This window comes from Styela clava, chromosome 1, assembly GCF_964204865.1.
Source record: "Styela clava chromosome 1, kaStyClav1.hap1.2, whole genome shotgun sequence".
NCBI lineage: Eukaryota > Metazoa > Chordata > Ascidiacea > Stolidobranchia > Styelidae > Styela > Styela clava.
The window spans coordinates 22,662,213-22,784,108 of NC_135250.1; the positions used below are offsets into that span (position 1 = coordinate 22,662,213).

The following is a 121,896-nucleotide window of genomic DNA, read 5'->3' on the forward strand; positions in this document are numbered from 1 at the left end:
TTACAACATTTTTTATGTTCTTCTTATTTTATAAGCTCACAAAATATGCCACCTTACCTTGTTAGTATACTATATTATCTGAAATCCTAAAATGATTCTTTTAATAGTAGAGATCACGGGTTCGAATCTCGTGTCTACCACAGTATCCAAGATCTGACATATCGGGTAGTCTCAAACGCCTCATTACTGCCATTTTTATATAGATTTGGTAATTTAAATATCGTAAATAGATAATTTTACGAAATGAAATTTGCGGCGAGCAAGTTTACACTATTAATTAAATCCATATTTAATCAACTTCTTTGTTTACTTATGTCCTTTCCAATAACTATGCAATATATTGTCATATTTTCAATTATTTTTAAACTTGTAATCTAATCAGACTTCATACAAAAATTGCCGCTTAAACCAATATATCAGTTTTAATGTCGCGAGACCACCTTGATAGAAATTTCCGGTACAAAGAATAAACGGGAAACAGCTGCGTGTAGAACCAACTTTGCCAGTTGAAAATAATAGGAAGATATATATCCCTGTGCTAATAACAGCGTCCTGGTATTTTGAAGAAGCTATCACAACAAACCCATTAATTATATATATAGATAAAGATGTTGAAAATCTACCAGTCGAATGGAGATTTTTTGGTAGAGTATGAGTTTTAAACTAGAAAACAATTTTTTTAAATTTTACCATTGCCCATTCTGTACAGCAGATCATAATCCCAGAGTTGAAAACGCAATTGCCTTTTTATTTCAGATTTGGGTCTGAGTCAATATTCTGTAGGCGCTGTTTTCAATTTTAAGTGAGGTAATTTGGGCAAACCACTAACCTTTTTCTACTTTAAAATTAAGGTTCGATTTACAGTTAATTTCTTCATTGTTTTCCTAATTTCTAAATAGCTTTGTGTGATTGTTCTATTTGCTAAGCAAATATTCCGTTATAAGTTGTCGCTGAATGAAAGTGAAATTTTTGAATACATATTACGTAACACATAGCGCAAATGCCAAATCTATAAAGGACCTTGAACGGAGACGTCACTTAATTTTTCATATTGGCATTTATTACCTCTAATGTGCAAATAGGTGTTGACAAAACTGCTATTTAATGTCAATAATCATGCGGTAATAAACGAGGGATTTTGGGGGCAAAGGTCAGTCGCTGGAATCCAATTTTAGGTTCCTTCCGTGACTGTAAAACTTGTGAATGCTACTTAAAAATATAGGTAAAAAATTACAAAAAAAAATCACGCAGAGGCCTCTATTTCGACTTCAAAATATGCAACACCAAATAATGTCGAAGATATTCATGCAACATTACGAAATTGTTTGTTCTAGGCATCATATCCATATAAATAAGCCAAAAAGCGTATCTTATTATGTGACACGGCTCATTAATTATTATATTTATGAATCAAATTGTTCACATTTCGAGTGTTATAAATACGGTATTATTTTTAAATATGTTTAAAAGAGAAATGATTTTTTAAATTTTCATTCACATGCATGGGATAACATTAAATGGGGTTTGAGGAATCAGCTACTTGTCAAAATCGGTTTCTATCAGGGGTTCCAAAACCGCGAATCCGCGGGTCAATTACAGCCTGCTTAACAATGTAATATGGCCCGTCGAAATCAAGTTGAAAAGTTTAACTCCTATGTTTTTAGCTTTTTGATATCCAGATACCTCCAATTGTTACGTCATTATCACAGTTTAAGCACGTGTATATTCGTAACAATTCAATTATACCGGTATCTTAATTATACGGAGCCGCTTAATTTCGTACGTTCTTTTACTGGTTCCGGTACAATATTTCTACCCGATCAGTTGCGAGCGAACATCTTCAATGGCGTACTGTTTACTCTATGACTGACCCATGATACTGCAGAACGGCAGAACTTTTCAATCCAGGTGGAACTTGAAAGATAGACTGTTGCCGCCAAGTATGCATGAACACAACTTTGTTTGTGGCCGGAAATAAGGCAAAGGGCGAGACAATGTATCATATTACTCTAAAAAATGACAATTTTTCCCTAAAAGTAGCGCAGTTGAAACAATTGCCAACTTATTCTCGTATTAAATGGTCTGTTATGTAGAGCCAAAAAGGTGGCATACATCGCTTAGTCTAAGAAAAGTTATATACCCCTATATAAAGTTATACCCTCCCAATTAGAGCTACATAGTGCCACACAGAGATGCACATATATGTATGAAGATTTTTCATCTTATCAAACAAAATTTGAATCGTAATTCGTAATATATTTGAATGCATAATGCGGTATTTGTGCTAAGTTTACTGCAGAAACAAATACAATTTAAAATAAATAATTTTTGATCCAAATTTAATAATCTCATAATCTCAAGATAAAAAAGTTGAGACGCTTTAGGCTCCATGCCCACCCAAAACTCCTTTGCGAAGTTTTGGAATCAGTTAACCAAAGCTTATGTCGCTGAACCGCTGAACCACAACATAATCTTTAGTTAATTACTGAACATTCTTCCAGAGCAGACAGTAACAGATTAGCAAAAAGATCTCAATTATATTGTGGTGTTCAAACAGAATTGGATGTTTTCAGAAGAGTGTTTTCAAAACTCTTCTAATTATTGGACAAAAAATTCATCAAAAATGTTCAAAGAGACAATGACTACTCAAAATCAAGAAAACGTCATTATTTTTTAAAGTGTACTTAATGTCAAGTTTAAAGTGTTACTTGAAATGTTCAAACATACATTACACTTAAATAGGAAGTTTACGTAAACAGAGTAAAGTAAGTCTTATCAGCGTCAGTGAATAGCAGTTGGTGGTCGAAAACTTACTTAGCGAAGCTGATGTTTCATTAATTATTGTCTTTCTAAATATTTGTCTATAAAGTCTTTTGTAAAACCCATTACCGAGCTGAAAAATGTACTTTTATGAATTTTTTAGTCTAAAATTTCATACCACCAAGCAGAATGACTACAACCGGGGATGATTGAACCTATCTATGATTGAGTTTTCAAGTAAGAGATGCGAGGTGAATATTAAGCGCCAACTTTGGTTTAGGTGAACTGCTAGTAATAACCTATTAAAATGGTCATTCGTACGCGAGTTTTTTTCTAAATATCATCCCAATACACAATATGGTAAAACACCATATTAAAAAAAATGATTTATTTTATTTAAACAATAAAATTGGTATTTGTCCAAAATCAGCAAAAGTCAATTTTGTGGTCTCCGGGAGGCTATATTTAGTATGCAGAGAGATAGATAGATAACATTTCTCTTTTGTTACCCTACTGTAATAACATCCTCGTCCAAATCCCCAAAATGTATTACTCAACTAAGCATTTTCAACATTGAAAGATGACTTACCATTTACATAAAAGACCAATGGGGCTAAGAAAAGAGCATATACTAATCGTATTTTGATCAAACAGGACATATCCACGGCGTCTCGAACAACTTAAGTTTGAAAATACCGCGCTCTGCGAACGATTTATGATTTTGTCGCCTTGCCAAATTTATTTTGCAACTAAGCGTAAAAAGTAGATAATTTTTACCTCATAACACTATATATACTTGGACCATGTCTGATAGGTTATAAGAATACGACCGCAGTGTGTAAACAACATTTTTGATGTGTACATCTACCGCCTAATCTTACGTATTATCCTCATCCGTTTGCTTAATGTATTTCCATCAATGGGGATAGTATATCAGGGAACATCACTTGTAATATTGAAGTAGGCCTAGTTTATTTAACAATTGCGTCACCTAAATTATATCAAAAACGTTTGCGTCCCAAGCCCGGGTTGGGGTCCGGTCTGAAGCGAGTATTTATTTACGACCGTTTTCAACACGGGTACACGGGAAAATTTGTTCAAATAACACCCTAATTACAAAATATTTGGTGAAATTTACCCAACTGCATTGTGATATTTTATCGAAAATGCTTTTTGAAATTTGCGAATCTGCGTAAGGTGACGCCCTGCAAAGTAGTATAATGTAAATATGATTCCTTGTGAATTGAGGATAACGCACAGTTAACGCCCATATGTAACCAATACACCCAAAATGAGCTTTCTAAACTTAGTGTTGACTTTTCTTGATTGCCGGTATTTTAGACTATCTTATGTGACGTTATAACAAAGATAAAAAGCGCACACAATCAAGATAACGCTCTCATTTGCGCCGTTGTGCATACTGAAACCTTTTTTGGAATCACCTATGCTATGTCGGGTAATTTATCCGACGACTACCGGCATTAGGTCCATGTTTTATCGAATGTATTGGGTAAGTGGTACACTGTTTTGAAATGTCTAGTTGTAACCAACGTCATGTCTCGCGGTTAACCACTGGGACAGAGTAAACAAAGAGGTAATAAAAGTACTTTGCGTAATGCTCAGACGTAGCCACCCACGGAACCGCTCACCTTTTTTATGGCAAATTGAAAGTAGATTGCTTATCGTATGTTAGATATTTAAATTAAAATGTTCTGTTTTCAAGTTACTCTAAACTAAAAACTTTTAACTCATATTGGTCATAGCTCAGCGCAGATGCCGGCTTCAGTATCCATCTGTATTAGTTTGAGTAGTCATTTCTATCATATAAATTTGTCACTGAGCATGTTCAGTTGTTTGGCGTAAGAGCGTCAGCCAAATAGCACGCAAAAACATGGTACGGTAATAGTTTTGAATGGCAGATAAGCGCGGTATAAAACTCCCTTTGATCTGTGCAAATCTGCTCAAAAGAATACTTAGTAATATTAATAATATTTGAATAAAATAATGTTTTATCATTCCATTTTTTCGTCGAAGAACATTCTCTAAGTCGCCATTAGCTTATCGTGAACAAGCGATCGGATAGGCAATACTGCGGCGCCGGGTGTCTATTCCAAACGAGTAATAGTCGTATCAAGTGCTTTTCGACAAGGTCTAATCGTTTACAACGAAGCGACTTTTTTCTCTCAAGGCACGAGGAAGAATACGACACTGTCGCTGGGAAAGCGCTCTGTCGCGGCGAGAGGACATTACTTTTCACGGCCTTGTTAAATTGTCGCCATAAAAACAAGATTCTAAAATTTGTTGCGTAGGTAAATCGTACTATCTAGTTTTATCGCTGAGTATAGGAGTTATAGATAAGAGAACATGGTTTCGTTTGCTACGAATTGAGGTAGAAGTAACACTTAACAGGTATAATGTCCGGACTTGCATAAAGACTTCGACAAACCGGTCAATGACGATCGTAGCAGACAAAAATGTTTCATATGTCGTACTTGTAACCTATTTTCTGCATAATTTCCATTTTCTGTGTATTAGCAATTGCAGCACCAATTTGCGACCGGTTTGTGTATTGGTTTTCTGAAAGGCAGGATATAACATTAATCCGCCGGGGTACCGGTACTTCGATCCGCGTTACATTATATCATGATCTGATAAAATTATCATTTTTTCTGAAAGGATTATTGAATAATATATCCCTACTTAAACTCTGTGACGAATGAAAAACGAAATTGACATCAGAGAGGTATTAGTAAATCTTAATTGGATTACAGAATGGCCGGTGTGTGACACGAGTCGGCGAAGCGTGCTAGTGTGAAACCGTGGCAAAAGGATTCAGGATTTTATCTTGGCCGGTAGGCCGAAAAACGGTACCGGTGAAAATTTATGAAATGTCTGGGAATGGTTCGCGGTTAGATTCCTTCCACACAGAGTTGCTAATATATCTGTTATTTCTGCTGACGTGTTGTTGTTGGACGAAGCCAGTAAGAAGAATGTGTGCCGGTAAGTGTGAAGTGTGTATAACCTACATTTTGAATGTTAAACCGACTTGCCATTTGTTGTGTTAGGAAGCATTTCTCTAATTAAGCATATCCTATATGTCTAAATAAAATTTCCGTATATCAAATTTATAACATTCATTCATAGCATATTTGGGAACCCTCTGTGACCTTGTTTCACTTGCCGGTACGCGACACTTGCTTAGAGTAAATGGCACAACTGCCTGAAACCGTGTTGGCGTTGTATATTCGTTGAAATTATTCATAGATATCGCCGATTTAATATTTTGCCAGAGTCCACATTCTCACCCCGGTTATAAGGGATTTGGGTATCCGGATCCAATTTTTTTTTTGGCGGGTTGAATGTTTGCCTTTTTGAGCCCAAATCCTATTTTTATTTAAAGTATTGAAGCTATTTACGTATTTATTAGTTAAATTATGATACATAACCTGTGTTAAAAGTGACATGCGTATCTGGAATTCTATTCACCGGCTCGAAATACAACGCTGATCATAACTTTTACCGGATAAATTTAAATCTACAAATTGTTTTATACGAGTCGTGTATGGTTTGTTTATAAAGCGGCAGAGGTAGAATGAATTTCCATACGCTCCCAAACTTGATTTCTCACGTTTGGAATTATCCTGTAGCGGCAAGGTTCAAAAGCAATTTATCAATAGCAATACGAGTTGATTTGCGTTACGCCTTGCAAAGCAATGGCATACCAATTAACGAAAACGAAATACCAAAAACCATTAAGACATGCTTTTAAAAAATACAGAAATTGATGGTATTATTATAGTAAGTTGAATTTATCATAGATTGTGCGATTTTTTCTTCGGCCAAGTGTGACTGCTTTAAAACGTGGCCCGAACATAAAAACAAGTTTGTATGGCTAAAAAGATCCATATCTATATTTACTCAAAATATTTGTAAAAAAATAGTTTTATTTTAATTTTTCTGAGAGCGACGAAAAAATGTACCGGTATTTCAAACCAATGCATTTACTCAAGCGAGCAAATATCCTATTTATATTACAATCAGCTCACATGCCAATATAATTCAATGTCGCGTGTGTTACTGTGACCAGATACAGACCCATATGTGTTAATTTGACGAGATCCAGATGCGTTATTTGTCAATAATAATTTGTTTCCGTGTGGTCTCGAGACCTAATTTATAACCGATTTTGAACACAGACTATAATAAAATTATGTCCTATTATTGACTTCAAAAAAATCATGTGATATAATATTCCATGTGTTAAATGTAGTACAACTACAAGTAAATGAGACATTACTAGTGGTCGATTTTATGTAGGCATAGTCGAAGTTGTTGAATTTATAATATCTTCTCCAAATTTTCCATTGTTGTTACATTTTGAGATTTCTATTAAATGTTATTGCATTAAATTTAAATTATATATCAATTTTAATTAAAACGTATTGGCCCATTTTCATTTCTCGAAAGCAAAATTTATTGAATTTATAGATTACCAAATTATTCATATAATAACACGAGTTTCTTGAAACTCTGAAATCCGTTCGTTGCAATTTTAACAAATTATAAATGTCAATTTAGAATAATATGACGGATTTCGATTATTTCCAATTTATTTATTTATTTGATTCTCCAATATACCAAGAACTTAGTCGACAACTGTTATATTTAAAGATCTGCTCGATGGAAACCATTTTGAATTAAATTATACATCCATAAAATCAAATAAATCTCATTAAGCTCAATTAAAATTCATAAATTCTACTTAATGGTCATTTTGCGGTAATAATTTGGTAAAATTTCCTCAATTAAGTGTTTATGTGCTTACTTATTTGTTGAATTGCCAAATAAGGGCATCAGTCCCATTATACAGACAGATAAAGCTTACTAAATAAATAAAATTACAACTTCGGACAATTGGGATGTATGAGATAGTGAAATACGACCCCAACTTTCCGTTAGTTTAGTGTCTAATTTTTAGGAACTATTTAATCTATGATCAAGTATGGCACAGACTTTACTGTACCATGAATCCTATAAATCATGCTTGGCTAGAGTTAGCCAAATTCGACGATTGATTGACGACAAGACGGAGATGAGTCATACAACTGCAGTAGTTCTCACAAATAGTAGGCGGAGTCGAAAATTTGTATCCGGAAATCGCATTCGGAACTTCCTAATACGTCATGTCGCGGTTTTTGTTTGCAAATTGGACACAGAAAGCTACCTTTGTTGCTATATTGATAGTATATTGAGTAGGGGAAAAGACACTTGTCTAAACCCCGTCAGTATTGTATAAAGCACTGTAAACAAACAGCGTTCGAAAGAGGTTTCAATTTATCCAAAATGACGTAAAACCTCCTGTTTTACACAAAATGAAATTATTTCTAAATACGCCGGGTTTTGGCCATGTATTTTATCGATTTATTTCGTGCATATTATTTTATATATGAGTGACCATTTCAGAATTCTTTGCCAACTTTGGATTAATCAAGAAATTTGAACGAACCAAGTCGATGACGTTAATATAACGAACATTTATATTTATAAAAAAAATAATTTACTTATATAGGTACATTCTTCAATAGTATTCATGATCTTTCTCGAGAAAAATTGAAAAATCTATTTATCTACTAATTCGAATAAGAAATACATTCTGAATTTAAATTTTCGAATACGGAATATCGAATATATTCTAAATTTTGTTCTACAAGGGAACTCAAGTTAAAATGCTAAATTGATGGAATTTGGAAACGCGATAAAATTAAGATACACATTGATTCGATTGGTTTTCTATTTTCTTACAGTTCCAAAAATTAAATGAAGCCATTTTTGTTCATACTGGGAGATTGCTCATAATGATATTTTTCGAATGAAACTATTTTAAATTATTCCATGATTCAAAATATCTAATATAATAAATTTTTTATTGATTCGAATATGCGATTCTTTCCGAACAGAAAAAGAAGCAATACATCGAATATTCCTCCGTCCATTAATCGTATATTTTTCCCGTTTCCCATACCGTGAGAATGTAATTTCAAAAGTAGCATCCCTTTGTTGTCAAAATGTAGTCAGCGTTCGTTGGTATTGGTGGCAATACAGTCAAAATGTTTCAAAATAATCGTCGTTTTAAACATACTTTGCTGGATTATCTGCTCCAATTAACTTTCATTAGTGTCCTAATGACGGAGTAATAGCCCCTATCCGTCATTGTGCTGCGTCATACAATTTTCGGAATTCGCATCGTGTGTGTTATCAGGACAAGTGCCAATGAAATTAACGCTAATTAAAAATTAGTCAAATAAGTTTATGCTGGGGAAAATTACAAAATATTGTTATTTGTGGTCAAAGCGTTGGCAGCTGTTGAACTTGGTGAACTAGGTTTAAAATCTCAAGTTCACCAAGGGTGTGATAAATTGGTTAGGCAATGCAGAACCGGAAAGTGTTTCCGGTCCATCCGAATAATAAAAGTTCTTAAATATCGGAAGATATCAGTGGATGCTTGTATGTGGAAATGTTCGGAGTGAAAACTGCGAGTAAACATCTTAAAAACAACTAGTCTTTTAGGATAGGATAGGATTTACACATTTATCTCGGGGGAGAGGAAAGCCGATAAGACGGCTTAATCATATGGCGACCATTCCTGCACTAGCCGCGCGCACAGAGACTCTTTCAGAGTGAAGACTATAAAAAAAATGTACAAAAATATCCTGGCGCCGTAAATAAACCTACAACACCTACGAAAAATAGCAAAAAATACGAAAAATAGAAAATTTATAACAGTCGCCAAATAGTAACTACCGGTTCTGAATTATTCTCTTATTTTCACGGCTTATTGAAAATTGGAAATATCGTGTCGCGTTACCAAACACCGATAAATTTCTCTTGAGATTATATTTATACATCAAAGACACTCGACTCAAATTTTAGAAAAAATACAGAATGCCACTTTTATTTACTTTATTTCCAACATCGTCCTCCTACTGTAGAATCGTTGACCCTTATCAAGCGTTATTCTTCTGGACTGTAGTGTGGGATACTCATATCCACGAATAAACAAACAAAACTGGACAATCGCTGGACATAAGGGCGTCTCTTCGCTATTTTAACGTAACCGTAAATATGATCAGGTCACGAGGTTGTAGTTTTTTAATTTTGGCGCGAAAATACACTGTTTGAGTTCATTCAAAAGAATGTTTATGGTATTGGATACAAAGTGTACATATGGTTCGTTTTGCTAAATTGTTGTCGGGGTTGATTTCATTTACGAATTACAAATATGGCCGAAGCCGCAATGGACTTATCTTAGTAGGGTATTCGTATCGGCTTTGGTTATGTATTATTATATTTTTATTTATTCGAGGGACATACGTGTGTACCGTATCCTGTTGTATTATGCTCATGTCTAACTATTGACATACTGAAAAGTAGGAACCTTGAACTGCTGTGGGCATTTGGATAACCACCATTGTTCAATACCACACTGTTTTCAATAACATAGATTTCAAATATAGACATAAAGTAATTGTTGTGGGTCATTATTTAATATATTTCACCATTTCCACAAAGCCCAGGTGCTGTCGTCTATACAAAAATTACAATACAAAGAGCATTATCGTAAATTGACTCTTCCGTGAACGACCAAGCATAATTTGTCAATAACGGTAGGCTTTAATCGTGTACCACACTTGTAAATTATAGAAAGACACTCGAGACGTAATCCGCCACATCTGAATTTATCCCTTGATGTGTTGGTTGGCGTACCTGTTATAATTGTTCTGGTTGTCGTGAGATTTCCAGTGGATTTTACTATCCATTTTTGGCAGCATGGCTTGTCGTGCAATGCGCACCTGGGCTTTACCTGACCGGCGACCACATATGGTACTATTGAGGAAATTAATTCCCAAACTGGAATTGTATAAAATATTTTAATTTCGTTATTTTTTTTCAAATTAACCACGTGATTTGACGCCTACGTCATATTTATTTAGTTTGTTTTAAGTAGTCAAAAAGGCGCCACGACTTATTTTATTACGTATTTGCGTAACGTTTTACGATTTTGAAACGGAAAAAGGATGCGTTTACAATTCACATTCCTAATTAAAAAATAATAACAAATTTTAGTATTTCAGCGTAAATCAAATACCGCACTTTCAAAGTTTAGCAGTATAGGCGGTTTGCCAAGCTTAGGTCTTGTAAATATATTTTATATAACAATCATCATCATGTTTTGGGTATTATTTTATGACTTTTTTTATTAAAATTCTCGTTCTATAAACGTGGCGTCTTCTTTTCCGGATGTCGTTTCGTAACAATTGCCGTTAAATTGTATGTGGATGTTTCGGACTATAATTGGGATCACAATAAAATGTATATACTTAGTCTATACATGGCCATAGATTGATTATATATGGCCACTAAAACCGAATATCAAAATATCAAAAATTGACGATTTTAAAACCGGAAAAGGGAAATCACGAAATTTTGGTTGAAAAAATTTAAGGTAACAAAAAGGTTATCCAAACACGTTCAAACAACTGTACCGTGGTTATAATGAACCCGCATACTATTTCGGATACATGGATAACAAAATTTTATCATCCATATAAAAATTCTTTACTTGGCATCTAAAAACAATTATAATATGGAAAAAAAATTTTCACCGATTATGTGATAATTCAAGGCTCGATAATTTAAATGAGGATAAAACTGGCAGAATCTGACCGTGTGTAATGATTAAAAAAACACAAGGAAACGAAACCTTTAAAATGCTCCGATATCATATTTCGATCGATGCCGATAAATATCAACAATATTATCCCAAATATTTAAGAAGAGACTATCACTATACTATTGATTTATAAAATATTTACGCCGTAATATGACGTAATACGTTGGTGATGTCATTTTGAACACCGAACATTATCATATATCTCATAAAAATTTAAAATATTGCACCTATTTTATGCGCACTAGTGGATGCAAAATCTGCAAGATTTCCTTCAGAATATATAGGTCAGAGTTATTCCCATATCTGAATACACGCGTTTCCTTGGGCGGTTTTTGAAGCCATTCTACCGGTTAGTGTCAAATATACATAAACGAGATACGATACTACGAAAGCAATTGAAAACAAATTTTAAAGTCTATTTGTCTACCCTAACGACTGTTTCGGGATATCAAAGACAAAGTACCCACACAAACGTCGACAAGCACCGCGGGGACACGAGAGACGACACACTCATCGCCGCCAGCTGGGGCCACCTAGGTCACAAGAAAGTCTCATATAACAATGAGACTATTTACCAAAAAAGGAAAAGCTGGCCCATTCACAAAACCCTTTCGGAAACACTTATACCGTATCTCGAAATGGTTGTCGCTAGTATATATGTTTAAATTAGAGACGAGGTTTAGATCAACAATTGCCAACCGTGGGAATAATATATATCTATGTATTATCTGTGAATTATTACCACCTTAATCTTGTTCTATTTAATGTAAATGAAAGTAGCAAGTACTTGATTGCTAATGAGTTTAAGGATGCCAATGAAAGTTTTATAAACTTGAGCGTGGTGATCGTCCTAATTATAGTAGACAAGTGAATCAGAATGTTGACTCGAAATTAAATGTTATTTCAATGTATTTTGTTGCAATTTGTTTATCAATGCCTAATGTTACATAAAGTTTGACATTAGCTATGATTTTACTTCCAAACTGTTACAAATTGACCAGCATATTTTTCAAATTTTCCCCGAAGTTGTCTGTTCCAAATATTATGCGTTTCGTTCCATCCAATTCTTCAGATATACTACTTGTTTTGAACCAGGCTTTAGTTTAAATTGAGGATTACAATGCAACCTTGCACTCTGTTTGATTATGTACAATATACAAATACAAGGCACTCATGCTTGAATGCTTTTGTATTTGAATATGGTAATAATTACTAATTCCATCTTGAATTTGTTTTCTAGAGTTTGAGTCCCTGTTATCAGGCCCATTTATAGCTTTACACTTGTAAAAATTGTAGGAGCAATATTTCACCTATGCCATGGATAAATCGTGTTATATAAACGCTTGTGAACTGAAACCCATGCTTGAACGAACATAATAAGTCTATATTCCCAGTTCCAGAATTTGTAAACAATTTATTCCCGTCGAATAAAATTTTCAAATATTGAGAATCATAATACGATAATCGTCTTCCAAAAGCCGATTATAAATATTAATTTTTTATTTTATAAATATCAAAATATTTAGCAAAAAGACAATATTTAGGTAGCCTTCTGGACCATAAATCTCCCAAGTGACACTCTGTAATTGTAACAAGCTTAATAAATATAGAATAGCTGTTGGCACAACAAATTTGATGGATAAACTGAGATTGTAAAATTATAAATTTTACCGCTTTAAACCAACCAATATCCGATTTAGTTGCCTTGGCCAAAATAAAGTGCTTTTCGTGGTTTATTTTTCATATCTTTCATTTGATTTGAAGATTTTGAGGGGGAGTGAGGGATTCAGAAAATAATATAAAAAAAATTTAATAATTTATTATAATATCTTTGTTGCTTCTATGCTTAATCAATCAGTCAACTCATCAAACAACCTCGCCTCAGAGCCGGTAGGCTGCGTCAGATTCTCATTATTTTCATCGCATCTCACTGAATTTATGTGCTTCCTTGTTTAGAGTTAGGATGTGTAAAAGTGTGAAATTGTAATCACCAAATTATATGTTGCTAAACAATGTCAAGTCCGCAGGTCTGTTATTTGGATTTTCTTTGTTGATCTGTGATATTGTATATATTAGAAAATAGATTTATCCTGTTAGTTCAAACGGATTAGAATACCCATAATCCTATTTTTCGTGTAATTCGGGATTTTGAATATCGACATGTCTTGTACATTAACAGATTCTGAAATCAGAAGAGTTATAAGTATGAAAAAATGTCAGTTGACGGCCATTGTAAATAAGTCTAGTTTATAATCCCTATACTGTAGATCGAAATTATTATCAAAAATGCTAGCAATTATGACTTGCCAATGGCTAAATAATCGAATAAATATACTATGCATCACAAATTCTGCACTTATTCTCGTAATAGAGAATGTTGTATTGGTTATTGCAGATATGTCACTAATACAAAAGATCGCTTCTAACAATATTACATAGTTTATTCACCGTACTCTTACATATCGTCAGATATCAGCTGGTGCTTGTACGTTTCCCTGTTCGAAGCGGAAGGCAGGAATAACGGAATATAAAATTATACATATTGTGTACTACATTCTACTCTTGTTTTTTTGTGTTGAAGGTTGTTGCATTGATTATTCCAGATATGTAACTAATGCAAAACGTCACTTTTAACGATACCGTATATTTCGTTCACAGATTGTTTTGAAAATAACCGCAATATTACCTTTTAGATCCCGAAGCAATCGATTTACTAGGCTTATCTCTGAGTTCTACGGGCACTTTTCCAAGAGGAGTTGAAATTGTGACAGATGGTGGAAGAAAAGGATACAAGTATGTGGTACCTTTGGGAATGTATTCTTATTTTAATTAGCATTTTAGGTATTATTTTTTTGTTTTAATGCACTCGTAGAAAATGAAAAGAAATGGTAAAATCGATTTTGATGTATTTTTTTAGGAGTCATTTTCAATTAGAAAATTTTATGATGATTTTTTTGAAACTGCAGATTGGATATATTAATCTGGTTTTTGCAAAAAAATTGTTTTTTTTTCAAATTCAATATTTCATTCAAGATTTTCGATTTAATTTTTGTTATAGAACGAGGGTTATTCAACTTTTAATTAAATAGCATAGATATGAGTCAGCGATGTTTAAAATAATTTATTCCGAACGAAATTTGATTTAGGATAATAGAATCTTATTTTTGAATCAAAATAACTAAAAATACTGGTTTCTTTTATAAATTATCATTTTCGAATGATTTGAAATTTATGTCCAAATTTTTTGAATTATATTATTATTTTAATACATAATCTATTTATTCCTTTAGGTTCCTCGAGCATTCAAAACGCGATAATATTTTCTAGTTGAAAGTATGAGATACCAAACTATTTGCATATTAAAATTTCATTAATTAATGAATTATAGTAATTATTGCCTGTCCAATTTCCATCAAATCTCAATATTTTTTTACTTTTTTGTAAATTTCAAGCAACATGGCGGACATGATGAAGGGCGTATAAATCGCTGAATTATGGATAATTTTACAGAATAAAAACACGAATATATTTTAGATTTGCTCCTGAATCAATAACGACAGGGATGCCAGCTTCAACAGTGTTAAATAAATGTAAATATTTTCCAACGGAATTTTCGTTCGTTATTTCTTTTAAATCGTCTACACAAAGACTGGACAGTGAATATTTAATGACCCTTCTTGGTCCGGTGAGTATTACATATCATGACCTTTCCACAAAAATATAAATACAACCCTACTACTTTCGGAACTTGTTTCTCTAAAAAGTTTCCAGTCGCCAAACTCAATCGGCTGTGAGCTCCCATCAATTTACTGCCAGTATACTTATCAGACGAAAAATATTTTATGCCCAAAGTTTTTTCCAAAGAACCTTAGTTGTGTGAAACTCACTACTTCATAACTGTCCTCCTGGTCGTATTGACATGACATGAGAGATCAACCTCCTGTGTTTCTGAGTGACTGTGCACAACTTTGCTTTACGTAAATTTCCTTAAAAAATACAGAATATGGAAGCTCATGCAAGAATTATTTTCTGCAGTAATTTGTTTTTTTTTGGTAAAATTACTAAAATTTAGCCTTGATTTAATCGATTAATTACAATTCTTTTTAGAATATAAATTATCAAAATTCAGATTAAAAAAAAAAAAAATTTAGGATTGTAATTTTTAGAAAAAATTTTTTGTGTAAACAATAACTCTACTTTCAATTCGTTGTAAGTGTGACGCAATAAATTCAAAAAGATTCTTTTTGTTAATTTCAGTTTTATTTTTAGGACAGGGAAACAATACTAATGGCAATACGAACAAAAAAGGACTCTTTGTATTTTGATTTCCTCGACAAAAATCAACCAAAAAGACAAACAATAGGAATAAAATCTTCAATTCTATCTGACGGTTCTTGGCATGACGTCATAATCGCGGTAGCGAATACGGATGTCACTTTCACCATCGATTGTGGAACACCATTTACTAGGTAGGTCGATACAAATAGCAGTGACTTTAGGTCGAAAATCATAGCTTTATAACAAGTTCTGGAATTGGAAAGTGTTTTTATAAATTCTAGTCCTGAGTATTTAGTCCACATCTCCGTGCTTATTAACGGTTGATTGTTAAGGGCCTTTTTCAGAGTGAAATGGAGTTTAAAAAATGTCTAATTGTTCATACAAGATTTTGCAAAAAAAAAACAGTCTGAATATGCTAAATTTAAATTTTTGTAACATCATCGATTTAATTATAAGATGGATGTTTCCCCGAGCATCGACTTCCTTTTTCATCTCCGTAACAATGGCCAATCAGCAAGAATATAATGGTGACGCAACAATTGAAAGTTTAGTATCCGCTCGGACACTTTGTACTCAGAAAGATTTTTAGTTTTGGTTGTAAATATTGACTCGTTTTTTAGCGTCATTTTCAATTTTTAGTTGCGTGATTCTGTAATTTAGCTACTTTAATTACTACACATTATTAGTAATATTTAACCATCATTTTTATGAATTGTACTTTTCACTCGACCAGAGGCTTCACAGTTAGCGGCATAGGGCGCTTTAATTATGAAATATCGAATTACATACAACTCCATTACGATATATAATTTCGATATCTTTCTGGTCGGTGTTTACGAACACGCGCGAGATGCCCCAGGGAGTTGAGTAACTTTTATACTCTTGATGTATAGGCCAAACTTCACGCGAGCGCATCCGCTGAATTACTTATCATAGAAGCTAATACATTTGGGACCTAATTATTAGACGATCAATGCAATCTTGGACAGGATGTTTATTCAATCTTTTGATGTGCATCGAAGCGTGAATTATTCTGCATCCGATGCTGGCAAGGTGCATGAACAGAAGTATTTTGTTATATACGATCTATACTTGATCATATCATAATCTAAATATAATAGTAATTCTATAGGCTTAATTCAATATAGATCAATAATCCATATACATATAATGAGAAATTCTAATTAGTATAGGTTTTTTCCAATAAGTATTTTCTATATGCTGCTATTATTAGCATTGAAGCCTCATAGAAGCGCTTTGTTATCAGCGTGCATCTACTTCAATCTGATGATAACTTACGGAAAATCACGTCATCGAAGAAATTGTGATTTGAATCGTTCAAGTTTTTGACTCCAACTCCGGTTCCCAACATTTAAACCAACAATTAAAATAATCTACCTCGACTCCAATTTCCAACACCAGAATAGCTAAATTTCACCCGCGAGAATTTTGCAATTTTTTTGTTTCCACGAAAAATTTCGGTTTAGACTTGGTGTTTGGAATTAAATATTATTGACTTCGACATCCGGTGAATTTCATAATAACACTCCGTTTTTTACTCCTATTACAACGAAGACCATAAATATCAAACCTACATTTAGAATATATATATGCTTTACTAAGCTAAAGATGATAATTACCCAGTAAGAGTTCAATATTGTACCTGCTGAGTTACAAAAAAAAACATAATCCGTAAATTTTTTAATTACTTATATGAAAATGAAGAGAATATTTTAACACTTGAACACTTGCGTATAATTGTACCCAAAACTTTCAGTAATCTAAAACGCTTTGCACGAATGTTTTGTTCTATTTAGAATATGTGTTTTTTGTTCGGATCACCCAGTCATACCGATCGGAAATTATTTTTTACGATAAGTTTTATTGTATTAGTCAATACGTTGGTCTATGATCATTAATTCCAAAATTTGAAAGTTTAAGTCATGATTGATATTTCCAAATCTTTGAGATATGGTACATATCACAGTTCTTTGATTCATTTGGCATTTTACTAATTGTGCTGTCTAGTATTGGCAAAACTCCTTAATTTAACATCTCGTGTATAACAATTTTCAGTGTTTTAACTGTTGTAGCACAGTAATTATTACTCCTTTGTGTTATAAATTGATTAGGCAATAACGAACCTTATAAATTCCGGTCCAAAAATGCTAAATAAATGCATCACGTAAAATAAGTTTGTAAAAACAAGCAAATAATCTTTTCCCAGTTTAATTTTGCTCATAAAAGAGAATTTCAGCGAATAATATAGCAGAGAATAAACAAATAAGCTTACTAAAACTTCAAAGTCCGAATTTGTTCTTGTTAACGTTGAAAAAAATAATGTCTATTAAAAATCAAAATATAGAACACAGAAATTTGATACCGTTCGGGAGGTCTTGATCTCAGTGAAATAAATAGACGTTGATTTACAACTACTTGAACGAATCAAAATAAGTTAGCTACGTATGAGGTAAATTAAAGTATCTATGAAAAAGTTTGGTTTATAAGGCCCTTTTTATAGATAACTCACATTAAACTGTTACTGATCTTTTTTTTCCAAATTTTACAGTCCGCTTCCGTTGTTATGTCGTGCTAACATCAAACGAACCGCGTCACAACAATTTTTTTATTTTATTTCTACTTTATTTTCGATTTTCAATAATTTTTAATTTTATCGTCGATTGGCGTAATTCCAAGTGCGGCTCGCGAATTTGAAATTCTATATCATTAAAAGATTGCGCATTAAAATTTACTTTTAAGTATGATCGTATTTGGTTCGGATATAGAATACGCAATTTTACCTTTAGTTATCATTGAATTATACATGATCGAAGTATATTTAAATTAAAGTTCACAACGTTAGCATTATTTTCTATAAAGGGGATTACGCTATAATACTATTGTCAACCACTTACGGCCAATTTTATACTGTCAAAAAATTTGTAAATTCAACAGTATTGTATAGGTTACAATTGTCCTATAATAGGAAATACAATAATGAATCCGCAACATATGCGATGTATTGAAAATTATTATATGATATCGATTTAAATTCATGCTTGTTTCAATATGTTCTAATTCAGAAATAACACAATAATGAAAGCTGAATTTACTTTTATTTTTATAGTGTCTATAATAGCATTATTCCATGTGGTCAAAATTTGATGGTCTAACAACAATTGAATAAAAGGTTCCGAACGAAATCTTAGGTTCCAAAGATCTGGATTAGTGGAAAAGATTGATTTCGAAACACTTATGATAATAATTTAGCCATTAAGTTAAAAATAACAAAAATTAAAATTTGAATTTGGATATTTTGGCTTTTCCTATCATATGCCAAACATAAATAATGTATAAAATCAGGGACCCTCTGTGTTGTTTGTTATCAGTCAATATATGGTATGTTTTGATCTGCTTGTCTGACGGCTCGAAATCTCTTAATTTTTAAATAATAAATTCAAAATTATTCCTAATTTCAAATTTTTTTTGATATATGTATTCGAATATTTGATTCGTTTTGGATATCATTCCTGGATAGAATCTAGTTTCATACGAATGCTATAAATGGCATTATAGCTGGCAAGTATCGGGTATAGACCAATGGTTCCCAACCGTAATCGTGATCCGTTCCAAAAACCTTAACCATTGTGCCCCTGCTCTTCAATAAAAGTGAATAGTTTTTCTTTTCTGCGTTTCCATCAGTTATTTCATACGCTATGTTTGATAATAAAAAGTCATTTTAGTAAATCCCTTACAGACAAAGAATGAACAAACCACAGTCAGTTTACTTTAAATTAATGCAGCCACTATGACACCTTTGCTCTTGGCACTTCGTGGACCGCTCCGTGGCACAACGAGGACCGCTTCGTGGCATTCACATGAGATCGAGGGTCCAATTGGAAAATCCCTGGTATGGACGATGTTAAAGCGGCGGTATTATACACTGACCTTAAATTATTGGTGTCGCAGGACAAATATTCCAAGTTTACGACACACGGCCGCTACTTCACTTAGAGCGTGGGAGACTTAACCGAAAAACATAGCAGAAATTTATGTGTACACATGTGCTTGCTTCGAGCTTTGTTAGCAGCGGGTCGTAAAATGTAAAAGAATATTGGAAACAATCCGGTATGGTTATGGAAATTTTTATTTTGAAAAAAATTTGAGATAAAATTAATTGGAAATTGAAGTTTTCGATTTGAAGTTTAAGTCTATATAGAATTAGTTTTCAATTCATTGTTTTACAGTTAGTTCGCACTATAAACTTGCCAAGATAATCTGTAAAGCGTCTTGTACGTTTCCGGCTTTTACTCGCTCCTTTCTTTGAGTTCAAGTTAAAGATAATCATGCCTTAAGCGTGGCCCATACTTTTGCCGGGCTTGCAAAATTTTCATTTATGCATGTTTCATGCTTGATCGCGAAATAAAAAAAACAATGACGTCATAGGCAGACTAAGATGTGCTTATCGAAAAGGTTCACGAGATACAGCTGTGTCGTTAGCAGAGCAAATGGTTAAAAATTGCACTTGATATTTTGGTAACATTTTTCGTTTTTGAGATATTACCAAGCGTGGGAAAAGGATAAAACATATTAAAACCGCCGCTTTTATTTAAAAACCGTGCTTGATCAAGTGGAAACAGACCCAGTGATGCTTTTTATGTTACATGATATGCTAGTGTCATTATGTCATTGTATATGTTAGCATGAAGTTTAATGTGGGTCAAGAATAAAACGAATTTCGTATGCTCTTCTGAATCTCAGGAATTTAAAATGTCATTATAAATATAGTGACAAATTTTATTTGGATTTGAAATTAAATTTACATGCTATTAAAATATTACGATGTCTATTAAATACAAGAGAGACATCAATGCTCAAATATATGGACACGAAGATCGCGCACGGATACCGATAAGACCGTAGCTATGCAAGATGGAAATTGATGGACAAGCGTTATAAAATAAAGTGTTCTCATACGACATAAAAATTGTTCCCATATGTTATAAAAGTGTTCTCATTAAATTGAGACAGCAAAATTTTGGGTGAAAAATATAGTTTTTCACGGAACTTGAGAAAATTCGAAAAAAAAATAATGATATTCTTCATAGTACTGAAAATAAAATAAAAAAGAAACGATTGGTCAATTAGTGCATTAAGTTCTGAATTTCCCGGAGTTGGAATTGCAGACATACGCCTGATTTATTTTCAAAATTTGGTTTTCTCGGAGTTTAGAGTCGGAGTCGAAATTTTTTAAAAACCGGATTTGGAGTCGCAGCCTCATTTCTTAACCAGGAGCCGAGAGTCAGAGTTGATTCTAAATCATCTCCGACTGCACAGCCCCGGCAAACATGCACATCTTACATGCAGTTTCATATAAAATCGGTTTATGAAATTTATTTCCTGGTCTTCCAATTATTATAGGTATTAGTCCGAAATCCATATCACAATGTTCCTGCGTGTAAGCTGGTACATAAAACTTGCGAGCCTTTTCTCGTTACTTTAAATGCGAAAGAGCTGTCTTTGAATTTTGAATTATATGCCTGAATGTGTTGCCCTTTGGGTCACAACAAACAAAGAAGCGTTCAGGATAAAAGCATTCAACGCTAACTTCTACATATGCAGTTAGCAACCACTTCTTGACACCCATTAATTTCTCTTCAGCTATATGTTGAAATAAATGCAGCAAATTTACCTATATTAAATAGTAATTCAATTTATTCAACTCGTTAAACGGTAAAACTAAATTTACAGAAGTCGATAGATGTGTGTTACATGTAATACAATATTATTTCAGATTACTTTTATTTGTATCATAATTCCGTCCGCAGAAATAGTTGCGGTTACTTTATTATATTTGTAAATTTACTGATTATTTTTTACGGTACTAAAAACCATTAAAACCAAGTTCGCTTCGGTCACTTAGAATTTAACGACTCAGTTCATGGACGGTCAACTTTATGTTTAGCCATTAGATTTTGGTTTGTCTCAAGCGTATTATAATCGACCGTGCAGTTTCCATGTACAAATCATGCTTGATACGAGTCTAATTTTCAAATTTTACATTTTCTTAGGTCGCTGAAAGCTCCATTTCCAGAGAGACTTGACACTCAAAACGGACATTTCTACATAGCTAGTAGAAGAAAGAAGAGAAATCGATTCACAGTAAGTGATAATATAAGGTTACCAGTAGCCAATTTCGTCCTATTGTTTACAAAGGGATCCAATTTTTAAAGTGAAATTTAAAAATAGAAAACTTAAAGCAGTTTTAGAACCCGTTTCGATTTTTTTGTCAACAGCTTACTGACTACGCTGGCATCGCTCGTTTAAAACCTTGCTTCAAGTTAAAATCTCGTGACTTCATCCAAATTTTTTTCATGATGCGTTTTCACTCTGAACAAGTCTCCCTATAAGCAGCTACTGGCTATTTAAGGTTACCGTGGTTGGTTTGAAATCTCGCTTTAAAATTTATTTCCCTCATCCAGGACTTATTTTTATGATGCATTTCCTCATCTTCGCTCTAAACAAGTCTCAGTATAAGAAGTTACTGAACATGTAAAATAGCCTAGCTGCCTTGGTGTCGGTGTTTTAAAATCAGACTTCAAAATTCCACACCCGCATCCGGGGTTTATTTTGTTCAGAATGTTTTCCCCCCCTCCTCTGCAAGCAGCCATTGAACATGTCAGGGATCTTTCCGATTCAAAATTTCCGACTCAGATTTTTGAATCTTGAGTAAACTGGTAAACAGGGGTTTCAACCCGGGATTTTAACTTGCCGACATAGTTAGATCTAACGCTCTAACCACTAGACTAGACACTAGCGCGTATATTACATTGTGCAGGACATATACTATTTTCCTATATTCAAATATGAAGATTCCGGCCTTTCTAAAATGGTAGCTTCTCACGAATAGGCGGCTGCTTGTTCAGATTCTTTTTCGGAGTAGATATGTAAAAACGTTTATTCTCTCCTTTCAGGGTATTCTTCGTCAGCTGAAATTATTAGCCGGATCAGATGCATCATATTACCTTTGCTCTACCTCGCCTTCAAAATCATCTAATTATCCGGGATGGATTGACAACACTGTTAGTAAAGGTACATGAAATGATTTTTTCTTCAAAAGTTGACAGAGTTGAGAAAACAATATTGCGACATGCCAAAGTTTTTCTTGGAGACAACATCTGCCTTTCTTGGGGTACTCCCGTAGGTTAGGGTTAGGCAATAATTTTATTCCGATTATTCTTATTTTAGTTCTATTACGAGTTCAGGGACTGTCTGTGTTAGACAAGTTGCGCCTAGGTTTCCGTCCCTTTACACAACTTGGTGTAAAGTAGGCGTAAATTAGTTACCTCCATTTTGGTAATGATACACAGACATACACTTCTGAGGCGCTTTTTATGGCAATTAGCGTTGTGGAGTCGAGAAAAATTTATCATAGCGTCCGACTCCGGTTTGACACAATTTTTGACTCCGACTCCGGGTTGTATAATATTTTGACTTCGTTTCCAACTCTTTTCCTACGTTTCCGTTTTGTCTATCTCTATTTTATACGCTATGTTTGATAATGAAACCAAACCAAACCAAAATCGCAGGCTCAGTCGCAATAAAGTAAATATCGCTGATGGTAAGTAGTAAAGGCCTTTGTTCGTCGCCCTCAAAGGGCAGAGGGGCCAGTTTAAGAAACCCTGATCCGAATTGAGACAAAATTCACCCCTTTAAGGTTACTTATTATTACCATTTCTTTTTAAGATCCAAAGAATAAAGTTATAGAATTTGAAGAGGGCAACTCCAGACCTCAAACATGTGATACACAAAATAAAGGACATTTTGTGTACAGACCATCCACTGGACAACTCGAAATGTGCGAGGGAACAAGATGGAAGCGACTCGCAATAGGTAACATAGGTAGAAACGATTTATTTTAATTTTTCTTTCAATTTTTTTCGTGTTTATCAATTGACTAACATAGAAGATAGGTAAATTGACCTTGAATGTGTAACTAGAACTGCCTCAATCTATATTCAATAATCGACCGAAATTAATATAGTCCGAACTTCACGAATTATTCGTTTTTCAATTTCGGACTCGTGAGTTCGGACGTGAATTTTTGTTAAAAAAGCAATTTAATCACAAATATTCAAGTTACTCGAACAATTTATAAGTATTCACTTATTTTTCAAAAAATTGATCGAATACCCAAGACAAGTGCTAATATACGTTTATAGCTCCAAACATGACGTAATTGTTTATTTATAGAAAACTCTTAAACTCCGTAAACGGTGCTGTAGGTTTTAAGATGTTTAAACTGTCCTTCAGTTAACCTTACTCAATGATCATGATCGCCGCCCTGTCTGTGGGAAAATTCAATATCTTAGTGTTCTATTGTATTCAATTGTAAAGTAGTTTTTCCTGGAGTATTGGGAAATAGAATCATATATATTGAAGACCCAAAACTAACATTAGAATTTTAATAATGTAACATTGCTAGCTTGCTGCTTACGCATTTCCTCTTATCGAACATTTTATTTGCTATGGATATACATTATTACACATGTTTTTGTAAAATGCTTTTATTTTCCCCAAAAGCAAACGATAGGGGTAACGTACATGGGTTAAGTAAATACTTATGTGTATCGAATCCCATGTAAATCGTATTAGAGAGATTCACTTTCAAATACGCGCAAATTTGGCAATCAGCCGTAAGTTAGAAATGAAGATGGATATCATATAGATGCTCTCAATAGCAAGTTAAAATTCAGTGGTTCTCAAACGACAGGGCACGCCCCGCAAGAGGGGGCTTTTAGCTTATTGTTAGCTAGTTATTTTTGACGTGGGGCGCGAGACCTGACAATTCTAAAAAGGGGCGCAGCTTAAAAAAAACCACTGAGTTAAATGGTCTTTTTATATCGTTTTATCTAAGCTTCGTTTTGTTAATATTAGTTTAGTTCCAGATTTGGCGACTTTAGAAAGAATCATTATATTATCTTTTATTTCAGCTGAAGAACGACTAGACTACATCGAAGATTTTTTAAATTTAAAAACGAAAAGCAAAACTCTAGATTTCGAAGTATTTCGCATACCGAGCGAAGGGCAATTTCTAGCAGCTGCTAATCAGGGTAGAGACAGAGATATGGACTCTACTATATATAAATGGACTAACGGAAAATTCATACCCTATCAAAACATAACTACAGACAGCGCACAAGATTGGGAATATTTTCAAATCGGAGATGACGTAAGTGAAGTTGCCATGGCGACGATTGACGACACTTTTTTGATAAATTATTTTAATCTTTCTTCAATCATTAGTAATTCACACATCAGAAATATTACAGTGACGTCATATTTGTTTCTATGGTGATGAGTGAAGGCTAGTCATTTTCTGATGACATAATATGACAAATGCATTCACTTAAAAGATATGAAAGGCTTCTTCTGTTTATGACGTCATAATCCTAATAGAATGATAAATGGCGACCACCCAGCGGTAATGACACTATCGAATCAGGAATCTATCTAAATTTAATTTAGTCACTTAATGTGGTTGGATATTGGCGGATAGCCATATTTTGTTTGTTTTAACTCGATCGCTCAGCGCTATAAAAAAGTAATATAACTAACACTTAGAAAAAGTTATAGCAAATATATCGGAATTCCCAGTTATTGTTCTCTAAGTTTAGGTTTTATTTGGGTTCAAAATAAACAAACATTGAAAATTTTGAACAATTATGAAAAATTTGACTCGACAGTTTGCACATTGTGCTAAGCGTTAGAAATACACATGTCAACTCCATCACACTGATTACCCTGCCTGGGTTCCCCGGTTCGAATCTCGCGGAGATAACCGTCGCCGAGTGCCGTAAGTAATGTAATTACACAAAAGTAGTTAAGCAATTTCGTAAAATACATAGCAAATTGCAAGTTATTAGGACGAGTCTAGGAAGAATTGACAGTGCGTCATGAATCGAAAACTAGGCTATATGATAAAAAAAAAATACTACGAAATGCTATAAAATATATACAACTTTTTTCAGCATTTTCTAGCTTGCGCTAATCAAGGTGCAGATGAGAGGTCGCCATATGCAACAAGTGCTGTTTATAGATGGTCGTCTTCAAAAAAAAAATTCATACCTCATCAATACTTTCGTACTTATGCTGCTCAAAGTTGGGAAAGTTTTGAAATTGAAGGAAAACATTACCTCGCTGTAGCGAATTTCGGAGGAAGCCAAAATCCTGACGTATCAGGTAGGCGTGGTTATAAGACACATTGGTTCGTGATTGGCTGTGCTAGTCCCTGCATTGACCAACTTAAATTTGTTTTACAGGCTCGAGTTTACGAATTAAAAGTTGGTTATATGAATGGAATCCTGATCACAGAGCTTTTATACAATATCAGGTTCGTATTAAGATTCTTGACTGAGGTTTTTTAAAAAAAAAAGGGGGGGGGGGGCTCTCCGGAATAATCGGGAGTGCCGGGGATCTGGAGTCGGAGTTTGTCATGTTTTCATCAGAATCGGAGCCGGAGTCATATCTTTCAGATACCCGGATCTGGAATTCGTCGTCGATATTTTCAAATCCCTTTAGTCGAGGTCGAAGTTCAGAGCTTAAAATAAACATCAATCTGGAGTCAACAGCCGGAGCCGGAGCTGGAGTCCGGATTTTAAGCCGGAGTTGGAGTCAAAATTTTCAAACCTAGATTCCGTAGTTGGATTTGATTGCAAATTTCTTCACATGAATTAAAGGATTTAATTTTTCACTCGCATCAGAATTTAAACTTTGGCATTAAAGTCAGTATATAGATGTGGTTAAAGTAACCAAACTGCGTCATAGCTATTGATCCCTTGTGGCTCACAACCGTAAGGAAGTTCTGTGATGCCTTTGGGGAAATAGGGATTCAGGCTTTCGAGTTTTCCCCGGAGTTCAATTTACGACACCCTTTCGTCAGTGATTTTTAGAAGCGAAATAAAATTACCATTATGATTATAAATAGCCGATGTTGGCAGCCATTTCTCAGAGGTCGGAGTCAAAATGTTTTTTACACCGGACTCGTAATCGGAGAGAAAATTTGTTTCAATCCCTCGTTGAGGTCGATTTATACAATTACTCCGACTTATTAGCCCAGACTGCTGTAGTTCCATCTGCATTTCCCAATTAAGATATATTTAATAGTTTTAAAATTTCTTTTGGAAACACAGGCACTCAATACAATAGGCGGCGTGGATTTTGAATACTTCGAAGTAAGCGGGAGACATTATCTTGCTGTAGCGAATTCGTATGATGGAGACGATTCTAGACTCCATAGCGTCGTCTACCGGTGGGAATATTCAAAATTCGTTCCACTGCAATATTTAGAAGTGAGTTCAGACTTGGTAACCTATTCAGTTACATTTGCATCGGTACATTTCGGTAAATTGACTTCTTAATAAAATTCCTAAATATATGGACCATAACGTGTTACTATGTTGAAACAGCAAAATTTTATGTGAAATTTTAGACTTAGGGGTCAAAAAAAATAAAAATATTGGTCGTTTTTTTTTGGAAGCACCGGGACCCTACTGGTTCCGCGTCGCTCACTTAATTTCTACACTCTGGGTGGGGTGGTGGGCATGGGATTTGATCTCGAGATTTCAACCTGTAATGCCTTATAGTTAAGTCCAACGTTTTATCAACTTAGCCAGCGCGTATTAACAATTACCGAATACAATTTCAGACTGTCGGTGCACAAGATTGGGAACATTTTGAGATTAATGGAAAACATTTTCTTGCGGTGGCAAATTACTACGATTATCGGAAGAAATCGTATACGATCAATTCAACAATTTATCAATTATCGGAATCGGGGAATCGATTCGATAAAATACAAGATATCCAGACAACCGGGTAAGTGTATATTTCGAGAAATATTTACAATTTATTTCTAACATTTTAAATGTGAGAATTTACTAATGTTTTCTCCAGGGCGTTGGATTGGGAATTTTTCACAGTTGGAAGAGATTCATTCATTGTAGCTGCCAGCTCATCTGACAATAATGCAAAACTAGACAACATCATATATAGGTATGTTATCTTGTCAAGTATTTCTTAGTTTAGCATCCACACATAGTTTTAGTATATATTTTTTATAAACATATATTTATTTTTAAAAAAGTCAGCGATAGAGAAGCCTGACCCGACCCGAACGTAATGATTGACATTTCAGGCCCGACCCGGCCCGAATTTCAAGTCGGGTCGGGCTGGGGCTTTAGATCTTAGCTCCGGGGTAGATATATTCTGGGGAAAATGGGTGAAGTAAGTATATGAAGTGAGATTCGTGATATGTTTTGGCTTAAGATAAATATAATAATTTGGCAGAAGGTTAGAGTTTTCATACGAAGTAAGTACATGCAATTGAGGAAAGTGTGTGACAGGTGGGCAAAGGGTAAACATAGGGTACGGAGGATTTGGATTTGCAATTACGAATTCGAAAGGAGTCGGGAGTCGTAATTGCAGACTTTTAAAAATAATTAAATAGTCAAAACCATCAAATTATTTATTTTCCCTAACGTTCTTAACAGTCTACAAACTAAAGCTTGTATACACAAAAGTTTTCGTTATCGAGTTTCCGTTTTTCTCGGAGTCCTATTTGGAATCTTTCCTAACCTGCAGTCGGTAGTCCGAGATAAAATATTTATCAACCCGCACACGCTAATTTTGCGCCCATATATGGTCAATTGATTTTCTGTGTATATATTTATTTTGAGCATTGTCTCCCAACTTTTTTTTATAATTTTTATTTTATTACTCGAAGTCGAAATCGCTAATTTTAATATTAATTTAAATAGTAGTCGTATATTTGAATGTTGTCGTTTAGTTTTATATCATCATTCGTTTCCGTCTACAGGTGGCAGGGCATGGAACACTTTGTACCTGTGCATTCAATTTCAGTTAGTCCTTCGTCAGATTGGGAGGTTTTTAAAACGGAGAACGGAAGACAATTTTTGATATCAGCGAACGTCAAAGGAAAAAATAGTAAAATATTAGAATTGATAACATATTAATTAATCTATTTTTGTGGAACGGACATATCTCTATTAGTGGCATTGATGGCTTAGCTTGTGTAAAGACTTTTTCGGAGTGAAATAAAGAGTATGTGTCTTGCTTTATGCATAGTGGGTTTGAGGTTGAATCCCTGAATTTGCAGAATAATCATATTTAGATATAACGCTTTTTGTGCTGTCAAATGATTATTTTATTGATAATACTATTTTACCTCAAAACAATTATGAGAAAACAAATAAAACTTGTTACCCAAATAAAAAAATAATAATAGTTGAACCTTGATAATTTAAAAAAATTCGTGCAGTTTTCAATGCTCTATATTCATTCATAAATTTTCCTTTTATTTAACTATTTTTATCACCATTTTATTTCCACTTAATGTATTTCATTTCAGCATAATTTTTTTTTGTTCAAAACACCAATTATTTTGGATTGATTTTCAAGGTGTGATCTTACTTTTTCTTTTTATTCATCAATATAATTCACCACTGCACAGTGTCCTAAACAACCACAGTTCGCTTGGACTAGACCAGTGGTTCCCAAACTTTCAGTATCATGGACATTTTTGGGACCTTCTGAAGTATGAGCACCAAGGTGGCGCACTACCTGAACTCAGGTTGTGTACCAAGTTAGGGTTCAGGTTGTGCGACATCTTGATGCGCATACTTCAGGAGTAGGCCTTCCCATTTTTGATAATTTGCCTGATAATTGCAGGCCCATTAAAACGAGGGCTGTGGAGTCGGAGAATTGACTCCGGGTTAAAAAATATTGACTCCGACCCCCGTCTCCGGAATAACAAAAGGGTCGACTCCAAGTCAGAACTCCGAGAAACTTTGGCGTATGCATAACTTTTCAATACTGTTTAACACCCAGTACAATTATTTTCAAACGTATTTTATCGGATCCAGGAAATTCAGAATTTCATTGTTATCATTGGATAAGCAACCCATAACCAAAAAAGTATGAAATGTTCCATTCTGTAGACGGTTGGGAACATCTGACTTAGACCGCCATATCATACATGCCCAACCATCGACATTAGCATTAATAAAGTGTGTATTCCGAGCTCTAGCGTAATAAGAAAACAATGCTTTAATTTAAATTATCGCCGATTGTCACTAAATTACATGATAACAATGTCGGAATTGTAACATTTCATGTTTTTATATCTTGCACTTATTCCTGTTCAAATTTTACTGGTAACGCATTTCTAAGTTTGTCATATCAGTACGACCAGTGAGGCCCTTTGCACTACGTGATTACTGAAATAATATTTTTCTTGGTGTCGTTAACATTATGCTCTCGAATAATGTAATGTCTTATCTGTGAGATTACCCGAGTCGACATTCAGGTCGAGTCACGGATCATCCGAGTCTCGAGTGAAGTCTAGTCGATCACAGAAATGGTCTGACTGTTAGTTGAGTACTAGTTTGAGTTAGATCACATTTAGTTACTCGAGTTGAGTCAATAACTCGATCCTTACCAATATTTCACATTTGTTGGCATTTTTTTTTCTATAACAGACCTCCCTAATAGCTTCATGTCCGTTTAACTGAAAAAGAGATACGAGATCACAGTTTGTGAATTATATATGTAATAATACCAAACCTTTTTATTACAAACATCTATCTACCTGTTTATTTCTTTCATTTTTCGTTTTTTTTTCTTATCGTTCACTGCCACTGTTATTTGAAATATAATAATAATTAATATTTTTCATTCGTATGGTATCATGTTTGTCATTATCTCATAGTTTTAATTTATTTTCATTGCATTCTCATTCAGCATATTATTATTATTATTATTATATATTTTTTCATTTTGTATTATTTTATTACTGTTGCTATTAGAATATGTTACCATCACCTTCGAAAAATAAACTGTTTTGGTTTTTGATAATTTTTTTGATCACGGATTTGAAATTATGGCACTCCGCAATAAAAGTGTTGATGCAAAGAATTAGTCTATTATTATCTATTTTGCAGTATAGTATCAGTCTTCTCTTAGCTTATTTTACAGATATAAATGCGACTCCTTTCATTTACAGCAAAGTTTTCAAGGAGTCTTCCGCGCCGCGCTAGGATTCCGCCAACACAGTCCAGGGGTTCAGCAAGCTTGCATTCAAATCCGAAAACCTATATTATTATAAGTTTATTGTTTGAATATAATCAAATACACTGAATGTGTTCCGTGAAAGACCTTCAGATGTTCCGTGTCAAATTATTGTTTCAAATTTTTTGATTGGCAAATTCATGATAACAAATATAATCTGGTATATCAGGGATGGCGAACTACTGTGTGACCCACAGCGTTATTTCGGTGACCCGCCAAGGCACGAATTAAATAAAACATACTAACATATATGTGATAAAATCGGATCTAATGAAAAGTAACAATACGTTAACTATTATAATTAAGCTTACCATATATCTGGTGGAACACAAAACCGGGACCGCGCGGATATCAGAATATGCAATATGCATTGTTATGCAAGCGCGATGATTCTACCGTGATTCCCCGAAAATAAGACCAAGCCTGAATTTTAAAAACGATTTTAATATAAGCGTTCCACTTTAAAAAAGAGTTCCGTGGGAGTGGGTCGTTTTGATTTTGCTGGGAGTTGCAAAATTTTGTGATTCGTGAAACTTTCAACCTCTACTTTCACTAAAAAAAGAGAAGATTGAATCGATCTTACCTGTGATGGTTTTATATTAAAAAAGTTTAATTGTGAAAATTTGGTTTTCTGTGGATAAAGATTATTTTTCATTGGTTCAAAAAGCGTTGCGCACTGCTATCCCCTTTGCAATTTCGTATTTATATAAAACAGGCTTTTTTACCATGACCCGTATAAATGTGATTTCATTGACTGTCGTTAGGATTTGTTTGTTCGTTTAAATGAAACTCATTGCGAAAAGGGTCTTTTATTGAAAGGTATCAATACGTATTTTCACGGGGACTTGCAAGTTGAGATCATTTTGGGGCTGTGGCACAATACAATGAAGTTCGATAATCACTATGTCCTAGTCGACAGCAAGAAATATTTTCTAATTTTTAAATGGTTACCGGTAATAATCTATATGTCTCAGTTACTTTAAATCAAAACGTGCTATTTATAAGTAAATGAAAATCGGTATTCATATTATGAATATATATATATATATATTAAAAAATATCGCTATTCTCTACATCCCCCCAAAATAATCCCTAGTGTTATTTCGAAAGTCATTTTCGGGGAAACATGGTATGATGATGTATTCACGCAGAATCGTGAAATTTTTGTTTTACACTATTTTTAATAATTGTATTTTGAATCAAGAGTCTGAAAAAGTACAATAGATATAGTACTTTGTATAAAATTGGTGCTCTCTTTGCGGCCCCTTAAATTCGGTCCCTAGTTTGGGAAGCCCTGGGCTAGACCCCTTCCTTCCCAAAACTAGAGCCTCTTATTGCCAAATTATAGTCCAGATTGTAATAGTATTTAAAGGTACAAGTAACAGTATAAGTAATTATAATTAATTAAGGTAGGACAGTGGGGAATAAGAATATGTTGGTTACAAAGGTTATAAAAAAAATTTTTTTCTTAGATATTGACTTCTGCAAGGATAAAGGAATTAGGATTATTTCAGAGGATCATTTCTTAATTTAATTAATGTGATGCAAATGATGTCAATTCAAATTTATCATAGATGAGCAATCATCCTGCAAATTTTGTTGATGTAGACACCATTTATATTTAATAAGCTAGCCATTGAATTGATTATCACGAAACGACCTGAAAAACAGAAAATAAATCTGCGAGTAGAATATTCAGAGGTTACATACTAGGAAACAACACTATCCTACATTTTTGTTGAAAAGAAATTGTTATTTGGAGTAAATATTGATCATTAGTTATTTATATTTAAAACGCTAGTTGAAAGACATGATTTGAATTCTGGTTGGGACACAGGGTAAATTATTCGCAAATCAAACTTACCATTCGTATGTCGGCCTTCACGTTAACTTCACAGCAGAACCTTAAGCTTGTTCTCAAAAACCTTTTTCTATTAACCGCTATTTTTCTTTAATAATTCAAACATAAAATTTAAACCGTGTTGCTTTATTTTGCATGCACTAAACGTCGGCTTAATAACGACTTCGTAAGCGGCAACCATTAACGCTAATGCATAAAAGGGGTTTCTCAACCACGCTCTGGACGAAATTACTTTATGATATTCGAGCAAGTATTTTGTTAGGGTATTGATCTTTGAACGTAAACTAACTGTTGTAGTGGCTGTTGATTAATTACCAATCCTGAGGAATTTTTCCTCGTGAATAATTCACTATTTCGCAGTAGCCTATTTTAAATAATAGCCCAAGCCTAATGCATATATTGTAATGTGACTATTGTGACACAGCTCGACGAACCATCACGCTGATCATAGGATAGGATTTATATATTTATCCCGGGGGAGAGAAAAGACGATAAAACAGCTCAACCATATGGCGAACCACGGTGGGCAAATGGGTCGGTAGCAGCGGGATGGATAGGGAAAGGACAGGGGTCGGTAGGCATGAACGGGTGCAGGCTAGCGATGAGTGTAGGCGGTGGGAAAGGGGAGCAAGAAGAGGCGGCAGAGTGCGGTTTAGTGGCGGGAGAGGATGTAGGCTAGTCAGGGGGAGAGAGGAGCAAGAATGAGAGTAAGAGGGGGCAGGGGAAGGATTTGGTGGTAGAAATCTTGTAGGCAGGGAGAAGAAGGCGGAGCCTCAAAAAGTTTTGCTGACAAGAATGTGGAGGTTAACAAGAAAATCGCAGGCGTATGAGGAATGATTTGTGGGAAAAGTGGGAGATGCAGCGAAAACTCAACATATATATACGTCGCTAAGTCTGAAGGATTCGTGAATCAGTGCATAAAGTGTGTACTTGAAAACATAAAAGCATATAACGAGATGTTGGAATAAACCCAACGCGCTTGTTTCATATAAAAATAATTAATCTATAAATGAAACTGTACTTTATCGTAACATAACCTTGCTTTATAATATTCTAGGAAACAGTCTTCAGAATAAATCATCGCTCATTGCGATTTAATCCTGATGAAATCAATACAGCAGAACTTTGCGGATTATCCTGGCAAATGCGACGTATTCTGGTTAAGCTTTAATGAAGCAGTTCGATCGGTATTTGAATAGTTTAGTAGCAGAAGTGAATAATGTTTTCTTGGAAACCCGACGAATCCGCGTTTCCGCTCTCCATACGGCTAAGATTTCCCTCCAGTTTGCTTTTTTTTTGCCTCCAGGAAAGTTAAATGAATAGTCAAATGGCTGTAATAGATATTCGCGTAACTTATACGCCCTGGCGCTGACCATTCCGAAGACAACTCTAAAACGCGAAAGAGGGCCGCCGCGGGAAACACAGGCCATCGCTGATAAATAAAAAAATAAAATAAAAATCACACTGCGATGAGTTGGCACACTGTCGTGAATACCGGACGGCGGTCGTCATCTCAGCGCGGCGGCGGTCTGTCGGTGTTCAGGATATTTGTGTTGTATTAATATTGTGTTTGTATTATTTGTGAGTTTTGTTTGATTTTCTTTTGACAGTGTGAATGTTTCTTTAAGCCTGAGAATATTTTTTCGTGGTGGAAAGTAGATTACAATTTGACCTCAAATTACTGTGAGAAACAAACAAAGACAGGGAAGATGAGGTTGTTTCGTTGTTTTGATCTGCCACTTACATTCTTCAATTCAGTAATTTCTGAATTTTTAAGCAACACCAGGCAGAATGCTGAATTGAAATTGTTCTGCTGTTGACCAGTCCCAGAATTTCAGAAATTATATAGGTAGACTAAGAGTTAGAAGATTAGATAAATAGAATACTTTTTCCACAGTACTAAAGCAGTAATTATAGAGAGTTTATGAACCTTGTGTATAGCAAAGTCATGCAGTATATATTTGAACTTATATTACATCTCCCCCATCTTGAAAAATTTATCATGGAATGAATGATATTGCAGTATTGAGTAAATTGCTAAGCATGTTTCAATTAACAGATTAAGGATTGATTTTTTCTTTCATAACAATATCAGAATATAGAGTACTCGCTTTCTTTCTGAATTCTTTTCCAATCTATTCAGTCTTTACAAATCTACCATCAGACCATTGTAAGAGGGATGTTGGTCCATTTAATCAACTTCATTACTAGGGGTGGGAATTTCAGGGAAAATACTTTAACCATTAACTGGGTAAAATCAGAAAATTGACGTTTGGCGTAATAATTTATAATTTCAGCTTGTTACCTCACAATGGTTATCAAGCAATTGTGCGTGTTCTTATCCCGGTATTGCTCAAAATTATTCACGAATCGAGATAGTCCCATGATTGCTCTGCGGCAAGAGATAGGGGGTCTAGTAGGCTACTGTAGTAGGCTATAGTTTAGTACCACAAGTACTTCCTCTGGGCGTATCGTAACTAGGGTTACCATATTTTTTGGACTTCAAAGCGGGACGCCTCCAAAGACACGACCCCTTAGCTGTGATCCTGTAACTTTACAGTTTCCGATTTTACTACATAGGCCTACATATAAGCCATCCCGGCTGTCTTCATTGACCATATCGTCATCGAGAGTTCATGCGCATGTTCTCTGTCTAAATATCGGGTTCAGTTCGAAAAATAGAAAGGAATAGACGCTAACGATACAAATGATCCTAATTTAGATTTTTTTATGTACAGCAAAAGGAATAAAGAATAATGAAATAGTCTGCCGTTTTCAAGCATTGACATTGACATCCTTAAGCATGCTTTTCTGTAGTTAACACTTTCTCAAAAAGACGTTGCTGAATGTTATATTCACGTGAACTTCCAAACAGAACCAATTAGAATTGATTTTACATGTGTTAGGTTCGCTAACAATGTTAGCAGGAAACAACCAAAATAATTCATTCACCTTCAGTAAGTAGACTAGCGTTGCGCTACACATAGGGATGGGCAATATAGAATACCGAATCCGGAGGATTCGAATCCCAAAGTATTCGAATCCAACGGGATCCGATAACAGGATTCGGTTTCCGCCTCTCCGGCGCCAAGCGTCAATTTTTGTATTTCGGGTTTCTAATTTATCAATTATAGACGAGCGTTTTTCTCGCGTGGAAATCTCTCTCGTTTAATTAAACTTGCGTCTGCTCGCAAAGAACCCGTAAATCGGTAAACATCAAACACTGTAATATCAATCGGCATATTCAGGACAAGGAGTCGGTAACATAACCTCACGGCGAGGACTCGTTATTGCACCATTTTTGCGTTTTCCTTCTTTGCTATCTAGCTAGCGTCATTTGTGCGACTTACTGGTGATATTCCGATAATCTGAATGCAACAATCTTTAATTGTTTACAGACGTGCCTTGCCTCATTTTAAATTAAATGATTTTTCGCGACCTACGAGTTTTCCCAAAAAAATGATGCACGTAAACCAAAAGCCAGGCGTTAAATGTTATAACATTACTCGCCATTAATTTAGATCGAATATTATTTACGAATAATTTTATTATACCATTTTCCGAAATACAAAGTTATATCGCAAAACGCGAACAACTGTCACACTTTAATTTCACTCTCAAAAGATTACATATTTTTCGGTCCGTTTCTATCGTTCAAGATAGACGCACGTCTGGCGAAGATAGTGACGTATTGAATTTGAGTAGGGCTAAGTCTGGGTAGATAATGATTAATGATAACATTCCTATCGTTCAAGATAGACGCACGTTCGATCGAGTGTCTGTAGCATTTTAGTCGCCGATAAATTTTGAAAAAAGTTGCCGCATCTGGCGAAGATAGTGACGTATTGAATTTGAGTGGGGCTAAGTCTGGGTAGATAATGATTAATGATAACATTTCTATCGTCCAAGATAGACGCACGTTTGATCGGAAGTCTGTAGTGACGTATAGAATAGTGACGTATCGAATTTGAGTAGGTCCATGTCTGGGTAGATAATGATATGTAACGATAATCATAGAAAATGAGTTCGTCTTCAGATGTTATTACCTAATAACTAAGTACGAAATCGCGTTTACGGGAACTTGGTTTTACGTGTCTTGCTCTCACAGAATAAATGGTTGATTTTAATTGATAGTGGTTAAATTTAATATTTTACAACGGCGCATAGGTTGCAGTGGCCACACGCTGGTTCTCAGCGGGTATGTTTTAGTATACTTGGCAGACTTACATTAATAATGATTTAACGCCGTTTCATGTCTATTTTGTATTTAACCGCTTACTATTAAAGTGTGTAAAGCGTGTCTTAATTTAGCATATCAGTATTTATTAGTATTTAGGGATTACATACATTTGGAACAATTGGAAGGCAAAAAATATTGTGATATTCCTAAATTTTATTGTCCTGGGAACTGCCTGTTTAGTATCAAATGAAATCCAATGTTCAGGACATTTTCAAATAGATAGCCTAATACATTTATAGTAAGTAATACATTTGCAATTTTTTACCATCTAAATCCAGCAATGTAGAAATTCCCACTATTTGAATAAATATGAAAATAGAATAGGATTCGGTATTCTGGATTCGATTTAACTATTCTAGAATATTCTAGAATAGTAAATTATTCTACATTGCCCATCCCTAGCTACACAGCGACAACAGTAACGAGAACATGTTCGTGTATTATGCTGGATGGCTGAACGCAAAAGCGGGACTTTTGGTTGACCATCCGTACACTTTGGAGGTCTTTATTACGCCACTGTGACGTTGTAGTGGCGTAATCTTTTGGTGACGTAGTCAGGTGGGGGTAAGGAATCATATATGTGAAAATTGTTGAGCCAGGCCAACTAGAAGTACATGTGGTACTAAACTATACCAGACCCGAGATAGGCAGCGTGGTTCGGGCATGTGGAAATATTTCAGAAAACCCGATTTTGTTGTTAATCATCATTTATGTGACAAATTTTCAGTGTTCGATGTGCAAATTTTACTTCGAGATATATATCATAAAGAAAAACGGCATCGACTGCGCACTTGTTGTATTACATTGAATATCCGATTTTGCAATGAAACCGTGAACAATATACTGTATTTCGAAATCGACCGAAAAATGATTCTGAGTTTATCATTATAAATTTTCATTATCAGCAATCTTTGTACTTCCATTATTTTTCACATTTATTGAGTCCTTACCCACGCAGTTAGTAATATTCTTTTGGATTAAATGCCACAGGAGAATTTGCGATGACGTAATCATATTTGACAAAATTGTACGGTATAAAGATGATTTGTACCTGAGATGTCAGTTAACGGTTAAAATAAATCGTAACCGTTAACCATCTAAAATCGGTTAACCATTCCCAGCCCTATTCATAACCATACATTGATGATGATGGGGTTAAAGTAAAGGCCGTAACACCTTAAATAACGCCAAACAAAAATGTGATGTGAAATTTTTTTAGTTAAAAAAAATCTGCCTAGCGCGGATTGAACTTCTTGACAGACACGTTTAGTTAAAATCAAACCCACTCAATATTCAACTGAGCCGGTATGTCCCATGCCAAATAGAATATAGCGTTCTGCGTGAGACTGCCTTTTATTGGAAAAAATAAATATAAAATTTGGGCACTTACGGCATGTACTTTGTTAGACCCATATTATGATGTATATACCTAATCTTGTATATGGCAATTTTGATAATATAAGTCGCTCGCTTTGCGTGACACTCAAATATTTTTCAAGTAGCCTAAATGTATCTGAATGTTAACGTTTCCAGGCAATCTAGTAATGTGGAAAATCAAGATCATGATTGTTGATTTATTATTATGCTTGTTTTAACATCTATTATATTTGTATAGAATTACATAGTGATATAAACTGTTCTTGAATGAAAACTCATATTATGGCATCTTCTCGAATTACTAATATGATTTATTTGATATGTTTGAGTGGATTGTTAATAAGTGGAGCTTTTGGACAGGACGCAGGTAATAAAAAAATTCGAATCTAACATAATTGTGAGGTATATTCTTTAAATGTTTTTTTTATATGATGCCTCTTCATGTATGTCTGCCAACAAGGCTCTGTACAAGTAGCGTCTTTTATGTAAGAAACTATGCCATTAGCAAATTTGGATATTAGCTGACTGAATAATATTTACACAGCATAGTTAGTATTGATTTCACAGATTGAAATATATCTGAAATAAAAAATAAATTATCAACTCTTCTAAGTTAGGAACCGAAGTCATGTTATTTGTGACTTATGTTTAATCCAAGTTATTTTTTTAATTCGAGGGGGGGGGTAAAAGTACTAGACCAATATACTTGTGAATGAAACTATTCCAGATGTTAGTTATTTAAAAGTTTCAAAAAAAAAATATGCAATTTGAATATGTTTAGATTAGCCTTTATAATCCTGGATAATCTATCTATTCATTTAAATTAATGTTCACTAGCTTTAGTTTTATATTGATATGTGAACTCAATGATTTTCCAGACCATTTCAGATTGAGATGAAAATTGTGTAATATTCGCACTTGTATTTGCAATTTTCATATTTACTAACACTATTTTTGGGTAACCCGATGGCCTAGCGGTTAAATTGTGTTGGCATCGCAGGTTACACATCTTTAGTTCAAATCCCTTGTTCCCCGCCTCACCCATGGGGTAATGAATTGGGTAAGCAATGCCAAACCGGAATAATTTCGTTTTTTTTTTAAATATAACAGTAGCTCTATAGATATTGTTAGATATTAGTGGTGCTTGTATAGGGCCTTGTTTTGAACGAAAGGCGTGAATAAAATGTTGCATGAAAAATGCTATTTTCGTTAATTCTTTTCGTGCTTTATTAGTACCGTAGTTTATTTTTAGAAACTGATACACCAGCAGGGACGGAAATTGCTACATCAACATCTACTTTGGCACCTGCAGCATCTACTTCAACTGTATCTCCAACATCAACCATTGCACCGACTCCAGCCACGGAGTCTCCTACATCATCCTCAACTTCTACAGTTTCTCCTGCTGACGCTCCAGAATCACCAGATGCAACATCTACAGACACTGTACCACCTAGTAGTACCACTGTAAGATGTTATTTTTCTTGTTGATATATGCCCTCCCTTTCATTGAAAAATTCAATATTTACGCAATTTTTAGAACACTTCTTCGTTTGCTATCTCACTGAGTGAGGTATAACAAGATATTATTTTATACAATTCGAAACGCAAATAAAGCAAATGTTAAATATTGCGTGTGCGGATATAGTTAAATGAAAGGGTTATCAGTTTTATGTAGACCACTGTATTGAAAAGTCTGCAATGATTGTATTTATATCCTTCACTATAGAATGTAAGTCAAAATCCTTATATATAAATAAATGTGCAGTCGTATAACTCATATAAATATAAGATGCATTGTGCATATAATAATTACCTCTAACAATTAATTATAATTAATTATTTCTGATTTACACACAGGGTGCAAGTGTTCCAGAAAGTCCAACACAAAGCACAAGTAATACTTCTGATACAGGTATGTACAACTAGTTAAAAATAACTTGTTTGCAGAATGACCAAGTGGTTTGCATTATGAACGGGCATCACATTTTTTATTCTCGGTTTTTAACCGGGCTGTGAAGTCTGGAATAATTTATAATCAACTGCAGCTTGGAACTCCGGGAAAAATCAAAGTTTCATAACAGAAACGATGCTGCAGACAGGCTGCCTTTAATTTTCTGTCAGAAATATTCATCTTGGTTATCAGGATTTTGAGCCTGAAATTTAAATTTTTGACTTCGTTTCCAAACCTTATAGTTCTGGTTTACACACCTGACAACCTTACTCAGAGTACAATAAATTATGATAGACCAAATGCTAAAAAATTTGGTCTGTTCGAAAACATACCTGCTTCATACTAGCTAGCTAGCATATATTAGTGTCTGCACATTTAGAGCTTTGTCCAGATTGAATATGGGATAAATAACCGTCTTGAAAATCAACTTTTTTTGGCATAATATTATCGTGTTTGGGAGTGGGATTTCTTATGTTGTTAATTCCGGGATTCTCAAACGGTCCATCTCAACGCCCTGGCGCATTGTTTTGTATTCTCAATGGTGTGGAATATTTTCATTTGTAACAAATAGAAATGACAGTAAATTGAGCAGGTAAAAATGTTGGTGCTGTTTTATAACACAATCAAATAATAGTGATTATTTTTAGGGTGCTATTTCATCAATTTCACGTAACTGCGATGATTGTTTACTAATAAATGGCTTGTGCACCATGATATATAAAACAGTTATACCATTTAATATGTCTGTCTAGGTGAGGCAAGTTTTTCTGTTATGGACATCATTAAACACAATTTTTGATCACGATAAATGCTGGGAAGAAAATCCGTATATCATTTCCAAAATTTTTTTAGAAAATCAAATGAATTAAACTTTTTGAAAATATATACAAGCTGATATGTGACGATAAAAAATATCACATACTTTTATGTGCAAGAGTCGTTATCTTTTGTATTTTTTTTAGGTGGGGATGCAACTTCCGTAGCAGCGGCACCAATAGCACCATCACAGAATGGGTTTGACTTGGGAAGTTTTTTTGGAGGTTTGTACTTTTTTTGCATTTTATTTTCATCCTGAATTAAAAGAATATCGATATATTAGCATAAAACCGGTAATTTTTAAAATAGCCTTAGGCGCAGGGTTTAATAACAGGCGTTTTAATTACAATCTGAAACTTTATTTTCGAATCTACATTTTGGGAGTATATTCTCGATTAGTCTTTGACATGGATTTGACATGGACATTCTGAATACTGGATAAGGATAAAAAAAAAATTTAATTTTATTGTATTATAGTTACAACATTACAACATTAATAAAAAAATAATAATAATATAATAATAAAATAATAAAAAAAAAAAAATAAATAAAAAAAAAATAAAAAACATTATGAAAACATTTTCAATATGAAATCCTATACAGCAAAATTGTGAAAATGTAAAAGTATTCTCAGGTAATCATAGACTTCTTAGTGTTAAGTAGTGGAAGTCGCTTTAACCAAGTCATATAAAGAAAGAGGCCTATTTTTGCATTGAACAACACTTCCTTGATTGTCGATTAATACCTTCTTTCAGAGTAAAGGTTAGCAACCTAACAATTTACCAATATGTTGTTTTATATATCATATCCTGGGATCATTATTATGACAATTATATAGAACTGGCATTCTTCTAGTCAAAACATATTCAAGATATTTTTAAATAATATCTCTTCAGTTGTGGAATGTTTTTATAGCTAGGACCAATATCCGTGTAGCATCTCTTTCTTAGGGAATTAAAATGAGAGGGGAGGATTATAGCAGCCTAACAATAAAATTGATTTAAATCTTTTGTGCAAGAATGAGTATAATACACTCACAGGGATACCAAAATAACATGTATTGATTAAAGGTTTCTCTTATGTAACACCATCTAATTTGCCTTGGTCATTTATAGCCTTTAGGATTAATGAAATACTAATAAGCTAAATGAGATATATATGCACTTTATTTCTGTTTCATCAACAGTAAGTCTCAGTAATCCTATAGCTTAATAAATTATGTGTACCACATACTTGGCCACACTTTTGAAAGCAGTTTTTATCTAGCTTGAGTTATGTGTACTATATATGTGGGCACATATTCCAAAATATTTTTTTCTAGCACGAGTTATGCGCACTGCATATGTGGCCACATATATGGTCAATATGAAAACAGATTTTTTCCTCACATGAGTGTATGTGTACCACATGTGTGGCCCCACATTTGAAAGCAGTTTTTATCTAGCATGAATTTTGGTCAATGCAATGTTGCTACTCTTTTGAACCCATTTTTCAACTTGATACATGTAATAGGATTGTGTAAGTTTATTTCATTTGTTAATGATTAATATGCCAAAATTATCATTGCTCTCTTTGGCGTTCTAAAAGCTTCCACAGGTTGATAATTTAATTATAGGATAGTTCCGCTTGATGAAATATGTATGACCGCTCAAATTGCTTTTCACTTGGTCTTACGGTTTTGATTTTGTTGCCTCATTGACTGATTATCGGATATGTTGCACAGGGATCCAAATCAAATAAATATGTTGATTGATTTTCTAATAATGATATAGTGAATGTTGCTTTTTATAAATTATGTGATGTTTGATGATTAAATTAATCACCTACATCATAATTTAGCTCTGTTCTGGGATTTTCATTTCTCAACAGAGTGCCTGGGTATTGATTGTAATTTTAATTGCATCTATTTTTTTTTATATGAAACTTATTCAGCCCTTAGCTCTAAGCAAGGCATCAAACCATCCACTGACAATTTGTTGGTAGCTAGTTTTTTTGATGGAAGTGCTGATATATTTTAGGTTCGTAATTACGGTTCGAATCTTGCCTATACAATTCATCACTACATGCGAGGCTTATTGAACTCGAGGTGGACATATGGATCGTTTGGTTATTATGTTGTTGTTGCATTCTTCTTTTTCTTAGTGTTGTTGTTGTAAAAAAATCACTTTACTCTTTAGTAGACCGATTGCTTTGAAATTTTCTGTGGTTAAAAAAAATTGTATTTGTTACTGAAAGGCTATTACTTCCAAAATTCATTTCAAAATTTTCTGGGGACTCTGGGATTCGTTCTTTTGTGTGTGATGACGACATCAACCTAAAAAAATGTGCACCTTGTTGCGATTCCGCAATCGTGTTTCGTTGATTAGTCCAGGTTAGGAGAACTGCGATACCATACATGTGAAAGATTAAATTGCTGGACTACATTGTTTCAGCATCCGTGTCCATATATTCGAGCAATGCTCTTGTTATAATATGAAAAGATAAATTTAAAAAAAAAAGCAAAAAACAGTAAATTTTTAATTTCCAAATCCTGACTTGTATCTTGGAAAAAAAGAGGTAATTTTGAATTTAGTTTATTGAACTTGCATAATCAATGTGGTTTATAATGTCCTTGAACCTCCATTGTTTGTATGTGATGAATCAAAATGGGGTTTTCTTTTCCATGATGTGTTTGGTATTACAGCGGTCCCTTGAGGCTTTACTCTATATCAAACTTCCTAATTTTAGCCTGAAATGTACAAAATTAATCAATTATTCAATTCAAATTGATTACATTTTAATCCTCTCTGTGGCATTTTCTAAATGATAATTCAAATTAATATTCATATTATCATACTGTTCAAAATTTTTCTGATCAAACTGTTTGATATCTTGAGGCCTTGAAATATATGTACGGTACTTGAAATTTTGGTGTGTGCCTTTTTCCTTACAAAAAATGTTACATAAAAGTTACATAAAAACAGCTTTGCACAATACGTTACATTTTTAAAATTGAGGTTTACTGCACAAATTCTCTCAGACAAAATTTAAAAGCTACCTAATTTTTATTATAAAATTATTTTTAAAAACAAGTTACCGGTAGTACATGAATTTGTTAACCAAAATTTGTATTATAACTTCATGATATATGTTTATTCTCTTTCCAGACCATTGAACTGTAAATTTATTAATACTAAGTATTTCCAAGATCCTGTTTGTTATCACGCACGTTAGTGACGTGTTTATTTACAATAGCTATTTTATTCTATTTTGTATGTTCAAGAAGTTATCTTGAAGTTACCAAGTTAATGTTTGCCAGACAGGCGGATATTTGTAGAAGGAGTGGTACACTGTTTTAACGTCAGTCGCCACATTTCGACTCACTGGTTTCGGGTAACCAAACAATGTTTACTATTATTGGAATACCTTTTCTATAATGTTCTGTTCAGTATAATTGAATGAAATTTACGGTAGTCAAGTTTGGAAACTTCAATGGAAAGTGCTGCTATCTATAATTCAAGAATGGCAAAATTTTATTTTCTATTTTTGGTAATAAAGAATCTGTAATTTGCAAATTTTGATGGAAGTAATTTTAGTTTGGCTGCACTTAAATTAAACCACCAAATCCGTCAATTCTTATTTTGATACAATTCTAGGGTTACAGGATGAATATTGAAATTTCGGAAATATATTTATCCGAAAATACGAAGAATTCGTATTACGTTTGATAACCTATTCAAATTTTGTGCGATCGTGTTAGAGTCATTAAAGATAACCTACAATTGAATTACCAAATCCATCTGTTCTGTTATTTCTACCATTCAAAATCTGCTTAGTGCTTACCTTACCATTGATAGTGAATAACAGTTTATTTGTTACTACTGTATTTCAAACTACATTGAATGGGCGTTACCGTTTAAGATCTTTCCATGCTTTATGCTAGTCAATTGAACATAGGCTTTCAGAGGAATAAGGTTTTTCATCTTGACAAAATTACCGGTAATAGTATTCATAATGCTGGCTGCTGGAAACCATACCTCCTTATTCTGTTAAAATGTAAAAATAAATTGAAATGCTTCGATTTTCAAGTTGTTTTTCTGCTTTTTTTTAAAGATATTTTCTATTTTCCGATGACAAATAGCAGTGGAGTAATGAGCTCATTTCCTGAAATGAAATATGCAATATATTTGAGAATTGACTGCTGCGGATTTATAGTGCATTTCCAAACCACAAACTATGATTTCTATGGTCTGTAGGGAATGGGAAATTCAGATATTTAGCTGAAATGTTATTCAAAATTATCACTATAATGGTAACGTTTACGGTCAATGTGCCTACAGAAAGAAAAAAATTTATGCTCTCTTCCTAAGAACTCCAATTATGTTGAATTCACCACGTCATAGCAGTTTTCCTGATCATACTGACGCAAAAGGCATCATGTCTTGCGTCAAACGTTATTTTTTTATGCGCAAACTCACATTATATTCCATATAGTGTCAGTATCTCGCTTCATTCCAGTGACTGTCTGTAACTTCGCTCAGGAATCATTTCCCTTAGAGTTCGACTTTTTGTTTTAATATTTTCTTGTTAGACTTTCTTATGTGTGCCGCTGCGAGATAACCAAATTTGGTTTCTCTCGGCTGCCTTCACCCTGAAATGCTTTTTAATTATTTATTGCAATTTGTATATCAAGTGTGCTTTCAGTATGATGAGAATATAAACTACTGATTACTGACTGGTTCTGAGTGAGTTCTTGTGGCCTTAGTTTGAGCAGATATTCTTATTAATAATTAGTAATTTTGATTTTCAAAATTGCCTTTGTTTTCCAAGAAATTTGCCATTTTTGTATATTATGGTAAATACAATTTTCAATGTTGCGTATAAAAATTATCTTTTCTCTATGTATTTCAGGCTTCATTCTTTGTGCTGCCCTAGTTGCAATCACATACTTCGGATGCAAAGTTTTCCGAACAAAGAAACCAGACTACAGTACCTTGTAAAGAGCGCCTTTGTCTCATCAGGTGCATCAAAATGAACATAGTCACCCTGTGTATAACTGAACTATGATCGCTTTAAAACTATAGCTTTATTCTATGCTGAACTGAATAGGCATTGTTGCAATGGTGATATCTGTCTGAAATAATTTACAATAGTTTAGGACCATCTTGTACTGGGATGCAACAAACATAATGCACTTTTCGTACCAGGATAATTTTCGAATCTTGCACAAGAAACTTGAATGTGCTAAGAGCAGAGATGTTCTCAAAAACTCAAAATTACTCAAATCACTATTTTCTTATCTGTCATTGTTGACTTGCTGAACTTTCCCACTGTACCAGTACCAGTGTCACCATGCTAGTTTAAGATGTTGTTATAAAAATACCTGAATAACTCAAAATATTTAATTAATGAGGTAACATTCATTATTGTTTTGTGATAACAGAAACAGATTCTGGCTAAAAAATTTTCAATTTCAGACACATGAACAAAATTTAGCACTTACACCCCCCCCCCCCCCCAGCATAAATATGAAAATCCCATCCTATTCAGGTGCTGACTTGTTGTCTGCCGATTATATCTTGAATGTTTGCCGTCCACGGTCCACCTCACTACTGCTTTGTTTGTTGCATCTCATTCATTCTATTTTTATTCTCGTTCTGTAGCATATTGTTATAATATTTGCTTCTTTTGCAGTGTGGCTTAGTTTTTTTATTTCAAATTTCTGTAGGATATTCTTCTGATACATGGTCGTATATGGCCGGTGATGAACTTCACCATACAGGTACAACACATACCTGTCCCATCTTTGATTAAGAAAAATATAAAATCGGACTTTGTAAATCACTATCCTTGTTAGTTCAAAAAAAAGTTTTTTGGTGATTTATTCATTTCTAGCACAATTCTTGATATTTTGCTTTTTAGAAGTAAATCTCCATGTATTTGCACATTGATAAGTTGTACTTCGAGCACTGAGCACAAATTCATCTTAAGTCACAAACTCACATTACCTCTTTTTTGGGTTAAAAATAGTCGAAAACACACACTGACCAACTATCTTGTATATTATTGTGTCTGATTCGATATTGTATTTCATTTTTTTTCTGTAATTTCGTTTGTTATGTTTTTAATTCGGTGTAGCAGGCGAGGGCTAACTGTTTTGACGTACAGTATCACTATATTCTTTGGTGAAAGTGAAGGATGCACAATACTATTTATTTATCCTTTAATATCCTTATGTATGTTCCTCTGTTTCCAAAAAATAAAGAAAATATAAAGCTAACTCTATCTCTGAGAAAAAAAATTACTTTTCTGCATCTGCCATTGTATCTGAGATATCTAATTTGCTAACAATTCACAATATTACTAATCGAAAAATTCCGGTGTAGTTGCAATATATTAAAATAAAATATTATTACTGTATGTGAAATGGCTTTGTAAATAATTCATGATTCTAATCTTTTTGGTGTACTTTGTATAGTCTTCTGTATATAATTGGGAAGGTCTTTCTTTCTTTATGGTACATATATTATTGCTTAAGCATATGTATAACGAATTAACATAGTCGCTCTTGATAGGATACAACTGCAGCCTGCTTGAATTATTAAGTATTGAACCCTATGTTCTCATCAAGGAATTGTCATCATCTAATTATCTAATTTTTACTAAACTTTACGTTCAGTTGAATTTATCCATTGTTTGGTTAAACATGAAACATTCTGATTTTATTTTAATTTTAGCTTAAATATGTGTACTTTTGACGATCAGAACAAATATATCAAAAATGATATCAAAAACTTTAAATAAGAAAAATAGCAATTTTTGTTCAATTGCTTCACAGGTCTTGTTGAAGATTTGTTCTTTAAATGATGACATCGAAAATCTTTCCCAAGGTGAGCTTGTTTCCGACCAACTAGCTATTAGCTATTCCTTATGTTTGTGGCTTTATTCATCTTTATATGACATCTATTTATTAACTTAGTAAGGTGCGTATAATGTAGTATATTTAGCTCTATCATTACCCGTAATTCACATTTAAAATGTCTGTGTGAAACTATTATCTTGTGTATTTTAGTATCTCAAATAAATGTTTCACCAAATTTTGTAGTGGTGTTTGCTGGCTGGCGCGGGTTCTCTTGTTTGTATACCATGTACAAATCTCTCAAGTGTGTGAAACCAGTAAGCATCTTATTTGTGGTTGGTGCAGTACTGGCGTAAGAAATAATGACAACACATAGGACGTAGTTTCACAAGAGTTGTTTAAACATCAAATGAGGTCTAAAACACATCATGGGCAATCTTAATTAAATTGAAAATATCATTGAAGATACACATGCCTCTATCTCTTACTTGATAGGATTTTCACATTTATCTCATGGAAAGAGGAATATCCCCTGAACGGCTTAATCATATGGCAAGCCACTCCCCTGTGCGGTTCATGTCGGGTGTGGTTGACCCTTTATTTGTTTCAGATGCATGAACTTGATGGTGGAGGAAGCCCCAACCGAACAGCGGTTACGTGAACCAACCCTCGGCAGGAAGCAGAGGCGTAGCTTAGGGGGGGGGGGCAGTGGGGTACATATGCCCCCGGGCGCCAAGGTACAGGGGCGCCAAAATGGGGCTGGCAAAAATTTCACAACAAAGGTAAAAAACGGTCACAAGCAAGATCGCACCGGCGGCAGACATCTAATCTTAGTACATGGCAAACTGCACACTTGGTCAGACCACTTACGACTGCCGACGTCATCACGCACATATCACGGTCAGATTTCCATCGTAATTACATGGCCAAAAAAATCTGGCCGGAAAACAAAGCAAAATTTGATTTGGTAACGTTAGGTAACAAAATGCACCGGGTTAATTACGTGGTTCTGTATCGTTAAGTTCTTGCCTGCGCACTCGGATGTAAGTTGATATTAGTTCTGTGCTGGAGACAAATGGAAACGGAATTTGGTTGAATGATGTTAATACATGTTTTGAGTAATACGTGGTTTTGTATTTTGTTGTCAAAGTACCGTACTTTGCGGCAGAGTTACATAAAATATATTATACTGTGCTAAAAGACCTCAATGCCGTTTTCGACAATTCGTCGAGATTGCACAGATTTTGCAAATCTCTACCACACGGACATCAATGGCCACGAACTTTTCACCGAAATTGGAGATTGCAGAATGCTGCTCAGTAACAGAACTGTAGATCAACCAGAAACTCCTTTGGCTCTTCTTGGTTTTATTGTGTCTTTTGAAGACGACGTTTTATTCAATCTGCGAATTTCTCTACGAATTTTGTTAACAATATCAGTTTCAATTGCAAGCTGTGAACGGTCTTTCAGCAGATTGAAACTTATTTTGTCGTATTCGCGTGCATCAACGGGACAGGATCGTCTCCGTGATCTTGCACTTCTAAGTGTTGAAAGAGAAACATTGGAAAAAAACAGATTTTGATGACGTGTTAACCAGTTTACGACAGTGAAATTGAAAAAATGAATTTATTTTAGACTATGTAGATCATCTTTGACAGTAACTGAGTGGGACATATGCTCTATTCTGTATAGCTTTGCTTCTCCTTTAAATAAAATGTTCCATTAAAATTTGAATTTACATATACATATATTTTTGAATAAATAATAAAATATATAAATACATATAAATTTGAATTCACATATCGTCACGCTAATAACCGAATTGCGTAAGTCATTTTGGGCGGTTTTGAATTTTTCATAAAATAGGTATTTATGTAATGCTGCGCACCTGTCTGTTAACTCAGATTTTATTTTAAGAATTCCGAAACCCATAAAAATAGAAATTTTGTATGATATGCAAATTTGTTCAATTGTTCCGTCATAATGAATTATCATTGTTAACGCAGGACAGGACTGTGACGTCACAAAGGCAAAATAACCTAGGCGAAGGATTTTCGAGTTTTTGCATCTCAGATTCTAGCTTAGCTCTAATAATTTTCAATTTATACTACTGTATAGGAAGGCGTGCACTTGTGATATTTACTGTCTGAGTCCAATTCACCTTGGTTGACTTTTATATAAGAGTACATTACTGTTTTATCTTTATATTTAACTTTAGTCTTATTTCGGTGATGTGCAGAGCGTGTTATATTGATGAAATATATATTTTTAAACATAAAAAATAATGTAATTGAAACAGATTAGCTATTTTGGGGATTTTGGATTGTTTGGTTTTCAGGACTGGTACATATAGACAAGTTGCAAAATTGCGTATGTCCTCTAGCCATAGACACATTTTTGCCTAAATCACAGTGTGCCATTATGACGTCACATGACTGCGTCATACAAATTAACTTAAATCCGGCTACGATCAAAAAGTTGAACTATGGCAAATTAAAGACTCTCAATGGCATAGCATAGCAATATCATTGGGAAGTTTTTCTCAAAACAGCTAAAAATGACTTAGGCAATTCGGTTATTAGCGTGACGAAATATATTTTTTTTTTACATATACAATTAAATGCAATAGAAAACATGATTAAACGTGGGGGCCGGGGCGCCAATTTTATATTTTGCCCCGGGCGCAAAATATGCTGGCTACGCCTCTGGCAGGAAGGAGTCCCGTAATCCTCCAGTCGAGACCTGAAGCATTTCAAAATGACTTGCTTCGTGTATGAGTTTGCTTCTGTTGGATCTTTTGTACAAATCCCTCGCCAGTTAGGCAAAAATGTGAAATTAAGGAAAACACTGAATTGAAAAAAATTGAATTTCCAACAAATAGATAACGCTGCGTAAGTGTAATATATATTACATCGTTTTGTGGTATCGCATGCTATTTTTGTTTTATTGCAAGGTCATCGAAAATGTTAGCATTCTTGTGACTCGATACATTTTCCAAAAACGACATTTGAGAGTTTCGAGTGTCCCATAATCATGTTTATTCAGTGCCTTTCGACTAGAAACGTTTCGTTATAGTCAGTTTTCAGTCGTTCATCACCAATGAATGTGCTGACATATTCAGTCAGCTCAGATGAGCAATCAACCGAATTATATATATATATATATATACTGAAATTCAAACACCTAAATGCAGATTTGATACGTCAGTAACATACATGAAGTGGGCTAAAAAAAATTATTTATGTTTTCGTTGAAAATAACGAAACCCAATGAGACGGAAGCTTGCGCAATATTGGAGGCGCAGTTCTTACCACTTCATAGCAGCTCCTGCCACGAACGTACCGCGCAGCTCTTGCCATGGTTTTATAGCGCTATTCAGTATTTAGTAATCAGTATTAACGGTATATTCACAAATTAATGTACCAGATTTCAATTGATCGTGCGGAATTATATCTACTTAAACCCTAACCCCAAATTCATCAAAACTGTCTCCATAAAAAAAAACGTTTCAACCTGCCGTGGTTACGGCAGCAAAATTTTACCTGCGATTGGTTTTCAATTTGCTGCCGCGGTAACGGCAGCTCGTCATTGGTTTGTGGCGGTTAAAAATCAGTCGCCAGCATTGAGGTTTGGCCGTGGCAGCCACGGTATGGAAATACCGCCATGGTTTTGCGGCAGCTGTAGACGCCACAGAATACTTAAAACTGCACTTGCAATATTGTGTTCTGAGCTAGGTAGAATTGATAACGATATATAATTCCATCATTTGTATTTGGAACCAATAACAATGAAACCAGCCTTGGATTCTTTCACGCTGCTTCAGAATATCTGAAATACGGTAGTTCATTTTGGATATCGTTTGTGCTTATTAATATAAAATAAAAGAATTGTAAATGAACTATCTCGCTCAGTCTTGTTAGGTGTTATCGCGAATAAAAGATTGAAAACTCGGTATACCGTATATATAAATATACCGAGTTAAATCACTCAGCTCCACACTGATAAAAAAACATGCAACCTTAACTGCTTTAAACGACCAACAGTCAGTTGAGTGTTGGATATTTGAATAAAACCCACTGGTGAAGTGATATTTTATTATTGTCGATAACACCAAAACTGCCCTATGTTCTTGGCAACCGATCCAAATTTAAGACCATTATTTCGTCATAGAAGAATCAAACATCCTAGAAGTCTTCGAACGAAATTGCTTTTCAGTTTTGTAGCAACACCTTCGAATCGCTGAATCCAACGGTTCAAAATGTTAAAAGGATTCGCCCGACGATTTTCGCGTCGCTTGGGAAACGTATGGAAACTCTTGTCCGCCGATGAAGTGGATGACAGTATATTTGACAAAGAAAAGAATCTTTATAAACGTGGAATCATCAAAGCATCTGGGGCACTAGACATGTTTGAATCAGAAGTCATAAGTGGATCGGAGTTAGTGGAGGCGATTGACAAGTAATTAAGTAAACTTGTAGCCTATGTATAATATTCCACTTTTAGTAACTTGTTACCAGTACTCACAAGATGTATTTTCAGAATGGGAAATTTGGCATACGCTGGAGGGCCACCAGCAACGAAGTGCGCGGGAACATATCTCCCGAAGTTTGTCGAATTATTGAGCAAAGGCGATATCAGAGCGGATGTGAAGGTGTCAATATTGAAAGCAATCAGCATCATCACAATAAACCATTTGGAGCATCAGGTGAATATTTTACTAAGGCTGAGTGTTCAGGCTGATTAAGATGATGGAGATATTTCTGACAAGCAGTGTAGTTAAGTTACCCAAAATTACCGTAAAATTATGTCAGCATGTAGAGAAAGTGAATTTCCGCTTTTCTGAACGTGTTCAGCATTAGCATTACCTGATAGCTTGTTTAAAATTGAGACATTCATCTGTATTTTGCAGGACCAATGCGAATCCCTTGGTCTGCTTCGACAAGTCAGTGGTATAATTTGCGACAGCGAATCATCTGAATGTCTTTTACTATGGGCCATTTACTGTTTACATAACATTATTGTTGGCAATATCAGAAATATGCAGATAATAGCCGAAGACAAAGCGATCCACGAATCCATAGTAAAAGCAAAAAGTTTGAACTGGACAGCATTTTTGTATAATTATGCTACAGCCGTTATCAAGTTAGTCAATATAGAACTTCAACCGAAGACAGATTTTAGGTCAGTTGAGAAGCCTAATGTAACGCCGGACTCCCAGTCGTCTTCAAAAGACGACTCTTCAGAAAATGCTATTCCTTCGTTTCATGATACGGAAAATGGTGTTTTAGTTGAAACCCCAGCTAAATAAAACTATTTAAACAATGCAAAAGTGTGTAAAGTTGTTCAAATTAGTGCTGTAGAGTGGATGTTTTGCAACCGACCCCAAACTCCGAGTAATTTAAAACTCCCGACCCAGTGTTGACGAAAATTTATCTGCCACTCCAGTTTGAAGACAATTTTTACTCCCGCCTCAAAGAAAACAAAATTGGAACACTGAAAACATTTGCGAATGTTAGCCCTCTTTATTGGGAATGCTTAGTCAATCACCTTGACACGACTCCGCGGTCCGGGTTCATCTATGTGTCATACTGAAAAATTGCTGACTATTGGAAACAAATTTTTATGGGTCTATTTTAATTATCCAAAATTTCTAAAGACCCATGAGCAGTGGTGAGATTCAAATTTTTTGTCAGCCGGTTCCATCACAAAAGTCATATTTTTCGGCCGATTCTGTTACATGTTTTCTTTTACTAATGCTAACCGGTTCGCTGATCTCCTAAAATTCCGTGAGACTAGGGATAGCGGAATTGAGTCTAGATTCGATTCTCCGCAGAATCGATTCTCAAGGTTAAATCTTGGATTGCAAACAATGTGTAACGTTTTGTGGCAATTCCTTCACATATATATATGTATAACTGCTTGACTGTTATGCTGAGTTGCTACGACGCCGCCAACCTCACTTTATATATATATATATATTTTGCTGGAAGCTAGAGTGCTGTTACGTTTATTTATTTCAAAAATCTCTATGGGTTCTTGGAGATTCGTTTTTTTCTTGTGCGATTTTGTATACAGTGACAGATTAAATATACCCATACTACTTATATATACCTAATTTTGGCCTTCTTGGCCGCCCACATATTCTAACATCGCTCTCTTGTTTAATTTCACGCGGTATTGTTGAGTGGGTATGATTTCTCGGTGGAATATGCAGAGGAATTGGATAAGAATCGAATACTTGTAAGTAGTCATACTTAGCATCCTTACTTATGACACATACGCACACAAGCAGCACAGAGTTCTTGTTAGAGAAATAATATTATTTTTTTCAAATCTTTTCCTCTGCGTAAAAATGAAATATAAATTTGACGCTTGATTCGGGCGAAATAAATAATAAAACAAATTAAAGAATACACAAAATATTCAAATAATTTGGCAAAAATTGTTTGTTGAAACTTAGCAGGATACTAAAAACAGCGTTCAGTTTCCCTCACCATAAGCAAAATATTTTATTATTATTTCTTTTGATTGTTTTCGCTAATTCTCTGGGTTTTCTTTTCGGTTTCATATGTCTTTTGGAAGATTTATCTTCCCTTTTCTTTTTACAACACCGACTTTTTCTACGAAACTTTGGTTTACCGGCACTGGAAGCCACCGAGGAGGAAGATGACTTTGCAACAGATTTTTGTCGATCAAATTTAACTCTTCGCTTTCGGAGCTTCTTTCTTTTACGTTTGGAATATGTCGTGAAATCTTTCTGACAATTCTGAAATGAATGAAGTAATCGTTTTTCTGATATTTGACTTGCAATCCCTAAACAACTACTACCAGAGCAACTACTAAAACATTCGTTATTATATTGTTCTTGCAGCGATCGCCGCATCACAAGAAAATTTGTCTAGCATCGTTAACAGTTGAAATTTAATATATTGGGTTGGAAACGTGTTTACTTTTCGTATCTGGGTATTATATATAGATATACATGGTAGAATATACAGGAAGGCAAAGATTCTGGTCCCTATTTTTTGATCGATGTGAAAAATATAGAGAATTTCTTGTGACTTTATAAATTGTGTGGCATTTTAAAACACACACCTCTTCAGACGAATATTCCTTAGCATGGGAATTGTCGTAGACAGATCGAGCAATTTTTGATCCGTTTTCATCAATTTCCATATTTTCTAATGATGGACCAACTTTGTGACTCGCCATTCCCATCCTCCTGTACGCTCGATCTGCACAGCATTTCACTGTTTCAATTTTACTAGGTTTTTCTTTCTCTGTCGGACTAGACTTCACATTTGTTTCATCCTCAGTATCTGATGGCGGAGATTTTCTTTCTTTGCTGTTTGTAGGAAAATAGGTTTTTATATAAATCTTTCTACAATGAACTTGCGTATTCATGACAAATTTCCTAACTGAAAACATTATTTTGATAAAATTAAGGGAGTGTAAATTTGTCAAACATAGTTTTTATTCACAAAAAGAAAATATAATTAATTCAAACCTTTTTCTGTATTCCCGTCGCATATCTTTGACCTTGAAAAAAACAAATAAACGCTTTATATTTCTAGCGTTGCAATTAAAATAGCTGAAAGCAGTGTCAAAAATTGTATACAAAGTTTATCAACTCAAGTTCCAATTCATCGTAATTGAATTCAAACTTTTTCAGCAGGGCCAAACCAGTAATATATTTTATATATACAGTATGTAACTTATCTATTTCTATTAACAACTTTAAATTCCTAAAATTGGCATATACTACATCGTTCAGCCCTTGGCATTTCATTAGTCATCGATAACTTTGCTTAGAGATGACTATCCTTTTGTCATAGTCAAGTTTATTTTATTTCAGTCAATAACAAAAACGACAGCTAACATAAAAAAAATTAATAAAGGTTAAAAAATACACAATTTTACCTGGAAAGGCACATGGAACTAAAGCTGACTATCAAGCATTGACAACCAACTTTACAGTGTGTGAGCGTGACCATGGTTTGGCAAATTCGTCTAAAAATGAGGACATGACATACCAAAAATATTCTTTGTCTTACCCTATCTCTCAATTCTCTTGATTGTTGGTTTTGACTCGAATACAAAGTTGACGTACTCGTACGAGATTTGCTCCTACTTTGCCGTCGTTTTTTGCACCCGTCTTTTTTTTGGCAATCCTTACCTGATGTTCAAAATAATATAAAAATTTTCAATAAAGAATCCAATATTGTCAATAAATATAAAGTAACATACCCATATTTGCAATCGCAAACACGTCGTCCGCGACATTCACAAGTTCTCTTTTCTCGATTCCTATTTCCAGAGCGTTCCGTACAGCCTTTCCTATTTCACACGGATTTACGCCGATATCTTCGTCTTCTATCATGCGACATATCTTGTTAATTGTACATCCAGTTGCCGAATGCTGCCTACGAATTAATTTCTTTATAAGAAATAACAACTTTGCTTCGTGTTTTGAAGACGGCATTTTGAATATAAAAGGTTGATGTGTCGATGATGCTAATCTGTATTAACTTCACGATATGATTTTGTATTAGAGTGTAGTTATCCTAACGACAGTTCCTTTCTCCAATATTCTTACAAACAGCATCATTAGGCAGCACCCTATCGCACTTGGTACCTAACTTCACAACCTTATCTTTCTTGTGTTAAGTCGTATTACAATCCGTGCAAAGTACATTTTATTATTTTAATTGTGACGTCACAGAACGAGATTCACTGAGCTTTACTGACAAGGATTCTCAACTTTAGGGATAAGTTTGATTTGCTTTTGCAAGAGAGTGAAGGCTGTCTTCACAAACTGGAGTCTCGCCCCCAACACTTTTGTGTATATCGGATAAGAGTTATATATACACCGATATATTCAGCTCTTTGATCCTAGAATGTTTTGAATGAGCACCGTCTAGCTAAGCGCCTGTGCACGACGAAGTTGAAGAGTATCTTTGCATACGTGCAGAGTTACGGTAAATGTAATTCACCATGCAACTAATTGTAAACCGGGTCTAGTGCACCACATATACATATCTGAATGTGGGAGTTCTGGGACATATTTTCTTCGAGCTGAAACAACGTTCGGTTAAAAAACTGCACACAAACGAATATTTTATTCGGTCCGCATTGTTGTAACTCATTAAACAACTATCATTTTGAGTTACGCGATGAAACATATCTTTCCTCTTTGACTTTGCGAAATACCGTATCTCTCTGCGTATCATACGCACAGGTCAAATTTAGTCGCACAATTATGGGGGTGCGTATTATACACGGAGAAATACGGTAATCGGTATAGATATATAAGACACGGATATAGATGATATGATATCCCTGTCCCACTTCCTATAGAACACATCGACAACTTGTGCATATTGCTATATTTCCAAGTGAAAAAACTTTCGTCCAATTAAACAACATAAACAAAAACAAACAAACACTTTAATCAAAACAAAAAAAGAACACTTTCTGGGGAATTTATCATCGGATAACACACTGCCAAGCAAGGTACATTGGTAACCGCAATAGATATATATATATATACAGCTACTGTAGAATTCCTATTTCGTGATATCAATGGATGTTTTAAACTGGATTAGAGGAAAACCAAGCGTAATAGGTAGATTTTCACAGCCTATATTTTGATATGATGACCATACTTGATACCAAGCTTGTCCTTGTATAACCCAATGATGAAATAACATGTATTTAATGGAAGAACAAATTAAAAGGTGAAAACTAAGTATAGATACATATATAAAATTAATTTTAATTCTTTCTATATATTTGAATATGTAATTAGGTAAGTAAAATTTCTATGTCATATATAAATATAGTATTTTCTATTTATTAAAAATTAAAGATAAAATTAAACCATTAAAATCACGAAAATATATCTTGGAAGAAGATTTTTACAAGAGACACCGTGTTTTAAGTAAAAAAATAGTATGGCTTGGAAGTGAGAGAAAATGTTTGTAGAGACTAGAAGCAGAAGAATACTTATGCCCTACAAAAGCAAGCTTTTTACCCCAAATTAATCTGCTATCATCATTCGTTGAATTTGTTTTCTGAAATTCACTTATACCCTACAAAAGCAAGCTTTTTACCCAAAATTAAATTTTTATCATCATTTGACAAATTTTTTTCCAAACCTAACAAGTATGCCCCACAAATGCAAGCTTTTTACTCCAAATTAAATTTTTATCATCATTTGACAATTTTTTTTCCAAACTTAGCTAATTATGCTTCACAAAAGCAAGCTTTTTACCCAAAATTAAATTTTCATCATTTGTGAAATTTTTTTTTCCAAATTCAGCTAATTATACCCTACAAAAGCAAGCATTTTGCCCGCAATTGAATTTTATCATCATTTGTTAAATTTGTTTTCTGAACTTTACTTATTCACAACAAGAGCAAGTTTTTTTCACAAGATGATATTTTTGACCATCATTTGTTAAAGTTATTTGTCAAATTTGTCCTGCGAAAGCAAGCTTTTTTCAATCAAAATATACTTATTAAAAAATGCGCATGTGTACTGAATACCCCAATTTTTTATATTGCTAATATATCTCCATAAATATTAAAAAAAATGTGTTTTTATTTTTTTGATAAAAATTTGGGACGTGGAATAAGAATAGTAAAATCATAGAATCATGCAATTAATCATAAAAATATTATTTACAAAATTCATATTCGTTTATATTAGATAGAAAAAGAAATAGGAAAACTCTAAAAAACTACAGTTCTGAGAATAGGGTTTATAAATGGAAGCATATTATATAAATTAATCTAACTACATAAACAAAATTGAATTTCATAGAAAAAGTTTTTTTTTTTAATTGAGATCTAACAAATTAGCTAATTAATATAATTCAATCAAGTATTCGAAATATGCTATGTTCAATTGCAGAAATTATTATAGGCTTGAGTATATTATTATGTCATATAATAACCACAGTTTGAGTTATCAAATTTAGTATATTTTCCATGAATAGTATTTTTATTTAATTTGGCAAATATTCAACCCTAAAACAAATCAACCTTTTCTTGTTCCTACATGCTTTCCTATGCTATGCCCTCTACCCCAAGATGGTTTTAAATTTTGTCACTGATTCATAAATTGTCTCAAAATATGAAGAATTCGTCATAAATTGCTAGCAAATTGAATAATTAAAAGACCGCTAAATAGCTATCAGTCTTTATAGTACTAGGTCGGACGGCAGAAAAAAATTGAAAAAAAAATCGCAGTGCGTAAACCTTCAATTTAAATAGGCTGTGTGCTATTGCAATAAAAAGGACGGGTAAAAATCAGGCTTCATATCTCAATCAGAAAATATATGGACCATACACGAAACATGCCAGAATAGTACATTTTAACTCTGGCGCATGTTTAAAATTAAAAGTATACAATCCAAATTCACAGACGTTTTATATAATATTATGTACCGATAACTTCATTGCATTATAAAAAAAATGGAAGCTTATAAAATTTAACACTGGCAGGCGCCATACGTAGAAGTACGTTGTATATTTAGCGTAGAAAAGCAGATGACAGTGTGTTTTATTTGTTATTATATATTCTTGAATATATATCTTCAAAAAAAAGACGAATACTAAAAAATTTTCAATAAAAAACATACGAGAAAAAATTGAACTAAACTAAACACTGCTTTTTTCTGTGTGTAGTGAGAATAAAATATGACGGTACCTTTTCAAAAATGAGATTTTGGGCAAAAAAAGGAAAACTTCAAAATTAAATTCCAACCATACACGACCATTAGTAAACTAAAGGCGATATTGGGTTTTTCACTATTAAAGGGGTACCTGTCATATTGAGTATATAAAAAAATAATATTAAATTTGCTACAAGTTCATTGAAAAAGAAAAAAAAACTATTCTACAATTGTTAGTTTAATCTGTGATTGTTGTCACTGAAAGTTGACCTCCGAATGTTTCTGAAAAAATAAAATTAACTCAATTAAATGTTCGAAATAGATATATATTGAAGTCAAGTTAAGGACGACACAAATATTTAGAGAACCTCGTCCTCTTTCCAGTTACCAGTCCTTGTCACTGAGGTCGGATATGGAATTCCGATTGTTGGATTCTTGCATTCATGTTGTTAAACCACCCTATTTTTGTTTCTCTAATTCAGGATTTTCTAAAAATATATGACAGTACCTGCAGATTTTTGTCTGTCTTGAGTTCCTACAGTTACATGTGACGGTGATCGTCCAGCAGTTCTTGGTCTTTCTGTCGTCGAAGATGGAGTCCTGCGTCCACTTGAGGGTCTGGCAGGTAATCGAGCAGAACTAGGACGGGGCTGAATTCCTTTCCTAGACATCGGTCCATTGTAACCACTGTCAGGCGCGGTTAGACTTTTGCCAGAAAGATGCTAAATAGAAGAGATGATATTTTAAAATTAGAACATCCAATATAACTTAGGAGTTAAATAATGCAGTAGTTTGCCTGGGTGACCGTACATTTGAACCCACGTACATTTGAACCCATGCGTATATCCACGGGTTCAATCTATATGCGGGTGCTAAAACCCATGGGTTAGGGTTAGTATGGGTTTAACTATCCGTGAAACAAAAAAAAATCCATAGGTGCAATAGCATACAGGTGCAATTGTCATGGGTTCAAATGTACGTGGGTTCAAATGTAATGGAACCGTTTGCCTGATGCACTTGGATGCATTATTGATATCAGAGCTGAAGTTGCATTTTTAAACTACACAGTGTTGGATAGTCAGTGTAAGTCAGTTACCGAATGCCTACAAGATAATACTTATAACTTATTTATCCCAAGGGAGAGGAAAGACGAAAAAACACGGTTTAATAATAAGGCGAACTGCGGCTTCCTGTCCGGTTACCAATTCATGTTGGATATGGGGTTAGTTGGCCAGTTATTTGTTTAAGATGAATGGACATGATGGTGAAAGAAGCCGTAACTAACCAGCAGTTACGTGAACCTCTTGCCATTAATGCTGCTGATTACAATGTGTAGGTTTCAGAATAAAATCCAATGGAAGATTATATGTGTAATATGATTGCTAGACTCCTCGTTTTCGCAGAGTGATTCAAGTTACAGATGTTTGGCTGTTTTACAAATATGTTTCAATCGCCTTGCTAACTATTCATATATCTGACAAGAAATTGTGGTTCGCTACATCTTCAAATTATATCTTATGAGATTTCTTCGCAAAGGACATTTTGTTTTGAACAACGTAATATTGTATATTATTGTCAATACAAACTTGTTGTAGTTGAAGTATTGGAAGTCTTCCTCTATAAATATGTCCGTCATGTCCCTGCAATTCAACTTCTTCTTTTGCTCCATCGATTATTGCTTCCTCATCTTGCCAAAGTTCACTGAAGTCAAAAGAAAAGTTAACCACTCACGAGATTTCGAAAATTGTACAGATACACTGTAACCTATTCCAGGGCAGTGGAATTGGGACGTGCATGTTTTAGTAGTAATGAAGTCGGAGCCAAAATATCAAATTCTAAATATTTGAAGTTAGAGTTGAAAATTTCAGATATATGACAAAGGTGATTGAACTCGAAATTTTCGACAAAAACAAAAAAGTTTACTATTCATTTTCAACAGCCAATTAACGAAGATTTCAGCAGTTTAAGCCTTTTTTAGAGTTTGGTATAAATAATCTCTGACAACCAGGCGTCGCTTATATTTCAAATGGCTCAGAGACTTGAGTTAAAGTCAGGAGAACCACCCGATGGCAGTGAGGAGTCCAGCAATCCGCTCCCACATAATTATTCCTTAATGTGATTAAAGCCTGCGAACCCACATAGCAGTGCGAAGACAAGCACACCAAAATTAGCAAACATACCGTTTAACCAGTATGTCCAACTTAGCAAGCACATATACTATAACATTACTCTCAATATGTTCACACATATTGATACAATTCTCGATGTTACCTCAGGTGTGTTAGTCTCGTGTATCTTCTATGGGGATAAGTTAACGTGTATCCACCCCCACAGCTTCTGCCTGAAGGCATCACATATTCAAGCTCTTCTGCCTCACTAGAAACAAAATATATTGAGTAAATTTTTGAAAATTTGAGATATAGGAATGAAAATTTTGCACTGCAGAATTGTGTTACATGAAAAATTATTGCGGAATAATTGAAATTTTGTGAATATTTTGTTTGAATATGTAACTGTGAGTAATGCTCTCATTGCAAAATGGCCTTTCATAATAAAAAATTAAAATTTTGATATTGTGTATTTTATGTCCCGAATTGTGCCAATTATTTCCAATTTTAAAAAATGATGCCATATTTATAATATTTCAGATGCTGAAAAATCATTATTACAATATTTTTGAAAAAATTCGTAAAAAGCTCAAAATATGTTATTTTTACCACGTTTCACATGTGCAATTCACACATAAAAATTACAATTCGCCAAAATTCAATTAACTTAACATGATGAAAACCAGACATAGCAGCTTACCACATATAATAAAAGAAACTATGTCAAGAACAAAAGGCCGAAATGGAATTTAAAATTGTTGAATAGAAATAGTTATCTGATATGTGTGTTTGGGAAGACGATAGCATGTCCATTGAATACGATGCATCACTAAATAACCAGCTGTTTATCTCTAAACAAAACTCAATAATTGTAATGTAGAGGGTATTGAAAACGTGACTAGTCTTGAATATTGTGAGTTTATTTTTAGTAAACGGAATTTCTAGATCCGTTTTACTATATTAATATTCCGACTGTTTTACAAATAATCAATGATGTAAGAGTCAAATATAGTATCTGACTAGTCAAATATAGTATCTGGCAATTATGAAATTTATTTTTAGTAAGCAGAATTTGTAAGCCTGTTTTACTATAATATTATTCCGAATGATCAATGAAGCGTTAGTGAAATATTGAACCTGACTAGTCTTGGAAATTGTGATCCGCACATTCTATAATTTTTTTGGAATATTTTTACTTGTTTTCAAGACTTAAAATGAAATTATGACAATATTTGCAGAAAAAATTGGTCAAATATTGTAAAATATAGAGCAGAATGAAAATATATGCCAAAAATACAAACCGATTTTCTGGTTAACGATATGTGGTGCAATTGTCAAGAAATTACACTGTGTGTTATTTTCACAACAACATGCATGTGTGTGTGTGTGCACATGTGAGTAGTGCAAAATCGAGTTGGTTAACGATATGTGGTGCAATTGTCAAAAAGTTACACTGTGTGTCTTTTTCACAACAAACGTACATGTGTGTGTGTGTACATGTGTGTATGTGAAAAATTCAAGTTGTGCTATTCATGAAAAAATATTCTACAAATTATAATGTGCTGTGCAAATATTCAAACACTTTTCAGTCAGAAATTTGCATGTGTCAAGCAAGAGTAAAATATGAAGCGTACTCTAAAGGTGTTGCACATCTATGTCCCCCAGTTGGCCATGAAAAATTTAATGCCCAGATTTTGACTCGTATGAGAAATAAATCAATTCCAAAATATAAATTACAATTGATAACACATTAAAAATTCCTGAAAAAGAAATATTTTTTCCAAAAAAAAAGCTATATCTGATATCTGAGGCCTTTGGCAATATAAAGTTTGAGCTGAAAGAATAACTTGATCTGTCTGTGTGTGGCTTGCTAGCTTTCTGTTCTCACTACAATATATTATCACTCATAATATAAACAACTAGTTAACATGTAGCCTACATTACATTTTAATGCAAAAAGACAGCCATCCATGTTATCATTATCTCCAAGGAAATATTAAATATTTAGATAAGGCTACACATTTTTATACGTTTAAAATAGGAAGATTGAACTTAAAGAACCTCGCACTGTCATATGGTATATATGGTATTTGTCCGCATTTTTCTGTGTAGACTGGGGCTTCCCAAACTGGGGGCCGCAACCCTGCAGTGGGACGCATAGCAAGTTTTGGGTATTACAATTACAGTATTAAAACTAGTGCGAAACATAAATCTCACGATTTCGAGAAAATACATGGGATCAATCAAGCAGCGTGCTTGCATAACAATGCCGATCATGAGCTCAAAACTTCGGGAAGCCCTAGTGTAGACAACCTTGTTTTTGAGATGACCCTTCTAGGATATTAAGTGCAATTAAATCGCCCATGGGATGGACCATTACTTGGCAAATTATGGTAGTTATTTTCAGAGGTAAAAATTTTTTGAAATATTGTTTGAAAGTCAAATTCTAACAGTGCATAAAGAATAAATTCATTGTCATTTCTATAGTGCCTCTTCAAATTCTAACTTTTATTCCGTGGCTATAATATGTGAAGGTACAAAATAAAGTATTCATGCCTGTGGATACCGAGCAAAATGTAGGATAAAAAACATTGTCACATCATGAAAGACTCTTTTAATTTCAATATTGTATTAAATTCAACCACATAGGTATTATTTAGATACAGATATATTCAAATTTATGCCAAATAGAATTTTAGTAGTGAAACAGAACCACAATTTAAAAAATCATAAGTTTAGTGATTTAAGTGCGTGTCGGTATATTCAGTTATAAAATTGTAAAATAATCATCAAAAACGTCATCTTTGATTAGAAAGGGTTTAGAATCCTGAATCACCATGAAATACCAATTAACATGGCCTAACCAAACATATTATTTATTCATACTTTTTTTAATAAACATATTCAGAAATATGGTAGATGTAGATCAAAGCAGCCTAGTGTCAATAAAATGCTTAAAAATTTCAACAATTTTTTGAAACCTATTTTTCCAAATAACTTGAATTTCAATTTCATAAATAAATGACTCGAAATATCTCGTCATAAATATACAAAAAAAATTGATTGATCAATCCGAGGTGATTTGGAAATTTTACTCCGCAGAAAAATCACCTGGTTAAAAATTAATACTGTGCTCATATATGTTACTAGAAACCGTGCACAACATATGTATGTTACTAGAAATCATGCACAACGTTAATCTTAAGCCTTGCATGGTGAAACTGCTGAGCTAAGCTGATTACTTTACTAGTACTCAAGCAACTATAATATAACAACTGTCTTACACATGATGCTGTCGTGAAAATTGTGGATCTCCGTGTGGATAATGTGTTTTATAAGCCAGTTCATCCAGTTTACGAAGTCTTGACATTTCTCTTTCTTCCAGCGCGGCACGGAAATTAGTCGAGTTACGACCAACTGGCATTTGGCTAGAGACATCAACAAGTTTACTACTTTAAATGGTAACTTATAAAAATAAAATAAACCTCAAATACTAAACATTTATAGTTTCTGACTATATGCACTAATTCCTTCATTTCTGATATTTCAAAGAAATATTTTTGGGGTGAAACATATCAAATACTAATTATCGGCAGATAAAATTTTACAAAGAAGTACTAAAATTTCAAAAATTTGGAAAACTAAAATCAATATATCAACACCATCTTTGATGTTAGTGTAATTTGTTTAATGCTAAAAATTTACACTATTTGTAATTTCGCCACAAAGAGACAAATAACTGTATTCATAGCCAAATTAAATTTACAAAAATATTGCCAACCACTGGTACATATACATCCCATATAAGGACACCTGACCACATCAATAAAATACACGAGACGACAATACCATATGCCTCCGAATTGCAATTCAACACAAATTACGCTCTAGTGCCTGTCTCAACAATTAATCAACACTGTTCATCATATTCTGACTACAACACTATAACATTTTTTCTATTCTGCTGAATCTAGTAGACTAAGTACACTCTTCTTACTAACGCTTCAATGAATATTATTATCATTACTTACCCTTTTGCTTGCTGTCGGATTTGATCAAGTTCAAATGATGTGTACGGCCGCACTGATTTGGTGGCAGGAAGTCCAGCCGTCGCTGGTATAGATGGAATCGGCCTGCGTGTATAAATGTTATTCTTAACTAAATTCGTGTTTTTGTAGGAGAAAATCTCTTTCAATTTCAAATTTCCAGTACTCATTTATTCAAATTATCCTAGTCCTATGAGCCCCAATATTTGATCCTGACTCCTGAGTTTTGCAGGTTTACATAATTCACTAGCACATTTTGATATGGCATTCGTAACAATTTTTCTACCAATTGAATGAAATTTTTTTTTTGTCCAAAGACATGAAAAATTCAAATTTCTCACACTTTTTATGAACGCAAATCCCAAATTTTTCAGCAAAAGAAAACTTCTGAAAAAAAAAATCTAAAAAAAAATCTCACCCAGCAGGAGTCATTTCAACTGGTCTATCACAAGAAATACAATGATAACTTTGTATTAATTGTTTTCTAAATCCTGCAGCTTCATCTCCTTCTTGGTAAACATCTTGTGGTTGATGTTTTTCCAATAATTTCTTCATTGCTTTCATTCTATTTAGAAAAGGATACAAATATAAAGTAATACTATCTTTTTTCAAATATTATTATAAGGGAGTATACATGAGTCTTCTCTATATTAGGGTTCTCCCTTTATAATTGGATGCATGTATCAAATTTAAGTATTAATTTTAATTGTTTTTTTCGATATCCTTGTCATGCTTATGAATGACCATTATTTTTTCGAATTTAATTTTGAATTAGAATGTTCTGATTTCAATTTTTCCGAATCAAGTTCGGTGTAGTACAAACATTATTTCGTTACTCTTACTTGAATTTGGAAATACTATAAAAAAAATTGTCAAAAATAACCTGTTTTCTAGATGTTGTTTTAAGCTTTCTAATTCCATTCGATCCAACTTCCCATCGACTTCAGCAGATAATTTGTTCACTTGCTTCTGCCATTGAGATTCCTGAAATTTTGTTTTTTTCAAAAAGGTAAAAAATTATCCATTCTAGTAAGATTTACCTCTGTTGCTTATTGCCTTTTATGAAGACTTGATGGAGAGTGTAGCTAGATACCGCATATACTGAGATGTGCGTAAACTTCCAAAATTTATATTGGGGCTAACCCATGGCAAATCAAGTAAGGTAAGCTACGCAAAATCAGGAATATTACAGACCTTTGAAAATATTTCACATACAAATTGCCTGCTTGTCTAAAACCTCGTTTAAGACCAAAGACTTCATTAATACATCAATAGTATTACGTTTAGTTATCATTCATTGAAATTAAAGTTTGCAATGCTAATTTATGTCTTTTTAAAAAATAAAAATCGTTACATTCACAGAATCCATTTGCTAGGAAAGACTGACTACTCACTTGTCCTAATATTTTTTCTAATAAATCGTCCAAATTTTTAGTAATTTCTGATGTCGTTGTATCAAAGTCAGATCGATTTACTTTTGTCTCCAATGCTTGTTTGTCTGCTTTCTAAAATAAAAGGTGTTTTTTTTGTAGAATCCACTACTTTTTGCATTTTTCGCTGGAAGTGAAATATGATATCCTGCGTTATGTTGCCTGAAGTTCCCCAAGCTTTTTAAACCAATTTCAAGCTTTCCTTTGTATAAATGTAATATATTGGGTATACAATACCGAACCAGAAAGATCCCGTTCCGACGAAAAATAGTAGCTTCCTATCAAAAAGTGTCAGCTTATATAGAGCCTTGTTCGAAGTGAAATGAGCATAAAACTTGAGGTAAAAATTTTATGTCAATTTTTATATGTGTATCATAACTACAGTAATTCTTCAACATTTTGCAGTACACTCGGAATTAACTAGCGGCACATTGAAGCGTCACTGAACTCACAGATTACTGTGGGAATCACTTTTCTCACAAAATAAACATTGAAATTTAATTCTGGATTATCTTTTCTGTATTCCAAAATACTATGTTTCAAGTTCAATCACACCTAAATTAAATCCACAGAACAAAAATTGAAAAGTGCTCTCTATTATGTCTAAAACAACATTATACATTTTAAAATATTTGTGTGATATTATGCTATTCAGAGGCAGACATTAAAACGTTGAACAAAAACACAGAGACAAACAGACACAAAAACAATTAAAACAATTATCGAGAATGTTTTCGACAATGATTACTTTAACAAACAGATACGTGAAGCTGGTTGTGGTTTATTCATTTTAATTTAAATTCTTCAATTTAATGCTTTTTCTTTTCAGACAATAAAAATAATTATTTTTATGCAAGATTTGACATAAATTCGGCATTAAAATAAAATCAATTTAAGAATATTTAAAATCAAATGTTAATAATTGCAGTGGAGTTTTAGTTACATGGCAGTAATGTAGGAAAATTATATGGTTAAGATTTTCACAAAAAAATAAAAATTCTTTTGCTAAGACAAATAAGTAAATCCCCAAACTCACCACATCGATTCTCAATTTCACGTTTTCTTTGTCAGCTTTGTTCTCATCCAATTTTTCAACATGGCCATATAATGTCTGAACATAAAATAGAACAATATTGACAAAATTGGCTACTGCAACGTATGCACTAATTATAGGCGTGAATTATTAAAATTAACCCAATAAATTGTAATTATATACAAGTCAGACACGCAAGAATTGTAAAGTAAAGTTACTTTATTCATGATTTAGTGCTCAGTTAAAAAGTAAAATGAATTCATTTTCTATTACAAATAATTTGCTTCAAACTTGGCTTCCATTGGTTAAGCCCTGTACCCTAGAGTGTAATTCTAACCCTAAAAAGTGTAATTCTATTCTCCTATTTTGAAGTACAATTTAAGCGATAACTCACATCAATATGTTTTTGTTTGACTTCATGTTCATCTAATGCAGTATTCACAAGTCTGGTTAGTTTTTCCATTTCCGCTTGAAGATTGAGCAAAGCCGTTTGGATTCCAGTAATAGCACTCGATTCCTAAAAAAATAAAACAACAAATGACAAAATATAAAACTTGTTTGTGAAGCAAAACCGTGACGCTTGGAGATACGTTGAGGTTTCGGACAGACGAAATTTACATGAATATTATATGTTTATCAAGATGGTGCCACAGAAAATTTCAGAGTCATGTCTGATTCATCTTGAGTGAAGCGAAAAAGATGGAAATTTAAAAAGATAAATGGCAAGATTGATGTAAGATTGAAAACTGAATTATACTAGTATCTTAATTCATTAGGATAACTTCCCCTGTTGGGATAATTATGTGGGAGAGGATTGCTGGACTCCTCGTCTCCTTAGGGTGGTCATGTAACCGCTGATCAATTACAGCTCTCTCCACCATAAACCGAGACAAATTATAACAAGCAATCTAATACCTGAGGTTGTGGTTCGCCATATGATTAGGACGTTTCATCGGCTTAGCTCTACATCAAGACAAATATGAAAATCCTATCTTCTAAATTAACTTGACTAGAAATACTGGTAGTAATAAGCAGATATACCTGTTTCTTAAGCTTAGAGACATGTACTGGAGCCTCGACTTCTTTCACTTCGGTAACATGAGTAACTTTCATTGATTTTTGTTGCGACTGAATCTGTTGCATTGCTTTGTTTAACGCTTTCTGTAAATCTGCTAACTCAGCAATTTTTTTGTCAATTTGATGGATTTGGTTAACAATACCGTCAACGATTGCTCGGACCTCACTAGTCTTGCCATCCTGTTTCTCATCCTCTTGTTGCAATTGCCTGTTCAAGTATTTTTATGAGAATTTTGCCAACACTCTGAGAAAGACTCTAAACAACCAACTGCTATGATTTGTATAAGAAATAATCTTTCCGATTCATAACATTGCACCATGGAAGATTATTTGTTAGTGTTTTAAATAAATTTCTAAAATTTTGGCTGCCAAAATATTTTCGTAACTGCTTGCCTGAAATTATCTGTCCAAACTGAATATGGCGAAAATATCTTACTTTGTGACAATTTTTTCATACTAGGCTTATTCCCCCTTTTCCCTCCAAACAAGGCCCTGGAAAAGCATCCACTGATATCTAGCGATATGTGAATGTATACTATTTTTGAAAAAAGCAGAATTTGCTGGCTCAGCATCGCCTATTTAATTTATTACAATCTGTGTAATGTGGTTGGTATGGAAACGAGCATAACCTGCGATTCCAACATAATTAAGTCTAACACTTCAAAAGCCCAATTTATCAAATAATCATAAATTATTATTTACATATACATATATGCAATATAGGTTATTATTCCTAGGATACCCCAACAACATAGGCTACAGCTGAAATAAAATCACGAACTACAAAATTTAGCATTCCCATCAAATTCATCTGTTGACTCACTTAATATGGCTGTTCATTTTCTGTCCAAGTCTTTGACAAGCAAGCTCTAATTTTCTCAAGTCGGTTGCGGATGCACCGCTGGATGACTCGTAACCTGAACTTTCTCCATCTGACATAGAACTACTGCCTTTGAAACTCAAAATACTGTCTATACTGTCCTGCTGCATTTTCATCATATCTGTGGCCTGAAATTTTATACTCGACAAGTTAATTTCTAAGATTTTGATCTGACATGAACTGATAATGAGAGATGAATTTAAAAATGCTATTCTAGATTTTCCAGAATCAATAGGGATTGCAATACCTGATTCCACATTAGGTATTTACTAACATGCAATCATACATTCTAATGATTTATAGCCTCGTTAGCGCTCAGCACTGCAGTGGTTGCCCGTAACTTCACTCAGAGATCAATATTTCCGAGTGAGTTCGCATGACATTGCTTTCAGAAAAAAATCAGATATTAGCATCCTACATGTAAAATGGTGCTGGATTAAACAAACTAACAATCCCACCTGATCTCTATCTTTCTCCAATTGGGCGATCATATCTTTCAATTGATTTAATTGGTCGAGTAAATCTTCTGGAATGTCCGCAGAACCTCCTAACAAGATCGAATGTTAAGAAATTTCACAAAAAAAGATTTTTCGAAGTAAAAAATCAAAAGTTCTCACCTAAGCCTTCCAAGTCTGACTTATCTGTTTTCGTGGGCAATACATCCTGAAATAAAATAAACAGTGGGGAATGAATTTTAATTCTCCAATTTTAAAAAATGTATTATGTCATGAACTATACACAAACTCATTTGATAAATAAGGCCTTTTTACGAACAGAAAATAAAAATAAACAATACATTTTCCATTTCGTATTACAATCACGATATAAAAAGGTTAATTACTATTATACTTCCAACGAAAAATAGTTTTTTCATTATCATTTCATTCACAGTTTATCAGCAGTAATACGAGAAATATTGAAAAACTGAGCAACAGAACAATACATACCTCTATGCCATCAACTCTTCCCTCAAGAACGACATGTTTTTCATTGAGGGCACCAATACGTTCAAGCATTTCTGTCGCCTAAAAGAGACAAATATTATAATAGTGTTGAAAAGTAAGCAAATGAAAATTTCAATAATATTTTTCCAGTATGCCATTAAATACATCTAATCTTCTAATAATCTTCAGGTATGCATGGTATATATTCCTCTTTAACAAATCAAATTTCTACGCAAATTTTGTTCTCATAAGTTTAGCCTGTGTGACTCCGACCTGACAGAGTAGGACAGAATATGACAGAGTATTATGGCAATGACCTATCTGTCGGTTGTAAAATTTTGCATCTTTTCCATTAACTGTGCTTTTACTGTATTAGTGCAACCCAGCATTAACTATCTTCAAAGACAAACATTTTTATTCACTTATCAATTTTATTTTCATTTTTTAAACACGCAAAATTTTGATTCTTTGTATTTGCGGAATCAAATATTACAATTTTTATCACTAACAACCAACAAAATATACCTGTGGAAATCTTTCTTTAGCCGAACTCAATCTTGAACTTGTGGGACTTGGTTCGCTTAATACAGGTGAAATCTGCTTTGCCACCGCCTACAAAAATTAGAGGAACTTTATATGCCTTTACTCTAAACCAGCGTTTCCCAAACTGTGTTCCGCGGAACACTAATGTCTTCCAAGTGTTCCATGGAAAAGGGACCAAAATTATCTGGGGATCGTGAAGTTGTCGCACAACTGGCGACCGTTCAATATCGCGTCACGGTCAGCCTAAAGCGGACAAATGCAAAAGGTCCACTCTTCTTTCTCAAGCTCTGCCTGGTTTTACTAGGAAATGCTGAAAAAATCACTCATGTTCGCTAAATTCGATTTAGCAGATAAACAAACTCCAGCTCGCAAAATTGCACCAAGTACTTCTAACTCCATTGTTAGGTAACATTAGAGGCAAACACTATGTAATAGAAAGTAAACGACAAAGAAAGGTAAAATGAATTTATTGATTCAGATACACAGCATTTAAAATAAGGAGCAATAAACATTTAAATGCAATATGCAAAATATTCGCTGATTATTTGGTTTCTGCGAGACTAACTACTCATTCTTCTTCTATGCTTTTGTGCTGGCGGATCCGTATGCATATATTGCAAGGATGATGTAGCAAGAGTAGAGATAACAATCCTAAGTGATTCAAGAGTCTGGCTGCACAATACACAAATATATTTCTATAACGTTTCGTCTGACCAAGGTCAGACTTCTTCAGACATACATACACAAATATTCAATCATATTTTAGGTATGTTGAATACACTTTTGTTAGTTTTCGCGGCGCATTTGGCAACTCGCCGCGGCGAACTAGTACTGTAGTAGCGCACCTTTTGGGACCGCTGCATTACACCATTTTTCTTTATCAATTTTACCCTTTCATTTTTGGTGTTCCGCGAAGCGAGATAAAAAAGCGTAAGTGTTCCGTGGCCAAAAAAGTTTGGGAAACGCTGCTCTAAACAAATCTCTGAGCAAGAAACACCAAGGTAGGAATAACTATATTTTGAAAGAAACAGTAATTTTCCAGTTTGGATTTGCCTACCCATTTTTTTACACCGTGGGTGATGGGATGAGATTTGAATTTTGAACGCAATTTTTTTTTTCAAGTGATTCCATTACCTAGAATGCGTCGATCACTAGGTCCTCATGCCTCTCCAGCTCTTAAACTGCTACAATAACCACTTCAGTTAGTGAATAAACATTTTCATATCATTTAAATTTGATCAAGTACCTCTGAATATCAATACACTTAGTAAAGAGTGCTTGAATTATGACACTTGAAATTGAACTAACGATAACACTCTGGAACAATAAACTTTATGGATTGTTCATATATAAGTGTTAAAACCAGAATAGCCTAACAACATTCTTAGTACAAAAAATATCACATTGATAGAAACATGATTTAACCCAAAAATCATTTCACAGAAAAAACAGGTATAGATGTTTTAGATCTAACTCATTGAAGTGGAAAGTCATGAGACGGTTTACTCATGAGGCAAATTACAGCCTCTCGTCGTGTTACCAATCATTTTTGAGTAATTAGTTGGTAAGTTATTCCTGGATACAAGGAGTTAAAGGTGGAAGAAGCCAATACTGATCAGCAGTTGTGTGAACCAACCGTGAATCGTGGGATTTGAATCTGCGCAGTGTGATCAGAGATGCAATGGCGAGTGTGATCAGCGGTTCGTATAGAACATGTATCTTTTTTTTATAGAGCTTTCAGAACAAGGCTCTAGACAAGCCTCTACTGATACACAACAATTACGCTGTCGAACTGATCATAGTCTTTACATTTCATTACACCCTAGTGGTTACCAAAGCTGATTATGATGACCAGGAGACAAGATTAAAAGCAGAAGAACATTTGCAGGCCAGGAGAGGGGAGCGCTCGCAAGGGGTGGTACCGATACAATAATTAAGATACCAGTATAATTGATTTGTTAAGAAAAAAAAAAAAAGGCTTAAACTGTGATATTGACGTAACAATTAACATTATCTACAACGCAAAATAAAAAAAAATATGAAGTGTTTAGCTATTTCACTTTCACAAGTTTGTCGGGCCATATTTAATTGTTACGCGGGTCGTAATTGACCCATGGGTTGTTTTATTTACTTTAACTCAATATTTTTTTTACATTTTGTATGGAGTTATCTTACTTATACAAATGGACAAACCTGTAGTTCCTCCATCTTTTTCATATGTTGACTGAGAGCTTCTTCTAACACAGGCCATGTTATGTAATTCTCAAATTCACTTGCGTCAGGATATCCAGATAATTTTGCTGATAACTCGGCCTAATGAAAATAGAAAAGATTAGATTAATTTTCGAGAACAGATCTCTTCAATTGTAACAATACTGAATTACTGACATTTATTTTAAGTCTGCTAATTATATTTAACAAAGAAAAAAAGAAAAAAGACAAAAATTAAGGAGTAAATTATGAACAACAAAGCATATAAAATTCCTTTCCAAAGTAAATCAAAACCATGTGCAAACAGTCTGGATAAATATACTGGTAATATAAGTAACACCACAATCAAACATCTGCTATTAAAAACACAGCAGCATTTATAGAATTTGACTAAGATATATAGAGAGAAAATTAATAAATTACAAAAAGCTTCCATTATACAAGTAGGTTGTAACTACATTATGTCCTGTTGGGAATAAGAAATTTTTTATTTTTCTTACATTTAATCAAATTTATCATGGCATATGCAACAAATTTATACTGAATTATTTAATTAATAATGATAAGAAGAATCAATTCACAATTACCTAACCTCCAAGCAGAAGAATTAAATTATCTCTAAAAAATTATAATTCTAAAATATTATGTTTCTCCTCCACAGTGTAGAATCTACAACCAACAAAATAAATATGACAATAATTGTTTCAATAAAAAGGTTAATAAATATAATTTTCAGTTGATATCCATAACAGTAAAAGTTCGAATTTTATCATCATTTTAATATAGTTGTCAGAACTCATAAAAGATATTGAATGTTGACATAAATCTTACTTTTAGATCAAATATTATACTACACCCTTACGTGTACATATCCTATAAATATTATTACCACTTCCGAGTACACATTTCAATATGAACAAAACTGCTTGTCGAAGGAAAGCATATATTGCGAAATTGCATGAACCCCAATTATAAAATATTCAATATTTGAAAATTCGAAAACTATTTTTAAAAATTCACAAAATTTCCAAACCTAAAAAAAATTGTTATTTATAAAAAATAAAATAAAAAAATGTGAAATAAAAATTTTGAACCAAATATGGTTTGACAACTTTTAATACCGGTATATCTTCCCAGTTCCCAATAAGAATATAAAATAAAATTTGAAAAAAGTATGATACAAAACTTTAGGATCACTAGGTGTAGCCATGTTGAATCATACTTCAGTACTTTCATACAGTGATTTGAAATAAAACAAAAAAGTATTTGGTTGAACTATATGTATTACTCCAATTGATCTCATACCAATAAACTTTGAACAGTAAGAAAATCTTATAAATTGCGCAACATCACTACCGTGTTACGCAATTCAAGAATACTGCTGTACACTAACACATGATTGTCCATTTCTTGTCATTGTTGTAACCTGCTCGTCCGAGGAAGTATGATTTTGGCAGACGAAAAGTTACAGAAATATATTTGTGTTACTGTGTAGCAGGAGGATTCATGGATTGCGAAGTTGAGCCATGTTTATTCCTGCTACAGCATACTTGGATTATACGCATACGCAAAGTATAGAGAAAAGATTGGCAATTTGTCTTGTGTAACCCCAACTCATAATTACTACTGTCAATTCTAAAAATTTAAATTAAGGTATATTGAGTTAGTGATATCTGTATAATCTAATGCTCATACTCTGTTTGAGGAGGCTCGAGTCATTGGCTCACTCAAGTTGTACTCGAGTCATGAACTCGCTTTGCACTCGAGCCACTATTTATCAAAGACTCGAAGTGACTCAAGTAATCTAAATGGAATACCTCAGACTCGGACTAAGCTCAAGCACATATTTTGAACAAATACCTACCAATTCTTCTTCAATTTTCTTGATTTTTTCATTGTAATCTTCCAAATTACTCAAGCGCTGCAGGATATCCGACATATCACCAGACTAAAACACAAATTATGTTCGATAATTAATTTTAAAAATATAAATAATTGTGTAAAGAGACGCCTGGGTTCAGAGACTTCTTTCTACTGGCTGAATCAGGTAGTCGTGTCAAAATCCAAAGAATACTTATAAAAATACAGCTGGAAATTTGAGAAAGACTGGTTACACTGCAACTTATGTATAAATCAAACAATTCAATTTGTATTCCATAAGTGTATAGTTTCCTTACCTTTGCTATTTCCTCCCATATTTTTGAAATCTGATCATTGAAATTTTTCTGATCATCTCGTAATTTTTTGATTTCTTTCAATAAGTCATCGAGCAATGAATTCGCCTGAAACAAGAAAAAAAACGAGTAAATTTTCTCGCAATTTCAAATGACGAGGCATATTTTCATAGCAATACAATGCCAAATAAATACAATTTGATAATAAGTACTATTTCTTTGACCAGCAATAAATTTAGAAATGTCTAATTAAAGTTTACAATGAAACCATAATTATGGCTTAAATCAATATTTATTTATATCAATAAATATCAACATTTAATATTACTTGTACTGTATTAATATTCTTTTTTTTACTTTGGAAAATTTGAGAAAAGTTTTAGAATAAGTCTAGGAAGTCTATTTACCCTTGTAACTCCTTCTTCGTTACTTTGAACTTTTTTCTGTAATTGCATATGTTGCCAGATGTCAGCTACTGGTGATATTGCAGTTCCAGATCTATTATAAACAAGGAATAATAAAATAGAAGCATACCATCACGTCTTGAGGAGAAAAACAAGAAATTTACAGATATAAAGATTTTTGAATGTTTGAGTCTAGTTGGTGCATCTAGCATCTTTCCTCTTACTTTGTTTTTCCAATAATTTGTTCATTGCTTGGTAATGAATTAAGAACAGTGAGTTGACTCTCAATTTTTGATACTTTTTTATCAATTTCTTCCAACGAAGTTGATTTTCTTGCAGAAGTATTACTTTCTGTTGCTTCCAGTTGAGGTATTTGATCTAAAAAAAAAGAGATTGAATTGAGAATTCTGACTTCTGAGTATACACTTATAAATTGAAACAAGAGAATTTTTACAAAAATAAAAAAAAATTGTTCATTTAGATTAGAAATCACCAGAACCGATTATTGTCAAAAAATATAAACTGAAAGATACTTTTTATTTAAAATATAATGATTATTTATGTATTCTGCAATGGGCAAGTATTTAATTTCAAATCTTACAACACATGGTGAACCACGGCCAGTTACCAGTTCATGTTGGGTATGAGATTAGATCACCAGTTGTTTCAGACTTTCAGTGTTTTAATCAAGAATCACCTGTATTGATTGAAGCTTTTGCATCTTGCAAATTCAATTTATCAAGGAGTGATAAAAGTAAAGATTGTAAAATGTTAAAGTTGACTGCTCCAACCTGAAATATTAATAAATTGTAAAAAATAAATTATTATCACTCATAATGTTAGCCTCATTTGAGGCTGTGGGTTAATTATATCTTGAACTCAACGGTTACCCCAGTGGGGTTTTAGACTTTAATTCTCGGTGGCCATTTTTTTGAGACTCTTAGTTAGCACCCGTGGCCCCTGCTCTTATATAAAAATAGCTAGTTTGCTTTTATTAATGCGCATCAATGAGTTTTTTTATGTCCCACATCTCATAATGAAAAAAAATAAATAAATAAGAGAAATAGAATAAATTGGATCACAGTCGAGGAATTAAACAAATGGCACTCAATTTAATTTACATTGATGTAGTCATGGTCAATGGTACTCAGTGAAAATCATGGCACTCTAGGAGACCAAGGGCCTAATCTGAGAAACCCATTAGCGCATTTTGTTATGGGAGAATCTAAAAACATATTTCAACATATAAATAGATAGGCTTATAACAAAAGAATATTTAATCATAGGAATATTTCAGCATACCTTAGAAATTTCTCAATTTTTCAAACAATAAATAAATCTTACCTCTGGAGTTCCCAGTGCCAAGTAAACCAGTTCATTTAAAGTTTTTTCTGTATAAGTTTTTTCCACTTCCATTGTTGCAATACAGAAGCTCTTGAATTATAGAATTTTTTTTATTTTACCATCATTGTAATGGATGTGAGCGAAAGTTTTATTTTCCTTGCTTGTTTTTAGGATTTTAGGCTTATATAAGTTAGAAATGAAAAAAAGAATTCATGATTCAAAATAGGCTAATAAATCCAAAATCTTTTTCTTCTGTCTGATTTTGGTATATTTACTTAGAATCATCAATAAATTTTCAGAAATAATGTTATTTGATGGAACACAGAACACTTTCTTTGAGCAGCACTAATCAAAATAATATGAATCTGGTTAAAATGTAATGAGAGATGACTTCCTAACTAAATTTTGAAATTGTAACAGAACTTTATTAACACTCCGTATTCTTCAGAAGATACTCACTCTATTTTTGACAATTTAGCTTGAGTGAAATTCTATTAAAAGCTCACATTTCAGCATTTAATGAGTTATAATGAGAAAGTAAGTTAAAAATAAATTCATAAACATTTTAAAAATTATCCCAAAGTATTTAGGTTATATAATTCCCAAATCGGTCGTTTTCAAATCACTGTTTCATAAGTTAAGCCCGCAAGAAATCTGATTTTAAATTTATGCTCACTATCCAAAGTGTCAGATTGTTGCATTACTGTTAAACTTCCAAACTTGATCCCCTAAATATCACAGCATAACAAGATGAAAAGGGTTACTAAGAATAGTGGACATATTGCCGTACCGGTACCGGTACCGTATTGCTTTTACTGTCTGCATGTGGTTAAACAATTCAAATATAGTTTTGAGAAGCCAACCAAATCAGAATGATGAAAGTAGAACTCTTACACCTTTCAGCTGTTACCTTAATCAGTCTTTGGTCGCAGCGTTAACTATAAAGGTATAACTAACTTCCGTGAGTTAACTTACCGTATTTCTGTATTTATGAGGTACCGGTACCGGCAAAAGCGAATGTCTAATTCTGTAATTGCTTGTGAAAGTGTGTTACTATTCTACACTACACTCAAGTTGTTTATATTACAAATGAAAACATAACAATGTATAAATCTAAAGCAAAACTGGACAGACTTGAAGACGCCGTTCAGCAAGTCGGCGAGATCACGGCCGCAATAATCTAGTCTGCCCAAAGATATACCGAGCGTGATGTCGTCATGGATACACAAAAGACTGCTTTACGCTTGAATAATCGTTAGTCGTTCCTTCGCGTGCCATTTATGTTCCAAATAGTTTTTATTGGTGATTTTCCGCTGGTCCCAAGTTTTATATTAGGAAATAGAAATTTCAATTATTAGTTTGACTACCCTGTCCAATCAGAAAAAAAATATCAGAATCTTCCTCCCTGCTGATTTAAGTTTAATAATGATTTCCGACATTCCAATGCATCTTAATGCTTTATCATCGTCTTTCATACATTTGAAACTTTTAGTTCCGAAAATTCAACGCCCACTACTTCTAGTATACTCATTCATTTCAAAATTTATTCCCAGAATGACGTCAATTCTTTTATATTGTCTGTAGAAAATCGGCCACTTCTTTTATACACATACATTACAGCCTCAGAAACACTTTTTCTTCTTACATTTCCTGCCTTCTACTGATCAACCACCGCACCTTTCGTCGGGATGAATTTCCTCCATTTCAGCTTTATAGTGATTTCTACCCCACCGCCCGTAAGAAGAATTATCATTCATTACTTTTATTCTGGTTTCATCCCTTCTGTAGTAGTCTAGAGTTATTTGTTAAAATTATTTCACGATTATTTCGATGATTATTTCACGAGCAAGGGGATTTCACGATTTTATTCGACTATCCATCATTGAGAGGCCTTGGCGGGAATTCATGCGGTAAATTTTTCATATATATGAGAAATTAGACCTCACCTTAATCGTATCTGGTGGATTGTCGACTGTATGCACTATGCTATGTCAATGCAATGACATTGACCAAATGTCATTGGTCAATGCATGACTATTATCAGGGTGCGCCAGTTCTGCTAAGCTTAACTGCCAGAACAATGCCTTGTTCTGAACTTCCAGCAAAAAAAGTTCCTGCAATTAATTGATCAGATAACACAGGTGGTTCGATGGAGTTGTGCGTTGAGCACTATGCTCATCACGAAAGTGTTGTATATTGTGTTGTATAGCGATATCTTGAACTTAAAAACAATTTAAGAAGCTCAAGGCTTTAATTACGTCGAAAACACCGTTTTAGTTACACGGCCTCTTCGAGACGCTAGTGGCTGTGTGTCACTTATTGCTCACCACTTTGTCATACAAAAAGAATGTTATATGAAAAAATTCCACTTCTTCAAGAACCCATTTAAAAAAATGAAGAAAATCCACATTTTGATGAATTTTGAATGAAGGGGCAAATATTTTGTCGAGCCACGCATAATAATATACATATATCTGTTATTACAAAGGTACACTTGAATATCAACCACAACCAATGACTTTTTATATAAGCAACCTTTTAATAAATTCAATAATTATTTTGGAATCAATTCATAAAAACCTATTGCAAAAATTAGGTATTGATTTGGTGGAGTCCAATGGGTTTGTCGTTGTTGAGTCCTTTTCGAAAATTAATATCAATGTAGAATTAAGTTAGATAGGTACACTTTACTATTTATCTGTAATATGCAAAGTTAAAGTGTTGACAATTGTTTTTTCTCGTGGTCCATTGTTCCACAGAGCATTTAAACTGGGCCATGATAGGTCAGCAAAATACTATATTGATATCTGATGAATATGCACCAAGGCCTTTGTTCTAACAAAACTGTCAGGTTATAAGTTATAACCTTAAAGCAGTATGCAACAGTGTAGCGGTGCCGAGCCACATTCAAAACACCATTACATAAAATTGTGTTATTGCTACATGAATTTTGAACAAAACGGATACAAAAAATCGTATTCCTTGGAACGCCAATTGGACATCGGGAAATTCCTGTCCAAATAAATAACGTAGAATGTCCAGCATTGAAAATGTCAAAAATTACATTATAGAAATTGAGCTATTGTATCATGAAATAATATTGCATCGAATATACAAGATAGCAATATATATATATATCAATGATAACGCACTTCGCCCCTATTTAAGCGCAATACACCAAAGATATCAGCAGTTTCAAGGTGTATACCGAGGTTGCGTGATAAAAAGTGGAATTGAAGAGAACAAGATTCCATGAATTGGGCATTTTCATATCCTCACAGGAAGATGTTATTATCATGCAAAAAAATCATGTCTACACTTCTAGTCTTCTCTCCACTTCAGATTCAGTTAAAAATATGTCCCGTGCATCAAGACTAGTCTAATTTGATCAAGCGCGTGCCATTTTGAATTTAAATGAGTAGCGGTTTCATGAGAACAAAAACTTCAGGAAAGAAGAGGAATTGAAAATTTTCAAATGGCTCTTTTGTAGAAATCCCCTGCCACTAATACAAAATGAGAGATTTCGTAAAGACATTCCCGCCAAGTTTTAAAATTAAAAATAGTAATTATCCATTTCGGGTTCGGGATAAGAATGATTTATAAATTAGAATTTCCAGTGCATTCTGCATTCTGAACCCTAACCCCAACCCTAACTGGATAAGTAATATATTTTTTTTATTTTAAGCGGTGGCGAGGGTGCTTCTTGGCGAGGGCTTCCTACAAAAGATCCTCGAACCAGGAATTGATTCCCCTTCCATCAACAATTGAATGCATTACTTACTGCCATAGACCCAATGAACAACTATTACTCAATGCAATTCTTCGAATATTTTTATATTTAACGAATTTAGGTCACAAGTTTTACAAACACGTGAAATCTAAAGCCCGATTATGTATTACAAAGCGGGCACGATGCTTACTGTTTTGAAGACGAAGATAACTTTTTATCCCAGTCTCGGTAAGTTTGCATAAATTTTGCAAATATAATAATAGTGTTGAATGAATAATGCTAGTTTTTGGGAAGTAGAAGGCAAACTGAACTAGTTCAGTCTAGTCTATAGGTTGCGCAGTGCGGAAATTGTTGACGTGCATCATGCATATGTAGCTTTTTTGTTGTCTCACTTTATCACTCCTTCTCTCTTTGCATCACGCAATTCTTTCTCTCTCTATTTTACGCCAGAAACCGTTAGTGTGAGCATTCGTTTCCGCGGTCGCAGGGCCACCCTCTTGCATGCCGTCATTGATGAGATTGTTGACAGCAGGGCTGGAGGTAGGTCGCATCGTCTTCACAGTTAGTTTAATTTGTTTTCAGCATGAGAAGTATAGCGATTAAAGAAAACTTAAAAACAGAGAATTCTCTTGTATGTTACCCTACTTCTTGTGTTTTCAATAACTTTTCTCAGTGTGACGTTCGCAACTTGTGGTGAAGCTTATATTGAAGTATAAGGGATTTTTTTTCGCATCCTTCTTATCACAGTTGAGGACTTTTCGTGAGTTAGAAAGCGAGTAACGTAATAACGAATGTTTAATAACAGGATGGCCTATGGGTTGATATCTTATTCTAACGTATAAACATTAGATTTAAATATTGATTGCTATACCGGTAAATGATTCGGAAAATGCAATCAAAATGATACGAGACAAAGTTTATGACAACTAAAAGTTAAGGAAGGCTACGGATAATAATAAACTTGTTAATTAAAAAATTGTATCACTCCTCTCGATAAACACGAAGCCACTCGTCACTTTTGGTCGCCGGATTATGAAAATGTTGAAATTGAGGAAATGTCACAAAAAGGAGGTTGTTTATTGAAAGATTGTGGTGAAATAATCAATGAAAATAATTCCGGATTCCTCACATAAAAATTTGAGCGATATAAACCTTCTGCTCAGTCAGTAAAATCAAAATCAGCTACTAGCAATATAATATGAATCAGACGAGGTATTCCCAAAGCGCAAACACTATAAGCCGCAACGGGCCTCAGGAGATACCTCATGTATGAATTTTTCATCAGTAATAACCACCTGCGCTTGTTTTCTCTTTCCAGTGCGCGTAAAATCGACGGATAAATGATTATTGAATTTGAGCAGCAGCCTAATCGATACCGCCGTTCATCTTTGACGGCGAGTAAGGGCGAAGCACCGCAATAACAACAGAAAAGCTGAAGGCGACTTGCAGAGCCTCACTTTGCAATCTGCGAATTCTAGCGTAAAGTCGCACCAAGACGACCAAGTAACATCTGTGCAATATGGGAAACTCCGTTGGGGGATACGATAGAACCGATCAAAGGATCTCCAGCATCGAAAAAGAGGTGAGAAGCTTGTTTACTTGCATAAAAAATATTGCAGTTATTGATTTGTAACGTAAGTAGGATTATATTATCTTTAGTTTAATATTTAATTGTCAACAGCGGTGAAATAGCAATGCAAAGTAGACTAAGAATGTTGTGTTAGTATGTGGTGCGACGCGAGTACTTTTGTGGCCTATTTTACGAATATTTGAGATGTCTTTTAGATAAAGTAGGTTAGTTTAGTTAGGCTGTTACAGTTTGACAATCTTCGTTGTTTATTTATTTATTGAATCATTGATTATGAAGTGTCGGAAATTCATCGGTTGTTTAGAATCTAATAGCTTGACAAAATGATCAACTAGTATTTCTATCCTCGACTTTGTTTGTGAATATACATACGGGTTTTTTATGCCTTTCAAATCATATTACAAATGACGTTTCCGTGTTCCTCAATTTCAATAAACTCAAATTTTATCTTCATTCTCATGCCACCCACTGTTATCAAATTTATACGGGAACAGGTCAGCGTCGTGATATGATAGTATGATAAAATTCGTGTATGGTTATAATACATTTGAGCCGTTAGTCATTTAAAAATACTCATTTAATAATATGAGAAACAAGAAAAGATATTATTTAGTGCTGATTATTATAAATATTACTTCCCTAAACGAATCAGAAACGTCACGTTCTGATTCAAATCTCATTGCGCGTTTTCGGTTTATATGAGTTTAGTAATTAGAACAATTTGCTTTGTTTGGTGAAATATATATATCTAACACTGTAATGAGTGCTGCAACAATACAAAATCGCTATTCAGAAATCATGGTTTGCCTTGCGTGAGTATATAATAAATACGTGCATATTATCAATGGCCCGTGGTGACTGTTTGTACATCGAATTTTTTTTTATCATTGAAGACTCACACAATGTAATATGCTACATTACTAAGCCTCTAACGCGTTCAACATGTCACAACATCCGGTGAAGACATATCTCGAATCATACGATTGAATCATATTCCGTGTATATATGCCAGCAAGTATGCATGCATTCGTGCGCGTCACCCAGTATTTGAATATCATGTCGGTATCTCACGATATTATAAATTTGTTTTGCGATTTTGCATGTTACCAAGATGCATATATCTTACAGATTCATTTCGTTTTAAAGTTTGTCATGAAAAATGACTTTCTCTATATCGAACTTTAAAATTTTGTCGTTACGAAAATAAGCGTGAAAAGTTATAAGCCTATGTGTTTATCGGCTGCTCATCACAACTAAAAATAAAATTTGTGTAAAAAAATTGAGGTGATACTGAACGGGACTGAAAACATTATGAGTACGGCCCTATAAAAAACACTCGTTTATCGAATTTTGGAAATAAAAGTAAAAATACTGAATCAGTAAATGATTTCTTTACAATATATTCAGATTTGTAAAAATTTCCTGTGCCACTTTTCCTGTGCATGAATGATAATTTGTCTCTAAATCGCTTCATCTAATCAATACTAATGTTGAATATGGAATTTTTAATTTTATATAACAGGTGTATATAACAGTGTTCATTAATTCTAAACATTGTATAATAATCAAATGATAGGGATAATTCATTTTTTTACATAAGAGCCGGACTTGTTAGCCAATCAGTCCAGGCAATTGGTCCACTGGGAATTACGTAACGGATTTTTCTGTTTTTACCTCATTGAATATTCATCTATTTTAAATTCAAATTTGTGTGCTCGTAATTTTATTCGTTCTTTATAATTCGCATGGCCGTAGGTAAACATCCTATACCGATATTATATAATATTTCTTCCGTGGTCAGCCTTGGAAAAATATCTAAATGATTTAATTTCAATCTAAAAATTGATTTGAGCTTTAATGTAAATATCCTGTTAGAAGTTTCTCCTGTTGTCTTAATCCTGCGTTCCTTAGATCAATCGACCTGAAAATTAAATATAGAGAGAAGGATACGGCACAGCTTGTATTTATTAATTCTTCTATATTGCACAGAGGGACCGAAAAATCACGAATCGGGAAACTTGATTAGTTATAGCGGCGAATCTTTTGGGAGTTGAATGAAACAAAATAAAATATTTTCGCTGGCATTATGTAAAATAGCTCGCGAATCAGTATTTTGTTTCCTGCCTTATGTTCCATCTTCATATTTGAATTACTCAACTATAAGCGCAAGTACATAAAAGATCTATCATTTCGTACTTGAAAATTCATTTTGTTTTGTTCGGATATTCGGATTTGAGGTTATGATTTTTTTTTTGCATTAGATTATATAGGAAAAATATTAACCTATACTGCTATGACTCGCCTCAGTGAAATTAAATATACAAATATTAATATAAATACCAAGGAATAACGCTTAAAACAGGACAGCGCTTAGGTCACAGATCTGACCCGGGCGTATTGTCCATAACATGACTGCAATAGCCCTACGAATACTGTCATAACGACCTTTTGTTGAACATTGTGATCTCATATTTTGAGGGCAAAATGTGTGAATCTCGAAGCGGGTGAAATTAAGGCCAGGCGTTCATATACTATTACTACCAATAACAGCTATTCTATGTATCCCGTTTAACATATTAATTACGGAACCTGTTTTAACTCACTGGAAACAGACGCCAATTAAGAAATGGGATTCAGAATTCGGTTTTGAAGGAAAGTACCTCACTTATATCCCACATCGACCGACAGTCTCATGCACTGATTAAAGTGATATAATCGATTTCCCCCACTTCGGATGCAGCTTTATCGCGATGACATATTTGTATTTTTCTGGGTTTTACAGGGTGATGAGTTGTGATCATATGTTTAATAATCTCCTCTTAAAGTTTTAAATCAAATTCGTTCGCTGAGATTTCTAGTGCGTTTATTTTTATAAAGTTTCATTGTTTTATAAAATTTCAAACCTGCCTTTTTCAGTTTCAAATTCTTTGAGTGGCAAAAAAATCTTTGATTGGCAAAACATTAGAAATTTTTCAATCCACGCTCATATTATTAATTGGGTTTTTCTATAAATCATATCACATTACGTGTTTTCGATGTTAGAAAAAGCAATTCTAATTATAATTTGAAAGATAAATTTTGCCCCAAATAGCCTAATGTCCGAGAATTTTTTTTTTCGGATATTCTATGTTTATCATAAAATCGATAACATAGTCTTTTTTATGAGTGCTCAAAAAGATTTAAACAAATTCGGTACATCTGGACCTTTCTGATGAACTGGTCATAAACAGTTTACCGGAAGGACAACGTGAATCAGTCATTAGGTTTAATATCACTACCTTTTAGTCTCTTGTGATCATTTTGTTATCGGAGTCATAAGCTTATTTAGTCGGTAAACATACTGTTCAACGTCCTAAATTGTTCTTTTCTGACGACCCTTGGGGATTTTATTATCACGAGAATCGCTATACCACTAATACGTAACACTGAAATGAGTAATTAATTCACATGATTATGAAGGCGTACATTACTTTCGTTCAAGTTTAAATTGGTCAGTGATGCGCAGTCGGGAGAACCTACAAATGACTACGACTCTGCTAGGATAAATTTTGACTCCGACTTCCTAGTTGTAAAATAATTGACTCCGACTTCAGTTTCGAACTCGGAAAAAATCAAATTTGATAAATAAAACACTGGCGCATGCATGTTCCGTCCCTTTGTTGTTAAGACCACTCAGCAAACTTGATGTTTCTTGAGTTTTTGAATAAATTTTGACTCTTATTATCACCATTAAAAGTATGAAAGACTCACAACTCCGGTAAATTTGAAATTTTCCATTTCTACTCCGGATAGACTAAATATTTGACTCCATCTCCGACTCCATTGAAAATATGCCAGTCTTCGAACTAAAAGCCCTGATTTTGGCCTGTTAAGACTTTCTCATCCAATATTTCTTGTTAAAACTGCGTTATCCACATATTTTGCAGGAGTATCGTGTTGTAAAAACGTTTTCATAATCACGTAACATATGTTTTTGGTATTCATAATAAAAAAAAGTAAAATATTTTAATACACTCATTAAGCGTTTTACGTATTTCATGGAAATCTTCAATTTTTTTCGCCATTGAAAACACGATCTCGGTCTGTACTCGGTCTTCAAAAGTAGTGATTTCTAAAACGATTTTCGTTACATTCGCAGACATTGATCATACATAAATCAAACTTGATTCACTGATAAGTTATTACTCTTATGGCCATCCGTTGAATGAGTCAGATAGAGTTTAAAACTGATCTTTGATTTAAGACAAACCGCGTCACGAAATTTTTGTATTTTCGAACTGACTCAATAACAGTCATGCAGCGCGTTTATTCGTCAAATCTAAAATAAGTAATATTGCGAATACATATCATCACATGTGCATCTTCAACCCCATTTAAATTTTTAAAATTCTTGAAAAATGTTTGGTGACTAAAACTTCCATTTAATAATGATATACGGTAGTTACAATGCATAGAAGGACAAAGCCTTCTCTATATGTGACAGCACATGAATTTCCAAAATACGTAGAAGGAACTGTCGTCCGTCACAGCGGCAAATCTTTGACGTTTTTGACACCTTTCCGAATGAGCCCATGATATAAAAATATCTAAAAAAGTTATGACTATCAAAAACACCGTTTACAGCAGTTAGTGCTATTACCCATAGCGCCTCAAATGCGACGTAATAATTTCCTTGTCTATATTATGCGTGCGTCAATTTGTGGTATTATTTTCTGAGTATTAATTTCACATAATAACTTGTTACTTTAAAATAGGCGATGTTATTAGCGGTTATAGAGATATAAATAATTCAAGAATTTCTTATTTTTGTGGGACGACACCCAAAAAACTTGAAAAATGTTTAAAAAAAGTTCATGTGTCGTGCGTCATTATACACAAATATGGTCATACTAGAAAACCTGCCCGCGTTTTCCTAGTCTAATCAATACTCCAGCATAAAGAAAAGGTCACAAAAGGTATACGGGATGGAAAATCTATTGCGTATTAAGAGGGAGACAGCAACTCAATGAATAATTCAAACCATTCCCGCCTGGAATTGATGGAAAATTGCACACCCAGTTTAGCGTGTGTCGTATACAAATTATATGCGCTGCTGAGCGTCCATCTTTCGCGTGTATTGAATACACTCCTTCAAAATGTGATTAGTTCGTCGGCGGGATCAACTTGGCAACAATACAGTAAAAGCAACTTATTTTTAATGCTTATTTACGCTTTATTGCCGCGCTAAGCAAGACCCAATACTAGAAGACTATTCTCAATTTAACTTTTCACACACTTTTTTGAATATTTGAAACCCCAGGTCACGGCGGCCTATTTTATATTGTTCCCTGTAATATGCTTTCAATGGGATTTCAATTTAACCTTCAGTCCATATAAAAAAAACAGTCTGTGCATGGTTCTTATATTTATACATTGAAGTCGGTGTATAACGTGTAGTTTCGTGGAAGCACTCCATTCATAAAAAATGTCATATGCCACATGCGGACTGTCTGTGTATACATTAAAACATGAATATTTCCTGTTATATTCATTTGATTTTCTATCCACAATACTTGTATCGATATATTTACAAATTGGCGCCAACTTAGGTTCGTCATATTTTTTTCTGCTGATGGCAAACCATGTTTTTTGTCATTTTCAGCGATATTCAACAATTTGAAAATCCATCATAACGGGAGTGAGTGTAGATAGTATGAATATACGGTTCATACATTTAAAAACCATCGTAAATTCAACCACACAATGAATTTTTATGGTACAAACTCGAATAAATTTAAGGCTACGTCATCATTTGTGACGTCATTAACATTTATATGTGAAATGGTTTGTAACATACTCCACCGTTGCTTGGATATGGTATCTCTTTTGTGTGCCAAGGAAATCATCGCTGAAGCGAATGCAATCGTTATAAATTGACAATTAGTGATCGATCATCAAATCTGGTTATCAATGCTCCTCTTCATGCGCTCGTTAGATATTCACAATCCGTTTTTGTTTTCGTTTTATTCAGCGTCGTTTAGTGGTTGGTCAGTGTATTGAAGGTAGTGAACAGTATAGTATCTATCTGGTTGTTGTATACATAATTTACGAAATGCACAGTGTTCTGCCAGTATAATTACGGTAGTTACATACAGTATGGAGCGTCAGTCACTTTACTATTGTATTCCTTAGGTTACTTCTATATTCTAAATATATATGATGTACAAAACCTGATTGACTTGTATGTAAGTAGGTCAGATATATGATGCATTAATTCAATGTTGTTTTGAATTTCATTTTCCTAGGTGGGAAGGTATAAATGTGTGTTTTTGCTTTAAAATTATTCAATTGACGCCATTAGGTAATTAACATATAGGACTAGAATAAATGTTCAAAATATTAATGCATATATGACGTTCGCTATCCTAGTTGACAATGCATTCATTGTTTGCTGTTTGCCATTTTCCGGGTTCAGATATCAGTAGGTTATTGTTTTATTTGGATTGTAATATCAATTGTGGGTTAAATATGGTTTACACCTTAACAGACTTGATTTATCTATGAAAAATGTTTGACTGTTTTTCATTTAGTGACATCTACTAGTATCTTGGGATGAGCTGTTTTTTTTTTTCAATCTTTCCCCGACCTATGGATACTTAAGACTGCAGCATATAAGGCAACATGTAATCGTCATAAGAAACTTCATGAGAAAGAAATAATTACTTGAAATATGAAAATGCGTTGACCGTTAAATTTAAAATTGGCAATTAGAGCGCTCCAATCAAAAAAACAAAAGTATATTAAACATCATAAAATATAGGGGAATGTAAAATGTTGATAAAAATTAACTATAGGAAAAAAAATCTTTGAAATTGATGGTTGATGTTCTTCTCCATGAAGGCTTAGTATTACGGAAGTAAAAATATTACTCTGGACATCTCGTGCGCCCGATTTTAATGACGTCGAGTGTCGACCATTGCTCTCATGCACATAATTAACCTTGCAAGAAATCAATTTGTTTCATCATGCATCTTTAAATCAATAACGCAATTTAACATATCGAACCTGAAACTAAAATACGAAAAATAATTATCAATCTGTCAATAGCAATATGGGTTGCGGTAATTTACTAATATCTTAAGAATTTGACCTTGTTTAGGAGCATTTTTAGCCAACCTTAGTCGACTTTATATATTGCAAAAGAATTTGCTTAAATGAACGTCACGTGTCAGGGAATGCGAGAAAAAATCTATTCAAACGTTTGGCAAGAAATTTCACTGTCTAGCACTCGAGGGGTACACTGGAAGTAAATGGCCCACACCCAACCGATCAGGACGACTAAAATCTTTTCTGTTGAAACAATTTTTGAAAGTTCAGACTGATATTACCCGACAACAAACTTGTCTGTGACCTCTAATGACTTTACCTCAAAGCCAACATTAAGCATTTTTACCCAACTTAAGTACTATTCAAACAGTATGTCCACGGTATGAAATAAATTTATATATTAGGCGTACAAACAATTTCAATTTTGCGTTTATTGTTTTTTCTAGTTACCTTTCTTAACACACCATGGGCGGAAAAAAAGATCACTAATATTCCATTCTGGAACTTGGAAGCGAATTGTTGAATCTACAAGAAGACGAGGAACAAAAATTAAGGTTTGTAGCCATATTTTTAGCTTTTTATGTAAAGCCTTGTTCGAGGCAGACTTTATCCGTGTAATTTGCATATTTTGCTGCAATTAAATTCAACGCAAGCTCATTCATAAACTTTTTTATTGGAAAATGAATTAGTCGATTTGAATGATTTGATATTACCAAATCCATAGTAATTTACTAAGTAAGTGGTCGAATGATAGAATTTGTTACAACATTAACCAAACTTAAATCATAGATAATTCGAGAAACATATATGTGCACCTAAATTACATTTTATTCAAATGCTCATTTGGTGCTCCCGAAGTATGTGCACCAAGATGGCGCACAACCTGAACATATAGTATAGGTACCACGTTAGGGTTATCAGGTTGTGCGCCATCTTGGTGCATATACTTCTTGAGCACCGCTCATTTTTATATGATTTGTAGCAACTGATTTTTTACATTGCATATATATTTTCGTACAGTTGCGAGGTTAATTTTACGTGTTTGTGATAATAGTGTGCGTACAGACGTCATTATTAATATATACATTTTTTCCTTTCAGATAAATCCCTCCCTATCATGTCCAGATAGCAATAAACACCCGATTATTGCACATCAAGGCGATGGTCGACACTCTGCACAAGAGAAGTCACCGATTGGACAAAACTTCGGAAAGTCTCAATCCTGTTACGTCATCAACACAAAGGCACTTCCGCCTCCCACATACGTAACAAACGGAAAAATGGGAAATGTCGTCACGCATCTCCAACAACCACCAACGCAAAATGGAAAGGTTGCTCCTGCAGACGCAGGGACTATTATAAATGGCCAATACGACCAGCTCACTGCCAAACATTTGGAGGCGTTAGGAGCTCTACCACCGATTACGACAAACAATCGAAAAAATGTACGAGTACAGGACCAAAAAAGGAATTCTTTGCCGACGAAAAACGGGAATACAACTGACGGAAATCAAGGGCATACTAACGGTACCAAGCAAGACGTTGTTCGAGCTGTCAAACCGGTTCAAACCGCTCATGACCAGTCGAAAAAGACTTCTTCTGGCGCGCCAAGAAAAGTCGTCATCCAGGCTTCGACCTCTGAACTCCTTCGATGTTTGGGTGAATTCGTGTGCTATCGTTGTCACCGTCTTCCTGACCTCGACCCCACGGACGTCATTTCCTGGATTAGAGGTGTCGACAGATCTCTGCTGGTACAAGGTTGGCAAGACATTAGCTTCATCATGCCTTCTAGCGTGGTGTTTCTGTACATGCTATGTCGTGAAATGGTCACGGAAAATATGCGCTCTGTTTTTGAAGTACAGGCGACCATACTTACGTGTTTATACATGAGTTATTCATACATGGGAAATGAAATCTCGTATCCTCTTCGGCCTTTTCTTATTGAAACCGAACGAGGCGTATTCTGGTCTCGTTGCTGTGAAATAATGGCCAAACTATCGGGTAAAATGCTCCGTATAAACAAGGATGCTCAATTTTTTACCTCCGTCTTCAGAGAGTTGAAGTCACATGCCAGTAGCGGAGGTTACGCTCCTCAACGTCCACCTTTACCCTCTACACACGACCGGGTTCGGCACGAACATTCCAGTTTTATGCAAAATTCTCATCATTCCTCGATGCGCGCCAACGGTGTTAGGATAGCTATGCCTGCAGGAGGAAAAGTCGCAGTACGATAACGTAATCCTTTACGCAAAATGAATGGTGTTGCGTAAAGAGATTGAAAACTTCCACTGACGCTTTTCAGGATTGACGCAATGGCGTAATCTACGACCAGTATCCGTGCACTACTACCTTCAGATACTTAAAAAATATCTCCCCTATGTCGCATAAATGCGAGTGCATTTTACAATTTGTTTTAACAGTTTTAATAAGAGCTAAAAAAGTGGCAGGTTTTGTTAAAACTGGCATGACACCAATAAGTTCAACCTACGTTCACTTCACAGGACGACTTACGTCTTTGTTCTTTTATTATTATCAATATTTATTATATAATTGTAATGCACGCATTCCCGACGTGATATCACAACACGATTTTGTCCAGGAATTGATTCCAGTCTTCGCCATTTGAGACATAAAGAATGACTAAATGTCGGTCGTGATTTGCCTAGAACATTTTCAACACGATAAATTATTATAGAACACTTTTACAATTTGCACATTTTTTTGCTGAATCTATTATTTTATGTTATTTTTTTTTTCATTATTTTTTGTTTTTGTTTTATGTCAAATATTGACTTAAAATTGTCATTGATTTGTTGTTTTTTCATTGAAATTTTAAATGAAATATCAGAATATCTAGTTAGCCTCCGAAAATTCAATTATTCATGCCATGGGATGCGTTTTGATTGACACTTGATTACCTCATTGATGTTTGGGAAAAACTCATTGAAATTTTTTGTCAAAGTAGTGTCTACTAAATATAAAATTTACGAATTGCTAATGCGATGCATATACTTCTAGTTCACAAAGATTGTATAATATCGAAGAGTAATATCGTATTATTGTATTTTTTCTACACGTAAATAATCACAGGCTATTTTTATTCTAATTAGGTTCATCAAAAAATTAGGATAATACCCCCTGCAATTAGAGTTTTCTCCAGTCTATTCAAAAATATTTTACTGTGTCTTGCAACCAACCTCCTTAATACTTTATGGCTTATGCAAATCAGAACCACGGCCAAAACAAGCGGATATCCGAAATAGTCAATGATCAATTAGTGTCGAAGTCTTTTGCTATACCTCGCCTTACGCGTTATCTAATATACAAGCACGTACCACACGTCGAAAGCCGCCTTTTTGTATGGCCTTTGCTTGATTAGTTATACGTTGTTAATTCGCTCTGATTAGGTGTCACAACAATCGGTATGAAAGCGCGACAATTGGTCAGATCTCGTTTTGAAATTGATATTTAGCGTCAAAAATCATGGCGACAATGTCTCAAACGCTACACCGGCGTGATTTATCAATTCTGTCAGAAATGAAGCCAAAGCCTTTACATAATTGTATATTATCAATCATATATTGAAACGGCACAATATGACTTTCCCGAGTACTTAACGGTCAAATACTCACAAATTTGCAAAAATAAAAAATAAATGAAAACTGGAAAAAATTGTTACAAATGTCAGAAATTTGAAAATAAAAATATTTTATATATACATGCCAGGCCAAGATTAAATTATTCGCATTCAGCCATGGTAATGATTCGATCTCTTGTGACAACTAGATGAATTCCACCCGTGCTGTTGTTCCAGTGTTGTGTCTAACTTTGGTATACATATGGTTTTTTGTGTTCTATTCTGGACCAAACTGTTAAAAGAAAGCGCAAAGATACCAACTGTTTTGAGCGTTCTAACCGTGTAAAAAATACCAAAATGGATATGGATAATTATTGAATATGTACCACCATATAGGCACACCGTTTCCGCGCCAAATATGTTTTTTTATCAACTGATAACAGACGTAATAATAAAAACATTTTGATTATTACCAAACAAATATGAAATTGTAGGAGGAAATTTGATTAAAAAATTGTTATTTTAAGTATGCGCCATACGTGATCTGCGCCTAATCTTAGCGGGATATTTAAGGCCCATACCAGGGTCTGTAAAAAGCTTGCGAACTGTAAGTCAGTATCGATTGTCCAATGACTAGCCAATCGAAGCCCAAAACCCAATGACTAGCAGTTATGCGTTATGCTCACCAAAAGCGTTATAAATGCCAGGGATGGAAATTCGTCCAGTGGGAAAATTTTCTTTCCAAAATTCTGAAATATTTTGTCGTTCACTATTTAGTAATAATCATTCAGCAAACCTTAGATCACTTGAGGGATGCCAAATTTTTCAATTTTGTCATCTTTTGATATATAAACTCAAATTAACCATATTTAGAAAACTGTTAATTATTTCGGCACTGTCAAGATGGTAACGTGTATAGTGTGGGCGCGTAGGAACACTTCGTGATGTCACTTCCGCCCGCTTGGCTAACGCGCGTGTTATACTGAACGCTCAGTCTCATAATATAATACGTTTCGCAACTCAAGTTTTTATCTTCGGCCATTGGTACTCTATCATACCAATTGATATTTATAACCTTTTATGTGAGGCCACATATGATTCTGTAAAAACCTATCAGCTCCATTAACATATTGAATCATACCGACTTCCTGCCTCCGTCGCCCGCACTATGTTATGAATGGTTGGTTGCTATATTACCACGTATTTAATTTGAGTTTAATGGCCAATATACTAACTAATTTCCTTATTTGCCATTGTATCAGGCATATCGTTCGTAAGGCAATGATGAACCTTCATAGATAGAATTACAGTTTAATTCGATTCGAAGTACAGTTACAGTCAAGAAGGGTTACTTAAAATTTGAATACAATGATTATTACACATTCCATTTTTCTATTTATTGTTGCATAAAACCAACGTCATTATGTGCAATATTAAAATGATAAACACTGTCAAAAATATGTAACATTTACTAATTTTTCACGGTGATTTAGTCCAAAGAGATTGAACTTGAAGACATGCCCATTTTTCGAACATCGATTCAAACATGGCCAAGCACCAAAAGCAGGGTGCTATTTTTGGCCAATGAAAATGTCGTCGGTGAAATTTTGGCTAACCTGAAGATGACAGTTCTATTGCTTATTATGACGTAACCAAGGTCCAACAATTATTATTCCAATTTCGTTCTTTATATTTTAATCATAGTTATCGTGTATTATTATTTTTTGCTTTGATTGGCACATGCTTCTTTACGCTATTTGATATCTCTATCATTATTATTATTACGATTGAAAACTGTTACAACTTAAAAGTTACTATCAAATGACAGAAATGTGGATGTTTTTTTATTACTCTGAGGTCTTCGATGAATAAATTCAGGATTTCTTGTGACAGGCCTCTATGTTCCACCACCAGTTATTTGATAATAATTTTTTGGTTGAATATAATTCTTATTATTTGATTTTTCTTAATTGTGGCTGTTTTCTCCTTTCTCTCTTTGCGCTGTATGCGAGCAATATAAAGTACTTCTCACTGAATTTATATTAGTCATTTTGTTAACAGGGTTCTTGGGTGGAAATGTGATTTCAAGAAAATAACACCGTGGTATTTATGTAGCAACAAAGTACTTGGAAGTTGCAATATCGGAGTCATGCCTTGGCTTACACCATAGATTCGAAATCTACGAAGTTTTTATTGGCATCGGTTAGTCCCCCGCGAAAAATCTATGACGAGAGAAATACTGGTGACATCAACTCTCAAATTGTCAAAGAAAGTTAGAGATAATTAGTATATATGTTGTGTATTTAGTCTTATTATTTTCACCGATGATTTGGATTATTTATCACTTTGGGGTGTGGTTCCCAGGCTGTGCGTAGCGAAATATCAATCTTTAAAAAATTATCATTTACCCGCCTCGAAAAGTTTACATGAAATGATCAAATCCGTTGAAAACGTACGACTGGAAATCTGACCGCGTTATGATAGTTTATGTGCGCATACAACATTAAGTATCGCATTTATTGAATATATATATTATTAGGCTTTTCACTGTCGTAGGGATTATTATGACAAAATTATGCGCTTCAGAAGTGTGTGTACCAATGTGGAGGTAACTAATTTTGTTCGCCTACTTTACATCAAGTTGTGTAAATGTAAAGGGACTGAAACCTATGGGCAGTGGGTATGTTCACTTGGCTAACACAGACAGTCCCCGAACTCGTCATGTAACTAAAATAAGGAAAATCGGAAATAAATTGTGGCCTAACCCTAACTTGGTACACACACAACGGGAGTACCTATTATTAAGCTTTTCACCGTCGTAATTCAGTATTATAAAAAATTCGAATAACCAATGGAATAATTTTGTATGTCAAGTCGCCTAGCCTTGTGCGACAAAGTCCCCGGGTGCACCTTCAAGTACTACACTAGATAAAGTTATAGGGTATCCTCAGGGAACACCTTTCTTCGAATTCGTTACATAAGATGCACTAACTCTAAAAGGTCAGTTTGGTAAGAAATGGTTGTTTATTTCTTGGTTTCCTCACAGGCAATATATGATTCCCAACAGATTTAAAAACCTACACAATGCTGAATGCAGCATTTACTGACAGTACTTTCCCCGACAAAGATGAGTCAAATCATAGTCAGAAAGTTCTCCCTATCAAACATGGTCAAGTTACAATCGTACTTGGGCCAGTAAGCAAAATTTATTTACCATACTAAACTGTGTGAAAAAATTATTTCCCTACTGGACAGTTATTAATATAAAGGTACACACTGAATTCCCTTCCTTGCTTACGATTTTTATTGTGGCCCAGTACGATGTGCTTTTCATTTGATGATTTCCACATGTCTGCTATGTGCTTTAATCAGTAAATCATTTTACATACCGGGAATTTTCACTATTACGGTAGTAACTCAAAACTTTTAAGGTGTTTACTACAAATTGGCTGTTGTTGACGTCTTAATGGGCCAATAGAAAATAACGCATTCGAATCCTCTTACACTCATTGTCTAGTTTGGATAGGGAGCAAACATGTAGTCACTTGCACAAACAACTCAATGAACCTACAATGTTACTCGTGTTAGCGAAATGATTGTTGACTGTTGGTCCATTTCGTTTCCATCAACTTATTTGTTTTCATACTTTCTGAATAATCACTGACGAATTCCACTGTGTAGTGAAACGCATTGATTTGAACGCACCGAAAGCAGCAACCTCATGAACCCATATAAATAAATTGCCGGCGTCAAACTTATTTAACTATGATTTGTGGTAAGTGATGAATACAACTGAAGTTGATCATTTTCCCAGGAGACATAGAAACGTCAATCTTTTAATCATAGTGAACTCAGCAGTAACTGCCTCCAAGTTCAATTGTGTGATTTCAAAAAAATATCTTTATAGTGCTGGTATAGTTATTTATCATATTTAAATATTCAGTAGTCGAAGATTGAAAAGTTTTCTGAAATTCCTCTATATTCAATTGCTTTCAAAAGTGATCTTACACACTTGGCTGAAAAATCGTCACCACGTCGGTTTTCCGCCGGTTGATTTTGGCCAGAAAGCCAGTCTGCTTCAAAGCTTACTATCGCCATCTCGAGTCAGCATTATTTGTTGCATCCGTAAATATTCGTGTACGAACTTCATCTTGAATGATGGCCTACCGTACATTCACCATGTACACGCCAGTAGGGTTGGATTTCGTCTCTCTATCATTATTGTTATCATTTTTTCGTGGTATAAACTTTAACGTTAAATCTAGCTAATCGTACGGCATATATTCCATCATTTTGTTTGTTAGGATAATATTTACATATTTATCCCGGTTCCTTATTTCCAAGCCGCACCACCCGTTCCAGGCACTACCTCAGAGAACACTTCAGTATCAAACTCAGTAATTATTAGGCTACTATGATGATTGAAATGGCTAATTTTGAGATCTCGTGTGAAATAATCTTGTTTGACCTTTTTGATGAATTAATCCGACTCACTAGATTGGCATATCCCCCTGATGAAAGCCAGACAAATCCAGAGATATGCAATTTTTTCTGAATCTTGAATTATTTAGATGGATACAATCAGTTAACACTAGAGTTAGGCACGTTTCCATACGACCATATCTCATTCTCATCGTATAAATACACATGTCTTGTTGAATATTTGTCAACTTTATATTGGTACCATTTCAATGTGTTCATATCTCTGTCTACCAATTTTGGCCCAGCTTGCACGATCCAACACCAAACAGCTATACGCGTCATTGTAGTCACTTTTCGGATATTATGCTTCTCAATCTGATCACCAAAGACAACTTTGTCACAATCACCATAACGGCTATTATCATTTCCAAATATCCTCACGAGGGGACTGCAATATAATTGCGTTGGGATTCAGATTGATCAATTTTACTTAGTGGGGGTACTACACACACGCTGTATAAAATGAAGGCTATCAACTTAAATACGGATAATTTCGTCCAATCAAAGTGAAAATATTTGGATGAAATTGGAAACGATTTATTCTCCGCTCTCCAGTCTGTTTGTACATGTGTAGTACCATATTTACGGTAGTACACGTTTCTCAGGCCAGCATTCCGTTATAGTTTGCTTTTGTACGTATATATTTTAAACACTCCTCGCAGGCTTCATCGGGTTTAGCATCGAGAGGCCATATGTTTAGGCGCTTTTATCGGCTCCCCCCCCCTCTCCCGGGATAAATATGTAAATTTTATTATATAGTTATTACAGGAGAAAAGAAGAGCATAATAATATGCCGATGTAAAGCCAGCTCTCCAAACCCCATATATCGAACGTAGGTGGGGACGGGCATTTCATTTCCTCGCTTTTTCATGGTTCATCTGTAGGTAGGTATAAGATTGGCGAGTGATGACGAAACATGCTTTCGGATGGCTGCGACCTGGTTTATAGGATATTGCATTGGTTAGGTTACATATGCGTGACTTAGTGGATTGGCACGCATTACAATTGATAACGCGATGAAATATGCTTTCGGAAATTGTATCGTACACTCAGAGTCAGTATGTGTGAATGTGAGTCATCTAACTCTTATCAACGGGCTAGTGCTATTTTCATTCCAACTTCGACTGACTAACTTGCGGTGCAATATTCTGATATTATAATAATAGTGTTACTGTGATAGAATAATGCTGTAATAGCAGAATAACCATGGCAGTTTTAAACTTGTCTGCCTGTCCCTTAGTCTGTTAGTTGTCGCTTTTTGGTGTAATTATTACGGTACGGTATACCATGCTATTGGATAAAGCAACATGCTGACGATGCAGTTCATTATGCCTTTCCAAGTGGCATAATTGCACTGCATCTGAAAACATGCTGCTGTCAGTCTTCAATATTTTTATATAAAATTTAACCCCAGTTCTTGAGAATTTTAAGTGAAATGTCTGATGTAATACAAAATGACAATGGACCCGAGGTGAAAAATGGGTCAGGTTTGGAAGAAGAAGTTGAAATTAAAAAAGAATCCGTGCATGATGACGTTGAAATGATGGATGATTCTGATCATGATGACGAGGAATATGAAGATGAAGAACTTCATGAAACTGAGAATAACGTAGCAGGTCAATATTTGAATAATTTAAAAATTATTTAGTGATTTTATATATGATTATAACAATATCTTTTGCTTTTTTATAAAATTGAAGTTTCAGGGTTTTGTGCAATATTATAATGAAAATTAAAATATCAAATAATTTCTGAATTGTGTTGTATTCAACTATAATAATATACTTCCATGTTATGTCGTTTGGCATCATCTACTGCTGTACCAAAATGAACCCCTCTCATCAATCGCAGTTGAACTATTCGATCAATTTATTGACCTATGGTAAATTGTACTACAGTACTATGTTTCTCGAGCACATGAAAACAACTAGAATCTAAATTTATGAAATTCATATTGTTTTTCAACAATGGTACCGGTAATCGAATATTATTACTTCATTTTTAATTACATTTAAACTTCAAATTTATATTAGATCTGTTTATTGAAAAGTTGTTCAGTGCCACTCACAGAGTTAGGATTTAATTGTCTGTTTGTATTGGGGCTTCATGGGCTCCTAAATAGGTTGTTCTATAAAAATTATTTTATGATAATCGTCTGATATATCTCGGTTTTTTCATGATTATTGTGAATCTGCTCAAATGCAATTTAATTTTTGATAAACTACTGAATATGGTTGTCCTGGTAATGTTTTTTGATCTGATTTTTGTATTCGGTTACAGATGGACAATTGCCAAGTAGCAACCTAAACAATAGTGAAGATGCCAACGGAGAAAATCAACCTGAAGGATTGCTGGGTTACAAATACAAAACTGTGCTCAAACATGTTTCCCCGAAGGCATCAACAGAGCCGTTACCCGAGGGATGGGTAGTTCTAACTCATACAACTGGTATCCCGTTATATTTACACAAGAAGACTAAAGTTGTTACATTATCGAGACCGTTCACTTTGCTGCATGGTTTTGTAGGGAAACATAAAATAAGACTTCAAAGTATACCGTGTCTATATTATAAAAAAAATTTAGAAAAATTAAACGAATTGAAAAGTAATGTAGAATCACAGATTCAGAATTCGAACGAAGACACTGAGCAGGAAGATTTGGTAAAAGGAAAGCAGGAGCAGAATGCTAACGGAGATACAGCTTCAGATGACAAAAGTCAACTTGATGGTGTCTCTCAACCTAAAGTTATTCTTCACGATCAAAGCGACATGTGCATTGAAGACAAAGAATTAAAAGAATATTTAGAAAAACGTTTTGTATTTGAAACATTAAAAATACCACGATTTAAAAAGTGGTCACAACGTCGAGACTTTACACGAAATATGCGAAGAAAAAAATTGGAAGAAAATGATGAAAATGATTCTTCAAAAGATGTAGATGCTGATACCGGAAAACCCGGGTCCGGAAAACTTATCACGTTAACAGTTGAGCAAGAGGTAGGCCCTGATGGTACAACCAGAAATCGAAAATTCGTTTTAAATACTAACGGAAAACCAATGGTTTGCATTCTTCATGAATATGCACAAAGAGTTTTGAAAGTGCAGCCCAATTATATTTTCAACACTCGGGAAGATTCTGCCGAACCATTTGAAACAGTGATCAAGCTGAATGGAAAAGTATATGGAACAGCAGTTGCGATTAATAAAAAGACAGCCAAAAATAAAGCCGCTCTTGCTACTCTAGAAATGCTTATACCAGGATTTAAAGGACAAGTAGAAGGCGCTGCTGAAACTCCAGATATGGCATATTTCAATGACGTTTTGATTACCGATTCCAGAGTCTACGAGTTATGTATACATACTGGACAGTTACTTCCATACCAAATGCTTACTGAGTGCTTGAAACGAAACCAAGGCGTCACAGACACAACAGTAAGTTACGACGTACAGCAGGGAAAAAGAAGATCGTTAAATTATACTATGAAATGCGGAATACACGTTGTCAGCGGAGTCGCTAAAAACAAGAAAATTGGAAAACAAATGGCTGCTCAACAAATCTTACAATTACTACACCCTGAAATAAAAACATGGATGGAATTGATTACCTTATACGGAGCTTCACTCGCCCAAGAACGAGCTCGAAGAAAACGAGAGGAACAGGAGATTTTTGATCTCAAACAAAGACGAGGAAATATAGTCGAAGAGAAGCAGGAAGAACCAAGTACGAGTAAACAACAACAGAAAAGCGAAGATTCTCTCGAACCTAACCCAGAATTGCTCGCTAAATTACAAGAAATGATGTTTAAATTAGAATCGGATAGAGGGAAGAGGAAAGCTGATAATGATAATGCATTGACAGCGAAAAAAGCAAAATTGACGCCAATGGAAGCAGCAGTTGCAGCGGGGAAAGGAATGCTTAATATACCAATAGAAATGGATTTGAGTAAATAATTTTGAGTAAAAACAATCATATAACTTTCAAAATGTTGCATTTATGGCTATTTACTTAGTAAATAGATTCATATTAGTTAAACAGAATATTGTACTATGTAGCCTACTTCTTATGCTCAGAAATTTTGTGATGGGGGTTTTAGTGAAGTATTGGGTGCTTATTTCATAACTCGATCTCCTAGTTTCAACAGTATATTGTAATGAATTCATTTTAAACTCTGTCGAAGTAGAGTATTTTAGCAATTATAGGTCCTCATGTATCGAACATGTTTCACCGAACCTATGAATCTGATTTTACAATGGTGTAGGCTAAATTTTTCACCGTCAAGAAAAAAAGGATTTTTATGAAAATATTATATAAAACGCTCTTTTCAGTATGCATGGCATAAATTATTGACTGACAGCTCCATAACTCCTTGCTGTTTTCTTGGAATATATGCGAACGTTTCAGATTTGTTGATTTTTTTACTTAATCGTTCCATATTTTTAGGTATTGCAAACTTATCATTGATAATGGCTTTTTTCGAATGAGGATCCGTAATCATGTCTTTTTATTTCTATGTATGTGAATAATGTGATTATTTGTTTTCTATTCAAACCGACTTGAAATAGAGATGTCTGTATTTGAAAATTTATTTTCTCAAATTTCTGCCTTGCAATATTTTCAACGATTTTGAAATCAAATCAAATTTTACTCAGAAAATAGTGCAAATTTTTCAAGGAAATAATAATAATTTCGAATAAAAGATTTTTTCAAATACTGTGTAAATCTATATAGAAAGAATGATTTGCTCGTATTCAAGGAAATTTCACTGAAAATAAAGAAATTTAATGATCTAAATTTCCAATAAATGCCTTCTTCACACAAGACTAATTTCAAATTTTAATTGCACTGTTCATTTTTAAACCCGAGTACAATACAGTAAGAATATCCTGAGTTACTGAGGTAATTGGTTTTTCATGAAGATTGCCAAATTAAGAATGCTATTTATAAATTTTTCTTCAAAATGAAATAAGATGGGCTAATTACATTACATACTGTAATTTACATCTTAAGGCCTAGCTATTTCAATAAATTTCATTTTGCTATTTTTTCTATGTGCTACTGTGGCTTAGCTGTTCACTTAATGTCACTTTGTATTTTGAAGCATTGCTATAATTAGTGTAAGGAAGAGTTAGATTTTGCACGTCTGAAGTGCAGGGAAGAGATTCTCTTGATTGTTGTTTGGTTGTTGTTGTTGTTAATGGCCTCAACGAAAGAAGAAATTCCATGGCCTATCAGCAAAGATGAGTACGAATTGCAAGAAGTTATTGGTGAGTAAATATATTTATGATTGTCTATAATCCAGGGTTATCAACTTGGGGTAAATTTACCCTAGGGACAGGGGGCAAGCACATGACCAAATGTGGTCATTGACCAGAGAGCAGTTTGCAATGTTGTTGTTTTGTTGCGCAATGTATGTTGTTATGCCTTTACTAGAGACGGGCTATTTATTTCACCGGGCGTCAATTTATACTCATGGTATATTTACCGTATTTAATCTTATTATTCTCAAATATTTTTCATGTTTAATGTATCGAATCCTTCAATTTGATCAAATGACAATTCATTTTCAACAGTTGTCAATAGAGGCACCTGAGATGTTAGTATCAGATAATATTAAATCTTATATTCGAGTAATATACCTATCAACTTATGGTATGTGCAACATTCTAGCACATATTATATTTTCAAAAAGGCATATATCTTCAAGAGTGTAGCTATCATGACAATTCCTTATATTTAGAAGCCATAATCTACCTTTTTGCAAGTGTTTATTATTTTATGCTCATGTCTACAAGTGAAATGTATTGATCAAACAATTTTATTTTATATAAGCTTATTTCATATTTCAAATCATCAAATCAGACTTCAGCATTCCTATTTTGAGTGTTATATATTGGATCTCGTCTCCTTAGAACATTTTGTATAATGATTTATGCCAGATGCTAGTATTGATGGCCTTGCCTATCACTATAACAAGCTTTAGGAACTAGTTTAGATATCTGCGGTCAATCATATCTTTATGTTTCGCTGTCAGGACATATAATTAAATACTAGTATTGAATAATGATTATATCATGTTTATTCATCCTTGAAGTCTGTCTTTGTTTTAAGCTGGTATTTATGTTAATATTATTTCGAGTCTTATCGCAGCCTTAAGTTCTTTTTCCTGTTCGATTTTAGTTTATGTGTATTTGATGGCCACAAGTTGGTTTGATATAAAAAGTTACTGCTTACAATCTTTTAATAAGTTGTTTCAATGCAAATGTTACTAAGAATATGCTTGATAGATACATAACTTCATATTTAATTAAAGCCATATGATTTTTAAATAGACCATAATAATTGATTGAAACTCTTAAACTTCGTCATATAGTAGTTATTAGTTATCTTAGGTATGTCTTATTATCATAAGTATCGATTACGGTATGTCTTAATCAGTTTGACTGCAACAAGGTTATGTATGTTGAATTGAAAAAGTGATTCCACAAATTTAGATTGTCTTTTTACTTGTCTGTTAGTTGAAGTTTTAATTTTGAGCAAATTTGTGTGTAATAAATATGAAATATAGCACTTTTAGTTTGATTGATTATCTGTCCAACAATTCATAAATTTAATGTCAAATTTTAAAATTTGACAAAATTTTTCATATATCATATTTTTTAATACATAATGAATGAATGTGGTGTAAAGCATTCAAAATCAACTGACTGGACTTGAAAAATAAAAGCTATTTTCAAGGATGGCCGAAGGCCAAAGCTGAAAAATTTACTATTAAAAATACATTCTGAAATATGATTTTCAAATATGGAATATCAAATATATTCTAAACAAAGTCACATTCTTTGAATGGATTATTGTTTTGTTAATTAAAAATAGATGTATATTATGGAGAAAAACATTTTTTATTCGATTTTCAATTTTTACAGTGTCTGAAGTTGATTGTACCTTTGTCTGATCTTCAAGTATCAAATGCTTAAAATGATTAATTTTCGAATGGAACTATTCTAAATTATTCATATAATCGAGAATTTTCCACGGTATATGTAAAAATAACCGATTTCGAATCTATCCGCTTCGTTTTGAATCCTTGCCTTTGTGTATAAAAATATATTCTTGAATCTTTGTTTTATTCATGCTTATATTTTAAAGTCTCGTTGTAGGTCATGGAGCGACCGCAGTGGTGCAGGCTGCATACTGTATACCGAGGAAGGAAATGTGTGCGATTAAAAGAATCCAACTAGAACAAACCAATCAGGATGATGACCTTCTTGTGAGTTACTTTTGATTTTAGTTTGATCTAGATACGTTAATTGCCATAATCATAGTCATAGATAGATGCATGGAAACAAAAAACAATATTTTTTTTATCATAAATTACATATTGCTTTGTTTATTCAACTACTCACTCACAAGTTATTAATATGCTTGCATAGCCTGTTTTGGAGTCAAACATTTCATAAATATTAATATAAGATTCAGATGATCTAAATTGAAATTACGGTAGATGCATTATAAGCACACTTTGGTGTGTGATGACTGTAGCTAAAAGCTAAAATATTCATCTCTATGTTAGATATTTCTAACAAATTGATTAATACTAACTTAACTTTTATACTTTTTCTACGCTTTCGCTAGAGTTTTGCTATAATAAATATATGAAAATATTATATTTATGCATTCCAGAAAGAAATTCAAGCAATGAGTCAGTGTAACCATCCTAATCTCGTCACATTTTATCGAGCGATTGTTGTAAGAAGTGAAGTTTGGCTCGTAATGAAATTACTAGCCAGAGGTAAGATTCATATTTATTATCACTTTTATTATGAACGGTATATTAGTTTAACGCAACCTAATGATTTTAGTAATAATACTATATTCTGAAATTGGGGTCAGATTATTACTAAATTTTGCTAAAAATTGAGATATCTTGTGATTTTTTGTGCAATTAAACCAATTTCACTCTAAAGCCAACAAACGAAAGCAAAAGCATAAATGAATTATAGTAATCATGATCAATTTACCTTACATTGATGTAACAATAATTTAATAATATGACATCGCGAATGATACCTATTGGAGGCCTTGGCTTGTTAACCCCAGTGAACTGTCTGTGGCCCCCTAGAGAGTCAGGAGCGCAGTTTGGTTACATTTTTATTCTTGCTTAAATCTGCTTGTTTGTGAATTTCAGGGTCAGTTCTGGACATTATAAAACACAAAGAGCAAATAGCAGCAAATGATGTGGATCCGAGAGCAGGTTTACTTGAAGAAGGTATAATTGCAACCATTCTACGGGAAACATTGAAAGGACTGGAATACCTTCATAAAAATGGCCAAATTCATAGGTATGTATCTAATGTATGTACAATGGTTGTTGTGGAGGTACAATTTTACAAACTTTCTGTGTGAGCCAGCATTTGCTTAATAAAATCACTTTTTTCGAATATGATGGATATTTCAAATATTTCCAAACTGGCTTAGTATCACATGTTTTGTATATGCCTTTTTTTTAATAGAAAATCATTTGATTACATGCTTGATTAGACCAAATTATAAAATATCTGCTCTGGGAAAAGCAATTCTTCTTTTTGTATGTTTTATTGATTTATTTAAAGATGTTTTCACACAATAATAGCATGGAAATGTCACTTCAACAATGAAGTATTGATCCAATTATCAATACCTTGTCAGAAACGATGGCTTATTATTGTTATGAACAAGTTAGGTGTGGCTTCCCATACAGGTCCATGAATTAAAGAAAAACTAGTTGTAATAAACTATGATATTTTTTGCTACCATTATTCTTTGTATGGTGATTGATTGTCTCTTACCTCTTGTTTGTCATGAGATGGACGGTCCTATGAATCCGATACTGCTATTTTACTTTAAATTTTGCTGTTGTTTCCTAATTCACGGGAGCACTTTTTATGAAATATGGGAACACTTTATTCCATCATTCTTGTCCGACTCTGCCACACATGTTTGTCGATCTTTTCAGTACATTTTGTGCTCATGAGCTGAGGCTTCGTATCTATGCGCAACTTCCATATCCATATATTTGAGCATTGTTATCTTATATTCAGTTAATAAATAAATACTTTTGTGTGGATAAAATGGACATTGTTTTCAATATAGAAGTTAGCTATAGATTGGCCTAATGGTAATATTTGTCGCTCCATTAATAAGATTGCTATTTTTTTTTGTGGTTTCTAAGGCTTTGAACACACTAACACAGTTTTTATACTCTAACTTTTCTTCTGACGAAAATCTGACTTTCTTTAATTAACATGAAGTTACTAATACCGATAAAACATAATTTTTATTTGAAAAACTTTAATAAGGTCAAGTAATAGTCTGGTCCGTTATGTCATTTTTACGTCATGTGCTGCTATTTAAAAAATAATCGACGTCCCCTGGGATAGAGTTAAAAAGTCAAACCAATTATCAGAAAAGTCAAATTTATATGGCATTAGACATGGTGACAATGACCTGATGGTATGAACCAGAGCTAAAAATTAGTAAATATGAATCTCTCATGTCTGAGAGAGTGTACTTATTAAATAAAACAACGTAACTATCCCCATTCCAAATATCTTCGTCCTTTTATTTGCTGTTGGCTCATTTCGAAACATTTGGAATTCTATGTGAACTTAGGAAACAAAACAGAATAAAAGCAGTTAATAACATGTTCCCGCAACTTCTGGATATAGTTATCAGCGCCACAGCGATTCTGAAAATTCCAGTGTTCCACATCTTATATATGCCGTTCAATAACAGACAAATTTCATTATTTTCAGAGATGTGAAAGCTGGTAATATACTTCTTGGTGAAGATGGCATGGTTCAGCTCGCTGATTTTGGCGTTAGCTCATTTCTAGCAACGACTGGAGATATTGTACGAGATCGGGCAAGACATACATTTGTTGGCACGCCTTGCTGGATGGCACCTGAAGTTATGGAACAGGTATTGTACGTTATGTAACTTAAGTTCATTCAAAATTATTATCAAATGAGTATTTTGGCAAATTAGGTATAAGCTCATATGAAAGCACTTTGTTAGCCGGTAGAGTGATTGTCCAAAATTGTTCTAAAAAAATTGCATAACAGTTTAGTTTAGTTAAATTAATAAAAAATGTGTTGTGAAATTTTTTTGAGAATTTACAGATTTCAATTCACTGTTTTTCAGCAAAATAGGGGTTGATATGATCTTGAAGAAAAGAGATTTATTTTGAATACAAACACTAAATGTAGGCATATGATATAACATTTTTTTTTGCTTAACTGAGATAAGCACAGTTTGTTTAGGTTGTTTCCAATCTATAAGTCCCATTCATATATTGTAGATGTTTTATTTTGTTCGTATTCAACAGGCATCAAGTGGATATGACTTTAAAGCAGATGTATGGAGTTTTGGAATCACTGCTATCGAATTGGCAACTGGAAAAGCACCTTATCATAAATATCCACCCATGAAGGTATTATCGTTGCTGGATTTTTATTCCTGACTCATTTTTATACTTTTACTTACTGTCTTACTTTTTTAAAAAAGGCAAGGAGCTACTACTATTTTTGTAATCACTGGAATTTTTTCAGTTCAACATTTCGAATCAATTTGAAAACCTGTGAACTGCATTCTAATAACAGTAACACTTTCATTGTTTTTTTCTGTGAACCATAAAATATAGAAATCCATTCAAATCATTGTTTATTCTAATTTTTCTGCATTCTCGTTATTCTCATTAATGTATATTGAATTGACTTCCTATTGGATCCTATTTGTCTCTGACCAAGGACGAAGGGGTTTAGCAAAGGAAAAGTCATCTTGATTACATCTAATTACATTGAAATTACACTAGTTTTAACTGTATTTCTTGGATGAAACAGAAATTTTTCATTTAAAGTATGACCCTACCTTCATATTACTTGCATACATCACATAAATTTCAAACGTCATATAGATAAATATTTTTATTTTCGTTAAAATATGGAAGATATATTTATAGTATATTTTATTGATTTGAATTTAATATGTACTATTTGCCCTTTAAATATTGACTTTCAATATGATTTATTGCGCAATAATAGGTACTGTAATATATGAAATATTCTCTAGTGTGCAAGCGAATTTTATACTGCAGTAAATTTCTAGTCAGCCAACATGAAATGTCAAGTCACTGTAAATATGTTATATGTATGTATGTTTGCTTGTCTAGGTACTCATGTTGACATTACAAAATGACCCGCCGACTCTCGAAACTTCCGTCGAAGATAAAAATAACCTGAAAAAATATGGAAAACAATTTCGGAAAATGATTGAAAGTTGTTTACAAAAAGATCCTTCTAAAAGGTATTTCAGACAGTAACTCATAACTAATTAATTTGGAGATTTAAGTGTAAACGAATTTTAAATTTAGTGCTACACTATCAGTCCTATAATCTATCTTAAAAACTCATATACCGTAACTATTGTACAGCGTTTCGAAAATTTGCAATTTTTTGTGTTTTTTTTTTTCAGAATTATAATTTTTTTCTGTAAAATTTCTATAACAATAATTTTATTCATAATATTCAAATAAAAATCGATATAAAGATATGGTTTTACATTTTGGCATTTGCCGTATATTTCATAAGCAGCAATTTTTTTGCAATCTCTTTTGTTCAATAACATGTTTTTTGCTCCCCATCACTTATATAATTCCATCTACAAACCGAACATTGTGTGACATGCTATTCCATATCTCATTCATAATATAACATCATTTTATTGTGTTGTTGATGTCGACGATGTCAACGCTCAATATAGCAATATGTTTCTGCATGAGTGAATGTGTTTTTATATCCCAAGAAATAAGGATGAAAGAATCTATTTTTTTTGTTGTTGTGGCATCTACAGTTTTGGAATTATTGGTATTAATAAAATTCATAATTTTGATATAGTACTTTAAAATTATCTATTGCATGTATTTGCAGCCACAAATCTTGCCAGTGTGTTGTAAGATTGCCTACATTATTATTGTGTGTGCTACATATCATTACAGCGCCAAATCCCCTCTAAGTATTATAGCTTCTTATATAGTGCTATTTTCAAGGAGAATCATAATTAGTATATTCATATAGGCCTATATAGTATGAATAACCAACCTTTCACTAGTAATTTCGATGGATTCAGTAAAGGTCGTCATTTTTGACTTTTGGAATTTCCGTAATATGTATTTTTTCGTGTCTTGTGAATTTGAGGCCTCGCATGAAGTTATAGAAATTTTTAAGATCCTATATTACCAGCACTGTTGTCTTTTTACTGTTAGGCTCGTTGTCTGGAATTTTCGATAAATAGGTTTATGTAAACAAGGCCATATTTATTCTGAGTTGTCCTTATTTTCATGTCTCTGTTTGAACTGCGAAATATTTGTCTGGAATTTGCATTCAGGTTTTATGAGTTTTCTATATTTTACGCAAGCGAACAAAAAGGTAAAAAATAGTCAAATTTAATGTTGGAATGACAATATTAAAAATCTTTTTTTGAAGAACTTTGCTCAAAGCAAGTTCATGCTCACTCACTCAGAAATAAAGGAGACTGATCTCTGAGATAAGTTACGGGCGATCACTGAGGTGCCAAGAACTATTGAGATTATGAATGCAGAATTGCGCAATAGTAAACACCGATGAACACAAAGACTTTTTTGAAGAAATGAATATTTTTTTAAAAAAATCAGTCATATCATAAATTATCATTGTTCCATATTGATAACATGATCATATAGTTTTGATATGGTCCACATACTGTCCTCACAAAAGCACACAAGGAATAAATTTAGGTAATTTTTTCACAAAGATATATCTTTTGTACTGTAAAATCATTGTCATTTCAAACATATGGCTTAGTAGGCATTACTATAATTCCTCTATTGTTCAGGGCACTGATAAACACAATACAATGAAAATAATTTCGGTCTTTTTTTTATCCGTGTTATTGGTATTATTTTAATATTCTATTAATAATAAAGGCCTAAAAATCAATAACAGTGATGTCAGTTTTATATTTTATGGACATGGATTAGATTATTCTATTAAGCATGTCTTCAGACAAGCATTAGATTTGTCAATTTGGGACAAAAATCCTAATTTTTACACTACACAAAGTGCCCCAAAAAAAAAGCCCAGGTCTTTTGGAACCTACTAGAGAGAACGTAACTTTTTTACTGGATTACGTAACTTTTGGGTACAACCATGCACAAACAGAAGTTCTATTGTTAATAAATTTCCTTCATTTTCTTATCTTATTTAAGAAATTTTGGGGTTATTTTTTTAGGTTGACCTGTTCCCTGAATCGCAACAAGATTTTCTAGCTTATATTTATTTATGTATGCTTCATAAAATATTATAATTTATTTCAGGCCTACTGCAACACAACTTCTGAAAGATCCATTTTTTAAAAAATCAAAACCGAAAGATTATCTCGTACAAAACTTACTTGCTACTGCACCTACATTAAAACAACGGGGTAAAAAGGTATGGTTACTTAGTTTGATTCATTTTAAAAGTAAACTTGATTAGCATTGATATAGAAAACATAATGGTAGCTGTAGAAACTGCAGTTTTATTAAAATGTATTCATCTCAAAATCAGTTTTCGCATCGTGTGTAGCACGTTTATGAGCATGAGTGCGAATCTGGTAGCCATTGAATATAGGAATTAATGAAAATTTCCACTTTTTTTCGTGCATTCTTCTAAATCGTGCATTAAATAAGCAGTAACTAAAGGCTGAAATTTACCTTCTTGGCAACTTCGGTATGTTATTAATGAAAAGCCGTAGCATTTTCATTTTATACTCCCCAAGGGTGACATAACTCATGGCATGACAATGACATGCTCCCAGTTTATACCTGGCCTGGAACATTAACCCCGGAACTGCAGCTGATGCCCCAAACAATTTTCAAGGAGAACATTCTCAATGTGCTCTCGCCCAGAAATAAAGGAGAACACATTCTGCTCGGCCACCGAAAGGCCAACAGTCACAGAAACGATAGAGAAGTATGGGTGTGCCATTCGCGACAGTAAATGTCGATTTAATAGGAGACTTGAGACAGTTTGGATCAATACAATCAGGAAAACAGATATTACCGTAGTTAGTGAACTCCAAATAATTAAATTTATTGGAGAAAACCTTGACATAAAAATTATAGCGTTTTATCAAAGATTTAATTTCTTACTTATATTAACTTGTGGATTTTAAAGGAAAAAGCAATGGTATTTTACTCTTTAATAGTTTTGATATTTTTTCAAAAATATGGTTTCTATTATATTCTCAGCCAAGAAGGGTTCCAGGATCAAGTGGAAGATTGCATAAAACTCCAGATGGTGACTGGGAATGGAGTGATGAAGAAATGATGGCTTATGATAGAAAAGCAGAAGAGGTACTGCATTTAAATTTTTTGCTAAAATATTTCGAAATTAATGAAATATTTACCAGTAGTTATTTGAATTTGTTATGGCATCAACATAATTATGTTCAGTGCTCAGAGCACTAGGCCATTTAACAGGACTCCTATAATATGTGTACCAGGTTAGGGTTGGGGCATAATTTTATTCCGATTTTCCTTATTTTAGTTTTATTACAAGTTCGAGGACTGTCTGTAAGTGAATATACTCCCTGCCCATAGGCTTCCGTCCCTTTACACAACTTCATGTGAAATAGGCGAACAAAATTTGTTACCTCCATATTAGTACACATACTTCTAGGGCGCCCATTTAACAGTGAGTGCAGTTATGCTTGATAATTTGTCCATAATCCAACTAATAATACTAGTCTTCAACGGTTTTATGCAACAGTCAATAATATTTATTTACAAATTGTCTTATATTTTAGGCGCGACCTGATAGATCAAAGACTAATAACAGCGCACCTGACATTGTTGATGGTCCAGCACGAACAACAGCAAATGAACAAAACCAAGCTAATGGAGGAGACCAATCAAAATTACCTCCCAGTAGAGAAAATTCACAGGTACATTTTCAATTAATGTTATTCGTAGATTAATTTAACACAAAACTGATAACATTTGTGCAAGGAAGCTGTTTTCCGCTGGCACAGTTCTATAACGTCAACCTAAATAACTTATGTGTAAGAGGGATGCAGGCTTTTTTCACAAAACAGCTAGACGGTTAACGATTCCTCCACCTCCAAGTCTATGCATCTGAAACAATATCCGGTTGAGTAATCCCATATCTGATGTGGGCAGGTAATCGGACGAGAGGCCGTCATTCGCTATATGGTTAAACCTCATCAGCCTTCCTCTCTTTTTGTGAGCAAAATCATTATATAACAAAAAGGAAAATAGCCATGATTCATATTTTTAGGGGACATTGAGCACAACTCTAACACAGCCACCTAATAATATGCAACAACCACAGCAGTTGCCACCATCTTCACAACAAGGTTGGTTATATTATCTTGATTTTTTACACTTTATTCCCATAATCAGGCATCTGATGTCAGGGGAAACGCACACCAGACCCTTAACTTCAAACGTTGAAGCACATCTTCGACAATTATGTTTCTGTCAAAATTTTGACAGCCGACTCGAAACTGATAACAGTTTTTTACAATGTAACATTTTTTGTTATTCTGTATATTAGGGGACCAATTGCCTGCTGTGGTTCCTCCAGTTGGAAGTGCTGAAGGATACATTGCTGCTGCACCCAGATACATAACAGAAGATGGGAATATGATTCCACCCACTCAACAGCCGCAGATGGTTTATCTTGCAACTCCACAAGGACATCCGATGATGATGCCTCACCCTGCTGCTATCCCCGTCCCACAAGGTAGTTCACATTTTTTTTTTTGGTTCGGGTTAATAAAATAAAAAGGTTTTATTCTACTAAAGTATTTCATATATCGGTAGTTCTCAAATTTTTCTAAAGCTCACGTCACTTTTTTTCCAGTGGTACTAATCTCAAACACCAGGTAGAAATTTTGACTTTGTTGATATTGAATTGCGATAAGGAAAAGAATTATAGCCAAGAATGAATCTACTGAATTTGCTATCTCCATTCAATTTTTTGCTTATAAACATTATATTTTTGTTGTTAGGTTATCCACCAGGCTATATACCAGTGCCTCAAGGTAAGTTCTGTTGATTGTCATTATTTGACTTTATATGCTTCAACTCTGGTGTCTTGAATAACTCTTCGTATTTTAGTATTTGCCTGTAACTTTGCTCGGAAACTAGTCACCTTTACCTCTTGAGTGAGTTCTGACTTCAGAGAAGTTCCAGTCAAATTTTTTTTTAGATGTAAATTATATTTCCATGGCAAATAATATTATCAAGTGTATTTATCAAAATCTCAGTATGGCCCGACCTAATATTGTGTGTTATTGCAGATTGCTTTGTTTATTTATGACCAACAATAATTCAGGCTGTCTTTAAACTGAACTTCCGAAACTGCGTGTCCGAAGCATTAGTATACTGCTTGTTGTACTTGAAACATTATTTGACACTAGATGTTTACAGTCCAATAAATTATGCTATTTTTGACTGTTATTGCAGTAAAAATTGTGATTTCAAGAATTCTGAATTTTAATGTCTTTAGGCCTCCTTATTTTATCTATTTAATTTTCATACTTTATTTACATATTATCCAGGAAATCTCGTAACCACCTTTGTCGATCCAAACACAAACCAAATAATGTATATGACGGCAGCACCACCAACGAGTTTGAACTTACCCCAACAACCAGCCCACCCCATTATGGTGACCCGTGCTCCAGCCGCTGTCCCATCAATTCCGCAAAATGCAGCACCTATCAATGTGGCAGCCACACAACCGGCCCCACAACAACTAGTCTCACCAACCAATCCAGTCGTTGCGTTACCCACTATGCCTGCGCCGACAACGAATGCGACTGCTGCCCCACAGGAACAAGAAAAAGTTCAAAAAACTGAAAACCCAAAGCCAATGAACTTTGTTTTACGCTTAAGGTTAGAGAAATGAGTAGTTTTTTTTTGTAAATGACATAATTTTCAATGATATTTTTATGCGACTTTATTTTCTACAACGTTTCCTACTAACAAGGCTCTCTACTAGTGGTCTCATGTGTAATGAGTCGCTACTTTTGGAGGGACAGGATTGGCATCATCTACCCATTTTATTAATCCATGGATACCCATGGATAATGAGGGGAGCATGCGGTTTGAATCTTAGACCTGTAAACTCTAACGCCAATATAGTTAATCAAATGTTCTGAGCCATCGTGACCACCTCGACCTATCTATTCATTTATTTATGTATTTTGTGTTATATGTGGTACTTGTACTACATTTTCTTCAGAATTTTTGTTGAGGAAAAAACTTCTCATATTGTGAATTGAAGTCATTTGATTGCTACTTTTGTATTTTTTCAGGAATTCTGAAAATGTTCTGAACGATATCAAATTTGCTTTTACACCTGGTAAAGATACACCCGATGGAATATCACATGAAATGGTCAGTGCAGGACTAGTTGATGGAAAAGATGTTATTATTGGTCAGTATTCTCAGATTCACTTGGGAAACGTATATTAGAAATAAAGTTTGATTTTTATGTTCTGTTCTTACTTTGCCTGTTTTTTGGGTTGTTTATATTTTATGAAATATTTATTGTATGAATTCACTGTGATTTGCTTATATTACTACAGTGAACATGGCTCATTTCCATGTTTGAAAAAAGGATTTCAGAAAATATTTGGAATAGTATATTCATTGGTGTTGGTCACACTTCGTTTAAACATTTGATCTTTGAACTGCAACACCCATTGTGTCAAAGCTCACTGTCTCATCATGCCACAGTTTCCTATTTCAATGACACATGAATTATTATAGATGTTCTTCAACTTGTAGAACTTTTGATTTCAAAGGTGTCAATTATACTATACCGTCAATTATAACTTATTTTTTCAGTTGCTGCTAATCTTCGGAAAATTATCGACGGCCACCCTGAATTGAGTAACGTAGTATTCGGACTTCATCCAGGCACGATGCCACCTAATAAACTGCCTGAGGAAGGAAATCTTATAGGATTCGCTCAATTAAGCATTGTCGACACATAACCTGAATATAGATCAGCATGAGGTCTTCTGCGCTTGCCCACTTTTACCTAATTATATATACAAAAACACGTATTTAATTAATATTATAGACACAAAAATATATTAAAAATGCATGTGTCAAATGCCAAGATGTTTGTTGTATACTTCGTAAAGAATCTAATCATTTATGGATTCTTGGTGGATGTACACACGAACCCAGTCATATATATGACAATTCTGTTGGTTTTAACGCTATGGGTTACTGATCTTCTGGAGTTGTCCACCACATACAGATAAGTTGCGTAGTTGTGATTAACATAATAACAACAACAGATATGCGGTTATGCGATTTTCTGTATTGGCGTTTCATCCAAATATCACCTTTAGTGTGTTAATCGTTTAAGAATCATTTGTGACACTATAACAACAATTATGGAAAAACAGCTGCTATTAATAGGTCGATTTCAAAGTTAATCCTCTTCAACCAATTAATATCACTTATTTGCAATAAAAATAATTTTTGTTAAATTTTCCATGAGCAATAGTAAGGCATAAGGTTTCTTCAGTGAACCATCTGATTTGTTGGTGATTATAGCATTTTGTTTTCGTGAGCGCACAATTTCTTTGCAATAATAAGCTTCTTTTCTTTTATAACATGTAGTCAATTCTATGGAATTCACTTTAATAGGTTTGTAGATTGTATGAAATATTGGGTAGCTTAGAAATCAAAAATTAGTTTGTGACACATGAGTGAAGTATGATTTAAACGGTATTGCCTGTATTCTTTTTTTGTTAATCCCATGACATATTTCCAAAATAAATAATGCGATATGATTTTTATATTTATGTCAGAGGATAGGAAAACTGATAATACGACATAATCGTTATGATGACCCTTGACACACTCATATTATTTGCTTTCGAAAAAAAAATCAAAGATATTGGTTAATTCATTGACTTACACCCTCCGTCATCTATGTCAAAATGGATTTTAGTAAAATCGAGTTCCTCCGAATATCAGTAGCATTGCATGTTGTGGAACTGCCCTAAGAATCACACTTTCCAAATGGCCTCTACGAAGAAGGACAATCAGTCGCGCTTGGTACTAAATATCCATCACTATTCTAATCGTTCACTGATTTTTTTTCGATCCAAGTGTATTCTCTCCCATTTGCTGAAAATGGTCTCCATTGAGCTACTTATTCAACAAGAAAATTCTTTGAGTTATTCCATTTTTTGGCTACTTTTGCGTGATTCTTTTCGTTTTTTATTAAGATTTATTTTATTCAGTTTTGTTCATTCTTCTAATTTCTATTTGATTTGAAACAAATTAAATTGTCAAGAGGTCAAATTAGTTGTTTTTAAATTATATTTATTGCAATTGTTCCATTAATTTGTTCAAATATCTACTAATAATAATATTGCAACAATACTGTTCTGTGATATGATTAAGGTTTTTGTCATCATTATGTCATTATGTATGCACTTTTGAAGATAATGGGGAATGCTTTCTGATACAATGTGAACTGATGGCCGGTGAAGGAAATTCTTACTGTCTTAATATTTAGAAGATTTCCAACTAAAAACTTGTCAGTTTACACAATAAAATTGGCATGAATAAAAATCTGCTGCTAATTGAATTAAGGCACGTTCATCGTCATTGATCAGCGTGGCGTGCTGAATGGCTCAAAGTCTTTCATAGAATATAAGGAACACAGATTTGAAATATTATTACTTCTTTAGGTACTAAATACTATCACAAGTTTCAAATACAAAATAAAAACATTGGCTCTGTGATGTGAAAACTCATTTCTTTTTTTTTTATTCAAGTTCAAAACCAAATGATACTAGCCTCTGATCAAAGTTATGAAATGCCATTAGCTACTGAAACTATATAGGATTACAGTGGTCCATTACTCTTGAGTTGGCTCGAAAAAATTCTGTTTCTGACATAATATGATTAGTGCTACAAAAATTTTGGTGTTGCAATCATTTTTAGGTTTCAACTCGCAGCTCTGAGAATTCTGCTGAAAACGACCCACTGAATATTTTGCCCTAGTGTGAATGCACAGTTACTTGTTAGATATCATATCCTCTGCCGATGGCATTCTGTGTGTGTTATCTATATGTATGTCTGGTTAAGAATCTTGCATATATTATATTACAAAGACAAATTCTGTGGTAAATGATTAGCATAATATGGGTCTTCGCCAATAATACTTTTTCATCTTGAATGGCATAATTGTAATTATCTTGTCTGGCGAATAGGTACTCTTTAGCTTGGAAGTTTTAGTTGTGCTGTTGAACTGCTACTAATTTTCAAGGTTCCTGTATCGCTCTCTCAATCTTTAAGTGCAAATTTTACCACTTTAGTTGTAAAGCAATAATCTTATTATATTTTGATTTGGAGAAAAATAATTGAATCTTTAGTTTGACGAGTTCAACAATTTGTGTAGTTGCCAGTGTTGCCACATTTATTATGGTAGTAAGTGATACGTTTCGCGATTTGCATCGTGTCGCATGGTAATGGTGAGGTTAAGTCAGCTGAGGTTTGACTAAGTGGATTGAATAGACACGAGAGACTCTCTTTTTCGCCGGTGCGTTTTTTAAAGGCTAAGGTACTGCCTACCTTGCTGTCTCGATTTGCTCGACTTCTGGCTATTTTTCGAATCACGAGGTCATTGTCATTGCTTTACGTTGTGCTGGCTCAGAGGTATGTTAGGGATACGCTCGCCACCGAATCTCTCATTACCCTGCGTGGTTTCGAATCCCGTGGAGGATAATTATGTGAAATATATTGCTGGACTCCTGGCCGCCGTAGGATGGTTCACTAACGACTGTGGCTTTCTCTACCACCGAGTCCATGCATCTGAAACAAATAACTGGCTAAATAATCCCATACCCGGCATGGACCGGTGACCAGAAGAGAGGCCGTGGTTCGCCATATGGTTAGGCCGTTTTATTCGGCTTTCCTCTCCCCCGGGATAAATATGCAAATCCTGACCCACGAATCTCATCTGAGTGCCTGGCGGCCTACACGCTATTATACCATTGTACGAAGCAAACTCCAGCAGCATCTAATCCTCTGTGGTCATAAATTTTTCCCTCCGACCCCCGGCACGGTGTCATTTCAAAATCAGACTCGTTGTCAACGCCGCATCGACAAATATAAAGTTAATATGATGAAATTTTGGCTTTGTGCTTTGGAATAACGAAATTTCGACAATGTTCATGATTTATTCTGCTATTTGGGGGAAGTGAACACGTGTTTTTTTATTTCACTTACTTTCCTTTATTTCTGTTCATTTGTTTGTTTTGTTTTAACGGAATGTAGAAATAGAATTCCTTACAAATCTGACAATTATGTTGTCGATGAACATTACGACTACCGTGACGTGTGAGCCTGAATTTTTCAGTATATAAGTCTTGCATTCGGACTTTTTTCACTCCAAATCTTAAAAGTAAAATTCGGTTTTGACAGCTTCAACCAGATATGGTTACCGATAGCCCCACCTCGTGTTTTATCATAAAAATTTAAGCGAGGAGCTATGATCGCAAGTACTTGAAGTTAAGATTCGTGATTAGATTGAAGGATTGCGCATAAGATTTCCTACTCTATTGCCAACCCCTAAAAAAGTATAGATGGTTCACGTCAAAATATTCTAGACAAATATGATCAGGAAACCGCTCAGCTCAGAGACTTAATTTATAAACAATAAAAGTCTTCCCTTTTTTCAAATTCATACTTGATTGCACATGGCCATGCTATCTACTTTAGTGTGACTTGACGACTACCGTTTAATGACTTCAGCATCTCATGCCCTCAGGCAATGTCAAAACGCCACCAAAAAATTTGATCTTTGACTCGGTGCCAGTATGTACTGTTACACCAGGCAACAGTTACAGAGTCGTATGGCTGCGAGTGAAGAGTTTCATAAATTAAATTAGCGTCTTTTGCGATTAAAGAAGCTCGCGATTCTTTAATTCTAGTGCAATAAAGTTCTTGTGGCAAACAAAACTCCGGTCAAAATTGCGAAAACAAACATTGGTTGTTTGATAGAAATAATTGTAAAGTGTCAAATGCTTTTAAAATTGCTAATACTGTTCGCGATTATCTGTAAAAAATTTTTTTGTTAATTTCATGATATATTTTCAAAATGAATAATGCGATATGTTTTTCACATTTATGCCAGTGGAGAGGAAAACTGATAATACGACATAAACGTTATGATGACTTTTGACACACTCATATTTTTTGCTTTAAAAAAATCAAAGAACTTGTGTAATTCATTGACTTATACCCTCCGTCATCTATGTCAAAATGAATTTTAGTAAGATCATGTTCCTCTGAACACAGTAGCATTGTATGTTATAGAACTGCCCTAAGAATCAAGACTTTCCAAATAGCCTCCACGAAGAAGGACAATCAGTCGCGATTTGTACTAAATATCCATCACTATTCTAATTGTTCACTGATTTTTTTCCCAATTAAAGTGTATTCTCTCCCATTTGCTGAAAATGGCCAAGGAAAATCGTCGCCATTGGGAACCCACTTATTCAACCAAAAAATTCTTTTGAGTTATTCGATTTTTTGGCTACTTTTGCGTGATTCTTTTCGTTTTTTATTGAGATTTATTTTATTCAGTTTTGTTCATTCTTCTAATTTCTATTTGATTTGAAACAAATTAAATTGTCAAGAGGTCAAATTAGTTGTTTTTAAATTATATTTATTGCAATTGTTCCATTAATTTGTTCAAATATCTACTAATAATATTGCAACAATACTGTTCTGTGATATGATTAAGATTTTTGTTATCATTAGTATGCACTTTTGAAGATAATGGGGAATGCTTTCTGACACAATGTGAACTGATGGCCGGTGAAGGAAATTCTTACTGTCTTAATATTTAGAAGATTTTCAACTGAAAACCTGTCAGTTTACACAATAAAATTGGCATGAATAAAACTCTGCTGCTAATTGAATTAAGGCACGTTCACCATCATTGATCAGCATGGCGTGCTGAATGGCTCAAAGTCTTTCATAGAATATAAGGAACACAGATTTGAAATATTGTTACTTCTTTAGGTACTTAACACTATCACAAGTTTCAAATACAAAATAAAAACATTGGCTCTATGATGTGAAAACTCATCTCCCTTTTTTTTTATTCAAGTTCAAAACCAAATGATACTAGTCTCTGATCAAAGTTATGAAATGCCATTAGCTACTGAAACTATATAGAATTACAGTGGTCCATTACTCTTGAGTTGGCTCGGAAAAAATTCTGACGTTTCTGACATAATATGATTAGTGCTACAAAAATTTTGGGTTTCAACTCGCAGCTCTGAGAATTCTGCTAAAACGACCCACTGAATATTTTGCCCTAGTGTGAATGCACAGTTACTTGTTAGATATCCTCTGTCAATGGCATTCTGTGTGTGTTATCTATATGTGTGTCTGGTTAAGAATCTTGCATATATTATATTACAAAGACAAAT

General features: G+C 33.8%; 8 protein-coding genes across 11 annotated transcripts; 6 read left to right on the top strand and 2 right to left on the bottom strand.

Annotated features, from left to right (window-relative positions):
* Positions 1-5,441: 5,441 nt before the first annotated feature.
* On the top strand, positions 5,442-30,751 carry LOC120342618 (thrombospondin-type laminin G domain and EAR repeat-containing protein-like). Of its 2 annotated transcripts, none has more exons than XM_039411535.2 (14): positions 5,442-5,760; positions 14,185-14,284; positions 15,026-15,176; positions 15,761-15,960; positions 21,841-21,931; positions 22,744-22,861; positions 23,516-23,671; positions 24,763-25,001; positions 25,801-26,011; positions 26,092-26,162; positions 26,962-27,120; positions 27,477-27,646; positions 27,725-27,823; positions 28,647-30,751. In XM_039411535.2, exons 1-14 carry the CDS (start codon positions 5,649-5,651, stop codon positions 28,801-28,803), a joined length of 2,034 nt encoding a protein of 677 aa, XP_039267469.2. In that variant the 5' UTR covers positions 5,442-5,648; the 3' UTR covers positions 28,804-30,751. The 2 variants fall into 2 exon arrangements, with proteins under 2 accessions (XP_039267469.2, XP_039267477.2); XM_039411543.2 differs by having other exon boundaries at positions 23,516-23,662; positions 28,647-30,750.
* A 7,879-nt stretch (positions 30,752-38,630) lies between these two features.
* Positions 38,631-46,562, top strand: LOC120342902 (uncharacterized). The gene is made up of 5 exons (XM_039411954.2): positions 38,631-38,761; positions 39,647-39,861; positions 40,255-40,309; positions 41,311-41,388; positions 46,055-46,562. The coding sequence occupies exons 1-5, from the start codon at positions 38,662-38,664 to the stop codon at positions 46,141-46,143; spliced, it is 537 nt and encodes a 178-aa protein (XP_039267888.2). The 5' UTR covers positions 38,631-38,661; the 3' UTR covers positions 46,144-46,562.
* A 5,642-nt stretch (positions 46,563-52,204) lies between these two features.
* On the top strand, positions 52,205-53,320 carry LOC120342871 (armadillo-like helical domain-containing protein 2). The gene is made up of 3 exons (XM_039411893.2): positions 52,205-52,460; positions 52,542-52,707; positions 52,912-53,320. Exons 1-3 carry the CDS (start codon positions 52,261-52,263, stop codon positions 53,308-53,310), a joined length of 765 nt encoding a protein of 254 aa, XP_039267827.2. The 5' UTR covers positions 52,205-52,260; the 3' UTR covers positions 53,311-53,320.
* Positions 53,321-54,289: 969 nt separating this feature from the next.
* LOC120342847 (uncharacterized) lies at positions 54,290-56,660 on the bottom strand. The gene is made up of 5 exons (XM_039411837.2): positions 56,250-56,660; positions 56,057-56,178; positions 55,510-55,541; positions 55,098-55,347; positions 54,290-54,768 (listed from the first exon to the last, which is right to left on the bottom strand). Exons 1-5 carry the CDS (start codon positions 56,482-56,484, stop codon positions 54,493-54,495), a joined length of 915 nt encoding a protein of 304 aa, XP_039267771.2. The 5' UTR covers positions 56,485-56,660; the 3' UTR covers positions 54,290-54,492.
* Positions 56,661-57,373: 713 nt separating this feature from the next.
* On the bottom strand, positions 57,374-78,052 carry LOC120342576 (glutamine-rich protein 2-like). Of its 3 annotated transcripts, XM_039411462.2 has the most exons (24): positions 77,875-78,052; positions 77,228-77,321; positions 76,755-76,908; positions 76,534-76,624; positions 76,130-76,234; positions 75,817-75,900; positions 73,935-74,054; positions 71,724-71,810; positions 71,202-71,279; positions 70,872-70,917; positions 70,713-70,801; positions 70,198-70,382; positions 69,339-69,582; positions 68,692-68,814; positions 68,301-68,375; positions 67,229-67,339; positions 66,718-66,818; positions 66,253-66,399; positions 65,820-65,921; positions 65,073-65,216; positions 61,952-62,056; positions 61,267-61,381; positions 60,189-60,402; positions 57,374-59,962 (listed from the first exon to the last, which is right to left on the bottom strand). In XM_039411462.2, exons 1-24 carry the CDS (start codon positions 77,944-77,946, stop codon positions 59,919-59,921), a joined length of 2,730 nt encoding a protein of 909 aa, XP_039267396.2. In that variant the 5' UTR covers positions 77,947-78,052; the 3' UTR covers positions 57,374-59,918. The 3 variants fall into 3 exon arrangements, with proteins under 3 accessions (XP_039267396.2, XP_039267404.2, XP_039267414.2); XM_039411470.2 differs by lacking the exon at positions 65,073-65,216; XM_039411480.2 differs by lacking the exons at positions 69,339-69,582; positions 70,198-70,382.
* Positions 78,053-82,922: 4,870 nt separating this feature from the next.
* Positions 82,923-95,891, top strand: LOC120342787 (uncharacterized). Its single transcript, XM_039411770.2, has 3 exons — positions 82,923-83,186; positions 90,725-90,832; positions 91,379-95,891. The coding sequence occupies exons 1-3, from the start codon at positions 83,124-83,126 to the stop codon at positions 92,510-92,512; spliced, it is 1,305 nt and encodes a 434-aa protein (XP_039267704.2). The 5' UTR covers positions 82,923-83,123; the 3' UTR covers positions 92,513-95,891.
* Positions 95,892-99,400: 3,509 nt separating this feature from the next.
* Positions 99,401-103,435, top strand: LOC120342636 (microprocessor complex subunit DGCR8-like). The gene is made up of 2 exons (XM_039411554.2): positions 99,401-99,953; positions 100,618-103,435. The coding sequence occupies exons 1-2, from the start codon at positions 99,773-99,775 to the stop codon at positions 102,285-102,287; spliced, it is 1,851 nt and encodes a 616-aa protein (XP_039267488.2). The 5' UTR covers positions 99,401-99,772; the 3' UTR covers positions 102,288-103,435.
* Positions 103,403-119,709, top strand: LOC120342609 (serine/threonine-protein kinase OSR1-like). The gene is made up of 16 exons (XM_039411525.2): positions 103,403-103,601; positions 105,495-105,604; positions 106,018-106,126; positions 106,523-106,676; positions 108,129-108,294; positions 108,701-108,805; positions 109,544-109,677; positions 111,725-111,839; positions 112,640-112,744; positions 113,197-113,334; positions 113,688-113,766; positions 113,967-114,155; positions 114,424-114,456; positions 114,976-115,312; positions 115,735-115,856; positions 116,270-119,709. The coding sequence occupies exons 1-16, from the start codon at positions 103,532-103,534 to the stop codon at positions 116,416-116,418; spliced, it is 2,115 nt and encodes a 704-aa protein (XP_039267459.2). The 5' UTR covers positions 103,403-103,531; the 3' UTR covers positions 116,419-119,709.
* Positions 119,710-121,896: the final 2,187 nt, after the last annotated feature.

Bases quoted from the DNA above. Each gene is read 5' to 3' on its own strand.
- LOC120342787 (XM_039411770.2), top strand. From the start codon at position 83,124: ATGGGAAACTCCGTTGGGGGATACGATAGAACCGATCAAAGGATCTCC. The intron at 83,187-90,724 runs GTGAGAAGCTTG...TGTTTTTTCTAG, and splicing joins TCTCCAGCATCGAAAAAGAG to TTACCTTTCTTAACACACCA. The intron at 90,833-91,378 runs GTTTGTAGCCAT...TTTTCCTTTCAG, and splicing joins GACGAGGAACAAAAATTAAG to ATAAATCCCTCCCTATCATG.
- LOC120342871 (XM_039411893.2), top strand. From the start codon at position 52,261: ATGTTAAAAGGATTCGCCCGACGATTTTCGCGTCGCTTGGGAAACGTA. The intron at 52,461-52,541 runs GTAATTAAGTAA...ATGTATTTTCAG, and splicing joins TTAGTGGAGGCGATTGACAA to AATGGGAAATTTGGCATACG. The intron at 52,708-52,911 runs GTGAATATTTTA...TGTATTTTGCAG, and splicing joins TAAACCATTTGGAGCATCAG to GACCAATGCGAATCCCTTGG.
- LOC120342609 (XM_039411525.2), top strand. From the start codon at position 103,532: ATGGCCTCAACGAAAGAAGAAATTCCATGGCCTATCAGCAAAGATGAG. The intron at 113,767-113,966 runs GTTGGTTATATT...TCTGTATATTAG, and splicing joins GCCACCATCTTCACAACAAG to GGGACCAATTGCCTGCTGTG. The intron at 115,857-116,269 runs GTCAGTATTCTC...TTATTTTTTCAG, and splicing joins TGGAAAAGATGTTATTATTG to TTGCTGCTAATCTTCGGAAA.
- LOC120342618 (XM_039411535.2), top strand. From the start codon at position 5,649: ATGTCTGGGAATGGTTCGCGGTTAGATTCCTTCCACACAGAGTTGCTA. The intron at 5,761-14,184 runs GTAAGTGTGAAG...ATTACCTTTTAG, and splicing joins AGTAAGAAGAATGTGTGCCG to ATCCCGAAGCAATCGATTTA. The intron at 14,285-15,025 runs GTATGTGGTACC...AATATATTTTAG, and splicing joins GGTGGAAGAAAAGGATACAA to ATTTGCTCCTGAATCAATAA.
- LOC120342902 (XM_039411954.2), top strand. From the start codon at position 38,662: ATGAAAACTCATATTATGGCATCTTCTCGAATTACTAATATGATTTAT. The intron at 38,762-39,646 runs GTAATAAAAAAA...GTTTATTTTTAG, and splicing joins AGCTTTTGGACAGGACGCAG to AAACTGATACACCAGCAGGG. The intron at 40,310-41,310 runs GTATGTACAACT...TATTTTTTTTAG, and splicing joins AAGTAATACTTCTGATACAG to GTGGGGATGCAACTTCCGTA.
- LOC120342847 (XM_039411837.2), bottom strand. From the start codon at position 56,484: ATGCCGTCTTCAAAACACGAAGCAAAGTTGTTATTTCTTATAAAGAAA. The intron at 55,542-56,056 runs GTAAGACAAAGA...GTTTTTTTCAAG, and splicing joins CAAGAGAATTGAGAGATAGG to GTCAAAGATATGCGACGGGA. The intron at 55,348-55,509 runs GTTTGAATTAAT...TCCTACAAACAG, and splicing joins CGACGGGAATACAGAAAAAG to CAAAGAAAGAAAATCTCCGC.
- LOC120342576 (XM_039411462.2), bottom strand. From the start codon at position 77,946: ATGGAAGTGGAAAAAACTTATACAGAAAAAACTTTAAATGAACTGGTT. The intron at 66,819-67,228 runs GTGAGTAGTCAG...ACAAAATTTCAG, and splicing joins TAGAAAAAATATTAGGACAA to GAATCTCAATGGCAGAAGCA. The intron at 66,400-66,717 runs GTTATTTTTGAC...TTTTCTAAATAG, and splicing joins AAACAACATCTAGAAAACAG to AATGAAAGCAATGAAGAAAT.
- LOC120342636 (XM_039411554.2), top strand. From the start codon at position 99,773: ATGTCTGATGTAATACAAAATGACAATGGACCCGAGGTGAAAAATGGG. The intron at 99,954-100,617 runs GTCAATATTTGA...ATTCGGTTACAG, and splicing joins AACTGAGAATAACGTAGCAG to ATGGACAATTGCCAAGTAGC.